The following is a 144,179-nucleotide window of genomic DNA, read 5'->3' on the forward strand; positions in this document are numbered from 1 at the left end:
CAGACATAGATGTGTCCATGTGTATAGTTACTGATTTTAACCTAATCAACCTGCCCAAATCTGCTACGATCTTAACGTATGCATGCCAGTTCCTGATGATTCTATAAGGTCCTGACTGCAATTTTAACTTGTGGGCCTGGTCAGCTTCCCATCAGGTCAGCCCGTAGAGGAACCAGGAGTGCGTTTGGGCCCTGCATAGAATCTTAGACTTCTCCTGCCACAGGCCCAATCCTGATCGGGAGGCCCCCACCGAATGGCCTTAGCAACCGATCCAGCACACCTGCCTCGTCTCTCCAAGGTGTGGTGTCTGTCACTTCCTGATGACATCCACCCTGGAGCTGGTTGTAGGGTTTAAATGAGGCCCGGGTGTTAAATTGACACGGTGGATAAGGTTGTAACTCACACACTGAATACTGGCCTGGAGTTAAAATCAGGGGTCCCGCTTCCAGGAGAAACTGAGCAGCTCCCGGAAAATTCCAGACATTTCCTGACAGCCAAAGCAACACTTCCCCAAACTGAAATAAAAAGCAAAATACTGCGGATGCTGGAAATCTGAAATAAAAACAAGAAATGCTGGAACCACTCAGCAGGTCTGGCAGCATCTGTGAAAAGAGAAGCAGAGTTAACGTTTCGGGTCAGTGACCCTTCATTGGAACTGACAAATATTAGAAAAGTCACAGGTTATAAGCAAGTGAGGTGGGGGTGGGGCAAGAGATAACAAAGGAGGTCTAGATTGGACCAGGCCACATAGCTGACCAAAAGGTCATGGAGCAAAGGCAAACAATATGTTAATGGTGTGTTGAAAGACAAAGCATTAGTACAGATTAGGTGTAAATGCACTGAATATTGAACAGCAGCAAGTGAAAACCTGAAAAAAACAGTGGGTAAGCAAACTGAACAAAATAAGATGAAATGAAATAAATGCAAAAAAAAATTGTAAAAAATGTAAAAAAGAATGTAAAAAAAAGGAAGAAAAAATAACTAAAAATGAAAGTAAAATGGGGGGCTGTCATGCTCTGAAATTATTGAACTCAATGTTCAGTCCGGCAGGCTGTAGTGTGCCTAATCGGTAAATGAGATGCTGTTCCTCGAGCTTGCATTGATGTTCACTGGAACACTCCAGCAATCCCAGGACAGAGATGTGAGCATGAGAGGAGGGGGGAGTGTTGAAATGGCAAGCAACCGGAAGCTCGGGGTCCTGTTTGCGGACTGAGCGGACATGTTCCGCAAAGCGGTCACCCAGTCTGCGCTTGGTCTCCCCAATGTAGAGGAGACCACACTGTGAGCAGCGAATACAGTATACTACATTGAAAGAAGTACAAGTAAATCGCTGCTTCACCTGAAAGGAGTGTTTGGGGCCTGGGATAGTGAGGAGAGAGGAGGTAAATGGGCAGTTATTACACCTCCTGCGATTGCAGGGGAAGGTGCCCTGGGGCGGGGACGAGGTGGTGGGGGTAATGGAGGAGTGGACCAGGGTGTCGCGGAGGGAACGATCCCTTCGGAATGCTGACAGGGGAAGGGAGGGGAAGATGCGACTGGTAGTGGCATCACGCTGGAGGTGGCGGAAATGGCGGAGGATGATCCTTTGGATATGGAGGCTGGTGGGGTGAAAAGTGAGGACAAGGGGAACCCTGTCACGGTTCTGGGAGGGAGGGGAAGGGGTGAGGGTAGAGGTGCGGGGAATGGGTCAGACACGGTTGAGGGCCCTGTCAACCACAGTGGGGGTAAATCCTCGGTTGAGGAAAAAGGAGGTCATATCAGAAGCACCGTCATGGAAGGTAGCATCATCAGAGCAGATGCGTCGGAGACGGAGAAACTGGGAGAATGGAATGGAGTCCTTACAGGAAGTAGGGTGTGAAGAAGTGTAGTCGAGGTAGCTGTGGGAGTCGGTGGGCTTATAATGGATATTGGTAGACAACCTATCCCCAGAGATGGAGACAGAGAAGTCGAGGAAGGGAAGGGAAGTGTCAGAGATGGACCATGTAAAGGTGAGAGAAGGGTGGAAATTGGAAGCAAAGTTGATAAAGTTTTCTAGTTCGGGGCGGGAGCAGGAAACGGCACCGATACAGTCATCAATGTACCGGAAAAAGAGTTGGGGGAGGGGGCCTGAGTAGGACTGGAACAAAGAATGCTCGACATATCCCACAAAAAGACAGGCATAACTAGGACCCATGCGGGTACCCATAGCGACACCTTTTACTTGAAGGAAGTGCATGGAGTTGAAGGAGAAGTTGTTCAATGTGAGAACAAGTTCAGCCAGGCGGAGGAGGGTGGTGGTGGATGGGGAATGGTTGGGCCTCTGTTCCAGGAAGAAGCGGAGAGCCCTCAAACCGTCCTGGTGGGGGATGGTGGTGTAGAGCACTTGGACGTCCATAGTGAAGAGGAGGCGGTTGGGACCAGGAAACTGGAAATTGTCAAAATGACGGAGGGCGTCAGAAGAGGCCCCCTCCCCCAACTCTTTTTCCAGTACATTGATGACTGTATCGGTGCCGTTTCCTGCTCCCGCCCCGAACTAGAAAACTTTATCAACTTTGCTTCCAATTTCCACCCTTCTCTCACCTTTACATGGTCCATCTCTGACACTTCCCTTCCCTTCCTCGACTTCTCTGTCTCCATCTCTGGGGATAGGTTGTCTACCAATATCCATTATAAGCCCACCGACTCCCACAGCTACCTCGACTACACTTCTTCACACCCTACCTCCTGTAAGGACTCCATTCCATTCTCCCAGTTTCTCCGTCTCCGACGCATCTGCTCTGATGATGCTACCTTCCATGACGGTGCTTCTGATATGACCTCCTTTTTCCTCAACCGAGGATTTACCCCCACTGTGGTTGACAGGGCCCTCAACCGTGTCCGACCCATTCCCCGCACCTCTACCCTCACCCCTTCCCCTCCCTCCCAGAACCGTGACAGGGTTCCCCTTGTCCTCACTTTTCACCCCACCAGCCTCCATATCCAAAGGATCATCCTCCGCCATTTCCGCCACCTCCAGCGCGATGCCACTACCAGTCGCATCTTCCCCTCCCTTCCCCTGTCAGCATTCCGACGGGATTGTTCCCTCCGCAACACCCTGGTCCACTTCTCCATCACCCCCACCACCTCGTCCCCATCCCAGGGCACCTTCCCCTGCCATCGCAGGAGGTGTAATACCTGCCCATTTACCTCCTCTCTCCTCACTATCCCAGGCCCCAAACACTCCTTTCAGGTGAAGCAGCGATTTACTTGTACTTCTTTCAATGTAGTATACTGTATTCGCTGCTCACAGTGTGGTCTCCTCTACATTGGGGAGACCAAGCGCAGACTGGGTGACCGCTTTGCGGAACATCTCCGCTCAGTCCGCAAACAGGACCCCGAGCTTCCGGTTGCTTTCCATTTCAACACTCCCCCCTCCTCTCATGCTCACATCTCTGTCCTGGGATTGCTGCAGTGTTCCAGTGAACATCAACGCAAGCTCGAGGAACAGCATCTCATTTACCGATTAGGCACACTACAGCCTGCCGGACTGAACATTGAGTTCAATAATTTCAGAGCATGACAGCCCCCCATTTTACTTTCATTTTTAGTTATTTTTTCTTCCTTTTTTTTACATTCTTTTTTACATTTTTTACAATCTTTTTTTTGCATTTATTTCATTTCATCTTAGTTTGTTCAGTTTGCTTACCCACTGTTTTTTTCAGGTTTTCACTTGCTGCTGTTCAATATTCAGTGTATTTACACCTAATCTGTACTAATGCTTTGTCTTTCAACACACCATTAACATATTGTTTGCCTTTGCTCCATGACCTTTTGGTCAGCTATGTGGCCTGGTCCAATCTAGACCTCCTTTGTTATCTCTTGCCCCACCCCCACCTCACTTGCTTATAACCTGTGACTTTTCTAATATTTGTCAGTTCCGATGAAGGGTCACTGACCCGAAACGTTAACTCTGCTTCTCTTTTCACAGATGCTGCCAGACCTGCTGAGTGGTTTCAGCATTTCTTGTTTTTACTTCCCCAAACTGCTTACACCTAAAACATTCTCGACCTCTTGTGCCTGTGTCATTAAGGATACCGGAACTAGCTATGGAGGGAAGCTTGTCCTCGTTGTGCTCATTTTCAGATGAAAACAAGGGGCAAAAAGGGCCAATTTAGAGATGCAATGTCCTGCCCGCAATCTGTGCCTGCATAACGGGCATCACCATATTGGTAAAAGCATCCCTACCAATCGCCTAAAACAGGCATTAGGCCCCTTGAATATGTTAATGAGGGGCCTCGTGCCTGTTGAACAGCCTTTCCTGGAGGTTTGTCAGCGCCAAATCTGCTCCACTCATTATTTGGCTGTTAATGCAGCCTAGCCTGCAGTCCTCAAGGAGATCACCACTAGCAAGGTAAGTATATTTTTTTAATTAACTTTATGTGGTTCCAGAAGGATCAGGAGAGTTTCTCCAAGTCCCACAGCACTACGCCCTCCTCTTCCTCTGTGTGAACCCACCCCCACCTCCCCTCAGCCCCTCTCTTTCTCCTCACTCCCAGCTTGCCCTCTTCAGTTTCACTCTATTTCCTTTTATAGTTTTCTCACCCCTAGTTTGTTCTCCTCTTTTCTGGCTTGCTGCTTTCTACTTTATACGCTCTCCTTTCCTGAGTTTCTCCTGTCCTGCTTTGCACACAATCTCTCTTCTAGTTTATGCTGTCTGTTTCCAGTTCTGTCCTTTTATGATTTTATTTTTCTTTATTTAGTTTTCTTTCTATTTTGCTTTCTTTCTCTTTCCCTCTCTCTCTCTTTAGTTTGCTCTCTCCATATATTTTCTGTGTTTTTCGGTTTCTCTTTTTGCCCTTTCTCTTCTTTCTTTACTAAGTTTCTTTCTGTGTTTCTCCCTGCTCACCTTCCCTTGTCTAATTTGATCTCTCTCTTTTCTAGTTTCTGTCATTTTCTGATTTCTTCTCTCTCCCCTGACTGACTCCCCTACCAGAGGAAATAGTCTGTCCCTATTCACCCTATCAGAATCCTAATTATTATGCTTATTATGACTGACTCGACCGGCAGCCAATTAATGAGTGAGGCCGCCCCACCCCCAGTGTCAGGCTAGCTAACCCTCAGCTTCACGAACTTTTAAACGCCCCTCCTTAGCAAATTCGTATTTTAAAGTTGCCCAGTTGCAAAAAGCAGATTGTGAGTTTGCAACAACGGGCCAATTGCTGAAGTCCCTGGTCTGAGATTATTTAGCGCTAACTTCATAGAATGGTTACAGCACAGAAGGCCATTCAGCCTGTCGTGTCTGTGCCAGCTCTCTGCAACAGCAACTCACCTAGTCCCACTCCCCCACCCTTACCACATAGCCCTGCAAATGATTTCTCTTCAGATAATTATCCAATTCCCTTCTGAAAGCCTTGATTGAATCTACCTCCACCATACTCCCAGGCAGTGCATTTCAGATCCTAACCACTCACTGCGGGAAAAGGTTTTTCCTCCTGTTCATGTTGCTTCTTTTGCCAATCTCTGCTTCTGGATCCAATGGGAACAGTTTCTCCCTATCTCCTCTGTCCAGACTCCCTCCTGATTTTGAACACCTCTATCAAATCTCCTCTTAATCTTCTCTTCTCCGAGTAGAACAGCCCCAGCTTCAGCCCCAGATCCACGTAACTGAAGTTCCTCATCCGTAGAACCATTCTCGTGAATCTTTTCTGCACCCTCTCTAATGCCTGAACATCCTTCCGAAGTGTGGTGCCCAGAACTGGACCCAATACTCAAGTTGAGGCCAATCCAGTGTTTTATAATGGTTCATCATAACTATCTTGTACTCTATGCCCCTATTTATATAGCCCAGGATCCTGTATGCTTTATTAACCGCTTTCTCAACCTGACCCGCAACCTTCAAGGAATTGTACACATATACCCCCTCGTCCCTCTGTTCTTGCACCCCCTTTAGAATTGGCTCCTTTAATTTATATTGCCTCTCCTCGTTCTTTCAACAAAATGAATCACTTCACACTTCTCTGCATTAAATGTCATCTGCCAAGTGTCCGTGCATTCCAGCTGCCTGTCCCTGTCCTCTTGAAGTTCATCATCATCATCATCCTCACAGTTCACAATACATTCGCAAATTCTGAAATTGTTCCCTGTACACCCAAGTCTAGGTCATTAATATATATCAAGAAAATCAGGGGTCTGAACGCTGACCAGTGGGGAACCCCACTATATACCTTCCTCCAGTCTGAAAAACAACCGTTCACAACTGCTCTCCGTTTCCTGTCACTCAGCCAATTTTGTATCCACGCTGCCACTGTGCCTTTTATTCCATTAGCTCTAACTTTGCTGACAAGCCTGTTATGTGGCACTATAAAACAAAGTGAGTTTGCACAGTTTTAAAAAGCCACAGGCTGCAGCAGTGAGATATTGGGGGGAGCTGAAGGTGCACTGAAGAGGTATCCCCAATGACCAGGCATGCTAAACAAGTCATAATCCTGTCGCAAGTGGCCCAGGAAATAATCACCCCCATTGTAGTGAGGACGACTCATGTATGAGGTAAGGGGCCAAACCTGCTGGTGAGTCCTTTTATGCAGAAGGAGTCACAGACAATGTTCTCCTGCTTCCTAGGACTCCTTTCTCAGTCAGCCCAAATATTAACCAATATTAGTCATCAAGTCATACAGAACAAGAGGCCATTCAGCCCACTGTGCCTGTGCTGGTAATTTTTGGAATATCTTGTATCATGATGGGGAACTATATGTTTCCTGAGATTTCAGCTGAAGCTTTGCTTCTGTTTCAGTTACACAAACGGTCAATGAAATGAGAATCTACGAGGCTGGTTTCGACATGGAACTTTCACAGATGAACAGTGAGTGTTGAATACTCATCAAACAGTTCTTTGTGTCTCCAGCTCAAATGGTTCTTTGTACTTTTGTTTTGAAGGATCTGGTGCTTTACCACAGAGTCAATGGGAGACAACCTTGTCCTTTCCCAAACAATCTTTGCTGTGTTTGAAGGCTACTCATTGCACCATCTCACACGCTAACCCATTCATTCCCATAGGTTTCAATACCTCCTTCAGATTTACCTTACTTCCATGATTCAAGGTTTTTAACGGCCAGGCTTTATGTAATTTAATTCTTATTCCTTGATTCATCCCATTCTTTGCAACCTTGCAATCTCCTCCATGATCCCTCACTTGCTTTCTTAATTCAAATAAAGGATTGCGTTGGTTTTTAACTGGAGTCTTTTTGCAGACTGGGACTGGGCCAACCTGCTATTGGAAAGTTCTGTCCATCACCGAAGTCTAATGTCACCCACGTTATGAATGTTCATGCAGTTGGAAGCAGGGACTTTGATCTGCACACACACAGTATAACAGAAAATGTTGCTGTGAAGCATTATTGTGGATGTTAAATTGTTTATAGGTTCTTTGTTACTGGCCAGAGTACACTCAGGATTCATGGTCACTTATTGTTCATTATGTCTGCAAACTGTATTAAATTTGCATTGAAGTCTGGCTAATTTTTGCTCCACAGAGCAAGGTGGAAATCGAGAGCCACTAAGCAGACCGTTCAACATATTTGGCACAGGTTAATGAACCAAGCCATCCCATTCAAAAATTCCAAACATTCAAAGGTGGTGGATTTGATTGGCAGCCTCACTGGAGCCTATGTGTGTGTTAGGTCTGTGAGAGGGCAGGGACGGTGGTCGAGGGCAAGGACAGTGTTTGAGGGTAGGGACAGCGTTTGAGAGCAGGGACAGTATTTGAGAGCAGGGACAGTGTTTGAGGGCAGGGACAGTGTTTGAGAGCAGGGACAGTGTTTGAGAGCAGGGACAGTGTTTGAGGGCAGGGACAGTGTTTGAGAGCAGGGACGTTGTCTGAGAGCAGGGACAGCGTTTGAGGGTAGGGACAGCGTTTGAGGGCAGGGACAGCGTTTGAGGGCAGGGACAGTGTTTGAGGGCAGGGACAGCGTTTGAGGGCAGGGACAGTGTTTGAAGGCAGGACTGCTGGCTCTATCGCATTGAGCTCCCAACGGTACTTCATCCATGTAATTCATGTTGGTGCCTTGTCATTGACCGGCAATGTGACTGCAGTGTGCCCCTCTGTTCCCAACCAGCACCCACGTATATGGTGGTTCGTAACCTATCCTACAAAGATATATGATAGGGTGTTGGAAGCCGATTCAGTAGTAACTTTCAAAGGGGAATTGGAATAAATACTTGAATGGAAACAATTTTCAGGTCTTGGGGAAGGAGAAGGGGAATGGGTGTAATTGGCTAGCTCTTTGAAAGAGCCAGCACAAGCATGAATGGCCACATCTGTCTATGATGCTATGATATATACACGAACAACAGCCGCAGTGTCACAGTGATCAGAGACAGGAAACATGAGCAGTTTTCTCCTGCTTAACTGAGGGATGTTCACGTTGTGGTAGTGACCCTCTCACTGTCTCACTGAGTTCAGCAAACTGAGCAAAGACCAGACATTGAACCTGGATCCTTGCAAACCTCCAACAAACAATGGCTCAACGAATAAAGTCTTGGGGCCACGACCAGATCGAATGTTCAAAACGACTTTGAGAATTGTAGCAAATACAAGAACTGGCTGGGCAACAGGAGACAGAGAGTAGCAGTAGAAGGGAGTTTCTCAAAATGGAGACGTGTGACCAGTGGTGTTCCACAGGGATCCGTGCTGGGACCACTGTTGTTTGTGATATACATTAATGATTTGGAGGAAAGTATAGGTGGACTGATTAGCAAGTTTGCAGACGACACTAAGATTGGTGGAGTAGCAGATAGTGAAGGGGACTGTCAGAGAATACAGCAGAATATAAATAGATTGGAGAGTTGGGCAGAGAAATGGCAGATGGAGTTCAATCAGGGCAAATGCGAGGTGATGCATTTTGGAAGATCCAATTCAAGAGTGAACTATACAGTAAATGGAAAAGTCCTGGGGAAAATTGATGTCCAGAGAGATTTGGGTGTTCAGGTCCACTGTTCCCTGAAGGTGGCAACGCAGGTAAATAGAGTGGTCAAGAAGGCATACGGCATGCTTTCCTTCATCGGACGGGGTATTGAGTACAAGAGTTGGCAGGTCATGTTACAGTTGTATAGGACTTTGGTTCGGCCACATTTGGAATACTGCGTGCAGTTCTGGTCGCCACATTACCAAAAGGATGTGGGTGCTTTGGAGAGGGTGCAGAGGAGGTTCACTAGGATGTTGCCTGGTATGGAGGGCGCTAGCTATGAAGAGAGGTTGAGTAGATTAGGATTATTTTCATTAGAAAGACGGAGGTTGAGGGGGGACCTGATTGAGGTGTACAAAATCATGAGAGGTATAGACAGGGTGGATAGCAAGAGGCTTTTTCCCAGAGTGGGGGATTCAATTACTAGAGGACACGAGTTCAAAGTGAAAGGGGAAAAGTTTAGGGGGGATATGCGTGGAAAGTTCTTTACGCAGAGGGTGGTGGGTGCCTGGAACACGTTGCCAGCGGAGGTGGTAGATGCGGGCACGATGGCGTCTTTTAAGATGTATCTAGACAGATACATGAATGGGCAGGAAGAAAAGAGATACAGAACCTTAGAAAATAGGCGACATGTTTAGATAGAGGATCTGGATCGGCGCAGGCTTGGAGGGCTGAAGGGCCTGTTACTGTGCTGTAATTATCTTTGTTCTTTGTTCTTTGGACACAACAGGACTCAATCTTTCTCGCTGTGCTGTGGCCACATCATAACATAACCAACAAAGATTTCACCAAAAAATAAATTAATAAGTGAGGAAAAACACATTTTCCAGTGATGAGAGCTAAATCTTTGCCTTGGTTTCAGTTACACAGATGTTCACAGAAATAAAGATCTCAAAGGCTATTATCAAGATCAAACTTTTACACATGGAGAATAAGGCAAGGTGTTAAAAATTGTTACTTCATCTTCTTGTTTTCTGGTTCTCAGATGTTGGAAATAATCACACTTTATTGGAAATGTTTGAGTTTTTGATTTATTTGTTCAGCCACCATGCTGCCTGCTGTAGGACTGGTGAGACTGGTTTTGTGTGACATATCACATGACTCTCCAGTGCAACTGTGAATGTGGTCCCACTGGAACATTTAACGCATGACAACTAATTCCGAGCTAATTAGTTCCCAGCACTTTACAGATAGTATGACAATATATAACAATAATGAGCAGAACCATCTTTTTTTGTGCTTCCAGCACTTAGCAGGTCTCTGCAGTCTATCAGATTCTGAGCCCCTCACATTGTGTACTTTATTCTATAATTGGATCAGTGAGTGGTCTCCAGATTCCAGCAGGACTTCATCAGTGGATAATGCTCTAAATAGAACATAAGTGACATGTTGAAAATGGCAGCTGTGACCAATCAGCTCCTCCCCTCCCTTCCCAATCCAACCCCTGCCCAATCCAACGCCTCCCCATTCCCCTCCCACCCCATTACCACCCTTCCCCATTTCAACCACTCCCCATTCTCCACCCTCCCCAATTTCCTCCCTTCCCATACCAACCCGTCCCCATTGCATCCCTCCCTATTCCCCTCCCTCTCATTCCACCCCATCCCCATGCCCCTCCCTCCCAACCACCCTCCCATTCCACCCCCTCCTCATTCCACCCCCTCCTCATTCCAACCCTACCCCATTCCACCCCCTCCTCATTCCACCCCCTCCTCATTCCACCCCCTCCTCATTCAACCCCACCCCATTCCAATCTCTCCCCATTCCACCCTCTCCCCATTCCCCTCCCAACCAACTCCCCTCCCTCCATATTACAAACCATCCCATTCCCCCTCTTCCCCATACTCTTCCCTCCTCACTCCACCTATCCCTATTTCACCCCTGCTCACTCCACCGCTCCTCACTGCACTGCTCCCCTTCCACCTCTCCTCACTCCAGCCCTCCTCACTCCAGCCCTCCTCGATCCATCCCTCCTCGCTCCACCTCTCCCCATTCCACCTCCCTATTCCAACCCCTCCCTATTCCAACACCTCCCCACTCCACCCCTCCCCATTCCCCTCCCTCCCAATTCCCCTCCATCCCTATGTCAAACCATCCCCATTTGCTTTCTTCCCCAATCCCTTCACTCCCCATTCCCCCCCTCCACACTCCACCCCTCCTGACTCCATCCCTCCACCCTCCAACTCTCCCCATTCCATCCCTCCATACTCCATCCCTCCTCACTCCATCCCTCCACACTCCATCCCTCCCCACTCCATCCCTCCTCATTCCACCCCTCCCGATTCCACCCCTCCCCATTCCATCCCTTCCCACTCCACCCGTCTTCACTCCACCCCTCCCGATTACACACCTCTCCATTCCCCACCCTCTTCATTCTAACCCCTCTCCATTCCACCCCCTCCTCATTCCAACCCTCCTCATTCCCCCCTCCCCATTCCACCCCTCTTCACTCCACCCCTCCCGATTACATGCCTCCCCATTCCATCCCCTCCCTATTCCATGAGGAAAAGCTTTTGCACGCAGCAAGTGGTTAAGGTCTGGAATGCGCTGCCTGAGAACGTGGTGGAGGCAGGTTCAATTGAAGCATTCAAAAGGGAATTAGACAGTTATATGAAAAGGAAGGATGTGCAGGGTTACAGGGAGAAGGCAGGGGAACGAAACTGAGGGAACTGCTCTTTCAGAGAGCCAGTGCAGACACGATGGGCCGAATGGCCTCCTTCTTCACTGTAACGATTCTATGATTCAGTGATTCTGTTATATTGGGACTGTCTGTTACTTAGAATTTTTTTCAACTATTACATTCAAACCATACTTGCTAGTGTCCTCGCAATCGAGCACATTAGCAGACATTCAACACGCTGATTAATTCACCATGGGGGTGTGGCCAGTTTTGTGGGCAGGGCCTGCTTCTAGCACCATGTTTTTAAAACTAGTGCAAAAGATCGAGTCGTGTCGAACACAATTTGCACTTAACATCCTGCAATCTTCTTACGCCAGTTACGCTGCCAAGTGCCACAAAAGAATCTTGTGATGAAAGCTAAGGGCCAATTAACTTAATCTATTGCCAGTAGCACAACATGGGCTGATAGAAAATCTGCGACCTGATTTACACCCCCACAATTTACACCCCCCTCTCCAATTCACACTTTAATGCAAAGCATTATATATAAAGCCCTGGTTAAACCACACCTGGAGTTACTGTGTATAGTTCTGGGAACCACATCTAAGGAAGGATATATTGGCCTTGGAGGGAGTGTAGATTCACCAGAATGATACCTGGAATCCAAAAGTTAAATTACAAGGAGGGATTACAGGAGGGTTGTAACCCCTGGAATTTAGAAGGTTTAAGGGGTGATTTGATCAAGGTTTTCAAGATCAGATGGGGTAAATAGAGAGAAACTATTTCTGCTAGTTGGGGAGTCTAGGACTAGGGGCATAGTCAAAGAATTAGAGCCAGATCTTTCAGGATTGAAATTGGTAAACTCTTTTACAAAGGGTGGTAGAAGTTTGGAACACTCTTCCACAAATGGCAGTTGATGCTAGATCAATTGTTAATTTTAAATCTGAGATGGATAGAATTTGGTTAACCAAAGGTATTAAGGGATATGGGGCAAAGGAGGGTAATAAAGAGGTAAGTCACAGATCAGCCTCATTAAATTTTGGCACTAACCTCGAGCGTCTCAGCACATCAGTTTTGCTCTGTATTGGGGATAAGGTTTGAGTAGCTGGTCACATGCTCACTTTGTGCTTGTAGCCTTTCTATCTCTTTTTCTTTCTGAAACTACATCTCTCTTTTTTCAACTGAATTTTAGCTAGGGCTATCCTTTCCGTTTCATATTCCATGTTTCTGGTTCAGGGATAAGTTTTAAATGGTTAGCTAGACTCTTCACCAGCTCAGATTTCTTTATTTTTTTGTTTGAAAGTGATTCCCATCTCTATAGATAAGCTTTTTAAATCTTCAATACTTAATTTATTTAATTTATCGTGGGATATCTGTCCCTGCTCTAAAAGCTCCTCAGCAGTGAATGTAGCCATATCTTTTGTTTCAAGCACTGTAGAGAAAAAAAAACAGAATAATACAAGAAATAGTCATTTGGTAGTACAGGACTTGAGTATTGCTAAAAGTAGAGACATTTTGTCGAAGCTTTTCGTCTTGCACTCATCAGGGCAATCCGCAAGAATACTAATATAAGAGAAAACAACAACTTATACTGCATGGGAAGAGAGTGCTGATTGGTTGGCAAGTGGATTCTGATTGGTGGAGGTGTTGTCATGGAGAATGCACCAGTTTATGGTGACTGACAGTTAACTGCCAAGCTTCATTTGAAATTTAAACCAGGGCAACTTGACTCTGATCGGTCAAGGCATTGCCCTGAGGCATGAACCAGTGAATGGCTGTCACTTATTTTGTTCAGATGAAACAGGAGCAATGTGTGTACGTGTTCTTTTTGTCTGCAAAGAACAGGGCCCTGTGTATTAATATATGTAACTTCCAAATGCGCCACATTGTGAGCCCGACTGGCAATCTTAAATTGGCTGTTAGTCAGTGTAATTCTTAGCACACTGAGGATTATTTAGCAAATGTTGTCCAATCACGCAATCACATCTAATGTTGGGCATTGTGTTTTGAGTTTTGCAAGCACGGACTGGTTGGGTACGGTCTGTACCTTGCCTGTTGTGAATAGTGGAAGGGACATGTTGTTTGATGCCACCAGTCTTTGGGACGTATGGTCTATATGCCTAGCATCACACTGGCATTGAAATTCAGATATCACATTACTCATTTGTGTCCTGATGAGTGTAAGACGACAAGCTTCGACAAAATGCCTCTATTTTCTGCAATACAAGAAAACCTGTTTGTTTACTTTTCCACAATTTCAGACATCAATTTTCCTCCTGTTTTCCAAATCTCTCGTTTGTCTGATGGTTCAGATCCTGGCTTTCAGCTCCCAATTTGTTATGGCCATGCGGTGAAGGGTGTGGGTGGATCCCACCGTTCAACTCCCACCTGACCCACAGCAAGTGTTTTTTTGTTATTCGGGTTCAACCCCTTTGTGTTTAATTTGTCAAATAAACAGACAACGACAGGTTTTCTTGTAGGTTTAAAACAGAAGATTAATTATTTATTGAGCAATATGCCCTATCCTGAAATTGTCACAAGTCCACCCACTCTCACGTTCACACACACACACACACATGCACACACACGCACACACACACACACACACAAAGAGACAGATAGAGAGGGAAAGGGGTAAGTCGCTCGTGAAGTGAGGTAGGGCCTTGTGGTTCACAGTAAACCTGTTGAATTCTGTTGGAAGTCAAGTTCTCGTTAGTTGCAGGCCTGAGGTGTTTGTAGATTTCTCGGTTGGTTGAAAGTTCAGTTTGAAGACAAGGAATCACTTCCAATTCACTGCTGCACATGTTGAAAATGTAGGATTTGCAGCTGGGCGCCTTCTCTTCTGGCTTGCTGGATTTTCTCCCAGCTCTTAACTGGACAAGCTTTTTGGTGATGCTTCTTGCTGGGTGTCTCTCTGTTATCTTGATGTGCTTTGTTGAATAATAATGTTCATTAATCCACTGACTGGAGATCTGAATTTATATTTTTTTAGAAGACATTTTTAAAAGAACAGCTAAAAGGATGACTTTGCTGGCAGCTTAAGATGGCTACCTAACTTGCAACACTGTATCCTACATTACAAGTATTGTGAGGAGGGAGACAAAATAGCTGCTCATGCCCCAGCAAGAACCAAGACCCAAGGAGTTTAAAGGAACTACCTGTTCTTTTAGCAACAGAAAAATATTGCTAACTGCTATGTTTGAATGACTGAGTGACTGTCATGTGACAAGCCCCTCCCTATCAGTGGTTTTAAGCTTTCTGCAGCATAGAGAGGAGAGGCAACGGGACTATGACATGTGCAGACCCCAGTGGGGTCTCTATCACTCTCTCTCCGTTCCAGCTTGAAGGTTTTCAGATCCTACCTGTTGACTGACCACCTGTGCAAATTCTGGGTACAATCAGAAACCCTATTGGGGGCAATCATCTGCATTGCTGTCTCCAAGAGAACCACCAAACCAGTCATCGACCACTTCAGACTAAAAGCTTCAGAACCACCGAATTCAGCTAGGAGCCAGCTGGATCACCAAACGCCACATTCTGTGCACCTTTTTTTATTCATTCATAGGATGTGGGTGTCACTGGCTAGGCTAGAATTTATTGCCCATCCCTAATTGCCCTCGAGAAGGTGGTGGTGAGCTGCCTTCTTGAACCGCTGCAGTCCATGTGAGGCAGGTACACCCACAGTGCTGTTAGGGAGGGAGTTCCCGGATTTTGACTCAGCAACAGTGAAGGAATGGCGGTCCAGTTCCAAGTCAGGATGGTGTGTGGTTTGGAGGGGAACTTTCAGCTGGGGGTGTTCCCATGCAACCACTGCCCTTGTACTTCTAGTTGGTAGAGGTTGCGGGTTTGGAAGGTGCTGTCTGAGGAGCCTTGGTGCGTTGTTCCAGTGCATTTTGTAGATGGTACACACTGCTGCCACTGTGCATCGGAGGTGGAGGACGTGAATGTTTGTGGATGGGGTGCCAATCAAGCGGGCTGCTTTGTCCTGGATGGTGTTGAGCTTCTTGAGTGTTGTTGGAGCTGCACCCATCCAGGCAAGTGGAGAGTATTCCATCACACTCCTTACTTGTAGATGGTGGACAGTCTTTGGGAGTCAAGAGATGAATTACTCACCACAGGATTCCTAACCTCTGACCTGCTCTTGTAGCCACGGTGTTTATATGGCTACTCCAGTTCAGTTTCTCGTCAATGGTAGCCCCTAGGATGTTGATAGTGGGGGATTCAGTGATGGGAATGCCATTGAATGTCAATGGGAGATGGTTAGACTCTCTCTTGTTGGAGTTGGTCATTGCCTGGCACTTGTATGGCGTGAATGTTACTTGCCACTTATCAGCCCAAGACTGGATATTGTCCAGGTTTTGCTGCATTTCTACATGGACTGCTTCAGTATTTGAGGAGTTGCGAATGATGCTGAACATTGTGCAATCATCAGCGAACATCCCCACTTCTGACCTTATGACTAAAGGAAGGTCATTGATGAAGCAGCTGAAGATGGTAGGACCTGAGGAACTCCTGCAGTGATGTCCTGGAGCTCAGATGATTGCCCTCCAACAACCACAACCATCTTCCTTTGTGCTAGATATAAGAATCCAACCAGCAGAGAGTTTTCCCCCTGACTTCCATTGACCTCAGTTCTGCTAGGGCTCCTTGGTAAAATGCTGCCTTGTTCTTAAGGGCAGTCACTCTCACCTCACTCTTGAGTTCAGCTCTTTTGTCCATGTTTGAACCAAAGCTGTAATGAGGTCAGGAGCTGAGTGGCCCTGACGGAACGCAAACTAAGCATCACTGAGCAGGTTATTGCGAAGCAAGTGCTGCTTGATGGCACTGTTGATGACACCTTCCATCACTTTACTGATGATTGAGAGGAGACTGATGGGGCAGTAATTGGCCGGGTTGGACTTGTCCTGCTTTTTGTGTACAGGACAGACCTGGGCAATTTTCCACATTGCAGGGTAGATGCCAGTGTTGTTGCTGTACTGAAACAGCTTGGCTAGGGAAGCAGCAAGTTCTGGAGCACAGGTCCTCAGTACTATTGCCGGAATATTGTCAGGGCCCATAGCCTTTGCAGTATCCAGTGCCTTCAGTTGTTTCCTAACATCACGTGGAATGAATCGAATTGGCTGAAGACTGGCATCTGTAATGCTGGGGAATTCAGGAGGAGGCCGAGATGGATCATCAAGTCGGCACTTCTGGCTGAAGACTGTTGCAAATACTTCAGCCTTATCTTTCACACTGATGTGCTGTGCTCCCCCATCATTGAGGATGGGGATATTTGTGGAGCCACCTCCTCCAGTTAGTTGTTTTCTATGGACTCCAACTCAACCAATCTACCTTTCCCCACTCTGTATCCTATTTGTGTGTGTTAACCTCCAGAGTGTGTGCGATTGGAAGTTGGCATATTGTTTATTATTTTTATTCATTCAGTTTAGAGACAATAAAGTTAACCTCTTTCTTTGTTAACTCAAGAAAACCTTTCCGATTGTTTCTTGTTATGATCATAGCAAGTAATTAATCAAACACCTACTGAAGTGGCCAGTACATTCACTTTAAGAAAGAATTAAACCCATTGTGGTCAAGCAGGGAGAGGGAAAAGAGGGAAGCATTTTGACCCCTCCTCGCTTGATGGTAATACTTTCTCTCTCTCTGCCTCGAGGGTGGCCTTTTTAAGGTAAAATGTTTGTCACATCAGATTCTGGTAGGAGACGCTTTGGTGTCTTCCCCATGGTGATCACACATTGGCCCAGGATGAGAATTATTTGGTTACGATGTTTCCACTTCATACCTTCTTTGTTTCAGTAGAACCCATTCAATTCAGGAATGTTTCAGGATGGGTGTAATTGACACCTCTCAACCTAGTTAGGCATCCTTTGCTCTAAACAGACAGTCTGGCATTGTTTGAATACACATGTGGCCATCTTTTGCAGCATTGTCAATTTTTTAAAAAGGTAAAGTCGATATTTTATAACTGTTCAGATTGACTATATTTTTTCATTGGCCCACATCTCATAAGTGTGACACATTATTCTTACTACCAAAGTGAATAATCTCATACTTCACCACATTATACCCCATCTACCACCTTGTTGCCCATTCACTTAATCTGTCTATATCTCTTTGCAGCCTCTTTGTGTTCTCCTCATTCCCACCTAGCTTTGTGACATATTTCTGTTCCTGATCCCTAACCAATGAATCATCATCATGTGGATGCGAAACAAAGGAAGACAGGTGCCAGTAGAACCAAACCCAACTGGTGCCCGGACAATCAAACCCAACTAGTGCCATGAGATCTTTTACATCCACTTGAGAGGATAGACAGAGCCTACATCTCTTCTGAAAGACAGCACCTCCAACAGTGCAGCATTCCTCAGTACTGTGTTGAACATAGGTTAGAATATTTAAAGGGATTGATGAATTCTTCTGTTAGAATGCCATCTGTGTAACTAGTACTGCTTCATATCCTACTCGAACATGGGGAACAAATTTCTCAAAAAATAATTTTTATTGATGGGGAAAATCCACCCAATTATTTCCTCTGTTTCAGTTACTCAAATGTTCAGAGAAATAAGGAATTCTTATCAAGATGGAGCCTTCACACATGGAGCATAAGGATAAGTGTTAATCATGATCAGACGGTGACTCCAGCTCCAAACACTCTCTGTGCGTTGCCAGATTCTGATCTCTGACATTCTGGAATGGGACACTATTCTTACACAGCTCAGGGAGCTGAGGTATTTCCCTGTGTTGCAGTTTATTTTCTGCTTTACGACAATGTAAAATGACCAGTTCAACATGGAAAATCGACCACCGTAAATGGGAAAAAGTGATTTCATAGTATGAAGAAAAGGTACAAAGAAAGCTGCAATTAATAAATATAAAGGTCTGATTGATGGAGTACAGGGATCATTAAGGGCTGCCAAGGCAGCGACCGAGAAGTTAAATGAATGCTGTGCCACTAATCAGAAACTAACTGGTGAATAATTGGAGCAGAGGAGAAAGAAAGCAGTAATGGTCCAAAGGTCAGACAGTAATTACACAACTAGAACCAAACTCAAAACAGTGTAATAAATTAACTGGAATAGTGCAGGAGGACAATGAACAGTGAATTACAGCTCTTCACACAGCAGATAAAAGCTGAATTGCATTCAGGTAAAGAACACTTGGTTAGACATGACTAGTGCAGCAAAAGAATTAGGAAACACAGAGGGAGACATTAAAATCCCACAGAGTGTTACTCAGACCCTCAGTGCGCCAGTCTTGGGTGAAGATATGGACTCTGACACTGATCATGAAGTCCACAAACACATGGCCCCTGAGCAACTAAACTAAGAGCAAACGTGTGAAGCTGTTTGGTTCATGGAGCTTTGTAGCTGAGTCTAGCTCCAGCTCTTTTCACAGTCACTCCTGAAAGTGTGACGTGCTCTCCAGTCCTTAGATTTGCTAGCATCAAGAATGCATCAAATAGTCCAATCTTTGACATTTCCTATACACTAGAAAGAAGAAAACTTCGAACCTACTGGGAATTTGTAAACACGTGTTGCCCCAAGCATGTATATATAATAAAAAGAGGAAATGCTGGAAATACTCAGCAGGTCAGGCAGTGTCTGTGCAAAGAGAAACAGAGTTCACGTTTCACGTCCGTTTCTCTTTCAGACATTGCCTGACCTGCTGAGTGTTTCCAGCATTTCCTGGTTTTATTTCAGATTTCCAGCAGCTGCAGTATTGTGTGTATTGTGCATGTGTGTATGTTTGTGTTTGGCCAGGATTTTGTCCTAGCAACAGGGGTCTCGACCACCAACAGAAGCGCCAGCGAGAGCCCCTCTGGGGAAAGGCCCGTCGGATCAAGTGCCAATTAAGCACTTATGTGGACAGCAGCGGGCACCCCCCACTTGGTGAGAGCTAACAGCCAATCAGAGGTCGGCAGCTCTTTATCGGAGCAGTACCACTGCAGAGGCAGTAGCTGCTGCCAATAGAGCAATGACCCAAGGCGCTGGAACCAGGCCACAGGTAAGTCAGGGCAGGACGGGTTTTGTGGGGTGTAGTCACGGGTGAAGGGGGGTCAGCAGCAAGGGCGGAGTGGCTCTCAGTGCCCCCACCATTGACGGGTCCCTCATTCAGGCGCTATTTTAATGAGGGACCCCCCCCGCCCCCGCTGGAGCCAGCAAGCAGCCCACATGGTTTACCTTGCCGTGCCCCCCTTCAACGACAGGCCCGCTCACCGCTGGGCTAATTCGGGCAGCGATGGGGATGAGGCCCTTAATTGGTGGGAAGGCTGTTCCCAGGCCGTCCTGCCCCGGACATAATATGGGTGGAGGCGGGACGCTGGTGGGTTTGCCCGGCCCCCAAACGCTACCATCCCGCCTGATTATATGCTCTCCCCGCCTCCAAACCCGAAGTGGGTGAGAGTATAAAGCTGCCCCCTTTGTGTGTATGTCCGTGTAGTGTGTGTGTGTGATGCACAAATGTAAAACTGCATGATACCGTCAAATATCTAAAATTGTCTGTGTGAGTATTTGTTGGCTGGATTTTGTTCTCATACCGACGGAGGGTTTCATGGTTGGTGGGGGGGGGGGGGGGGGTGCCGGAGAATTGGGGCAGAATCGCCCGCCACGGAACCCGACGCCAGATCTCCCAGTTCTGATTCTCATGGGGGCGAGATAGGCCGACGATGACCTTCCCACCCAGTGGCTGAATAAGGGCCTCTTCCTGCCATGGCTGGGATCTTACCAGTGGCAGGGGTGGAGGGCGCTTTGGAAAATGCGGCACCCTTCCTGCGGGCTTGGGGGGTGGGGTCCCTCCTTCATGGGCAATTTGTGACCCACAGAGGACACCCACTTGGAACAACTGTAGCTCCTGGAACATCCACACCCAGCCACCCCTCCCCCGCCCCCTCAACGGGGCCTTCCAGACTGGCCTCGTGACCCTGCCTCACCAACCTCTTCTCCAGGGTTCCAGTGCTGCACCTGGGTCTGAGGCCTCTGCAGTACCAGCAGTGGCCACCGGTCCCGGTGGCGCTGCCGATGCTGCTGAGCTTCTGGCCCACTGATTGGCCCAGCTCTGGGGGTGGGATCCGCGTCCTAATAAAGTCTTTAAAGGGATGGGGATGATGGCTCCTTAAACTTTGACCCTAAAATACTGGAAGATCTCTTCTGCGGTCTGAAAAAATGCAGAGGCGGGCACCCCCCAACTTTTCGGCACGGTGCCAAGAGCCAAGCCTCCTGCACAAAATCCTGCCCATATGTGTGTATGTGTGTGCGTATTGTGTTTGTGTGCATATATTGTGTGTGTGTGTATCTGCATGTGTGTATCTGTATGTGTGTGTGTGTATCTGTGTGTAGTTGTGTTTGTGTGTATCTGTGTGTGTTGTATTTGTGTGTATCTGTGTGCGTGTGTGTGTTTGTGTGTGTATCTATGTGTGTGTGGGGGGGGTATCTGTGTGTGTGTTTGTGTGAATGTATGTGTGTATTTGTCTGTGTGTTTGTCTGTGTGTGTGTGTGTATATGTGTGTGTTTGCGTGTGCATCTGTGTATGTGTTTGTGTGTGTATCTGTGTGTGTGTTTGTGTGAGTGTATGTATCTGTGTGTGTGTGGGTGTGTATCTGTGTGTGTTTGCGTGTGTATCTGTGTATGTGTTTGTGTGTGTATCTGTGTGTGTGTTTGTGTGAGTGTGTGTATCTGTGTGTGTGTGTGTATCTGTGTGTGTTTGTGTGTGTATCTGTGTATGTGTGTGTGTATTTGTGTGTATCTGTGTGTGTGTGTTTGTGCGTGTGTGTTTGTGTGTGTATTTATGTGCATCTGTGTGTGTGTGTGTATTTGTGTGTGTGTATTTGTGTGTGTGTGTATTTGTGTGTGTATCTGTGTATGTGTGTGTGTGTGTATTTGTGTGCATCTGTGTGTGTGTGTATTTGTGTGTGTGTATTTGTGTGTGTATCTGTGTGTGTGTGTGTTTGTGCGTGTGTATTTGTGTGCATCTGTGTGTGTGTGTGTATTTGTGTGTGTGTATTTGTGTGTGTGTGTATTTGTGTGTGTATCTGTGTATGTGTGTGTGTGTATTTGTGTGTATCTGTGTGTGTGTATTTGTGTGTGTGTATTTGTGTGTGTTTGTGTGTGTATCTGTGTGCGTTTGTGTGTGTATCTGTGTATGTGTGTGTGTGTATTTGTGTGTGTATGTATTTGTGTGTGTATGTATTTGTGTGTATCTGTGTGTGTGTGTTTGTGTGTGTATCTGTGTGTGTGTATTTGTGTGTGTATTTGTGTGTGTATGTATTTGTGTGTATCTGTGTGTGTGTTTGTGTGTGTATCTGTGTGTGTGTATCTGTGTGTGTGTATTTGTGTGTGTATGTATTTGTGTGTATCTGTGTGTGTGTTTGTGTGTGTATCTGTGTGTGTGTATTTGTGTGTGTATTTGTGTGTGTATGTATTTGTGTGTATCTGTGTGTGTGTTTGTGTGTGTATCTGTGTATGTGTGTGCATATGTGTGTGTATATATATATATATAAATATATATACTTGTGTGAGTGTTGAGATGTAACTGTGTTGTTTGGAGATGTTGGGTTGAAATTGTGCCGGTTGGTGCTGCAACCCGTGTGGTTTCACATCTGCTGTCCGATATACTCCCTGCCCGATATTCAAATCCATTGCAGTCAATAGTGAGGAATATTAGCTGGGCGTATAATGGGCGAGCCTGGTATCCCCACCCCACCCCCCAACATTTTGCATCATGGCCCAGGACGAATTTCTAGCCCATTGACTCCCTTGGGTAATTTTGAATTTGTGCAATAGGTGACTTCAACGGAATTAAAATCAGGAGAGACGTGAAACAGGCTGCTGATTCACTATCACCTGTTATACACTGTGGCAAAAAGACCCAGTCTACCCCCATTGTGTCTGAGTCTGAATGAATTTTAATAACTGACCTGAGGTCATAGATCAAGGGGTTAAATTTAGTGCCCATTCTTTAGGCGCTACGTGGCCACCTAAGGTTTGAAAATGGGGTTCAAGATGCGTGCTCACATGTCCTGCTGTGCGTGGCCTCTCTTCATTCTCCCAGTCATACTCAATTCCCTGAGGAAGCCCTCGCAGGCTACCCAATCTGGAAGCAATTTGAGATGGGAAGTGCACAGGACACCATCTTGGTAAAGGAGCTTGCACCTGCCTACTGACTATCAGCAGCATGTAGAGCCTGTAGAACCTGACCAGTATCAGTGGGTAACGCTGATGTAAAGCCCCCACTGCCATTGGGGAACTCCTGCCAACACCCAGTTTTAACCTCGTGCAGCTGAACATGAGGTTAAATGGATTGAAGGACCATCCCCCCCCCCCGCCCCCCCGACTGCCCCCACCAACACTATTTAAAGGGATCATGCAATATTTACAGGTAGTTGCTGGATTATTTCTTCTGGCAGTTAATGGAATTGTAGGTGTTTCTGGGGGTTTCCTATCCTTGGCTAGAGTTTCACTGCTCTACAGGAAGTTGTCTGGGTGGCCTTGCAGTCCCTTTTGTGCTATTTTAAAAATCCTGGTGAGTCATGTTGCTTCCAGACCTGCCTGGCCTCTGGGATTTGAATTGGAGAATGAAGAGAGGCCACGCAAAGCAGAACAAGCTACTGGACGGGGGGGGGGGGGGGGTGGGTGTGGGGGTGGAGAAGGGACCTCAGCTAGTGGCCATATCGGCTCAGGGTGTTTAGGGCGAACTTCTCTTGCTTGAACCTCAGTGATGATCAGTGCATGAGATACCTTCGCTTCAGAGAAGAGATTGTGACTGAAATCTGCCAACTGTTGCAGCCGCCACTGCAGTCTCAAAGCAGGGCAAGGACAGCATTGCCTATGGCTGTCAATGTGAACCATGGCTCATTTTTTTTTGCATTTGGCTCCTTCTGAGCTACTGCTGAAGATATTAACAGTATTGTGCACTGCTGCATTAGGGAGATCACTGAGGCTCTCTATACACAGAGCGGAAACGTCACCTCATTCCCTCTTACCGGAGAGGAGCAGGCGGAGCCAGCGAGAGGATTTGCACGGATGGCAGGCTTGCCCGTGGTGCAGGGTGTCATTAAGTTTGCGCACATTGTTTTGCATATGCCTCATATCAACCCAGCCATTTTCATGAACCAAAAAGGATTTCACTCCAAATCTTCTGTTCCCCCAAATCATGAAGAATTTTAAATTAGATCTTCAGTTGCATTTGAATATTTAGTAATCAAAGATTTTGCTAAGTTGCAGTGCTCAGTGTAAAGACATTGGGCTGCATAGGGCCTGTTACTCCGGCAACGTGCAGTCTCCTAAATAGTGGACAGGAAACGCACGCGCACCTCTGAGCTGAAATAACCGCCCACCTTATTGGCTAAGGGCAGACAACAGGTGTCCTTTATATATACCTGAAGCAGGCATTGGGCCTTTTGTAGATACATGTAACAGGCCTAGCACCAGCTTCAAGTCCTCACTCCAAGATTGGTTACCCTAAGGCAGTCATCGCACTTATGGAAACCCAGCCAAGGGATCGACTGCAGCAAAGAAAGTAAATAACTCACCTGTAGACTCTCCTCCCGATCGTCACAGCTCCTGGCCTATGATAGCTGTCCATCTCAGTCCGCAGACCTCATAGGGAGATCGTGGGGGGTCACATAGGGGAATCGCAGAACTCACAGGGAGATTGCGGGGTGGATCTCCCCAACCCCTGAGCCCCGCAATGTCCCCCCCCAAGCCCCATGATCCCCAATCGAGCCTCGCGATCACCCCTCTGAATCCCGCAATCTCCCCCACCGAGCCCCGCAATCTCCCCATCAAGCCTCATGATCTCCCCCCGAGCCCCACGATCTCCACCACCCCCCCACCAAGCCCCACGATCTCCACCCTCTCCTGAGCTCGAGCCCCACGATCGCACCCCCCGCGAGCCCAAGCCCCACGATCTCCACCCTCCTGCCACCGAGCCCTGTGATCTCCTTCAAGTCTGGGTCTTTTTCTGTGCTACTTGCACATTAGATACTTTCGATGGATTGATTTATCCTGTTTACTGTGCTTAATGTTGTGTTGTTTCTCTGCAAATAAAATCCTTAAAATCAGTCATTTATCATGTCTCAAAGGCAGAGTTTCAACACACAGTAACAAGTGCAATAATCAACTGGATAAAATGATTAAATGAAAGAATGCCCAGACCAGTCATTCAAACAGAATTTCATTTGATATATTGCAGGCACAAATTCACATTAGTGCTCTGATTCACTGCTGTGGTTAATAGTTGATGATACCTTTGCTGTAGGTTTAGCATGGAACAGTGTAAATTACATTACTGGAAAACCTATGTGTATTCACATGATCCCAAATTTGAAGAAGCTTTCAGTGTAGATGATAAAACATGCTAATGGTGATGGCACAAAGCTGATGCTGGATAACATGGGGCTGTTCGTCCAGTTACATGAACGTCCCGGGGAGTAGGAAGCTCACACTCTGATTTCAGGGCCAAGCTTTAGTGGTCAGAATGGGCTTCATATCTTCTTCTCAGTCATTGGCACCATTATTTTCATTAGAAAGACGGAGGTTGAGGGGGGACCTGATTGAGGTGTACAAAATCATGAGAGGTATAGACAGGTTGGATAGCAAGAGGCTTTTTCCCAGAGTGGGGGATTCAATTACTAGAGGACACGAGTTCAAAGTGAAAGGGGAAAAGTTTAGGGGGGATATGCGTGGAAAGTTCTTTACGCAGAGGGTGGTGGGTGCCTGGAACGCGTTGCCAGCGGAGGTGGTAGATGCGGGCACGATGGCGTCTTTTAAGATGTATCTAGACGGATACATGAATGGGCAGGAAGAAAAGAGATACAGACCCTTAGAAAATAGGCGACATGTTTAGATAGAGGATCTGGATCGGCGCAGGCTTGGAGGGCCGAAGGGCCTGTTCCTGTGCTGTAATTTTCTTTGTTCTTTGTTCTTTGTTCTTCTCAGACTGAGACCAGGGATTAGAGGGTTCAATTACAAGGAGAGGGTGGGTAAGCTTGATCAAGCTGTTTAACATGATAAAGGAATTTGATGGGGTAAATAGAGAAACTATTTCCTTTGGTGGGGAAATCCAGAAGAAGGGGCCAGAACCTTCAAATTAGAATAAGACTGCTCAGGAGTGCAACCAGGAAAGCTTCTTCACACAAAGCTTAATAGAAATCGGGAACTCTCTCTCCCAAAAAGCTGTAGATGCTGGGGTCAGTTGGAGCTTTCAAAACTGAGCTCAATAGATTTTTGTTAGGTATGTATTAGAGATACGGAACAAATGCAGTTAAATGGAGTTGAGATACATGGGCAATTAGGGATGGGCAATAAATGCTGGTCGAGCCAGCAACGCTCATATCCCATGAGTGAATTAGAAAAATGATGTTGCATTAACACAAGAAAATATGAAAGTACAAATGCCCACATTTCTCATCAAAGGTTTCATGCTGTCTGCTCCTCAATTCCACTAAGAGTTTTAATTTCTTTCCAATTATCTCCTCTTCATCCTTATGAAGGTCTTCATTTGTTGGTAAACTATGGTTTATCAGTCACTGACCTGTAGTGGCCTGACTCTTGTGTGACCTTTGACATTGTTTGTTGGCAAGTTATTCTGCCATGAGGTTATGACAACTGACTCTGATTTGATATTCACCAATATCCACACTCAGCCACATCCAGCAATTTCCGGTCCTTCGAGCCTGCTCCACTATTTAATAAGATCGTGACTGATCTCCTACCTCAACACCACCTTCCTGCACTATCCCCAAATCTCTAAATTCCCTTAGTATTCAAAAATCTATCGACCTCTGTCTTGAATATACTCAGTGAGTGAGCATCCACAGCCCTCTGGGGCAGAGAATTCCAAAGATTCACAACCCTTTGAGTAAAGAAGTTTCTCCTCATCTCAGTTCTAAATGGCGAACCCTTTATTCTGAAACAGTGACCCTGTGTTGTAGATTCCCCAGGCAAGCGAAACATTTTCTCAGCGTCCAGCCTGTCAAGCCCCTTAAGAATTTTGTTTGTTTCAATTAGATCACCTCTCGTTCTTCTACTCAATCCCCTCATCCCAGGATTTAGCCGAGTGAACTTTCATTGCATCTTTAGAGCAAGTATACCTTTGCTTAGGTAAGAAGGCCAGAACTGTACACAGTACTCCAGGTGTGACTATATCATTGTACTAAGATTTCATTACTCTTATATTCCAACCCGTTTGTAATAAAGGTTAACATACCATTTGCCTTCTGAATTCCTTGCTGTACCAGCATATTAACTTTCTTTGATTCATGTACAAGGACTCCCAGCTCCCTCTGAATGCAAATATTTCCCTGTCTCTCACCATTTAAAAAATATTCTGTTTTTTTTAAATTTTTCCTACCAAAGTGGAAACTGCACTCTTCCCCATATTATATTCCATCTTCCATGTTCGTGCTCACTTATTCAACCTGTCTATATCCTTTTGCAGCCTCAAAACTTACAAGAAGAACATCTTCTATTTACATAGTGGCTTCAATGTAATAAAATGTCCCAAGGAGCTTCACAAGAGTGTTATAAAGCAAAATTAGACACAGGACCACATAAGGAGATATCCCTCCCAGTTGATAGAGTCAAAGGCCTTTGTCAGGTCAGAGAAGGCCATGTATAAAGGTTGCTGTTGCTCCCGACATTTTTCTTGGAGTTGTTTGCTGTGAAGATCATGTCTACTGTGCCTCTTGATGGACAGAACCCACTTTGTGATTCCAGTCGGAGCTCTTTAGCTGGGAAGGAGGTGGTTGAGAAGGACTCTTGTGGTAACCTTCCCTGTGGCAGACAGCAGGGATACCCCTCTGTAGTTACCGCAGTCAGTCTGGTCGCCTTTTTTGAAGATGGTCACAATTACGGCATCTTGGAGATCCTCTGGCATGCTCTCCTCCTTCCAGATGAGGGAGCTGAGACCGTGTATTTGTGTCAAGAGTGCCTCTCCACCGTACTTTAGAATTTCAGCAGGAATTTTGTCTGCGCCGGCAGCCTAATTGTTTTTTTTAGCTGTCGGAAGGCCTTTTCAATCTCATGTCAGATTGGGATTGTGCTGATATCATGGCGGGTAGCGTGCTGTGGAATGTGATTGAGGGCACTCGCATCAAAGACTGAGTTGTGATCGAGGAGATCTTCGAATTGCATCTTCCAACGAGTGCTGACTGTCTCTCTGTCCTTGATCAGTGTCACTCCATTCTTTGCTCTCAGTGGTGTAGGTCCTTGGGTACTTGGGCCGCAAATGGTCTTGACTGCGCTGAAGAATCTACGCATGTTGTGGCTGTCAGTGAGTTGTTGTACTTCATGCGCTCTTTCAGCCCACCAGCTGTTATAGAGTCATAGAGAGATACAGCACTGAAACAGGCCCTTCGGCCCACTGAGTCTGTGCCAACCAACAACCACCCATTTATACTAATCCTACATTAATCCCATATTCCCTACCACATCCCTACCATTCTCCTACAACCTACCTACACTAGGGGCAATTTACAATGGACAATTTACCTATCAACCTGCAAGTCTTCGGCTTTTGGAGGAAACCAGAGTACCCGGCCGAAACCCACGCGGTCACAGGGAGAACTTGCAAACTCCACAGAGGCAGTACCCAGAACTGAACCCAGGTTGCTGGAGCTGTGAGGCTGCTGTGCTAACCACTGCGCCACTGTGTCTTTAGGTCACGGGCTTTTTGTTGGACTTCGGCCTTCAATTGTCTACATACCTGCTTTTCTTCCCTCGAATTTTGGTGATGCTTCCAGTTCAGGAACACCTTGTGCTTGTGATTTAGTAGCTCCTGGATCTCCTGGCTGTTCTCATCAAACCACTCTTGATGTTTCATGGTCGAGAAACCAAGAGTATCTTCACAAGTGCTGATTATGGTAGCTTTGAGGGCAGACCAGGCATTGTGGACATTCTGTGGTTCCAGTTTGTTGAGCGTCACCAAGTTGCTTGTAAAATGTTGCCTGAGTAGGTCTTTCTTCGCAGACACCTTGACACCATCGACATTGATTTTCCTGTGGCAGTGCTTCTGCTGTCGCTGCCATTTTTGGACTGGGTTTATGCAGATAGTAGCTCAGATTGGTCAGTCCAGCAGGCATCAGCTTCTATCATGGCATGGGTGATACGAACATCCTTGCGGTCCTTTGCTCGGGCGATGATATAGTCAAGCAAATGACAATGCCTGGAGTGAGGGTGCTGCCAATGAGGTCTTGTATTTGTCTCTCTGACGACATAGAGTGTTCGTTATGATCAGGACACGTTCAAGGCATTTCATCAGAAGAAGGACTCCGTTGTTGTTCACCCTTCCAACACCTTCCTTGCCGATCACACCTTTCCAAACGTTTGTGTCCCCCCCAAATCTGGCATTGAAGTCTCGGAGGAGGATCAGCTTGTCTTCCTTGGGAACACAGGACAGCAAATGATCAAGGCTGGGATAGAATTCCTCTTTGTCCTCATCTGGTGCTTCTAGGGTTGGGGCGTCTGTGCTGACAGCTGTGGCGTGCTGTTTCTGGGTTAGAGTGAGTCAGAGGGTCATGGGATGTTCATTTATCCCACAAGGGGGCTCGCTGAGGCGGTCGGCTCGTTCATTTTTTATGACAAAGCCAGTCCTGTGGAGTCAGCACTCTTCTTCTGCTTTACCTTTCCAGAAGAAGGTGTATCCACCACTTTATTCCTTGAGCTGGTCTTCTCCTGCCCACTGTGTCTCACTAGGGCAGCGATATCAATGTTGTAGCAACGGAGTTCTCAGGCTATGATAGCAGTGCGACGTTCAGGACCTACGCAGCTGGGGTTGCACATGAGTCCAGACATTCCAGGTCCTGAAGTTCATTTGAAAGGGGGAGAAGGTGCCTGAGCGTGGGTTCTTTTAACGTGGGGTGGCCGTTGCACACCGACTACAACACGGTCCGAGCGAAGCAAGGTCTTTCTCCAATGGCAGGGATAGCCGAACAATTGGAGACTAGGCTCTGCTACACAGACTGGGACTAATACATACACATGGCCAGGATGTCCGGCTGGCAAGCCTGGATCCAGGCCATGTGGATCTGCGTCAGAGTGTTCTTGAAGGGGTAGCTGAAACCCTACTCCAAGTCTACCAACACCATGAGGGGTCTCAAGGGACCCTCATCACCAGCCTCGGGGCCTGTGTCTTCCTGATGTTCCGATGTGTACGACAGGACCAAGGTGGCTCTTTGTCCCACCCTGCTCTTGGCTCCCCGCACTTTGTCCCCACTTCGCCAATGATTAGTGACCAAACAATCAGGTAAAGATCCACTGACCCGGCCGCTGAAGTAGGTGTTGTTCCTGACAGGCAGCTGAAAGGACAGTCATTGGGTGTAAGTAAGACCTCACTGCTGCTTCCAACTTGCATAGAAACATACAAGCATAGAAAATAGGAGCAGGAGTAGGCCATTCGGCCTTTCGAGCCTGCTCCGCCATTCATTATGATCATGGCTGATCATCCAACTCAGTAACCTGTTCCCGTTTCCCCCCCATATCCTTTGATCCCTTTCACCCCAAGAGCTATATCTAACTCCTTTTTGAAAATATACAATGTTTTGGCCTTGACTGCTTTCAGTGGTAGTGAATTCCACAGGCTCATCACTCTCTGGGTGAAAACATTTCTCCTCATTTCAGTCCTGAAAGGTTTACCCTGTATCCTTAGACTGTGACCCCTGGTTCTGGACTCCCCCACCATCGGGAACATCCTTCCTGCATCTACCCTGTCAAGTCCTGTTGGAATTTTATAGGTTTCTATGAGATCCCCCCGCACTCTTCTGAACTCCAGCGAATATAATCCTAACCGACTCAATCTCTCCTCATATGTCAGTCCCACCATCCCAGGAATCAGTCTGGTAAACCTTCGCTGCACTCCCTCTATAACAAGAACATCCTTTCTCAGATAAGGAGACCAAAATTGCACACAATATTCCAGGTGTGGCCTCACCAAAGCCCTGTATAATTGCAGCAAGACATCCCTGCTGCTGTACTCGAATCCTCTCGCTATGAAGGCCAACATATCATTTGCCTTTTTTACCGCCTGTTGCACCTGCATGCTTACCTTCAGCGACTGGTGTATGAGAACACCCAGGTCTCGCTGCATATTCCCCTCTCTCAGTTTATAGCCGTTCAGATAATAATCTGCCTTCCTGGTTTTGCTACCAGAGTAGATAACCTCACATTTATCCACATTATACTGCATCTGCCATGCATTAGCCCACTCACTCAACTTGTCCAAATCACCCTGACGTCTCTCTGCATCCTCCTCACAATTCACCCTCCCACCCAGTTTTGTGTCATCTGCAAATTTGGAGACATTACATTTAGTTCCCTCATCTAAATCATTAATATATATTGTGAATAGCTGGGGTCCTCGCACCGATCCCTGCGGTACCCCACTAGTCACTGCCTGCCATTTGGAAAAAGACCCATTTATCCCTACTCTTTGATTCCTGTCCGCCAACCAATTTTCTATCCATCGCAATACACTACCCCCAATCCCATGCGATTTAATTTTACATGCCAATCTCTTCTGTGGGACTTTGTCGAAAGCCTGTTGAAAGTCTAAATAAACCACATCCGCTGGCTCCCCCTCATCAACTCTACCAGTTACATCCTCGAAGAATTCTAGTAGATTTGTCAAGCATGATTTCCCTTTTGTAAATCCATGCTGACTCTGTCCGATTCTACCACTGTTCTCTAAGTGCTCTGCTATAAAATCTTTGATAATGGACTCCAGAATTTTCCCCACTACCGATGTCAGGCTGACTGGTCTATAATTCCCTGTTTTCTCTCTACCTTCCTTTTTAAATAGTGGGGTTACATTAGCTAACCTCCAATCTGTAGGAACTGTGCCAGAGTCTATAGAATCTTGGAAGATGGCCACCAAGGCATCCATATTTCTAGGGCCACTTCCTTAAGTACTCTGGGATGCACACCTGGGGATTTATCAGCCTTCAATCCCATCAATTTCCCCAACACCATTTCTCTACTAATACTGATTTCCTTCAGTTGCTCCCACTCACTAAAGCCTGTGTTCCCCAACTTTTCTGGTATATTTGTGTCCTCCTTTGTGAAGGCAGAACCAAAGTATGCATTTAGTTGGTCCTGTTTCCCTGTTTCTGACTGTAAGGGACCGACACTTGTCTTCACCAATCTTTTTCTCTTCACATACCCGTAGAAACTTTTACAGTCAGTTTTTATGTTCCCTGTAAGCTTACTCTCGTACTCTATTTTCCCCTTCTTAATCAATCCCTTGGTCCTCCTTTGCTGAATTCTAAACAGCTCCCAATCCTCAGGTCTGTTGTTTTTTTCTGGTGAATTTGTATGCCTCTTCCTTGGATCTAATGCTATCTCTAATTTCCCTTGTGAGCTATGGTTTGGCTACCTTTCCCGTTTTACTTTTGCGCCAGACAGGAATAAACAATTGTTGCAGTTCATCCATGCGCTCTTTCAATGTTTGCCATTGTCTATCCACCATCATCCCTTTAAGTATTATTTCCCAATCCATCCTAGCCAACCCGTGCCTCATACCTTCGTAGTTTCTTTTATTAAGATTCAGGACCCTAATCTCAGAATCAGCTACATCATTCTCCATCTTGATGAAGAATTCTATCATATTATGGTTGCTCATCCCCAAGGGGTCTCGCACAACTAGATTGTCAATTATTCTGGGAGCAGCATGAGTCAGGATATGCAAGCTGCAGGCTTTGGGCCTACCTAATGGGAGAGAGCCACATTGGCCCCCCCGGAGTGGAGAGAATGTGCTGAGGGCTCTGAGGCCTGCACAGCCTTTAACTGATTTATCTTCAGTGTGGATCCCTACTATTGCCTTGGCTCACAGAAGCACATTTCTGAGTCTAGGTACACAAGGTGGTGTGAAAGTGGGTCACGCCCCACTGCACCAAAATGGTGGCCCACTAAATCCTCCTTTCTTCCTTTACAAAGAGGCAGCCATTAACCTGGACCACTTCCCGGGGAAAAAACCCTGGAGCAGCAAACGCGGGACCAGGAGCTTCTTATTCAGGGCTTGCGGCCTACACCAGGTGTTTCTGAAACCTCCCCGCCCACCCTTCGGCTCCAGTCCTCCCCTGCACCCCGCTGACTCTCACCCACTGCAAAAGCGTCTCACAGCTATAATTTTTTTTTAATGGCTGCGTTTGCTGACAACGCTACCGCTAGGTGGCGCTGCAGTGGCACATGCGCAAATGCAGCCTGTACCACTAAAACATCACAGTCTGCGACTTCAAGCAGCTGCCAGGACTAAAGATGGCGCTGCTCAAATAATCACAGAAAGGCAACCTAACCTAAACACATGGCAGCACACAATGGCGGGAGGGAGAGAGCAAGCGTGCGAGCGGGCCAGGGATGGGGGGTGGGAGCAGAGCAGACCTGGTGGAGGGGGGGCGCGAAGCAGCTGAAAGAGTGGAGCGGCTGGAGAGAGCAGCGAGGGAGGGAGTGGAGCGGCCGGAGAGAGCACCAAGTGGGGGAGCAGAGCAGCAGAAAGAGCGGAGCGGCCGGAGAGAGCAGCGAGGGGGGGGGAGCGGAGCAGCCGAAAGAGCGGAGCGGCCGGAGAGAGCAGCGAGGGGGGGGGAGCGGAACAGCCGAAAGAGCGGAGCGGCCGGAGAGAGCAGCGAGGGAGAGGTGGGGCACGAGCCTGACGCATGGGTGAATGCCCATTGGCATTGCATTGTTGTACGCGTAAAGTGCATGCGCAGAGGCCGACCAGGCGCATTGCTCGAAGATGCACATGTCACGCTATGACATCATTGACGCATGCGCTAACCAGTCCTGGCAAGTTGGAATTCAGCGTGTGCGCACCTTGGCGCAACCTGATGACGTCAGTGGCCGGCTGCGTTGTCAGGACTCACTTTGTTTTTCAATCAATATTGCGAACCCCCCCACCCCCCCACCTTCCTTTTTTATCCCCCTCTCTATCTAGTCTGAAAACCCTGTAACCAGGAATGTTGAGCTGCCATTCCTGCCCTTCTTTCAGCCATGTCTCAATAATAGGTATAATATCATACTCTCATGAGTAATCTGTGTTCTCAGCTCATGTGCCCTATTCCCTAGACTTCTTGCATTGAAGTAAACACCATTTAGCACTGCCAAACTCTCTTGTCTATTTTCTACCCTATGTTTCCTCTGCTGTTGAAACACGCTTTATGAATTTTCAGCTTTCCATTTCCAACTTTTATTTTCTCCCTTCTGAATGTGCTCTCAGGTTCCCATCCCCCTGCCAAGCTAGTTTAAATTCTCCCCTACAGCACTAGCAAAGCTCCCTGTGAGTATATTTGTCCCGGCCCTGCTGAAGTGCAGCAGATCTCACCTGGACAGGTCTCATCTCCCCCAGAAGCAGTCTCAATGCCTCAGGAATCTAAAGCCCTCCCTCCTGCACCATCTTTTCAGTCACATATTCATTAGCTCTATCTTCCTATTAGCTCATGACACTGGGAGTAATCCAGAAATTACTATCAGTGAGGCCATGCTTTTCAATCTTTCTCTTAGATCCCTGAATTCTGCCTGCAGGACCTCATCCCTCTTTCTGCCTTATCATTACTGCTGATATGGACCACGACCTCCGACTGTTCACCTTCCACCTCAGAATGTCCTGCAGCTGCTCATTGGCACCCTTGACCCTGGCACCAATGAGGCAACATACCATCCTGGAGCCACATATGCAACTGCAGAACTGTCTGTCTGTTCCCCTCACTATCGAATCCCCCACCACTATTGCTCTACTTCCTCCCTTTCTGTGCAACTGAGCCACCCATGGTGCCCTGGATTTGGTTCCGTCTGCAATACCATCACCCTCACCAGTACTCAGAACGGAATACCAGTTGGAGAGCGAGATGCACTAGGGGATCCCTGCCCTGCCTTCCTGTTTCTCCTTGTCCTTCTGGCAGTCACCCATTCCCTCCTGCCTGCACATTTTTAAGCTGCGGGGTGACCACCTGAAGAAACATTCTCTCCACAAAGTTCTCAGCCTCTCAGAAGCCCTGTTGTGACTGCAGCTACCAATCAGTCTCCGAATCCCGGAGCTCGAGCCGCTCTGGCTGGCGACACTTCCTGCACATGTGGTTGTCCAGGCCATGAGAAACGCCCAGAGTTTCCCACATGGCACAGGAGTACATTCCATGCCTTTACTTTCTGGACTATTATCTAGAAATAGTTACCAGCTACTCACCAGGTCTTGCTGTCTCCTGCTCCCTCACTCACACTGCTCCTTGTTTTGTAAAAAAACCAGAAAAACACCTCTTCCCTCACTCACTAATTTCCCTGAGTTAAATACTCTGTTGTAGCAGGCCTCAGTCATGGAGAGATACAGCACTGAAACAGGCCCTTCGGCCCTTCTGTGCCGACCAACAGCCACCCATTTATACTCATCCTACATTAACCCCATATTCCCTACCACATCCCCAGAATTCTCCTACCACCTATCTACACTCGGGACAATTTACAATGGGCAATTTACCTATCAATGTGCAAGTCTTTGGCTGTGGGAAGAAACTGGAGCATCCAGTGGAAACCCATGCAGTCACAGGGAGAACTTGCAAACTCCGCACAGGCAGTACCCAGAACTGAACCCAGGTCGCTGGAGCTGTGAGGCTGCAGTGCTAACCACTGCGCCACCCATTTGAGCTGAGCTCCTTGCTACTTGGAATATATATTTGTGGGAATGAGAGTTAAACTTTGCTTTCCTTTCAGTTGAACAGATGTTCAGCAAAATAAGGGAATTCCAGACTGTTCTGCAGTCAGAACTTTCACAAATGAAAAGTAACAATGAGTGTTGCCTCTTGGGATGAATATACGTGTCGCTCCATTCTATTGTAGCTGTTAATTTAATCCACATGGAGCACTCTAAGCCAGGTATCTCTGCTATTAATTAATCTATGACTAGAAAGAGCTGCAAAACTTCACTTTATTGAGAAAAAGATTTGATAGAGTAGGTAGAGAGAAACTGTTTGCAATGGCTGGAAGGTCAGTAACCAAAGTCCAGGCCTCTGGATTACTAGTCCAGTAACATTACCACAATGCTACCATCCCATCCATATCTGATAACAGGTTCCATTCCAGTGAGATTGATCCAGCCTACAACAGGGGGCTGAAAGTTATGACCCTTCCATCAATGGGAGCACAGGAAAAGGTCTGAAACCTAGGCTAGGAGGTGGACGTGTTGGGAGCTCCCACCCAGTGATCTTTGTGGAGGACCGAGCCTTCATCTGTCCCAAGCAAGACCATTGACACAGGGAAGATTGGGATAGAAACATAGAAACATAGGAAACAGGAGCAGGAGTAGGCCATTCGGCCCTTCAGGCCTGCTCCGCCATTCAAAAAACATCATGGCTGATGGTCTAATTCAGTATCCTGTTGCTGCTTCTTCCCCAAATCCCTTGATCCCTCTGGCATTAAGAAATATATCTATCTTCTTCTTGAATATATTTAATGACTCGGCCTCCACTGCCTTCTGCGGTAGAGAATTCCACAGGTTCACCACCCTCTGAGTGAAGAAATTTCTCCTCATCTCGGTTCTAAATGGCATCCCCCGTATCCTGAGACTGTGACCCCTGGTTCTGGACTCCCCAGCCATTGGGAACATCCTCCCTGCATCTAGCCTGTCTAGTCCTGTTAGAATTTTATAGGTTTATATGAGATCCCCCCCTCATTCTTCTAAACTCTAGTGAATATAGGCCAAATCGACCCAATCTCTCCTCATACGTCACTCCTGTCATCCCAGGAATCAGCCTAGTAAATCTTTGTTGCACCCCCTCCATGGCAAGAACATCCCTCCTCAGATAAGGAGACCAAAACTTCACATAATACTCCAGATGTGGTCTCACCAAGGCCCTGTATAATTGTAGTAAAACATCCTTGCTCCTGTACTCAAATCCTCTTGCAATCAAGGCAAACATACCATTCGCCTTCCTAACTGCTTGCTGCACCTAAATGCTTGCTTTCAGCGACTGGTGTACAAATACGCCCAGATCTCGTTGCACCTCCCCCTTTCCCAATCTATCACCATTCAGATAATAATCTGCCTTTCTGTTTTTACAACAAAAGTGGATAACTTCACATTTATCCACGTTATACTGCATCTGCCATGCATTTGCCCACTCACCCAACTTGTCCAAATCACATTGGAGCCTCTTTGTATCCTCCTCCCACCTCACATTCCCCCCCAGCTTTGTGTCGTCTGCAAACTTGGAAATGTTACATTTAGTTCCCTCACCCAAGTCATTAATCTATATTGTGAATAGCTGGGGCCCAAGCACTGATCCCTGCGGTACCCCACTAGTCACTGCCTGCCACCCGGAAAAAGACTCATTTATTCCTACTCTCTGTTTCCTGTCGGTCAACCAATTCTCAGTCCATGCCAGTATATTATCCCCAATCCCATGTGCTTTAATTTTGCACACTAACCTCTTACGTAGGACCTTATCAAAAGCTTTCTGAAAATCCAAATACACCACATCCACTGGTTCTCCTTTATCTATTCTACTAGTTACATCCTCAAAAAACTTCAGTAGATTTGTTAATCATGATTTCCCTTTCATAAACCCATGCTGACTTTGCCAAATCCCGTTTATGCTTTCCAGGTGTTCTACTATCACATCCTTTATAATAGACTCCAGCATTTTCCCCACGACTGATGTAAGGCCAACTGGTCTGTAATTCCCTGTTTTTTCTCTCCCTCCTTTTTTAAATAGTGGGGTGACATTTGCCACCCTCCAATCTGTAGGAACTGCACCAGAGTCTGTAGAATTTTGGAAAATGACCACCAATGTATCCACTATTTCCGGTCCTTTAGTCCTCTGGGATGTAGATTATCAGGCCCTGGGAATTTGCCAGCCTTTAACCCCATTAATTTCCTTAGTACTATTTTTTTACTAATACTGATTTCCTCCACTTCCTCCCTCTCATTAGACCTTTGGTTCCTTAACATTTCTAGGAGGTTATTTGTGTCCTCCTTTGTGAAGACAGAACCGAAGTATGTATTTAATTGGTCTGCCTTTTTTTTCCCCATTATAATTTCCCCTGTTTCTGACTGTAAGAGACCTACATTTGTCTTCACTAATCTTTTTCTCTTCACACATATTTATAGAAGCTTTTACAGTCAGTTTTTATGTTCCCTGTAAGTTTACTCTCATACTCTATTTTCCCCTGCTTAATCAACTTCTTTGTCCTCCTTTACTGAATTCTGAACTGGTCTCAATCCTCAGACTTGCTGCTTTTTCTGGCATTTTAATTGTCTCCTCTTCAGATCTAATACTATCCTTAATTTCTTTTGTAATCCATGGTTGAGCTACCTTTCCGGTTTTATTTTTGCGCAAGACAGGAATGAATAATTGTTGTAATTCATACACACGTTTTTTAAATATTGCCTATCCACTGTCAACCCTTTTAGTAAAGTTCCCCAAACTACCATAGCCAACTCGCGCCTCATACCTTTGTAGTTTCCTTTATTTAGATTCAGGACCCTAGTTTCGGATTCAACTACTTCACTCTCCATTTTAATGAAGAATTCTATCATGTTATGGTTGCTCCTCCCCAAGGGATCCTGCACAATAAAATTGTTAATCAATCCTTTCTGATTGCACAACACCCAGTCTAGGATAGCCTGTTCTCTAGTTGGTTCCTCAACGTATTGGTCTAAAAAACCCATCACATACACACTCCAGGAAATCCTCCTCCACAGTATTATTGCTAATTTGGTTTGACCAATCTATACGTCGATTAAAATCACCCATGATTACAGTTGTACCCTTATTGCATGCATCTCTAATTTCCTGTTTCATGCCATCCCTTACATCTCCACTACTGTTTGGGGACCTATAGAAAATCCCCACCAGCATTTTCTGCCACTTGGTGTTTCTTAGCTCCACCCATACAGATTCCACATGATTTTTTGAGCCAATATCCTTCCTCACTATTGCATTAATTTCCTCCTTTACTAACAACGCGAACCCTCCTCCTTTTCCTTTTTGCCTGTCTTTCCTGAGTATTGAATACCCCTAGATGATCAGTTACCATCCTTAGTCATCCTGCATCCATGTATCCGTAATTGCAATGGTATCATAACCGTTTATATCTGTTTGCGCTGTTAATTTATCTACCTTATTGTGAATGCTCCGCGCATTAAGACACAATGCCTTTAGACTTGTCTTTTTAATATTGTCTTAGCTTTATTTTGCACTATGGCCCCATTTGTTTCTCGCCCCTGTTCTCTCTGCCTTCCACTTTTGCTTCTTACCTTTCTATCTTTCATTTCTATCCTCATTTCCCTCTCCTCTGTCTCCCTGCTCAGATTCCCATCCCCCTGCCATTCTAGTTTAAACACTCCCCGACAGCACTAGCAAACACCACCCCCCCCACCCCCACTCCCCACCCCCGAGGAAATTGGTCCTGGTCCTGCCCAGGTGCAACCCGTCCAGCTTGTACTGGTCTCACCTTCCCCAGTACTGGTCCCAATGTCCCAGGAATCTGAATCCCTCCCCCATACACCATTTCTCCAGCCACGTATTCATCTGATATATCCTGCTATTTCTGGTCTCGTTAGCACATAGCACTGGTAGTAATCCTGAGATTGCTACCTTTGAGGTCCTACTTTTTAATTTACATCCTAACTCCCTATATTCAGTTTGTAGGACCTCATCCCTTTTTTTTAAACCTATGTCATTGGTACTGATATGTATCATGACAACTGGCTGCTTGCCCTCGCCCCTCAGTATGCCCTGCAGCTGCTCAGAGACATGCTTGACCTTAGCACCAGGGAGGCAACATACCATCCTGGAGTCTCTTTTGCAGCCGCAGAAGCGCCTGTCTGTTCCCCTTATGATTAAATTCCTTATCACTATTGCCCTGCCAGTCTTCTTCCTCCCCTCCTGTGCAGCGGAGCCACCCACGGTGCCATGAACTTGGCTCTTGCTGCTTTCCCCTGAGCCATCTCCCCCAACAATATCCAAAGCGGTATATCTGTTAGAGAGGAGGATGGCCACAGGGGAGGCCTTCACTGCCTGCCTTCCTCTACTCTGCCTGGTGGTCACCTTCCCTTTCTGCCTTTGCAGGATTTGCCTGCGGTATGACCACCTCGCTAAGCCTGCTATCCACGACAATCTCAGCATTGCGGATGCTCCACAGTGAATCCATAATGAATCCTTAATGCGCGTAGCCAGTAGTTGCAGATGGATACACTTCCTGCACACATGGTCGTCAGGGACATGATCAGGGACTCCAGAGCCCAGGAGTTTTCATGTCCCCAGTCTGGGAAAGAAAGGTTGGGGAATAATCAACTGGGTCTCTCAGAAGAAAGAGACGCCTGAGGAATAAGGGTTGTGTTGCCCAGTTTGTGTGGTCCAGCCCTGGATTGTTGCCTTGAGACCCCAATAGTTTTATTGATGGAAGGATTATGTTGGTCCCTTTCCAAGGGCAGCTGGTGGTTGGCTGAACTCTCCTTTGTGAAGGTTACTCTAGATTGGCAACTGTGGCCGGAATTCCCAGTCTCTTGGTGCAGCCGAGGAGCATCTCCAGCGGCACAGGCAGCTCCTGGAGGAAAAGTAAAAACCTCCCCTGCTGATCCTCCTATATTTGCTGAGATCGCACTCCACGAATTTTCAGGGCCCATGTCCTGTGCCCTGTTATAAAATGAAGATACCATGAGCAGTGGGTCATTATCATTCATAAATCCTGATCTAACGCTGGCGATTGGCCACGCAGTGTTCACTCCCATGTTGGAAACCTGTAAAATTCACCAACCCCACACTGCACCCCTGAAGGAGGGGTAGGTGCCTACGAGTGAGGAGGCTGAATTACGCTTTCATGGGCACCCAAACATTGCTCCACAGACTAAAAGAACAAACCCAGTCCAACAGCTTCCTTAGCCAAGGTGGGCATCCCTGTGCATCTCCCCAACTAACACCATCGGGCCCACACACCAAATATCCCAATCCAGAAGCATGTAGCTACATACAGAGCTGTGTTATCAGGACAGAACGTCAAATACCCTCAAAATAAAGGTGCAATTAAGCCAATGTGTCAATCACAGGAGAATGCTGGCACAGCAAAGGTCATGACCTTGTACCAAAATGTCCCTAAATAATGAAATCCCATAATAAAGTATAATAAGAAATGTCCTGAATGGGGATTTCCTTTTACTTCTTGAGAATCATAGCTGAAAGCAAAGATATCAACTGAAATAACAATAGCAAGGCTGGTTGCATGATGGCCAACTGTATGAAGTTCCATTTCTACTGGGGAATCTCGCCCACTGGGAGCCTCACCTACTGGGACTGCCCACCATGGAACCTCACCCATTGGGAATTCTCACTGGGACTGCCCACCATGGAATCTCACCCATTGGGAATTCCCACTGGGAGTGCCCACCATGGAACCTCACCCATTGAGAATTTCCACTGGGAGTGCCCACCATGGAACCTCACCTATTGGGAATTCCCACTGGGACTGCCCACCATGGAATCTCACCCATAGGGAATTCCCACTGGGACTGCCCACCATGGAATCTCACCCATAGGGAATTCCCACTGGGAGTGCCCACCATGGAATCTCACCCATTGGGAATTCCCACTGGGAGTGCCCACCATGGAACCTCGCCCATTGGGAATTCCAACTGGGACTGCCCACCATGGAATCTCACCCATTGGGAATTCCCACTGGGACTGCCCACCATGGAACCTCGCCCATTGGGAATTCCAACTGGGAATGCCCACCAGGAGCCTCACCCACCAGAGATTGCCCATCGAAGGTATTTCAGACAATTCTCCATCCATGCAGGTGGAAGGGCACAACAATGAAATCGGCTTTCTGGAAAATGTTAAGAAAGGTATTGTTTCCTGTTTTCAGCTCAAATGTTTCTCCGCACTTCTTCAGATTGAAATCCGTCAGCACAGCTGACTCCCCAGATTAGAGGCGGCAAAATGCGAGATTTGTTCTATCGCTCGCTGCTGCTTGTGATGTGATTTCTTTGAGTTTATCTAGAATTAATGTGTATTTACACAGACTGGAGCAAATCGTCCCTTGTGTTTCAGCCTAGACACTCAACAGAGAGCAAAGCATGAAGGGAAAATTGGATTAGGACCATGACACACCAAATTCTGACCCATTAATATAGATTGAAGGACGATTACGCTCCTCCAAGACATATTTATCTATGGATGAACGCCTAGAGCCAAGTGGAAGAGGAAAATTTGCTCCAGTCTATTTCATCTGATAACAAAGGCCAACAAAATGAATTTGAGAAGAAGTTATATCCTGTATGATAAAAGCCAGTCCAGGGCCTGATGTATGGTTTTACATTCAGTTACCAGGATGTCTGAGGATACCAGAAACTCCAAGGCTGATTTCAGGACTAAGATTCCCCAGATGAAGAATGACAGTAAGTGTTAAATAACAATCAGGAAGATGTACTTTTGCGGGAGGTCAACTCAGCTAATCCCGCCTTCTTCCTAAAATTTATTCAACTACAGCAATGGATGATGTTTTCCTACAGCAAACCCTTCCAAGAAATAAGCAGACTCAAAAACAGTGCGTAAATTATAAAACATTAATAAGGAGGTGTCTTCGCACCAGGTTACTAAGAATGCAGCAGCACAATAATAGCACTCTTCCTGAGTAACAACATAAACAAACTCGGGAGGAGGAAAACCATAACCAGACTCATTCTTCTTCAAATCCTCAACCTTGTCTTCAAATCCCTCCTTTTCTCTTTCCATCTCTGAAAGCCCTAATTCCCACTTTTTGACCAGGTTGTTTGGCTGCCTATCCCAATCCCCGCACCATGTCATCTCATTTATCGTATCTAGATTTGTATATCCTTTTAGTAAAGTGTTTAGACATTTTTTATGTTAAATGTGCTATACATATAAATTCTGGTACACAGTACTGCAGTTCTGGCTGCCAAATTATAAAAAGGATATGGAGGTTGCAGAGAAGATTTATAAGGATGATACTGGAAATGCATGGAGATACATGAGGGGTGATCTAATAGAGTTCTTTAAAATTATGAAAGATTTTGACAGAGTGGCTGCAGAGAGAATGTGTCCACTTGTGGGGAAGAGCATAACTAGAGGCCATCAGTATAAGACAGTCACCAAGAAATAGGGAATTCAGAAGAAACCCTTTACCCAAAGAGCAGTGAGAATGTGGAACTCGCGACCACAGTGAATAGTATTGATGCACTTAAGGGGAAGCTAGACAAGCATATGAGGGAGAATGAAATAGACGGTTATGATGATAGATTTAGATGAGGAAAGATGGGAGGAGGCTCGAGTGGAGCATGAACGCCTGCATGGACTGGGTGGGCCAAATGGACTCTTTCTGTGCCGCGTGTATCCTATGGAAGTATATATATATATATATATATATATATATCCTCTATCCTATCCTATCCTGGTCTGGAGGGCATTAGCTGTGAGAAGAGGTTGGAAAAACTCGGATTGTTTTCACTGGAACGACGGAGGTGGAGGGGCGACATGATAGAGGTTTACAAAGTTATGAGTGGCATGGACAGAGTGGATAGTCAGAAGCTTTTTCCCAGGGTGAAAGAGTCAGTTACGAGGGGACATAGGTTTAAGGTGCGAGGGGCAAAGTTTAGAGGGAATGTGCGAGGCAAGTTCTTTACACAGAGGGTGGTGAGTGCCTGGAACTTGCTGCCAGGGGAGGTGGTGGAAGCAGATACGATAGCGACGTTTAAGAGACATCTTGACAAATATGTGAATAGGAAGGGAATAGAGGGATATGGGCCCCGGAAGTGCAGAAGGTGTTAGTTTAGGCAGGCATCAAGATCGGCGCAGGCTTGGAGGGCTGAATGGCCTGTTCCTGTGCTGTACTGTTCTTTGTTCTTTTGTTCTTTGTCAGTGTAGCGGTCACTAGTAATCCAGAAAATGTGGGTTCAAATCCCATCATAGCAGTTTGAGAACTTGAGTTTAGATTTTTTTTTTAAAGTCTGGAAATAAAAAGCTGGTCTGAGTAAAAATGACCATGAAACTCAGATTGTCGTGAAAACATACGGACATATGAATTAGGAGCAGGAGTAGGCCACTCGGCCCCTCAAGCCTGCTCTGCCATTCAATAAGTTCATGGCTGAACTGGTTGCTCCACATTTCCACCTCCCCCCCGATAACCTTCCACCCCGCCTTGCTTATCAAGAATCTATCTACCTCTGCCTTAAAAATATTCAACGACTCTGCTTCCACCGCCTTTTGAGGAAGAGAATTCCAAAGACTCACTACCGTCTGAGAGAAAGAATTTCTCCTCATCTTCTGTATTAAATGGGCGACCCCTTATTTTTAAGCAGTGACCCCTAGTTCGAGATTCTCCCACAAGGGGAAACATCCTTTCGACATCCACCCTGTCAAGACCCCTCAGGAACTGGTTCACCTAGTCTTTCCTCTGTGTGATTCCAGTCCCTAATCTGGGGTTGAATCTTAACTCCACTCTGAAATGTCTTAGCAAGCCAATCGGATTTATCAGTCATACAGATGGTTCAAGAAGAAGGTCCACCGACACCTTTTCAAGGGTAACTAGGGTTTAGAAGTTTACAATGCAATTGATACATGCTTGATATCAGCACCGCGAAAATGGGCACAATAGGGGACAATGTTTTCCAGACCACACTCGCATAATCGAAACACTTAATCCATTACAGTTTTCTGCACAGTTCCTGCTTTGCCTCATTTCTCAAGCACGTTGTAAAATAATTAAACCAGACACTCTAGGCTGCCCCCTGTCCAACTTGTTTCTGAAATTCAGAAGTCTTTCCTGTGTGCCAGTCCCTTTCCCTGTCTTGCTTCATCTTTCTCCTTGAGTCAAGTAGTACAGAAAGCGATTGAATCTCCTCTGACGTAGACCCTAGACCCTCTCCCTGGCCCAGTTTTTGATCCAGAGCCCCATGACGGTGGCTTCGGAGTACAGGACAAGTTGTGCCAACCCCGCATTTGCATTCTTACGCACTGAAAGCCCCGGGACTATTCTCCCAGACGGAGTTGATTTATTTTTGCAAGCAAGTGGCACAGCATCAACAGTCTGTGTGGATTGCTGTACATTTAATGCAAGTTGTCATCACCTCTTTTTTCATCTGAGACCTTATGAAACTGTGAACAAACCAGTACAGACGTAGGGAAGTAGATTGAGTGTTAACATCATTAACAGCAATCCAGGCTTTTGCATCTGTGCCAGGTCCCCTCTCAGCCCAGGGCTCTGTCACAAACACTTTCCAGATTCTTCCCACCCTCCCTTCCATTATAAAGTTAGAACGGGAGTGCAAGATGTGAATGTTAATACAATGAAAAGTCATTCATCCACAGTAAAGAAAGGTCCTTTGCTCTGATTTGCAGTACTGGACAGAATTGTGCAGAACTTTCTAAATGGGCAGCCGTGAATCAGCTGAGTCCTATACACCCCACACGACTGAAGCTAACAGAAAGGCTGTGTATCAGGCTGACAGTCTGCTACTGCCTGTCCTCCACCACCACCCCCCCCCCCCACCACTCCCAAAATCACCTGGCTAAAGCTGGAATTCCCACTCATTATGATTGGAAAAGCAAGAGAAACGCAAGCTCAGATTTCCAGTATTAGGGATCAATCATGGCTTAAATGCCTCTGAGTCACAAGGCTGTGGGTCCAAGTCCCATTCCAGCACTTGAGCACAAAATCCAGGCTGACACTCCCTGTGCGGTACTGATGGAGTGCTGCACTGTCTGAGGTGCCGTCTTGCTGATGAGATGTTAAACCGAGGCCCCCCAAGGTGGATGTAAAAAACCCCGTAGCACTATTTCGAAGAAGAGCAAGGTCGTTCTCTCTGGTGTCCCGGCCAATATTTATCTCTCCTCCAACATCACAAAAAGAGATCATCTGATCATTATCACATTGCTCTTAGTGGGATCTTACTGTGCACAATCTGTCTGTCATGTCCCCTGTAATGAGTTCTTTATGTTGTCTTATGCAGCATAATGAAGTCCACAGTGAAACAGACTCGAGACAAGGCTCAGAGCAGAGCAATTCACAGCAATTCCAGTTTGTTGAAGATCTCTAACAGCTTTATTAACAGCTAAACAATATAGAGCAAACTATATACAGAACCTTTGGGTGTTACAGTTGCAGAGTGACAAAGGTTTCTAGTCACATGACTACATCCTGGTACTTAGCTCATTAGCACACTGAGCTCCTAAAGGAATTGCGAAATTTACAAGTGCAGAGACTTAGAAGTCCAAATATCATTTTGGTGGTTTGACATCTCTTACTCGGAGAATTTGCGTCTTATCTGTTGCTGTTTTTTCTGAAGTTTCTCCTTCTCTGCATTCAGTTTCCATTGCTTCTGTTGTTCAGCCTGCTAATATACTCGGTTGCTTTTCTCAGGATGACCACTTATGAGGCCTTGTCATTCTTGGAAAGTTGCAGCATCTCATCTCGAAGAGCCGACTGACAATGCTTCAACTCATTCCTCCTCTGTCTTTTCAGGACATTGTGTGTCCTTCACCTCTCCTCATCCTCTGCATCTAAAGGCCTGGGGCTCAAGGTTGAGGACTTGTTGAGGGAGGAGTACTTGGCCTCCTGTCTGTCTGTTCTGGCTCATGTTGGTGCTGGCAGGTCTCTGGATGGCAAAGGTGAGGGCGCAGCATATTTGTGCTGTTGCTGGGTCTCCAGATTGCACCATTTGATGCTGGCCAGATTCTGTAAGCGGGTTCCAGTCCGTGGAGATTTCCCCTTGGCAATGCTCCCCACTGCCAGCCTTTGCTTCTCAGTAGCTACAATGTTAATCTCTTCTTTTGAATTGCCAGAGCGTGAAGAGAATCTGCCTGTTGACAAATTACTTTCACCATCTGAGTTTGGATCTGCATTCTCTTGGTGTGGTGTCTCTGAGAAGGGGCTGATACTCTCCAAACCAGAACCACTCAGAACCCGGAGGAAATGTGACTCAATCTCAGACATTAGGGGACTGAACACAGGGGGCTGAATTTTACAGACCACCCAACCTCGGGGGTCTCTTGGCAGCTCCCCCACCACTCGGCGATGGGAGCCGAATTTAAATTTGCAAATTAATTTAAATAAAGGAATTAATTACCTTCTCGCCTCCGCCATCCGTCCTGCTGCAATATTGCTGCCGGTGGCTGGCACTCCTGCACCATCGGATCCCCGTCCGGGGAACACCGATGTGGGGGGGGTGGGTGGGGAGCAGGTAAGTTTTTCAGTGTAGGAGTGGAGGGAAGTGGGGTCAAGTTAATTTCATTGGTTTAGGAGATGGTGGGAAGGGTTAGAGTTTAAAGTTTATGTACTTGCGTGGGGGGGGGGGCGCGTGGGGGGGAGGTCACATGAGCAGGGGATGTGTTTTTGGGGAGAGAGGGCAAGTAATGTATGTTATGGTTACCGGGGGATGGGAGACGGGTAATTTAAATGGATTTAAACTTTTTCATTAAAATTACCCTTAAATATTTAGATTGAAAGTTAGGGCTCAAAGCCCTTTAAAAATGACATCAGTGCCTGCGTAAAGGCAGCTGACACCATTGCTAGGGACGGTCCACCCGCCCCCTCCATGTCATTGGGGAGGGCAGTCCGCCCTGGCCATTTAGATGAGCTGTCGCATTCAATACCGCGGCGTCTCTAGCCCTCGTGGGCAGACTGCCATCATTTACATCTGCCGCCATAGCCAGGGAGTGCATCCTCTCTGAGGTGCAGTACGGCATCACCTTTGGAGTCTCCCATGGCGTCAAACCTGTCCGGGTACATTTGTTACAAGTCCTGGACTGACTCAGTGCGGGTACCCTTGGGGATCTCGTGGATAGTTATGATGTTGAGTTCCTTACACGCTGGTAGTCCTGCCACTGCTGGTCAGCTCGTGTCTACAAGGTAAAATATTTGTGGTTTTCATAGCTGCAATGCAAGGGATGGGTGACAATGTCCCCGGTACACATCCTTCAGGATTCGGACTGGTAGGATATTTGCACTAGCTCCTGTGTCAATCTTAATTCTGGGTGTGTGTTTGCCAACTTTCTTTGGGCGCATGTTATTAATAGTAGCAAAAGCTTCCAGTTGTTTGACTTCATCAACACGATGTGTCAGAAACTCACTGTGAAACGCCTGCTCGTCTTCTAGCTGTGAATTGCTCTGCTCTGAGCCTTGTCTCGAGTCTGTTTCACTGTGGACTTCATGTATTGACTTGTGTTTACGCAGGTCTTTGCACCTGTCTTCTGTTTGTTTGTGTCTTGTTGTGACTTCTGCCTCTGTCTTTGGAGCCAGATTTCTTGCACAGGTGGGCCCAGTGTTCTTTTGCACACCTTGCACAGATCTTGAAATGCAGGACAACTTTGCAGTGAGTGGGACAAACCACACTTACCGCACAGCTTGCTTGCTTTTTGTGACCTGGATACAGTGCTGATTACTGTCAGCTGCACCTAATGCTTGCAGATGCTGTTGTCCAGCTACAAAGGCTTCATATTTATTGCCATCTTCTAGCAGTGCATCAATGCTGTGACCTTTCTTTTTCCCCAAGAAGTCTTTTTGAAATGCTTCAATGGGTGTTGAGACAATCACCAGCTCTATTAGTCACTCCAGCAGCTCAGTTTCGGAACAATCACATTCATTTCTCTTACTATGGCATCTACCGACAAACTAGTCCATTGATTCCTGTGGCTGTTGTCTGTAGGACATCAATTCCAGGCGGTGAATTCTAAAACTCACTCTTAATCGGAGCTGATCATCTAGTACTTTCCATATCTTCACATGATCTTTCTGGTCCTCTTCAGATAAGCCAGAGGTATTGATTCTGTGTAACCCCTCATTTCCAACTGCTATCAGTATTTTTACAGCCTGCTTTTCTGGTTCTATGATCACTTAGTCTGTGAAGCATAACTGCATTCTTTGTTTAAAAAGTTTGAATGCAGATAGGATATCAATGGCCTTTCACTTCATGCTGGGAAATTCCTGCTATTCTTTTGCTTTCTGCTCTATATTTAATTCTGGATAGGGTAAATCAGGACAGGATAATTCAGGACAGGGTAAATCAGGGCAGGATAAATAAGGACTGGGTAAAAGAGGACAGGGTACATCAGGGAAGGGTAAATCAGGACAGGATAAATCAGGACAGCGTAATTCAGGACAGGATAAATCAGGACAGGGTAATTCTGGACAGGGTAATTCAGGAGAGGGTAAATCAGGACAGTGTAATTCATGACAGGATAAATCAGGACACGGTAAATCAGGACAGGGTAATTCAGGACAGGGTAAATCAGGACAGGATAAATCAGGGCAGGATAAACCAGGACAGGGTAAACCAGGACAGGGTAAACCAGGACAGGATAAATCAGGACAGTGTAATTCATGACAGGGTAAATAAGGACAAGATAAATCAGGACAGGATAAATCAGGACAGGATAAATCAGGACAGTGTAATTCAGGACAGGATAAATCAGGACAGTGTAATTCATGACAGGGTAAATAAGGACAGGATAAATCAGGACAGGATAAATCAGGACAGTGTAATTCAGGACAGGATAAATCAGGACAGTGTAATTCATGACAGGGTAAATAAGGAGAGGATAAATCAGGACAGGATAAATCAGGACAGTGTAATTCATGACAGGGTAAATAAGGACAGGATAAATCAGGGCAGGATAAACCAGGACAGGGTAAACCAGGACAGGGTAAACCATGACAGGATAAATCAGGACAGTGTAATTCATGACAGGGTAAATAAGGACAGGATAAATCAGGACAGGATAAATCAGGACAGGATAAATCAGGACAGTGTAATTCAGGACAGGGTAAATAAGGACAGGATAAATCAGGACAGGATAAATCAGGACAGTGTAATTCAGGACAGGATAAATCAGGACAGTGTAATTCATGACAGGGTAAATAAGGAGAGGATAAATCAGGACAGGATAAATCAGGACAGTGTAATTCAGGACAGGATAAATCAGGACAGTGTAATTCATGACAGGGTAAATAAGGACAGGATAAATCAGGACAGTGTAAATCAGGACAGGATAAATCAGGACAGTGTAATTCAGGACAGGATAAATCAGGTTGGGTAAATCAGGACAGTGTAAATCAGGACAGGGTAATTCAGGACAGGGTAAATCAGGATAGGGTAAATAAGGACAGGGTAAATCAGGACAATGTAAATCAGGACATGGTAAATCAGTATAGGGTAAATAAGGACAGGGTAATTCAGGACAGAGTAAATCAGGACAGGGTAATTCAGGACAATGTAAATCAGGATAGGGTAAATAAGGACAGGGTAAATCAGGACAGGGTAAATCAGGATAGGGTAAATAAGGATAGGGTAAATCAGGACAGGATAAATCAGGACAGAGTAATTCAGGACAATGTAAATCAGGACATGGTAAATAAGGACAGGGTAAATAAGGACAGGGTAAATCAGGACAATGTAAATCAGGACAGGGTAAATAAGGACAGGGTAAATCAGGACAATGTAAATCAGGACAATGTAAATCAGGATAGGGTAAATAAGGACAGGGTAAATCAGGACAGGGTAAATCACGACAGAGTAATTCAGGACAATGTAAATCAGGATAGGGTGAATAAGGACAGGGTAAATCAGGACAATGTAAATCAGGACAGGGTAAATCAGGACAATGTAAATCAGGACAGGGTAAATAAGGACAGGGTAAATCAGGACAAAGTAAATCAGGATAGGGTAAATCAGGACAGGGTAAATCAGGACAATGTAAATCAGGACAGGGTAAATAAGGACAGGGTAAATCAGGACAATGTAAATCAGGACAATGTAAATCAGGATAGGGTAAATAAGGACAGGGTAAATCAGGACAGGGTAAATCAGGACAGAGTAATTCAGGACAATGTAAATCAGGATAGGGTAAATAAGGACAGGGTAAATCAGGACAGGGTAAATCAGGACAGAGTAATTCAGGACAATGTAAATCAGGATAGGGTAAATAAGGACAGGGTAAATCAGGACAATGTAAATCAGGACAGGGTAAATAAGGACAGGGTAAATCAGGACAATGTAAATCAGGATAGGGTAAATAAGGACAGGGGAAATCAGGACAATGTAATTCAGGATAGGGTAAATCAGGACAGGGTAAATCAGGACAATGTAAATCAGGACAGGGTAAATAAGGACAGGGTAAATCAGGACAATGTAAATCAGGACAGGGTAAATAAGGACACGGTAAATCAGGACAATGTAAATCAGGATAGGGTAAATCAGGACAGAGTAATTCAGGACAGTGTAATTCAGGATAGGGCAAAGAAGGACAGGGTAAATCAGGACAGGGTAAATCAGGACAGAGTAATCCAGGACAATGAAAATCAGGATAGGGTAAATAAGGACAGGGTAAATCAGGACAATGTAAATCAGGATAGGGTAAATCAGGACAGGGTAAATCAGGACAGAGTAATTCAGGACAATGTAAATCAGGATAGGGTAAATCAGGACAGAGTAATTCAGGACAATGTAAATCAGGATAGGGTAAATAAGGACAGGGTAAATCAGGACAATGTAAATCAGGACAGGGTAAATAAGGACAGGGTAAATCAGGACAATGTAAATCAGGACATGGTAAATCAGGATAGGGTAAATAAGGACAGGGTAATTCAGGACAGAGTAAATCAGGACAGGGTAATTCAGGACAATGTAAATCAGGATAGGGTAAATAAGGACAGGGTAAATCAGGACAGGGTAAATCAGGACAGGGTAAATCAGGACAGAGTAATTCAGGACAATGTAAATCAGGACATGGTAAATCAGGACAGGGTAAATAAGGACAGGGTAAATCAGGACAATGTAAATCAGGACAGGGTAAATAAGGACAGGGTAAATCAGGACAATGTAAATCAGGACAATGTAAATCAGGATAGGGTAAATAAGGACAGGGTAAATCAGGACAGGGTAAATCAGGACAGAGTAATTCAGGACAATGTAAATCTGGATAGGGTAAATAAGGACAGGGTAAATCAGGACAGGGTAAATCAGGACAGAGTAATTCAGGACAATGTAAATCAGGACATGGTAAATCAGGACAGGGTAAATCAGGACAGGGTAAATCAGGACAGGGTAAATCAGGACAGAGTAATTCAGGACAATGTAAATCAGGACATGGTAAATCAGGACAGGGTAAATAAGGACAGGGTAAATCAGAACAATGTAAATCAGGACAGGGTAAATAAGGACAGGGTAAATCAGGACAATGTAAATCAGGACAATGTAAATCAGGATAGGGTAAATAAGGACAGGGTAAATCAGGACAGGGTAAATCTGGACAGAATAATTCAGGACAATGTAAATCAGGATAGGGTAAATAAGGACAGGGTAAATCAGGACAGGGTAAATCAGGGCAGAGTAATTCAGGACAATGTAAATCAGGACATGGTAAATCAGGACAGAGTAATTCAGGACAATGTAAATCAGGATAGGGTAAATAAGGACAATGTAAATCAGGACAGGGTAAATAAGGACAGGGTAAATCAGGACAATGTAAATCAGGACAATGTAAATCAGGATAGGGTAAATAAGGACAGGGTAAATCAGGACAGGGTAAATCAGGACAGAGTAATTCAGGACAATGTAAATCAGGATAGGGTAAATAAGGACAGGGTAAATCAGGACAGGGTAAATCAGGACAGAGTAATTCAGGACAATGTAAATCAGGATAGGGTAAATAAGGACAGGGTAAATCAGGACAGGGTAAATCAGGACAGAGTAATTCAGGACAATGTAAATCAGGACATGGTAAATCAGGACAGAGTAATTCAGGACAATGTAAATCAGGATAGGGTAAATAAGGACAGGGTAAATCAGGACAGGGTATATCAGGACAGAGTTATTCAGGATAATGTAAATCAGGATAGGGTAAATAAGGACAGGGTAAATCAGGACAATGTAAATCAGGACAGGGTAAATAAGGACAGGGTAAATCAGGACAATGTAAATCAGGACAGGGTAAATAAGGAGAGGGTAAATCAGGACAATGTAAATCAGGACAGGGTAAATAAGGACAGGGTAAATCAGGACAATGTAAATCAGGACAGGGTAAATAAGGACAGGGTAAATCAGGACAATGTAAATCAGGATAGGGTAAATAAGGACAGGGTAAATCAGGACAATGTAAATCAGGACAGGGTAAATAAGGACAGAGTAATTCAGGACAATGTAAATCAGGATAGGGTAAATCAGGACAGAGTAATTCAGGACAATGTAAATCAGGATAGGGTAAATAAGGACAGGGTAAATCAGGACAATGTAAATCAGGACAGGGTAAATAAGGACAGAGTAATTCAGGACAATGTAAATCAGGACAGGGTAAATAAGGACAGGGTAAATCAGGACAATGTAAATCAGGACAGGGTAAATAAGGACAGGGTAAATCAGGACAATGTAAATCAGGATAGGGTAAATAAGGACAGGGTAAATCAGGACAATGTAAATCAGGACAGGGTAAATAAGGACAGAGTAATTCAGGACAATGTAAATCAGGATAGGGTAAATCAGGACAGAGTAATTCAGGACAATGTAAATCAGGATAGGGTAAATAAGAACAGGGTAAATCAGGACAATGTAAATCAGGATAGGGTAAATCAGGACAGAGTAATCCAGGACAATGAAAATCAGGATAGGGTAAATAAGGACAGAGTAATTCAGGACAATGTAAATCAGGATAGGGTAAATAAGGACAGGGTAAATCAGGACAGGGTAAATCAGGACAGAGTAATCTAGGACAATGAAAATCAGGATAGGGTAAATAAGGACAGAGTAATTCAGGACAATGTAATTCAGGATAGGGTAAATAAGGACAGGGTAAATCAGGACAATGTAAATCAGGATAGGGTAAATCAGGACAGAGTAATCCAGGACAATGAAAATCAGGATAGGGTAAATAAGGACAGAGTAATTCAGGACAATGTAAATCAGGATAGGGTAAATAAGGACAGAGTAAATCAGGACAGGGTAAATCAGGACAGAGTAATCCAGGACAATGAAAATCAGGATAGGGTAAATAAGGACAGAGTAATTCAGGACAATGTAAATCAGGATAGGGTAAATAAGGACAGGGTAAATCAGGACAGGGTAAATCAGGACAGAGTAATCCAGGACAATGAAAATCAGGATAGGGTAAATCAGGACAGGGTAAATCAGGACAGGGTAAATCAGGACAGAGTAATTCAGGACAATGTAAATCAGGATAGGGTAAATAAGGACAGGGTAAATCAGGACAGAGTAATCCAGGACAATGAAAATCAGGATAGGGTAAATAAGGACAGGGTAAATCAGGACAGGGTAAATCAGGACAGAGTAATCCAGGACAATGAAAATCAGGATAGGGTAAATAAGGACAGGGTAAATCAGGACAGGGTAAATCAGGACAGAGTAATTCAGGACAATGTAAATCAGGATAGGGTAAATAAGGACAGGGTAAATCAGGACAGGGTAAATCAGGACAGAGTAATTCAGGACAATGTAAATCAGGATAGGGTAAATAAGGACAGGGTAAATCAGGACAGGGTAAATCAGGACAGGGTAAATCAGGACAGAGTAATTCAGGACAATGTAAATCAGGATAGGGTAAATAAGGACAGGGTAAATCAGGACAGGGTAAATCAGGACAGAGTAATCCAGGACAATGAAAATCAGGATAGGGTAAATAAGGACAGGGTAAATCAGGACAGGGTAAATCAGGACAGAGTAATCCAGGACAATGAAAATCAGGATAGGGTAAATAAGGACAGAGTAATTCAGGACAATGTAAATCAGGATAGGGTAAATAAGGACAGGGTAAATCAGGACAGAGTAAATCAGGACAGGGTAAATAAGGACAGGGTAAATCAGGACAATGTAAATCAGGACAATGTAAATCAGGATAGGGTAAATAAGGACAGGGTAAATCAGGACAGGGTAAATCTGGACAGAATAATTCAGGACAATGTAAATCAGGATAGGGTAAATAAGGACAGGGTAAATCAGGACAATGTAAATCAGGACAGGGTAAATAAGGACAGAGTAATTCAGGACAATGTAAATCAGGACAGGGTAAATAAGGACAGGGTAAATCAGGACAATGTAAATCAGGACAGGGTAAATAAGGACAGGGTAAATCAGGACAATGTAAATCAGGATAGGGTAAATAAGGACAGGGTAAATCAGGACAATGTAAATCAGGACAGGGTAAATAAGGACAGAGTAATTCAGGACAATGTAAATCAGGATAGGGTAAATCAGGACAGAGTAATTCAGGACAATGTAAATCAGGATAGGGTAAATAAGAACAGGGTAAATCAGGACAATGTAAATCAGGATAGGGTAAATCAGGACAGAGTAATCCAGGACAATGAAAATCAGGATAGGGTAAATAAGGACAGAGTAATTCAGGACAATGTAAATCAGGATAGGGTAAATAAGGACAGGGTAAATCAGGACAGGGTAAATCAGGACAGGGTAAATCAGGACAGAGTAATTCAGGACAATGTAAATCAGGACATGGTAAATCAGGACAGGGTAAATAAGGACAGGGTAAATCAGGACAATGTAAATCAGGACAGGGTAAATAAGGACAGGGTAAATCAGGACAATGTAAATCAGGACAGGGTAAATAAGGACAGGGTAAATCAGGACAATGTAAATCAGGATAGGGTAAATAAGGACAGGGTAAATCAGGACAATGTAAATCAGGACAGGGTAAATAAGGACAGAGTAATTCAGGACAATGTAAATCAGGATAGGGTAAATCAGGACAGAGTAATTCAGGACAATGTAAATCAGGATAGGGTAAATAAGGACAGGGTAAATCAGGACAATGTAAATCAGGACAGGGTAAATAAGGACAGAGTAATTCAGGACAATGTAAATCAGGACAGGGTAAATAAGGACAGGGTAAATCAGGACAATGTAAATCAGGACAGGGTAAATAAGGACAGGGTAAATCAGGACAATGTAAATCAGGATAGGGTAAATAAGGACAGGGTAAATCAGGACAATGTAAATCAGGACAGGGTAAATAAGGACAGAGTAATTCAGGACAATGTAAATCAGGATAGGGTAAATCAGGACAGAGTAATTCAGGACAATGTAAATCAGGATAGGGTAAATAAGAACAGGGTAAATCAGGACAATGTAAATCAGGATAGGGTAAATCAGGACAGAGTAATCCAGGACAATGAAAATCAGGATAGGGTAAATAAGGACAGAGTAATTCAGGACAATGTAAATCAGGATAGGGTAAATAAGGACAGGGTAAATCAGGACAGGGTAAATCAGGACAGAGTAATCTAGGACAATGAAAATCAGGATAGGGTAAATAAGGACAGAGTAATTCAGGACAATGTAATTCAGGATAGGGTAAATAAGGACAGGGTAAATCAGGACAATGTAAATCAGGATAGGGTAAATCAGGACAGAGTAATCCAGGACAATGAAAATCAGGATAGGGTAAATAAGGACAGAGTAATTCAGGACAATGTAAATCAGGATAGGGTAAATAAGGACAGAGTAAATCAGGACAGGGTAAATCAGGACAGAGTAATCCAGGACAATGAAAATCAGGATAGGGTAAATAAGGACAGAGTAATTCAGGACAATGTAAATCAGGATAGGGTAAATAAGGACAGGGTAAATCAGGACAGGGTAAATCAGGACAGAGTAATCCAGGACAATGAAAATCAGGATAGGGTAAATCAGGACAGGGTAAATCAGGACAGGGTAAATCAGGACAGAGTAATTCAGGACAATGTAAATCAGGATAGGGTAAATAAGGACAGGGTAAATCAGGACAGAGTAATCCAGGACAATGAAAATCAGGATAGGGTAAATAAGGACAGGGTAAATCAGGACAGGGTAAATCAGGACAGAGTAATCCAGGACAATGAAAATCAGGATAGGGTAAATAAGGACAGGGTAAATCAGGACAGGGTAAATCAGGACAGAGTAATTCAGGACAATGTAAATCAGGATAGGGTAAATAAGGACAGGGTAAATCAGGACAGGGTAAATCAGGACAGAGTAATTCAGGACAATGTAAATCAGGATAGGGTAAATAAGGACAGGGTAAATCAGGACAGGGTAAATCAGGACAGGGTAAATCAGGACAGAGTAATTCAGGACAATGTAAATCAGGATAGGGTAAATAAGGACAGGGTAAATCAGGACAGGGTAAATCAGGACAGAGTAATCCAGGACAATGAAAATCAGGATAGGGTAAATAAGGACAGGGTAAATCAGGACAGGGTAAATCAGGACAGAGTAATCCAGGACAATGAAAATCAGGATAGGGTAAATAAGGACAGAGTAATTCAGGACAATGTAAATCAGGATAGGGTAAATAAGGACAGGGTAAATCAGGACAGAGTAAATCAGGACAGGGTAAATAAGGACAGGGTAAATCAGGACAATGTAAATCAGGACAATGTAAATCAGGATAGGGTAAATAAGGACAGGGTAAATCAGGACAGGGTAAATCTGGACAGAATAATTCAGGACAATGTAAATCAGGATAGGGTAAATAAGGACAGGGTAAATCAGGACAATGTAAATCAGGACAGGGTAAATAAGGACAGAGTAATTCAGGACAATGTAAATCAGGACAGGGTAAATAAGGACAGGGTAAATCAGGACAATGTAAATCAGGACAGGGTAAATAAGGACAGGGTAAATCAGGACAATGTAAATCAGGATAGGGTAAATAAGGACAGGGTAAATCAGGACAATGTAAATCAGGACAGGGTAAATAAGGACAGAGTAATTCAGGACAATGTAAATCAGGATAGGGTAAATCAGGACAGAGTAATTCAGGACAATGTAAATCAGGATAGGGTAAATAAGAACAGGGTAAATCAGGACAATGTAAATCAGGATAGGGTAAATCAGGACAGAGTAATCCAGGACAATGAAAATCAGGATAGGGTAAATAAGGACAGAGTAATTCAGGACAATGTAAATCAGGATAGGGTAAATAAGGACAGGGTAAATCAGGACAGGGTAAATCAGGACAGAGTAATCCAGGACAATGAAAATCAGGATAGGGTAAATAAGGACAGAGTAATTCAGGACAATGTAAATCAGGATAGGGTAAATAAGGACAGGGTAAATCAGGACAGGGTAAATCAGGACAGAGTAATCCAGGACAATGAAAATCAGGATAGGGTAAATAAGGACAGGGTAATTCAGGACAATGTAATGCAGGATAGGGTAAATAAGGACAGGGTAAATCAGGACAATGTAAATCAGGATAGGGTAAATCAGGACAGAGTAATCCAGGACAATGAAAATCAGGATAGGGTAAATAAGGACAGAGTAATTCGGGACAATGTAAATCAGGATAGGGTAAATAAGGACAGAGTAAATCAGGACAGGGTAAATCAGGACAGAGTAATCCAGGACAATGAAAATCAGGATAGGGTAAATAAGGACAGAGTAATTCAGGACAATGTAAATCAGGATAGGGTAAATAAGGACAGGGTAAATCAGGACAGGGTAAATCAGGACAGAGTAATCCAGGACAATGAAAATCAGGATAGGGTAAATAAGGACAGGGTAAATCAGGACAGGGTAAATCAGGACAGGGTAAATCAGGACAGAGTAATTCAGGACAATGTAAATCAGGATAGGGTAAATAAGGACAGGGTAAATCAGGACAGGGTAAATCAGGACAGAGTAATCCAGGACAATGAAAATCAGGATAGGGTAAATAAGGACAGGGTAAATCAGGACAGGGTAAATCAGGACAGAGTAATTCAGGACAATGTATATCAGGATAGGGTAAATAAGGACAGGGTAAATCAGGACAGGGTAAATCAGGACAGAGTAATTCAGGACAATGTAAATCAGGATAGGGTAAATAAGGACAGGGTAAATCAGGACAGGGTAAATCAGGACAGAGTAATTCAGGACAATGTAAATCAGGATAGGGTAAATAAGGACAGGGTAAATCAGGACAGGGTAAATCAGGACAGGGTAAATCAGGACAGAGTAATTCAGGACAATGTAAATCAGGATAGGGTAAATAAGGACAGGGTAAATCAGGACAGGGTAAATCAGGACAGAGTAATCCAGGACAATGAAAATCAGGATAGGGTAAATAAGGACAGGGTAAATCAGGACAGGGTAAATCAGGACAGAGTAATCCAGGACAATGAAAATCAGGATAGGGTAAATAAGGACAGAGTAATTCAGGACAATGTAAATCAGGATAGGGTAAATAAGGACAGGGTAAATCAGGACAGGGTAAATCAGGACAGAGTAATCCAGGACAATGAAAATCAGGATAGGGTAAATAAGGACAGGGTAAATCAGGACAGGGTAAATCAGGACAGGGTAAATCAGGACAGAGTAATTCAGGACAATGTAAATCAGGATAGGGTAAATAAGGACAGGGTAAATCAGGACAGGGTAAATCAGGACAGAGTAATCCAGGACAATGAAAATCAGGATAGGGTAAATAAGGACAGGGTAAATCAAGACAGGGTAAATCAGGACAGAGTAATTCAGGACAATGTAAATCAGGATAGGGTAAATAAGGACAGGGTAAATCAGGACAGGGTAAATCAGGACAGAGTAATTCAGGACAATGTAAATCAGGATAGGGTAAATAAGGACAGGGTAAATCAGGACAGGGTAAATCAGGACAGAGTAATTCAGGACAATGTAAATCAGGATAGGGTAAATAAGGACAGGGTAAATCAGGACAGGGTAAATCAGGACAGAGTAATTCAGGACAATGTAAATCAGGATAGGGTAAATCAGGACAGAGTAATCCAGGACAATGTAAATCAGGATAGGGTAAATAAGGACAGGGTAAATCAGGACAGGGTAAATCAGGACAGAGTAATCCAGGACAATGTAAATCAGGATAGGGTAAATAAGGACAGGGTAAATCAGGACAGGGTAAATCAGGACAGAGTAATCCAGGACAATGTAAATCAGGATAGGGTAAATAAGGACAGGGTAAATCAGGACAGGGTAAATCAGGACAGAGTAATTCAGGACAATGTAAATCAGGATAGGGTAAATAAGGACAGGGTAAATCAGGACAGGGTAAATCAGGACAGAGTAATTCAGGACAATGTAAATCAGGATAGGGTAAATCAGGACAGAGTAATTCAGGACAATGTAAATCAGGATAGGGTAAATAAGGACAGGGTAAATCAAGACAGGGTAAATCAGGACAGAGTAATTCAGGACAATGTAAATCAGGATAGGGTAAATAAGGACAGGGTAAATCAGGACAGGGTAAATCAGGACAGAGTAATTCAGGACAATGTAAATCAGGATAGGGTAAATCAGGACAATGTAAATCAGGATAGGGTAAATAAGGACAGGGTAAATCAGGACAGGGTATATCAGGACAGAGTAATTCAGGACAATGTAAATCAGGATAGGGTAAACAAGGACAGGGTAAATCAGGACAGGGTAAATCAGGACAGAGTAATTCAGGACAATGTAAATCAGGATAGGGTAAATAAGGACAGGGTAAATCAGGACAGGGTAAATCAGGACAGAGTAATCCAGGACAATGTAAATCAGGATAGGGTAAATAAGGACAGGGTAAATCAGGACAATGTAAATCAGGATAGGGTAAATAAGGACAGGGTGAATCAGGACAATGTAAATCAGGATAGGGTAAATAAGGACAGGGTAAATCAGGACAATGTAATTCAGGACAGGGTAAATCAGGACAGAGTAATCCAGGACAATGTAATTCAGGACAGGGTAAATCAGGACAGAGTAATCCAGGACAATGTAAATCAGGACAATGTAAATCAGGATAGGGTAAATCAGGACAGAGTAATTCAGGACAATGTAAATCAGGATAGGGTAAATAAGGACAGGGTAAATCAGGACAATGTAAATCAGGACAGAGTAATTCAGGACAATGTAAATCAGGATAGGGTAAATAAGGACAGGGTAAATCAGGACAATGTAAATCAGGATAGGGTAAATAAGGACAGGGTGAATCAGGACAATGTAAATCAGGATAGGGTAAATAAGGACAGGGTAAATCAGGACAATGTAATTCAGGACAGGGTAAATCAGGACAGAGTAATCCAGGACAATGTAATTCAAGACAGGGTAAATCAGGACAGAGTAATCCAGGACAATGTAAATCAGGACAATGTAAATCAGGATAGGGTAAATCAGGACAGAGTAATTCAGGACAATGTAAATCAGGACAATGTAAATCAGGATAGGGTAAATCAGGACAGAGTAATTCAGGACAATGAAAATCAGGACAGGGTAAATAAGGACAGGGTAAATCAGGACAGTGTAATTCAGGACAATGTAAATCAGGATAGGGTAAATCAGGACAGAGTAATTCAGGACAATGTAAATCAGGATAGGGTAAATCAGGACAGAGTAATTCAGGACAATGAAAATCAGGACAGGGTAAATAAGGACAGGGTAAATCAGGACAGTGTAATTCAGGACAATGCAAATCAGGATAGGGTAAATAAGGACAGGGTAATTCAGGACAATGTAAATCAGGATAGGGTAAATCAGGACAGGGTAATTCAGGACAATGTAAATCAGGATAGGGTAAATCAGGACAGGGTAATTCAGGACAATGTAAATCAGGATAGGGTAAATAAGGACAGGGTAAATCAGGACACGGTAATTCAGGACAATGTAATTCAGGACAGGGTAAATCAGGACAGAGTAATCCAGGACAATGAAAATCAGGACAGGGTAAATAAGGACAGGGTAAATCAGGACAATGTAAATCAGGATAGGGTAAATAAGGACAGGGTAAATCAGGACAATGAAAATCAGGACAGGGTAAATAAGGACAGGGTAAATCAGGACAGTGTAATTCAGGACAGAGTAATTCAGGACAATGTAAATCAGGATAGGGTAAATAAGGACAGGGTAAATCAGGACAATGTAAATCAGGATAGGGTAAATCAGGACAGGGTAAATCAGGACAATGTAAATCAGGATAGGGTAAATCAGGACAGGGTAAATCAGGACAATGTAAATCAGGACAGAGTAATTCAGGACAGGGTAAATCAGGACAATGTAAATCAGGATAGGGTAAATAAGGACTGGGTAATTCAGGACAATGTAAATCAGGATAGGGTAAATAAGGACAGGGTAATTCAGGACAATGTAAATCAGGATAGGGTAAATAAGGACAGGGTAATTCAGGACAATGTAAATCAGGATAGGGTAAATAAGGACAGGGTAAATCAGGACAATGTAAATCAGGATAGGGTAAATAAGGACAGGGTAAATCAGGACAATGTAAATCAGGATAGGGTAAATCAGGACAGGGTAAATCAGGACAATGTAAATCAGGATAGGGTAAATCAGGACAGGGTAAATCAGGACAATGTAAATCAGACAGAGTAATACAGGACAGGGTAAATCAGGACAATGTAAATCAGGATAGGGTAAATAAGGACTGGGTAATTCAGGACAATGTAAATCAGGATAGGGTAAATAAGGACAGGGTAATTCAGGACAATGTAAATCAGGATAGGGTAAATAAGGACAGGGTAATTCAGGACAATGTAAATCAGGATAGGGTAAATAAGGACAGGGTAAATCAGGACAATGTAAATCAGGATAGGGTAAATAAGGACAGGGTGAATCAGGACAATGTAAATCAGGATAGGGTAAATAAGGACAGGGTAAATCAGGACAATGTAATTCAGGACAGGGTAAATCAGGACAGAGTAATCCAGGACAATGTAATTCAGGACAGGGTAAATCAGGACAGAGTAATCCAGGACAATGTAAATCAGGACAATGTAAATCAGGATAGGGTAAATCAGGACAGAGTAATTCAGGACAATGTAAATCAGGACAATGTAAATCAGGATAGGGTAAATCAGGACAGAGTAATTCAGGACAATGAAAATCAGGACAGGGTAAATAAGGACAGGGTAAATCAGGACAGTGTAATTCAGGACAATGTAAATCAGGATAGGGTAAATCAGGACAGAGTAATTCAGGACAATGTAAATCAGGATAGGGTAAATCAGGACAGAGTAATTCAGGACAATGAAAATCAGGACAGGGTAAATAAGGACAGGGTAAATCAGGACAGTGTAATTCAGGACAATGTAAATCAGGATAGGGTAAATAAGGACAGGGTAATTCAGGACAATGTAAATCAGGATAGGGTAAATCAGGACAGGGTAATTCAGGACAATGTAAATCAGGATAGGGTAAATCAGGACAGGGTAATTCAGGACAATGTAAATCAGGATAGGGTAAATAAGGACAGGGTAAATCAGGACAGGGTAATTCAGGACAATGTAATTCAGGACAGGGTAAATCAGGACAGAGTAATCCAGGACAATGAAAATCAGGACAGGGTAAATAAGGACAGGGTAAATCAGGACAATGTAAATCAGGATAGGGTAAATAAGGACAGGGTAAATCAGGACAATGAAAATCAGGACAGGGTAAATAAGGACAGGGTAAATCAGGACAGTGTAATTCAGGACAGAGTAATTCAGGACAATGTAAATCAGGATAGGGTAAATAAGGACAGGGTAAATCAGGACAATGTAAATCAGGATAGGGTAAATCAGGACAGGGTAAATCAGGACAATGTAAATCAGGATAGGGTAAATCAGGACAGGGTAAATCCGGACAATGTAAATCAGGACAGAGTAATTCAGGACAGGGTAAATCAGGACAATGTAAATCAGGATAGGGTAAATAAGGACTGGGTAATTCAGGACAATGTAAATCAGGATAGGGTAAATAAGGACAGGGTAATTCAGGACAATGTAAATCAGGATAGGGTAAATAAGGACAGGGTAATTCAGGACAATGTAAATCAGGATAGGGTAAATAAGGACAGGGTAAATCAGGACAATGTAAATCAGGATAGGGTAAATCAGGACAGGGTAAATCAGGACAATGTAAATCAGGATAGGGTAAATAAGGACAGGGTAAATCAGGACAATGTAAATCAGGACAGAGTAATTCAGGACAGGGTAAATCAGGACAGAGTAATTCAGGACAATGTAAATCAGGATAGGGTAAATAAGGACAGGGTAAATCAGGACAATGTAAATCAGGACAGAGTAATTCAGGACAGGGTAAATCAGGACAGAGTAATTCAGGACAATGTAAATCAGGATAGGGTAAATAAGGACAGGGTAAATCAGGACAATGTAAATCAGGATAGGGTAAATCAGGACAGGGTAAATCAGGACAGGGTAAATCAGGACAGAGTAATTCAGGACAATGTAAATCAGGATAGGGTAAATCAGGACAGAGTAATTCAGGACAATGTAAATCAGGATAGGGTAAATAAGGACAGGGTAAATCAGGACAATGTAAATCAGGACAGAGTAATTCAGGACAGGGTAAATCAGGACAGAGTAATTCAGGACAATGTAAATCAGGATAGGGTAAATAAGGACAGGGTGAATCAGGACAATGTAAATCAGGATAGGGTAAATCAGGACAGGGTAAATCAGGACAGGGTAAATCAGGACAGAGTAATTCAGGACAATGTAAATCAGGATAGGGTAAATCAGGACAGAGTAATTCAGGACAATGTAAATCAGGATAGGGTAAATAAGGACAGGGTAAATCAGGACAATGTAAATCAGGACAGAGTAATTCAGGACAGGGTAAATCAGGACAGAGTAATTCAGGACAATGTAAATCAGGATAGGGTAAATAAGGACAGGGTAAATCAGGACAATGTAAATCAGGACAATGTAAATCAGGATAGGGTAAATAAGGACAGAGTAATCCAGGACAATGAAAATCAGGATAGGGTAAATCAGGACAGGGTAAATCAGGACAGAGTAATCCAGGACAATGAAAATCAGGATAGGGTAAATAAGGACAGGGTAAAACATAACAATGTAAATCAGGACAATGTAAATCAGGACAATGTAAATCAGGATAGGGTAAATAAGGACAGGGTAAATCAGGACAGGGTAAATCAGGACAGAGTAATCCAGGACAATGTAAATCAGGATAGGGTAAATAAGGACAGGGTAAATCAGGACCGGGTAAATCAGGACAGAGTAATCCAGGACAATGAAAATCAGGACAGGGTAAATAAGGACAGGGTAAATCAGGACAATGTAAATCAGGATAGGGTAAATAAGGACAGGGTAAATCAGGACAATGAAAATCAGGACAGGGTAAATAAGGACAGGGTAAATCAGGACAGTGTAATTCAGGACAGAGTAATTCAGGACAATGTAAATCAGGATAGGGTAAATAAGGACAGGGTAAATCAGGACAATGTAAATCAGGATAGGGTAAATCAGGACAGGGTAAATCAGGACAATGTAAATCAGGATAGGGTAAATAAGGACAGGGTAAATCAGGACAATGTAAATCAGGACAGGGTAAATCAGGACAGGGTAAATCAGGACAGAGTAATTCAGGACAATGTAAATCAGGATAGGGTAAATAAGGACAGGGTAAATCAGGACAGGGTAAATCAGGACAGAGTAATTCAGGACAATGTAAAACAGGATAGGGTAAATAAGGACAGGGTAAAACAGGACAGGGTAAATCAGGACAGAGTAATTCAGGACAATGTAAATCAGGATAGGGTAAATAAGGACAGGGTAAATCAGGACAGGGTAAATCAGGACAGAGTAATTCAGGACAATGTAAATCAGGATAGGGTAAATCAGGACAGAGTAATCCAGGACAATGTAAATCAGGATAGGGTAAATAAGGACAGGGTAAATCAGGACAGGGTAAATCAGGACAGAGTAATCCAGGACAATGTAAATCAGGATAGGGTAAATCAGGACAGGGTAAATCAGGACAGAGTAATCCAGGACAATGTAAATCAGGATAGGGTAAATAAGGACAGGGTAAATCAGGACAGGGTAAATCAGGACAGAGTAATTCAGGACAATGTAAATCAGGATAGGGTAAATCAGGACAGGGTAAATCAGGACAATGTAAATCAGGATAGGGTAAATAAGGACAGGGTAAATCAGGACAGGGTAAATCAGGACAGAGTAATCCAGGACAATGTAAATCAGGATAGGGTAAATAAGGACAGGGTAAATCAGGACAGGGTAAATCAGGACAGAGTAATCCAGGACAATGTAAATCAGGATAGGGTAAATAAGGACAGGGTAAATCAGGACAGGGTAAATCAGGACAGAGTAATTCAGGACAATGTAAATCAGGATAGGGTAAATCAGGACAGAGTAATTCAGGACAATGTAAATCAGGATAGGGTAAATAAGGACAGGGTAAATAAGGACAGGGTAAATCAGGACAGGGTAAATCAGGACAGAGTAATCCAGGAGAATGTAAATCAGGATAGGGTAAATAAGGACAGGGTAAATCAGGACAGGGTAAATCAGGACAGAGTAATCCAGGACAATGTAAATCAGGATAGGGTAAATAAGGACAGGGTAAATCAGGACAGGGTAAATCAGGACAGAGTAATTCAGGACAATGTAAATCAGGATAGGGTAAATCAGGACAGAGTAATTCAGGACAATGTAAATCAGGATAGGGTAAATAAGGACAGGGTAAATCAGGACAGGGTAAATCAGGACAGAGTAATTCAGGACAATGTAAATCAGGATAGGGTAAATAAGGACAGGGTAAATCAGGACAGGGTAAATCAGGACAGAGTAATTCAGGACAATGTAAATCAGGATAGGGTAAATCAGGACAGAGTAATTCAGGACAATGTAAATCAGGATAGGGTAAATAAGGACAGGGTAAATCAGGACAAGGTATATCAGGACAGAGTAATTCAGGACAATGTAAATCAGGATAGGGTAAACAAGGACAGGGTAAATCAGGACAGGGTAAATCGGGACAGAGTAATTCAGGACAATGTAAATCAGGATAGGGTAAATAAGGACAGGGTAAATCAGGACAGGGTAAATCAGGACAGAGTAATCCAGGACAATGTTAATCAGGATAGGGTAAATAAGGACAGGGTAAATCAGGACAATGTAAATCAGGATAGGGTAAATAAGGACAGGGTGAATCAGGACAATGTAAATCAGGATAGGGTAAATAAGGACAGGGTAAATCAGGACAATGTAATTCAGGACAGGGTAAATCAGGACAGAGTAATCCAGGACAATGTAATTCAGGACAGGGTAAATCAGGACAGAGTAATCCAGGACAATGTAAATCAGGACAATGTAAATCAGGATAGGGTAAATCAGGACAGAGTAATTCAGGACAATGTAAATCAGGATAGGGTAAATAAGGACAGGGTAAATCAGGACAATGTAAATCAGGACAGAGTAATTCAGGACAATGTAAATCAGGATAGGGTAAATAAGGACAGGGTAAATCAGGACAATGTAAATCAGGATAGGGTAAATAAGGACAGGGTGAATCAGGACAATGTAAATCAGGATAGGGTAAATAAGGACAGGGTAAATCAGGACAATGTAATTCAGGACAGGGTAAATCAGGACAGAGTAATCCAGGACAATGTAATTCAGGACAGGGTAAATCAGGACAGAGTAATCCAGGACAATGTAAATCAGGACAATGTAAATCAGGATAGGGTAAATCAGGACAGAGTAATTCAGGACAGGGTAAATCAGGACAGAGTAATTCAGGACAATGTAAATCAGGATAGGGTAAATAAGGACAGGGTAAATCAGGACAATGTAAATCAGGACAATGTAAATCAGGATAGGGTAAATAAGGACAGAGTAATCCAGGACAATGAAAATCAGGATAGGGTAAATCAGGACAGGGTAAATCAGGACAGAGTAATCCAGGACAATGAAAATCAGGATAGGGTAAATAAGGACAGGGTAAAACATAACAATGTAAATCAGGACAATGTAAATCAGGACAATGTAAATCAGGATAGGGTAAATAAGGACAGGGTAAATCAGGACAGGGTAAATCAGGACAGAGTAATCCAGGACAATGTAAATCAGGATAGGGTAAATAAGGACAGGGTAAATCAGGACCGGGTAAATCAGGACAGAGTAATCCAGGACAATGAAAATCAGGACAGGGTAAATAAGGACAGGGTAAATCAGGACAATGTAAATCAGGATAGGGTAAATAAGGACAGGGTAAATCAGGACAATGAAAATCAGGACAGGGTAAATAAGGACAGGGTAAATCAGGACAGTGTAATTCAGGACAGAGTAATTCAGGACAATGTAAATCAGGATAGGGTAAATAAGGACAGGGTAAATCAGGACAATGTAAATCAGGATAGGGTAAATCAGGACAGGGTAAATCAGGACAATGTAAATCAGGATAGGGTAAATAAGGACAGGGTAAATCAGGACAATGTAAATCAGGACAGGGTAAATCAGGACAGGGTAAATCAGGACAGAGTAATTCAGGACAATGTAAATCAGGATAGGGTAAATAAGGACAGGGTAAATCAGGACAGGGTAAATCAGGACAGAGTAATTCAGGACAATGTAAAACAGGATAGGGTAAATAAGGACAGGGTAAAACAGGACAGGGTAAATCAGGACAGAGTAATTCAGGACAATGTAAATCAGGATAGGGTAAATAAGGACAGGGTAAATCAGGACAGGGTAAATCAGGACAGAGTAATTCAGGACAATGTAAATCAGGATAGGGTAAATCAGGACAGAGTAATCCAGGACAATGTAAATCAGGATAGGGTAAATAAGGACAGGGTAAATCAGGACAGGGTAAATCAGGACAGAGTAATCCAGGACAATGTAAATCAGGATAGGGTAAATCAGGACAGGGTAAATCAGGACAGAGTAATCCAGGACAATGTAAATCAGGATAGGGTAAATAAGGACAGGGTAAATCAGGACAGGGTAAATCAGGACAGAGTAATTCAGGACAATGTAAATCAGGATAGGGTAAATCAGGACAGGGTAAATCAGGACAATGTAAATCAGGATAGGGTAAATAAGGACAGGGTAAATCAGGACAGGGTAAATCAGGACAGAGTAATCCAGGACAATGTAAATCAGGATAGGGTAAATAAGGACAGGGTAAATCAGGACAGGGTAAATCAGGACAGAGTAATCCAGGACAATGTAAATCAGGATAGGGTAAATAAGGACAGGGTAAATCAGGACAGGGTAAATCAGGACAGAGTAATTCAGGACAATGTAAATCAGGATAGGGTAAATCAGGACAGAGTAATTCAGGACAATGTAAATCAGGATAGGGTAAATAAGGACAGGGTAAATAAGGACAGGGTAAATCAGGACAGGGTAAATCAGGACAGAGTAATCCAGGAGAATGTAAATCAGGATAGGGTAAATAAGGACAGGGTAAATCAGGACAGGGTAAATCAGGACAGAGTAATCCAGGACAATGTAAATCAGGATAGGGTAAATAAGGACAGGGTAAATCAGGACAGGGTAAATCAGGACAGAGTAATTCAGGACAATGTAAATCAGGATAGGGTAAATCAGGACAGAGTAATTCAGGACAATGTAAATCAGGATAGGGTAAATAAGGACAGGGTAAATCAGGACAGGGTAAATCAGGACAGAGTAATTCAGGACAATGTAAATCAGGATAGGGTAAATAAGGACAGGGTAAATCAGGACAGGGTAAATCAGGACAGAGTAATTCAGGACAATGTAAATCAGGATAGGGTAAATCAGGACAGAGTAATTCAGGACAATGTAAATCAGGATAGGGTAAATAAGGACAGGGTAAATCAGGACAAGGTATATCAGGACAGAGTAATTCAGGACAATGTAAATCAGGATAGGGTAAACAAGGACAGGGTAAATCAGGACAGGGTAAATCGGGACAGAGTAATTCAGGACAATGTAAATCAGGATAGGGTAAATAAGGACAGGGTAAATCAGGACAGGGTAAATCAGGACAGAGTAATCCAGGACAATGTTAATCAGGATAGGGTAAATAAGGACAGGGTAAATCAGGACAATGTAAATCAGGATAGGGTAAATAAGGACAGGGTGAATCAGGACAATGTAAATCAGGATAGGGTAAATAAGGACAGGGTAAATCAGGACAATGTAATTCAGGACAGGGTAAATCAGGACAGAGTAATCCAGGACAATGTAATTCAGGACAGGGTAAATCAGGACAGAGTAATCCAGGACAATGTAAATCAGGACAATGTAAATCAGGATAGGGTAAATCAGGACAGAGTAATTCAGGACAATGTAAATCAGGATAGGGTAAATAAGGACAGGGTAAATCAGGACAATGTAAATCAGGACAGAGTAATTCAGGACAATGTAAATCAGGATAGGGTAAATAAGGACAGGGTAAATCAGGACAATGTAAATCAGGATAGGGTAAATAAGGACAGGGTGAATCAAGACAATGTAAATCAGGATAGGGTAAATAAGGACAGGGTAAATCAGGACAATGTAATTCAGGACAGGGTAAATCAGGACAGAGTAATCCAGGACAATGTAATTCAGGACAGGGTAAATCAGGACAGAGTAATCCAGGACAATGTAAATCAGGACAATGTAAATCAGGATAGGGTAAATCAGGACAGAGTAATTCAGGACAATGTAAATCAGGACAATGTAAATCAGGATAGGGTAAATCAGGACAGAGTAATTCAGGACAATGAAAATCAGGACAGGGTAAATAAGGACAGGGTAAATCAGGACAGTGTAATTCAGGACAATGTAAATCAGGATAGGGTAAATCAGGACAGAGTAATTCAGGACAATGTAAATCAGGATAGGGTAAATCAGGACAGAGTAATTCAGGACAATGAAAATCAGGACAGGGTAAATAAGGACAGGGTAAATCAGGACAGTGTAATTCAGGACAATGTAAATCAGGATAGGGTAAATAAGGACAGGGTAATTCAGGACAATGTAAATCAGGATAGGGTAAATCAGGACAGGGTAATTCAGGACAATGTAAATCAGGATAGGGTAAATCAGGACAGGGTAATTCAGGACAATGTAAATCAGGATAGGGTAAATAAGGACAGGGTAAATCAGGACAGGGTAATTCAGGACAATGTAATTCAGGACAGGGTAAATCAGGACAGAGTAATCCAGGACAATGAAAATCAGGACAGGGTAAATAAGGACAGGGTAAATCAGGACAATGTAAATCAGGATAGGGTAAATAAGGACAGGGTAAATCAGGACAATGAAAATCAGGACAGGGTAAATAAGGACAGGGTAAATCAGGACAGTGTAATTCAGGACAGAGTAATTCAGGACAATGTAAATCAGGATAGGGTAAATAAGGACAGGGTAAATCAGGACAAGGTAAATCAGGATAGGGTAAATAAGGACAGGGTAAATCAGGACAATGTAAATCAGGATAGGGTAAATCAGGACAGGATAAATCAGGACAATGTAAATCAGGATAGGGTAAATAAGGACAGGGTAAATCAGGACAATGTAAATCAGGACAGAGTAATTCAGGACAGGGTAAATCAGGACAGAGTAATTCAGGACAATGTAAATCAGGATAGGGTAAATAAGGACAGGGTAAATCAGGACAATGTAAATCAGGACAGAGTAATTCAGGACAGGGTAAATCAGGACAGAGTAATTCAGGACAATGTAAATCAGGATAGGGTAAATAAGGACAGGGTAAATCAGGACAATGTAAATCAGGATAGGGTAAATCAGGACAGGGTAAATCAGAACAGGGTAAATCAGGACAGAGTAATTCAGGACAATGTAAATCAGGATAGGGTAAATCAGGACAGAGTAATTCAGGACAATGTAAATCAGGATAGGGTAAATAAGGACAGGGTAAATGAGGACAATGTAAATCAGGACAGAGTAATTCAGGACAGGGTAAATCAGGACAGAGTAATTCAGGACAATGTAAATCAGGATAGGGTAAATAAGGACAGGGTAAATCAGGACAATGTAAATCAGGATAGGGTAAATCAGGACAGGGTAAATCAGGACAGGGTAAATCAGGACAGAGTAATTCAGGACAATGTAAATCAGGATAGGGTAAATCAGGACAGAGTAATTCAGGACAATGTAAATCAGGATAGGGTAAATAAGGACAGGGTAAATCAGGACAATGTAAATCAGGACATAGTAATTCAGGACAGGGTAAATCAGGACAGAGTAATTCAGGACAATGTAAATCAGGATAGGGTAAATAAGGACAGGGTAAATCAGGACAATGTAAATCAGGACAATGTAAATCAGGATAGGGTAAATAAGGACAGAGTAATCCAGGACAATGAAAATCAGGATAGGGTAAATCAGGACAGGGTAAATCAGGACAGAGTAATCCAGGACAATGAAAATCAGGATAGGGTAAATAAGGACAGGGTAAAACAGAACAATGTAAATCAGGACAATGTAAATCAGGACAATGTAAATCAGGATAGGGTAAATAAGGACAGGGTAAATCAGGACAGGGTAAATCAGGACAGAGTAATCCAGGACAATGTAAATCAGGATAGGGTAAATAAGGACAGGGTAAATCAGGACAGGGTAAATCAGGACAGAGTAATCCAGGACAATGAAAATCAGGACAGGGTAAATAAGGACAGGGTAAATCAGGACAATGTAAATCAGGATAGGGTAAATAAGGACAGGGTAAATCAGGACAATGAAAATCAGGACAGGGTAAATAAGGACAGGGTAAATCAGGACAGTGTAATTCAGGACAGAGTAATTCAGGACAATGTAAATCAGGATAGGGTAAATAAGGACAGGGTAAATCAGGACAATGTACATCAGGATGGGGTAAATCAGGACAGGGTAAATCAGGACAATGTAAATCAGGATAGGGTAAATCAGGACAGGGTAAATCAGGACAATGTAAATCAGGACAGAGTAATTCAGGACAGGGTAAATCAGGACAATGTAAATCAGGATAGGGTAAATAAGGACTGGGTAATTCAGGACAATGTAAATCAGGATAGGGTAAATAAGGACAGGGTAATTCAGGACAATGTAAATCAGGATAGGGTAAATAAGGACAGGGTAATTCAGGACAATGTAAATCAGGATAGGGTAAATAAGGACAGGGTAAATCAGGACAATGTAAATCAGGATAGGGTAAATCAGGACAGGGTAAATCAGGACAATGTAAATCAGGATAGGGTAAATAAGGACAGGGTAAATCAGGACAATGTAAATCAGGACAGAGTAATTCAGGACAGGGTAAATCAGGACAGAGTAATTCAGGACAATGTAAATCAGGATAGGGTAAATAAGGACAGGGTAAATCAGGACAATGTAAATCAGGACAGAGTAATTCAGGACAGGGTAAATCAGGACAGAGTAATTCAGGACAATGTAAATCAGGATAGGGTAAATAAGGACAGGGTAAATCAGGACAATGTAAATCAGGATAGGGTAAATCAGGACAGGGTAAATCAGGACAGGGTAAATCAGGACAGAGTAATTCAGGACAATGTAAATCAGGATAGGGTAAATCAGGACAGAGTAATTCAGGACAATGTAAATCAGGATAGGGTAAATAAGGACAGGGTAAATCAGGACAATGTAAATCAGGACAGAGTAATTCAGGACAGGGTAAATCAGGACAGAGTAATTCAGGACAATGTAAATCAGGATAGGGTCAATAAGGACAGGGTAAATCAGGACAATGTAAATCAGGATAGGGTAAATAAGGACAGGGTAAATCAGGACAACGTAAATCAGGATAGGGTAAATCAGGACAGGGTAAATCAGGACAGGGTAAATCAGGACAGAGTAATTCAGGACAATGTAAATCAGGATAGGGTAAATCAGGACAGAGTAATTCAGGACAATGTAAATCAGGATAGGGTAAATAAGGACAGGGTAAATCAGGACAATGTAAATCAGGACAGAGTAATTCAGGACAGGGTAAATCAGGACAGAGTAATTCAGGACAATGTAAATCAGGATAGGGTAAATAAGGACAGGGTAAATCAGGACAATGTAAATCAGGACAATGTAAATCAGGATAGGGTAAATAAGGACAGAGTAATCCAGGACAATGAAAATCAGGATAGGGTAAATCAGGACAGGGTAAATCAGGACAGAGTAATCCAGGACAATGAAAATCAGGATAGGGTAAATAAGGACAGGGTAAAACAGGACAATGTAAATCAGGACAATGTAAATCAGGACAATGTAAATCAGGATAGGGTAAATAAGGACAGGGTAAATCAGGACAGGGTAAATCAGGACAGAGTAATCCAGGACAATGTAAATCAGGATAGGGTAAATAAGGACAGGGTAAATCAGGACAGGGTAAATCAGGACAGAGTAATTCCGGACAATGTAAATCAGGACAGGGTAAATCAGGACAGAGTAATCCAGGACAATGTAAATCAGGATAGGGTAAATAAGGACAGGGTAAGTCAGGATAGGGTAATTCTGGAGAGGGTAAATCAGGACATGGTAAATCAGGACAGAGTAATTCTGGATAGGGTAAATCAGGACAGGGTGAATCAGGACAATGTGAATCAGGACAGGGTAAATCAGGACAGGGTAGTTCGGGACAGGGTAATTCTGGACAGGGTAATTCTGGACATGGTAAAAGAGGGACAGTGCACGTCAGGACAGTGAACATCAGGACCGTGTAAATCAGGACAGTGCACATCAGGACAGTGTAAATCAGGACAGTGCACATCAGGACAGTGTAAATCAGGACAGTGCACATCAGGACAGTGCACTTCAGGACATTGCATATCAGGACCGTGTAAATCAGGACAGTAAACATCAGGACAGTGTAATTCAAGACAGTGCACATCAGGACCGTGTAAATCAGGACAGTGCACATCAGGACAGTGTAATTCAGGACAGTTCGCATCTGGACAGTTGAAATCAGGACAGTGCACATCAGGACAGTGTACATCAGGACAGTGCACATCAGGACAGTGTAAATCAGGACAGTGCACATCAGGAGATTGTAAATCATGACAGAGCACATCAGGACCGTGTAAATCAGGACAGTGCACATCAGGACAGTATAAATCAGGACGGTGCACAACAGGACAGTTCACATCAGGACAGTGCACATCAGCACAGGGCAAATCAGGACAGTGCACATCAGGACAGTGTAAATCAGGAAAGTGCACATCAGCACAGTATAAATCAGGACAGTGTAAATGAGGACAGTGCTCATCAGGACAGTGCACATCAGGACAGTGTAAATCAGGACAGTGCTCATCAGAACAGTGCAAATCAGGACAGTGCACATCAGGACAGTGCACTTCAGGACAGTGCACATCAGGACAGTGTAATTCAAGACAGTGCACATCAGGACCGTGTAAATCAGGACAGTGCACATCAGGACAGTGTAATTCAGGACAGTTCGCATCAGGACAGTTGAAATCAGGACAGTGCACATCAGGACAGTGTACTTCAGGACAGTGCACATCAGGACAGTGTAAATCAGGACAGTGCACATCAGGAGATTGTAAATCATGACAGAGCACATCAGGACCGTGTAAATCAGGAAAGTTTAAATCAGTACAGTGCACATCAGGACCGTGTAAATCAGGACAGTGCACATCAGGACAGTATAAATCAGGACGGTGCACAACAGGACAGTTCACATCAGGACAGTGCACATCAGCACAGGGCAAATCAGGACAGTGCACATCAGGACAGTGTAAATCAGGAAAGTGCACATCAGCACAGTATAAATCAGGACAGTTGTAAATGAGGACAGTGCTCATCAGGACAGTGCACATCAGGACAGTGTAAATCAGGACAGTGCTCATCAGAACAGTGCAAATCAGGACAGTGTAATTCAAGACAGTGCACATCAGGACCGTGTAAATCAGGACAGTGCACATCAGGACAGTGTAATTCAGGACAGTTCGCATCAGGACAGTTGAAATCAGGACAGTGCACATCAGGACAGTGTACTTCAGGACAGTGCACATCAGGACAGTGTAAATCAGGACAGTGCACATCAGGAGATTGTAAATCATGACAGAGCACATCAGGACCGTGTAAATGAGGACAGTATAAATCAGGACGGTGCACAACAGGACAGTTCACATCAGGACAGTGCACATCAGCACAGGGCAAATCAGGACAGTGCACATCAGGACAGTGTAAATCAGGAAAGTGCACATCAGCACAGTATAAATCAGGACAGTGTAAATGAGGACAGTGCTCATCAGGACAGTGCACATCAGGACAGTGTAAATCAGGAAAGTGCACATCAGCACAGTATAAATCAGGACAGTGTAAATGAGGACAGTGCTCATCAGGACAGTGCACATCAGGACAGTGTAAATCAGGACAGTGCTCATCAGAACAGTACAAATCAGGACAGTGCACATCAGGACAGTGCACTTCAGGACAGTGCACATCAGGACAGTGTAATTCAAGACAGTGCACATCAGGACCGTGTAAATCAGGACAGTGCACATCAGGACAGTGTAATTCAGGACAGTTCGCATCAGGACAGTTGAAATCAGGACAGTGCACATCAGGACAGTGTACTTCAGGACAATGCACATCAGGACAGTGTAAATCAGGACAGTGCACATCAGGAGATTGTAAATCATGACAGAGCACATCAGGACCGTGTAAATCAGGACAGTGCACATCAGGACAGTATAAATCAGGACGGTGCACAACAGGACAGTTCACATCAGGACAGTGCACATCAGCACAGGGAAAATAAGGACAGTGCACATCAGGACAGTGTAAATCAGGAAAGTGCACATCAGGACAGTGTAAATCAGGACAGTGTAAATGAGGACAGTGCTCATCAGGACAGTGCACATCAGGACAGTGTAAATCAGGACAGTGCTCATCAGAACAGTGCAAAGCAGGACAGTGCACATCAGGACAGTGTAAATCAGGACAGTGCATTTCAGGACAGTGTAATGCAGGACAGTGTAAATCAGGACAGTGCACATCAGGACAATGTAAATCAGGACAGTGCTCATCAGAACAGTGCAAATCAGGACAGTGCTCATCAGAACAGTGCAAAACAGGACAGTGCACATCAGGACAGTGTAAATCAGGACAGTGCACATCAGGACAGTGTAAATCAGGACAGTGCATTTCAGGACAGTGTAATGCAGGACAGTGTAAATCAGGACAGTGCTCATCAGAACAGTGCAAATCAGGACAGTACACATCTGGACGGTGTAAATCAGGAGAGTGCACATCAGGACAGTGCACATCAGGACAGTGTAAATCAGGACAGCGCTCATCAGGACAGTGCATATCAGGACAGTGTAAATCAGGACAGTGCTCATCAGAACAGTGCAAATCAGGACAGTGCACATCAGGAGAGTGTAGATCAGGACAGTGCACATCAGGACAGTGCTCATCAGGACAGTGCAAATCAGGAAAGAGCTCATCAGGACAGTGCATATCAGGACAGTGCTCATCAGGACAGTGTAAATCAGGACAGTGCATATCAGGACAGTGTAAATCAGGACAGTGCTCATCAGAACAGTGCAAATCAGTACAGTGCACATCAGGACAGTGTAAATCAGGACAGTGCACCTCCGGACATTGTAAATCAGGACAGTGCTCATCAGGACAGTGCACAGCAGAACAGTGTAAATCAGTACAGTGCACATCAGGACAGTGTAAATCAGGACGGTGTACATCAGGACAGTGCATTTCAGGACAGTGTAAATCAGGACAGTGCACATCAGGACAGTGTAAATCAGGACAGTGCACATCAGGACAGTGCACATCAGGACAGTTTCAATCAGGAAAGTGCTCATCAGGACAGTGCACATCAGGACTGTGTAAATCAGGAAAGTACTCAACAGAACAGTGCAAATCAGGACAGTGAACATCAGGACAGTGCATTTCAGGACAGTGTAAATCAGGACAATGTAAATCAGGGCAGTGCACATCAGGACAGTGTAAATCAGGACAGTGCGCATCAGGATAGTGTAAATCAGGACAGTTTAAATCAGGACAGTGTAAATCAGGACAGTTTAAATCAGTACAGTTTAAATCAGGACTGTGTAAATCAGGACAGTTTAAATCAGGACAGTGCACATCAGGACAGTGTACTTCAGGACAGTGCACATCAGGACAGTGTAAATCAGGACAGTGCACATCAGGAGATTGTAAATCATGACAGAGCACATCAGGACCGTGTAAATCAGGACAGTGCACATCAGGACAGTATAAATCAGGACGGTGCACAACAGGACAGTTCACATCAGGACAGTGCACATCAGCACAGGGAAAATAAGGACAGTGCACATCAGGACAGTGTAAATCAGGAAAGTGCACATCAGGACAGTGTAAATCAGGACAGTGTAAATGAGGACAGTGCTCATCAGGACAGTGCACATCAGGACAGTGTAAATCAGGACAGTGCTCATCAGAACAGTGCAAAACAGGACAGTGCACATCAGGACAGTGTAAATCAGGACAGTGCATTTCAGGACAGTGTAATGCAGGACAGTGTAAATCAGGACAGTGCACATCAGGACAATGTAAATCAGGACAGTGCTCATCAGAACAGTGCAAATCAGGACAGTGCTCATCAGAACAGTGCAAAACAGGACAGTGCACATCAGGACAGTGTAAATCAGGACAGTGCACATCAGGACAGTGTAAATCAGGACAATGCATTTCAGGACAGTGTAATGCAGGACAGTGTAAATCAGGACAGTTCTCATCAGAACAGTGCAAATCAGGACAGTACACATCTGGACGGTGTAAATCAGGAGAGTGCACATCAGGACAGTGCACATCAGGACAGTGTAAATCAGTTCAGCGCTCATCAGGACAGTGCATATCAGGACAGTGTAAATCAGGACAGTGCTCATCAGAACAGTGCAAATCAGGACAGTGCACATCAGGAGAGTGTAGATCAGGACAGTGCAAATCAGGACAGTGCTCATCAGGACAGTGCAAATCAGGAAAGAGCTCATCAGGACAGTGCATATCAGGACAGTGCTCATCAGGACAGTGTAAATCAGGACAGTGCATATCAGGACAGTGTAAATCAGGACAGTGCTCATCAGAACAGTGCAAATCAGTACAGTGCACATCAGGACACTGTAAATCAGGACAGTGCACCTCCGGACATTGTAAATCAGGACAGTGCTCATCAGGACAGTGCACAGCAGAACAGTGTAAATCAGTACAGTGCACATCAGGACAGTGTAAATCAGGACGGTGTACATCAGGACAGTGCATTTCAGGACAGTGTAAATCAGGACAGTGCACATCAGGACAGTGTAAATCAGGACAGTGCACATCAGGACAGTGTAAATCAGGACAGTGCTCATCAGAACAGTGCAAATCAGGACAGTGCACATCAGGACAGTGTAAATCAGGACAGTGCACATCAGGACAGTGCACATCAGGACAGTTTCAATCAGGAAAGTGCTCATCAGGACAGTGCACATCAGGACCGTGTAAATCAGGAAAGTACTCAACAGAACAGTGCAAATCAGGACAGTGCACATCAGGACAGTGCATTTCAGGACAGTGTAAATCAGGACAATGTAAATCAGGGCAGTGCACATCAGGACAGTGTAAATCAGGACAGTGCGCATCAGGATAGTGTAAATCAGGACAGTTTAAATCAGGACAGTGTAAATCAGGACAGTTTAAATCAGTACAGTTTAAATCAGGACTGTGTACATCAGGACAGTTTAAATCAGGACAGTGCACATCAGGACAGTGTACTTCAGGACAGTGCACATCAGGACAGTGTAAATCAGGACAGTGCACATCAGGAGATTGTAAATCATGACAGAGCACATCAGGACCGTGTAAATCAGGACAGTGCACATCAGGACAGTATAAATCAGGACGGTGCACAACAGGACAGTTCACATCAGGACAGTGCACATCAGCACAGGGAAAATAAGGACAGTGCACATCAGGACAGTGTAAATCAGGAAAGTGCACATCAGGACAGTGTAAATCAGGACAGTGTAAATGAGGACAGTGCTCATCAGGACAGTGCACATCAGGACAGTGTAAATCAGGACAGTGCTCATCAGAACAGTGCAAAACAGGACAGTGCACATCAGGACAGTGTAAATCAGGACAGTGCATTTCAGGACAGTGTAATGCAGGACAGTGTAAATCAGGACAGTGCACATCAGGACAATGTAAATCAGGACAGTGCTCATCAGAACAGTGCAAATCAGGACAGTTTAAATCAGGACAGTGTAAATCAGGACAGTTTAAATCAGTACAGTTTAAATCAGGACTGTGTAAATCAGGACAGTTTAAATCAGGACAGTGCACATCAGGACAGTGTACTTCAGGACAGTGCACATCAGGACAGTGTAAATCAGGACAGTGCACATCAGGAGATTGTAAATCATGACAGAGCACATCAGGACCGTGTAAATCAGGACAGTGCACATCAGGACAGTATAAATCAGGACGGTGCACAACAGGACAGTTCACATCAGGACAGTGCACATCAGCACAGGGAAAATAAGGACAGTGCACATCAGGACAGTGTAAATCAGGAAAGTGCACATCAGGACAGTGTAAATCAGGACAGTGTAAATGAGGACAGTGCTCATCAGGACAGTGCACATCAGGACAGTGTAAATCAGGACAGTGCTCATCAGAACAGTGCAAAACAGGACAGTGCACATCAGGACAGTGTAAATCAGGACAGTGCATTTCAGGACAGTGTAATGCAGGACAGTGTAAATCAGGACAGTGCACATCAGGACAATGTAAATCAGGACAGTGCTCATCAGAACAGTGCAAATCAGGACAGTACACATCTGGACGGTGTAAATCAGGAGAGTGCACATCAGGACAGTGCACATCAGGACAGTGTAAATCAGGACAGTGCTCATCAGAACAGTGCAAAACAGGACAGTGCACATCAGGACAGTGTAAATCAGGACAGTGCATTTCAGGACAGTGTAATGCAGGACAGTGTAAATCAGGACAGTGCACATCAGGACAATGTAAATCAGGACAGTGCTCATCAGAACAGTGCAAATCAGGACAGTACACATCTGGACGGTGTAAATCAGGAGAGTGCACATCAGGACAGTGCACATCAGGACAGTGTAAATCAGGACAGCGCTCATCAGGACAGTGCATATCAGGACAGTGTAAATCAGGACAGTGCTCATCAGAACAGTGCAAATCGGGACAGTGCACATCAGGAGAGTGTAGATCAGGACAGTGCACATCAGGACAGTGCTCATCAGGACAGTGCAAATCAGGAAAGAGCTCATCAGGACAGTGCATATCAGGACAGTGCACATCAGGACAGTGTAAATCAGGACAGTGCTCATCAGAACAGTGCAAATCAGTACAGTGCACATCAGGACACTGTAAATCAGGACAGTGCACCTCCGGACATTGTAAATCAGGACAGTGCTCATCAGGACAGTGCACAGCAGAACAGTGTAAATCAGTACAGTGCACATCAGGACAGTGTAAATCAGGACGGTGTACATCAGGACAGTGCATTTCAGGACAGTGTAAATCAGGACAGTGCACATCAGGACAGTGTAAATCAGGACAGTGCACATCAGGACAGTGTAAATCAGGACAGTGCTCATCAGAACAGTGCAAATCAGGACAGTGCACATCAGGACAGTGTAAATCAGGACAGTGCACATCAGGACAGTGCACATCAGGACAGTTTCAATCAGGAAAGTGCTCATCAGGACAGTGCACATCAGGACCGTGTAAATCAGGAAAGTACTCAACAGAACAGTGCAAATCAGGACAGTGCACATCAGGACAGTGCATTTCAGGACAGTGTAAATCAGGACAATGTAAATCAGGGCAGTGCACATCAGGACAGTGTAAATCAGGACAGTGCACATCAGGATAGTGTAAATCAGGACAGTTTAAATCAGGACAGTGTAAATCAGGACAGTTTAAATCAGTACAGTTTAAATCAGGACTGTGTAAATCAGGACAGTTTAAATCAGTACAGTGCACATCAGGACAGTGTAAATCAGGACAGTGCACATCAGGACAGTGTAAATCAGGACAGTGTACATCAGGACAGTGCACATCAGGACAGTGCTCATCAGGACAGTGTAAATCAGGAGAGTGTCAATCAGGACAGTTTAAATCAGTACAGTGCACATCAGGACAGTGTAAATCAGGACAGTGCACATCCGGACAGTGTAAATCAGGGCAGTGCTCATCAGAACAGTGCAAATCAGGACAGTGTACATCAGGACAGTGTAGATCAGGACAGTGCACATCAGGACAGTGCTCATCAGGACAGTGCAAATCAGGACAGTGCTCATCAGGACAGTGCATATCAGGACAGTGCTCATCAGGACAGTGCATATCAGGACAGTGTAAATCAGGACAGTGCTCATCAGAACAGTGCAAATCAGGACAGTGCACATCAGGACAGTGTAAATCAGGACAGTGTAAATCAGGACAGTTTAAATCAGTACAGTGCACATCAGGACAGTGTAAATCAGGACAGTACTCATCAGGACAGTGTAAAGCAGAAGAGTGTAAATCAGGACAGTGCACATCAGGACAGAGCTCATCAGGACAGTGCACATCAGGACAGTGTAAATCAGGGCAGTGCACATCAGGACAGTGTAAATCAGGACAGTGCTCATCAGGACGGTGTAAATCCGGATAGTGTACAACAGGACAGTGCACATCAGGACAGTGTACATCAGGACAGTGTAAATCAGGACAGTGTACATCAGGACAGTGCTCAACAGGACAGTTTACATCAGGACAGTGTAATTTTGGACAGTGCACATCAGGACAGTGTACATCAGGACAGTGCTCAACAGGACAGTTTACATCAGGACAGTGTAATTTTGGACAGTGCACATCAGGACAGTGCACATCAGTACAGTGCTCATCAGGACAGTGTAAATCAGGACAGTGTAATTCAGGACAGTGCACATCAGGACAGTGCACATCTGGACAGTGTGAAGCAGGAAAGTTTAAATCAGTACAGTGCACATCAGGACAGTGCACATCAGGACAGTGTAAATCAGGACAGTGTAAATCAGGACAGTGCACATTAGGACAGTGTAAATCAGGAAAGTGCTCATCAGGACAGTGCAAATCAGGACAGTGAACATCAGGACAGTGTAAATCAGGACAGTGTACATCAGTACAGTGCTCATCAGGACAGTGCACATCAGGACCGTGCAAATCAGGACATTGCACATCAGGACAGTGTAAATCAGGACAGTGCATTTCAGGACAGTGTAAATCAGGACAGTGCTCATCAGGACAGTGCAAAGCAGAAGAGTGTAAATCAGGACAGTGCACATCAGGATAGAGCTCATCAGGACAGTGCACATCAGGACAGTGCACATCAGGACAGTTTCAATCAGGAAAGTGCTCATCAGGACAGTGCACATCAGGACCGTGTAAATCAGGAAAGTACTCAACAGAACAGTGCAAATCAGGACAGTGCACATCAGGACAGTGCATTTCAGGACAGTGTAAATCAGGACAATGTAAATCAGGGCAGTGCACATCAGGACAGTGTAAATCAGGACAGTGCGCATCAGGATAGTGTAAATCAGGACAGTTTAAATCAGGACAGTGTAAATCAGGACAGTTTAAATCAGGACTGTGTAAATCAGGACAGTTTAAATCAGGACAGTGCACATCAGGACAGTGTACTTCAGGACAGTGCACATCAGGACAGTGTAAATCAGGACAGTGCACATCAGGAGATTGTAAATCATGACAGAGCACATCAGGACCGTGTAAATCAGGACAGTGCACATCAGGACAGTATAAATCAGGACGGTGCACAACAGGACAGTTCACATCAGGACAGTGCACATCAGCACAGGGAAAATAAGGACAGTGCACATCAGGACAGTGTAAATCAGGAAAGTGCACATCAGGACAGTGTAAATCAGGACAGTGTAAATGAGGACAGTGCTCATCAGGACAGTGCACATCAGGACAGTGTAAATCAGGACAGTGCTCATCAGAACAGTGCAAAACAGGACAGTGCACATCAGGACAGTGTAAATCAGGACAGTGCATTTCAGGACAGTGTAATGCAGGACAGTGTAAATCAGGACAGTGCACATCAGGACAATGTAAATCAGGACAGTGCTCATCAGAACAGTGCAAATCAGGACAGTACACATCTGGACGGTGTAAATCAGGAGAGTGCACATCAGGACAGTGCACATCAGGACAGTGTAAATCAGGACAGCGCTCATCAGGACAGTGCATATCAGGACAGTGTAAATCAGGACAGTGCTCATCAGAACAGTGCAAATCGGGACAGTGCACATCAGGAGAGTGTAGATCAGGACAGTGCACATCAGGACAGTGCTCATCAGGACAGTGCAATTCAGGAAAGAGCTCATCAGGACAGTGCATATCAGGACAGTGCTCATCAGGACAGTGTAAATCAGGACAGTGCATATCAGGACAGTGTAAATCAGGACAGTGCTCATCAGAACAGTGCAAATCAGTACAGTGCACATCAGGACACTGTAAATCAGGACAGTGCACCTCCGGACATTGTAAATCAGGACAGTGCATTTCAGGACAGTGTAATGCAGGACAGTGTAAATCAGTACAGTGCACATCAGGACAGTGTAAATCAGGACGGTGTACATCAGGACAGTGCATTTCAGGACAGTGTAAATCAGGACAGTGCACATCAGGACAGTGTAAATCAGGACAGTGCACATCAGGACAGTGTAAATCAGGACAGTGCTCATCAGAACAGTGCAAATCAGGACAGTGCACATCAGGACAGTGTAAATCAGGACAGTGCACATCAGGACAGTGCACATCAGGACAGTTTCAATCAGGAAAGTGCTCATCAGGACAGTGCACATCAGGACCGTGTAAATCAGGAAAGTACTCAACAGAACAGTGCAAATCAGGACAGTGCACATCAGGACAGTGCATTTCAGGACAGTGTAAATCAGGACAATGTAAATCAGGGCAGTGCACATCAGGACAGTGTAAATCAGGACAGTGCGCATCAGGATAGTGTAAATCAGGACAGTTTAAATCAGGACAGTGTAAATCAGGACAGTTTAAATCAGTACAGTTTAAATCAGGACTGTGTAAATCAGGACAGTGTACTTCAGGACAGTGCACATCAGGACAGTGTAAATCAGGACAGTGCACATCAGGAGATTGTAAATCATGACAGAGCACATCAGGACCGTGTAAATCAGGACAGTGCACATCAGGACAGTGTAAATCAGGACAGTGCACATCAGGACAGTGCACATCAGGACAGTTTCAATCAGGAAAGTGCTCATCAGGACAGTGCACATCAGGACCGTGTAAATCAGGAAAGTACTCAACAGAACAGTGCAAATCAGGACAGTGCACATCAGGACAGTGCATTTCAGGACAGTGTAAATCAGGACAATGTAAATCAGGGCAGTGCACATCAGGACAGTGTAAATCAGGACAGTGCGCATCAGGATAGTGTAAATCAGAACAGTTTAAATCAGGACAGTGTAAATCAGGACAGTTTAAATCAGTACAGTTTAAATCAGGACTGTGTACATCAGGACAGTTTAAATCAGGACAGTGCACATCAGGACAGTGTACTTCAGGACAGTGCACATCAGGACAGTGTAAATCAGGACAGTGCACATCAGGAGATTGTAAATCATGACAGAGCACATCAGGACCGTGTAAATCAGGACAGTGCACATCAGGACAGTATAAATCAGGACGGTGCACAACAGGACAGTTCAGATCAGGACAGTGCACATCAGCACAGGGAAAATAAGGACAGTGCACATCAGGACAGTGTAAATCAGGAAAGTGCACATCAGGACAGTGTAAATCAGGACAGTGTAAATGAGGACAGTGCTCATCAGGACAGTGCACATCAGGACAGTGTAAATCAGGACAGTGCTCATCAGAACAGTGCAAAACAGGACAGTGCACATCAGGACAGTGTAAATCAGGACAGTGCATTTCAGGACAGTGTAATGCAGGACAGTGTAAATCAGGACAGTGCACATCAGGACAATGTAAATCAGGACAGTGCTCATCAGAACAGTGCAAATCAGGACAGTACACATCTGGACGGTGTAAATCAGGAGAGTGCACATCAGGACAGTGCACATCAGGACAGTGTAAATCAGGACAGCGCTCATCAGGACAGTGCATATCAGGACAGTGTAAATCAGGACAGTGCTCATCAGAACAGTGCAAATCAGGACAGTGCACATCAGGAGAGTGTAGATCAGGACAGTGCACATCAGGACAGTGCTCATCAGGACAGTGCAAATCAGGAAAGAGCTCATCAGGACAGTGCATATCAGGACAGTGCTCATCAGGACAGTGTAAATCAGGACAGTGCATATCAGGACAGTGTAAATCAGGACAGTGCTCATCAGAACAGTGCAAATCAGTACAGTGCACATCAGGACACTGTAAATCAGGACAGTGCACCTCCGGACATTGTAAATCAGGACAGTGCTCATCAGGACAGTGCACAGCAGAACAGTGTAAATCAGTACAGTGCACATCAGGACAGTGTAAATCAGGACGGTGTACATCAGGACAGTGCATTTCAGGACAGTGTAAATCAGGACAGTGCACATCAGGACAGTGTAAATCAGGACAGTGCACATCAGGACAGTGTAAATCAGGACAGTGCTCATCAGAACAGTGCAAATCAGGACAGTGCACATCAGGACAGTGTAAATCAGGACAGTGCACATCAGGACAGTGCACATCAGGACAGTTTCAATCAGGAAAGTGCTCATCAGGACAGTGCACATCAGGACCGTGTAAATCAGGAAAGTACTCAACAGAACAGTGCAAATCAGGACAGTGCACATCAGGACAGTGCATTTCAGGACAGTGTAAATCAGGACAATGTAAATCAGGGCAGTGCACATCAGGACAGTGTAAATCAGGACAGTGCACATCAGGATAGTGTAAATCAGGACAGTTTAAATCAGGACAGTGTAAATCAGGACAGTTTAAATCAGTACAGTTTAAATCAGGACTGTGTAAATCAGGACAGTTTAAATCAGTACAGTGCACATCAGGACAGTGTAAATCAGGACAGTGCACATCAGGACAGTGTAAATCAGGACAGTGTAAATCAGGACAGTGCACATCAGGACAGTGCTCATCAGGACAGTGTAAATCAGGACAGTGTCAATCAGGACAGTTTAAATCAGTACAGTGCACATCAGGACAGTGTAAATCAGGACAGTGCACATCCGGACAGTGTAAATCAGGGCAGTGCTCATCAGAACAGTGCAAATCAGGACAGTGTACATCAGGACAGTGTAGATCAGGACAGTGCACATCAGGACAGTGCTCATCAGGACAGTGCAAATCAGGACAGTGCTCATCAGGACAGTGCATATCAGGACAGTGCTCATGAGGACAGTGCATATCAGGACAGTGTAAATCAGGACAGTGCTCATCAGAACAGTGCAAATCAGGACAGTGCACATCAGGACAGTGTAAATCAGGACAGTGTAAATCAGGACAGTTTAAATCAGTACAGTGCACATCAGGACAGTGTAAATCAGGACAGTGCTCATCAGGACAGTGTAAAGCAGAAGAGTGTAAATCAGGACAGTGCACATCAGGACAGAGCTCATCAGGACAGTGCACATCAGGACAGTGTAAATCAGGGCAGTGCACATCAGGACAGTGTAAATCAGGACAGTGCTCATCAGGACGGTGTAAATCAGGATAGTGTACAACAGGACAGTGCACATCAGGACAGTGTACATCAGGACAGTGCTCAACAGGACAGTTTACATCAGGACAGTGTAATTTTGGACAGTGCACATCAGGACAGTGCACATCAGTACAGTGCTCATCAGGACAGTGTAAATCAGGACAGTGTAATTCAGGACAGTGCACATCAGGACAGTGCACATCTGGACAGTGTGAAGCAGGAAAGTTTAAATCAGTACAGTGCACATCAGGACAGTGCACATCAGGACAGTGTAAATCAGGACAGTGTAAATCAGGACAGTGCACATTAGGACAGTGTAAATCAGGAAAGTGCTCATCAGGACAGTGCAAATCAGGACAGTGAACATCAGGACAGTGTAAATCAGGACAGTGTACATCAGTACAGTGCTCATCAGGACAGTGCACATCAGGACCGTGTAAATCAGGACATTGCACATCAGGACAGTGTAAATCAGGACAGTGCATTTCAGGACAGTGTAAATCAGGACAGTGCTCATCAGGACAGTGCAAAGCAGAAGAGTGTAAATCAGGACAGTGCACATCAGGATAGAGCTCATCAGGACAGTGCACATCAGGACAGTGTAAATCAGGACAGTGCACATCAGGACAGTGTAAATCAGGACAGTGCTCATCAGGACGGTGTAAATCAGGATAGTGTACAACAGGACAGTGCACATCAGGACAGTGTACATCAGGACAGTGTAAATCAGGACAGTGTACATCAGGACAGTGCTCAACAGGACAGTTTACATCAGGACAGTGTAATTTTGGACAGTGCACATCAGGACAGTGCACATCAGGACAGTGCTCATCAGGACAGTGTACATCAGGACTGTGTAATTCAGGACAGTGCACATCAGGACAGTGTAAATCAGGACAGTGTAATTCAGGACAGTGCACATCAGGACAGTGCACATCAGGACAGTGTAAATCAGGACAGTGTACATCACGACAGTGCACATCAGGACAGTGCACATCAGGACAGTGCTCATCAGGACAGTGTACATCAGGACAGTAAACATCAGGACAGTGTAATTCAAGACAGTGCACATCAGGAACGTGTAAATCAGGACAGTGCACATCAGGACAGTGTAATTCAGGAGAGTTCGCATCAGGACAGTTGAAATCAGGACAGTGCACATCAGGACAGTGCACTTCAGGACAGTGCACATCAGGACAGTGTAAATCAGGACAGTGCACATCAGGAGATTGTAAATCATGACAGGGCACATCAGGACCATGTAAATCAGGACAGTGCACATCAGGACAGTATAAATCAGGACGGTGCACAACAGGACAGTTCACATCAGGACAGTGCACATCAGCACAGGGAAAATAAGGACAGTGCACATCAGGACAGTGTAAATCAGGAAAGTGCACATCAGGACAGTGTAAATCAGGACAGTGTAAATGAGGACAGTGCTCATCAGGACAGTGCACATCAGGACAGTGTAAATCAGGACAGTGCTCATCAGAACAGTGCAAAACAGGACAGTGCACATCAGGACAGTGTAAATCAGGACAGTGCACATCAGGACAGTGTAAATCAGGACAGTGTAAATGAGGACAGTGCTCATCAGGACAGTGCACATCAGGACAGTGTAAATCAGGACAGTGCTCATCAGAACAGTGCAAAACAGGACAGTGCACATCAGGACAGTGTAAATCAGGACAGTGCACATCAGAACAGTGTAAATCAGCAAAGTGCACATCAGGACAATGTAAATCAGGACAGTGTAAATGAGGACAGTGCTCATCAGGACATTGCACATCAGGACAGTGTAAATCAGGACAGTGCTCATCAGAACAGTGCAAAACAGGACAGTGCACATCAGGACAGTATAAATCAGGACAGTGCACATCAGGACAGTGCACATCAGGACAGTGTAAATCAGGTCAGTGTAAATCAGGAAAGTTTAAATCAGTACAGGGCACATCAGGACAGTGTAAATCAGGAAAGTTTAAATCAGTACAGTGCACATCAGGACATTGTCAATCAGGACAGTGCACATCACGACAGTGTAAATCAGGACAGTGTAAATCAGGACAGTGCACCTCTGGACATTGTAAATCAGGACAGTGCTCATCAGGACAGTGCACAGCAGAACAGTGTAAATCAGTACAGTGCACATCAGGACAGTCTAAATCAGGACGGTGTACATCAGGACAGTACATTTCAGGACAGTGTAAATCAGGACAGTGCACATCAGGACAGTGTAAATCAGGACAGTGCAGATCAGGACAGTGTAAATCAGGACAGTGCTCATCAGAACAGTGCAAATCAGGACAGTGCACATCAGGACAGTGTAAATCAGGACAGTGCACATCAGGACAGTGCACGTCAGGACAGTGTAAATCAGGAAAGTGCTCAACAGAACAGTGCAAATCAGGACAGTGCACATCAGGACAGTGCACATCAGAATAGTGTAAATCAGGACAATGTAAATCAGGACAGTTTAAATCAGTACAGTGCACATCAGGACAGTGTAAATCAGGAAAGTTTAAATCAGTACAGTGCACATCAGAACAGTGTAAATCAGGACAGTGCACATCAGGACAGTGATCATCAGGACAGTGCACATCAGGACAATGTACATTAGGACAGTGTACATCAGGACAGTGCACATCAGGACAGTGTACATCAGGACAGTGTACATCAGGACTGTGTAAATCAGGACAGTGCTCATCAGGACGGTGCTCATCAGGACAGTGTACATCAGGACAGTGCACATCAGGACAGTGCACATCAGGACAGTGTAAATCAGGACAGTGTAAATCAGGACAGTGCAGATCAGGACAGTGCACTGCAGGACAGGGTAAATCAGGACAGTGTAAATCAGGACAGTGTAGATCAGGACTGTGTAAATCAGGACAGTGCACTTCAGGACAGTGTAAATCAGGACAGGTCACATCAGGACAGTGCACATCAGGACAGTGTAAATCAGGACAGTGTAAATCTGGACAGTGCAGTTCATTACAGTGTAAATCAGGACAGGTCACATCAGGACAGTGCACTTCAGGACAGGGTAAATCAGGACAGTGCACATCAGGACAGTGCAGATCAGGACAGTTTAAATCAGGACAGGTCACATCAGGACATTAGAGTGGCACGGTGGTTTGCATCGCTGCCTCACAGCTTCAGCGACCCGGGTCCGGTTCTGGGTACTGCCTGTGCGGAGTTTGCAAGTTCTCCCTGTGACCGTGTGGATTTTCTCCGGGTGCACCGGTTTCCTCCCACAGCCAAAGACCTGCAGGTTGATACGTAAATTGGCCATTGTAAATTGCCCCTAGTGTAGGTAGGTGGTAGGAGAATTGAGGGAAGATGAGGATGTGGTCGGAAATATGGGATCAGTGTAAATGGGTGGTTGATGGTCGGCACAGACTCGGTGGGCCGAAGGGCCTGTTTCAGTGCTGTATCTCTTATGTAAACCTCAGCCGGGGAGGCCTGGCCCGATGTTGCTTGTGGTGCGAGGCCTCATGGTGCCCCCGTCCCCACCCCCCCCCCCCCCCCCCGCTGCTCAGTGACAGAAGCCAAATGTAAATATGTAACATAATATAAATAAATGAATTAATCACCATCGGGCTCCTGCCATCCGTCCCAGATTGATAGTGGTGCCAATCCCTGTGCAGGGATCTGAGGTGGATCACTGGTGTGGAGAGGGGACCATGTACGTTTTTCAGTATGGGGGTGGGGGGAGCAGTGTTAAACTCATCTCATTGGTGTAGGTGATGGTGGGAAGGGTTACAGTGCACAGGTTATGAACTTTAAGGGAGAGGTCAGGTGTCCAAGGTAAGTATTTTGTGGAAGAGAGGGTAGGAATTAATTCTATGGTTATTGGGGTGGGGGGTGGTGGGAGAGGGTCAAGATCAATTTATTTAATTTTTAAAAATCAATCCAGCATTAAATATTTAAATAAAAAGTTGGGTCTTGGAGCCCTTTAAAAATGGCGCCAGATGTTGCCATTGCTGGGGATGGACTGCCAGACCCCTCCATGTCATCGGCCAGCGCGTTTAATATCATTGTGGCACCGCGACGTGCGGCCTGCACGAGCAGACCGCCCATTGTTTATGTTGATTACGGCAGCAGAAGTATAAGTTTTGGCCCCTTGATTTCTGATACCCATATGAACAATTAATATTACTAGCAATGACCAGACAATATCTTCTAGACATTCTGACTCCAACTTCCAACTGCACAAGACCACCTGCTGTTTTATGGCTCTGACCTCTCTAATTCTGTCTCTGTAAATACTCATGGAGCGCTCTTGGGTGGTCTGCAACCTTTGAAATTCTTATACCTACACATTTAATTCCCCAAGCTTAAAAGTGACCTCTAAAATATTAATATAAACCATGAACCAGGTGATCATATCACAGTGTAAATCAAGCTAGATTAAATCAGGACATTGTACGTTAAAACAGTGTAAATCAGGACATTTAAAAATAGAAACATAGAAAAAAAGCAGCAGGCTATTCGGCCCTTTGAGCTTGCACCACCATTCAATACGATCATGGCTGATCATCCAAACTCAGTACTCCCGCTTTCTCCCTGTATCCCTTTAGTCCTAAAAATCATATCTAACTCTTTCTTGAATATATTTAATGATTTGGTCTGAACTACTTTCTTTGGTAGAGAATTCCACAGGTTCACCACTCTCTGGGTGAAGAAATCACCTCCTTATCTCAGTCCTAAACGGCTTATCCCTTATCCTTAGACTGTGACCCCTGGTCCTGGACTCCCCGGTCATTGGGAACATCCTTCCTGCATCTAGTCTGTCCAGTTCTGTTAGAATGCTGTAGGTTTCTATGAGATCCCCTCTCATTCTTCTAAACTCTAGCCAATACAAGCCAAATCGACCCAATCTCTCTTCATACGTCAGTCCTGCCATCCGAGCAATCAGTCTGGTGAAATTTCGCTGCACTCCCTCCATAGCAAGAACATCCTTCCTCAGATAAGGAGAGCAAAACTGCACACAATACTCCAGATGTGGTCTCAGCAAGGCCTTGTATAATTGCAGCAAGACATCCTTTCTCCTGTACGCGAATCCTCTCACTATGAAGGCCAACATACCATTTGCCTTCTGAACTGCCTGCTGCACCTGCATGCTTACATCAGGACAGTGTGGTCATACATCTCCTAGTCTTCCGTCCAATGGGCAGGATATTGCAAAAAGTGCATGCAGAGCATCTGGTCAGCAAAACAAACCTGGAGAGGGTCACCCTTAGACAGGCTGCTGAAGAAATCAGAGTATGAATGAGATGAGCTCCTGGAGTATTCATCTGCTCACTGTCTTCCCAGGAATGAACTACTCCTGCACTTAACAGGGGGAATAATATTTTTAAATAACTGACCGAAAGGAATGTCTTTTCAGTTTCGCATGTTTATATCCAGTGCAACATCTGATGAAGATAAGATATCCTGTGCCAGTGGGGCCCACAAAGAGGCTTGGATCCACCAGAATTTCGTGTTACTAATTTTTATGTCCTTTGTCCTCAGAGAATGTTCAATCCCCAGGTGGAAAGGTCAAGTAGACAGCCAATACTTTCTGACGTTTCCCATCTTCTTCTTTGGCCTCCTTGTCTCGAGAGACAATGGGTAAGCGCCTGGAGGTGGTCAGTGGTTTGTGAAGCAGCGCCTGGAGTGGCTATAAAGGCCAATTCTAGAGTGGCAGAGAATTAAGGAAACGTCTATCCTCGCCCCTTCTTCATATAGTGACAACCAGGAAGTGTTAAGACCCAGGGGACCCCAGGAGTTTGGTGGATGGCTTCTGCTGGAACAAAGGCTCTGACTGGGGGCCAACAGTAAAGCAAAACCACAGCTGAAAGTAGAATGATTGCTAGGCCCTGGGTCTTCCTCACTGCTGCTGGACAGTAGCAGTCCATAGACTCTATAGCCAGTTGCTAGATCTTTCTGCATTCCTTTTACTGCCAAGTTCTGGCTCTTCAAGCAGGTCTGCTCAATGGGGGACCCCTGGACAATGTTAATGGTTTGTTTGCTGGGATGAGATCGGCAGCTTTCCTTCCATTTCCGTTGCACAGTTATTGAATGCGGCGCGAAGTTTACAGACTGATTTCAAGATGGAACTTTCACAGATGAACCTCAACAGTGAGTGTGAGACAACAATCAGAAACACAGCCATGGCTTTGGTTCTCTAGATTCTCAGAAGCTCTAAACAGAGTCAACACAACGCAATCCTCTGTCGCTGTCTTCCTCTATGCTGTAAATTCTATGGTCCGAGTGCAGCATTGCAAAAAGATTCTATGGAGCAGACCCCAACGCACCACCTCTTCCAGTGAATGATGACCCATATGCTCCTGTAGTTGGTAACAGATGTACAAGCAGTGCTGCAGGTAGGCAGTCACACTAACTGGTTAAGGTTAATGCATGTGAGAGTTGTTCCTGGTCAAAGCTGGGTGTAGGACCTCAGTAACAATTACCAATTATATTGTTTACCTTTGCCCTTGATTAGCATCATCTTTTCAGCACTATCTGAGTGACATGTGGGGTGGGGGAGTGGGTGGGTGGGGGGGAGGGGATAGAATTTGCTGTGTAATTCTGGCTAGAACAGCAAATACCCAGAACAAAACAAGCAAACTTTGGGTTCAAGTGTGTCACTTTGCACTTGAATTTCCTCACTCTTTTATTCTTGTCCACTGATCCCTGTGCCTGAAAGTATCTTGGCTCATTATGATGGCCCCGTCCACAAAGTAAAGAGTTGGACACACAACTTCCCTGCAATTGGATAGTTCAACATCTAGTATGCAATTAAACCGAGAATTTTAAGCATAGCAGGAAAGAAAGAAATGTTTCTGGTGTTTTATCACTCTTTGTTTTTAAGCGATTCCTGTTGGCGCAACTTAATTTCTGCTCCACTCTGCCTGCTGTGCTGCGATGATAGTCCAATAGCATGAGTTTAATTTGACATTTAAAGAAGGGATGCATGCTGTATGTTCCACACTGTCCTCAGGCTCCGATTGTTTACACTGATTTCCGATTGTTTTGGCAGTCTTTACATTATCATGAAATTGGCAGGAAATTTAGGTGTAGATGTAGAGAACAGCAAAACAGGTGGACAAACTGGTGTAACTTCCCAATTCCTATTCCACAGGAAATTCCACCAATATTGACAAGGGCGGGTTGCATAGACCAGGGGTGGGGAGGAGGATGGTTTTAAATCCACGGCGTTTCTCCTTGCTGGGCTCCCCGCTGGAAGTCAGCCTGATTGGCAGGTTTGCCTTCCAGTCAGGCAGGGGGAAATCCAGAGAAAGTCACAGGAGCAGGAAGGGAGCCAGCTGTCATCACCCTGAAATCTCCGGCTTGCTTCATGTTTAGCAGGCTGAATCCTGGATATTGCCATTCCCTTGGTGATGCCTGCTGGAATGTTCCGCACATGCGTGGCCAAGGCTTCATAACATGAACACAGGAATTGCTAGTTGATTAAAGGCCACAGCCCATCTAGTTCACCTTCTGCCTTCCCAGTCGTGGCGTGATACAACAATAATGGAGATGTTGACAAACCACAGCAATCAATCTCTATCAATGAGTACACCACAGGCCCAGAGAAGGGGCAAGGAAAACTCCAGTAATGGAGACAAAAACGAAAAGTGCTGGAAATCCTCAGCAGGTCTGGGAAAATCTGCGGAAAGAGAAGCAAAAGTTAACATTTCAGGTCTGTGACCTTTCATCAGAACTGGCAAAGGTTAGATAAGAATTAGGTTTTAAGGAAGTGAAGGGGAGGTGGGGGAGAGAACAAAGGGGAAGGTGTTTGAGAGGGCAGGAGAGATTAAATAACAAAGTTGTCCTGGGACAAAGGCAAAGCGTGTGTTAATGCTTGTGGTGAAAGACAAAGCATTAGCAGAGAGAGTGTTAATAGCAGAATAATGAGCAGCTCTGACTACATGAAAAGCAGGCACATGGTTAAAAAATAAAATATTAAAAAAGGCCAGTCATGCTCTGAAATTATTGAACTCAACGTTCAGTCCACAAGGCTGTAGAGTGCCTAATCGAAAGATCAGGTGCTGCTCCTCAGCTTGTGTTGATGGTCACTGGAACACTGGAGCAGGTCAAAGACAGAAATGTTGGCATGAGAGCAGCGGGGAGTGTTGAAATGGCATTTTCAGGTTGGCAAACTGTAACTAGTGGAGTGCCACAGGGATCAGTGCTGGGGCCTCAACTATTTACAATCCATATTGATGACTTGGATGAAGGGACAGAGTGCATTGTACCCAAATTTACAGATGATACAAAGATAAGTAGGAAATCAAGTGGTGAGGAGGACACAAAGCATCTTCAAAGAGATATAAAGAGGTTAAGTGAGTGGGCAAACATTTGGCAGATGGAGTATAGTGAGGGAAACTGTGAGGTTGCCCACTTTGGTGGGAAGAGTACAAAAGCTGAATATTATTTAAATGTAGAGAGACTGCAGAATGCTGTGGTACAGAGGGATCTGGATGTCCTTGTACATGAATCACAAACTGTTAGCATGCAGGTACAGCAAGTAATTAGGAAGGCAAATGGAATGTTGGCATTTATTGCAAGGGGCATGGAGTATAAAATTAGGGAAGTCCTAGCTACTGTTAATGGTTAATTATGTTAAAGGTGAACAGCTGAAAGGCATTGCTCAATTAAGGATAATGAAGTGATTATAACAAGAACCTGCTGGAGACATGGATGGTTGGTGAGCCTCAGGTAAAAATGTGTAATGCTATACTCGTGAATAAACTGATTAGCCAGTAAAGGATTTGCATCTAGTTTCATTCTTCACTGTTTGGCTTGGATCCATTTAACAACTACAACTGTACAAGGCATTGGTGAGACTGCACCTAGAGTATTGTATATAGTTTTGGTCTCCTTATTTAAGGAGGGATTTACTTGCACTGGAAGCAGTTCATAGAAGGTTCCCTGGGCTGATTCCTAGGATGAATGGGTTGTCTTATGAGGAAAGGTTGAGCCTATACTCATTGGAGTTTAGAAGAATGAGAGGTGCTCTTATTGAAACATATAAGATCTGAGGAGGCTTCACAGGGTAAATGCTGAGAGGATGTTTCCCCTCGTGGGGGAATCTAGAACAAGGAGGCATAATTTCAAGTAAGGGGTCTCCCATTGAAGATGGAAATGAGGAGGAATTTTCTCTCTCAAAAGGTTGCTAATCTTTGGAAATCTCTTTCGCCAGAGAGCAGTGGAGGCTGGGTCATTAAATATATATTTTTTATGTGTTTGTGGGATGTGGGTGTTGCTGGCTAGGCCAGCATTTATTGCCCACCGCTAATTGCCCTTGAGAAGGTGGTGGTGAGTTGTCTACTTAAACTGCTGCAGTCCTTGGGGTGTAGGTACAGCAAAAATGCTGTTAACAAGGGAGTTCCAAGATCTTGACCCTGAAACAGTGAAGGAATGGTGACTATAGTTCCAAGTCAGGATGGTGTGTGGCTTGGAGGGGAACTTGCAGGTGGTGGTGTTACCATGCATCTGCTGCCCTTGCCCTTGGAGCTGGCAGAGGTCACAGGTTTGGAAGGTGCTGTCGAAGGAGCCTTGGTGATTTGCCACAGTGCATCTTGTTGATGTTATGCACTGCTGCTACTGTGTGTCAGTAGTGGAGGAAGTGAATGTTTAAAGTGGTGGATGGGGTGTCAATTAGGTGGCTGTTTTGTCCTGGATAGAATTGAGCATCTTGAGTGTGCTTGGAGCTGCACTCATCCAGGCAAGTGGAGAGTGTTCCATCACTCTCCTGACTTGTGCCTTATAGATGGTGGACAGGCTTTGGGGAGTCAGGAGGTGAGTTACTCGGCGCAGAATTCCCAGCCTCTGACTTGATCTTGTAACTGCAGCATTTATATGGCTGTTCCAGTTAAGTTTCTGGTCAATAGTAACAGCCCAGGGGGTTGATGTCGGTGATGGTAATGCTGTCAAATGTCATGGGGAGATGGTCCCCATATTGGTTCTCCCTTTTCTGTTATGTTCAATGAAGCTGCTGGGTATAAGAGACGACCCTGCAGGGTAAATGTGCTGGGATGCTTGCTCCCGTCAGGGGCCCTCTAGTGTTATACTAACAATGTTCCAATACAATACATATCATTCCTCACAGCCGAGTGCGGAACAATCTAATTATAGAGAGACGAGGTCCTGCAGCAGACACTCACACTGGCTGACTTCACGCTCTCCAATAATGAAGGCAGGAACAAAATGATAAAGTGGGGCCAGAGGTTTCTAATCTGTTTCCCTTTCAGTTACACAGCTGTTCAATGAAATCAGAAACTCGGAGGCTATTGTCAAGGTGGATCTAATATACGTGGAGAATAAACGTGAGTGTTAATGACAGGAAGAGCTCTCCATGTCTCCGTTTGAAACATTTCTTTCCCAGATTCTTTTCCCTTGATATTACAGAATTGAAACATGGACCTACCAAATGTAAGGGGTAATTTTTTTAAACTTGCACGGTGTGGGCATCAGTGACAAGCCAGCTTTTATTGCCCATCTCTAATGGCCCTTGAGAAGCTCGTGATGGACTCTCCTCCTCAACTGCTGAGTACACCCACACTGCTGTTAGGGAGGGAGTTCCAGGATTTTGACCCAGTAGATGAAAGAACAGCAATGTGGTCCCAAGTCAGGATGGTGTGTTACTTGGAAAGGAACTTGGAGTTAGTGGCAGCCTTCTGCCCTTGTCCTTCCATTGCTTCAGTATCTGAGAAGTTGCAAATGGTGCTGAATATTGTGCAATCATCAGCAAACATCCCCACTTCTACCTTATGATGGAGGGAGATCATTAATGAAGCAGCTGAAGATGGTTGGGTAAAGTATATTGCTCTGAAGATCATCTTTCATTGTATGACTCCAGCCAGTGGAGAGTTTTCCCTCTGGTTCCCATTGATTTCAGTTTTACTAGGGCTACCCGATGCCATACTTGGTCAAATGTTGCCTTGATGACCAGGGCAGTCACTGGCTGGTTTGGACTTGTCCTGCCTCTTGTGCACAGGACATACCTGGGCAATTTTCCACATTGCCGGGTAGATGCCAGTGTTGAAGCTGTACTGGAACAGCTTGGCTAGGGGCACGGCTAGTTCTGGAGCATAGGTTTGATATCCCATGCTTTGAGAGGGGAGGCACACTCACAGGCGGAGCAAGAACATGATAAGATTAAACCAGTGTCGGTCCAATTCTCCAACCCTGCTCCCTTAGAGTGATAGAATTATCCATCAGCTAAAAGCTGACATTAGATCATTAACTCACTAGTGTAGTTAATGCTCTGTGTTAACAACAACTCGTATTTATATATCGCCTTTAATGTAATAAAACATCCCAAGGTGTTCCACAGGAGAGTTATCCAAAAAAATTGATACGAGCCACATAAGAAGATATTAGGACAGATGCCCAAAAGCTTGGTCAAAGAGGTAGGTTTTAGTGAGCGTCTTAAAGGAGGAGCAAGAGATGGAGGTGCAGAGAGGTTAAGGGATGGAATTCCAAAGCTTAGGACCTAGGCACAGCTGTTAATGGAGCAATTAAAGTAGGAGATGCACAAGAGGCTAGAACTGGATGAGGTTACAGAGATAGGGAGGGTTGTAGGGCTGGAGGAGGTTACAGAGATAGGGAGGGTTGTAGGGCTGGAGGAGGTTACAGAGATAGGGAGGGTTGTAGGGCTGGAGGAGGTTACAGAGATAGGGAGGGTTGTAGGGCTGGAGGTGGTTACAGAGATAGGGAGGGTTGTAGGGCTGGAGGAGGCTACAGAGATGGGGAGGAACAAGGGCATGGAGATTTTGAGAAGAATTTTAAAATTGAGGCATTACCGGACCAGGAGTCAGTAGGTTAGCAAGCACGGAGGGGTGATGGGTGAACTGGACTTGGTACGAACTAAGGTATGGGCAGCAGAGTTTTGGATGACCTGAAGCTTATGGAGGGTGGAAGCTGGGAGGCCGACCAGGAGTCCATTGGAAGAGTCAAGACTGGAGGTAACAAAGGGTGACTGTTTCAGCAGCAGATAGAGTGAGGTTAGGGCAGCAAAGAGTGATGTTACTGAAGTGGTAGTAGGCAGTCTTGGTGATGGAGAGGATATGTGTCTGGAAGCTCAGCTCAGGGTCAAGTGGGACATCAAGTTTGCAAAAGGCCTGGTTCACCCTCAGAACTTGTCCTATTATTAATCACCGGAAGCACGCTATACCGTATATGTTACCATTTCCCCAATGGTGAAGTGATGCTGCATTACTAAATCTAATGTATGGTTTCACTCCCAGTTACTCGGATGTCGGAGGAAGCGAGAGGCTCACACGCTGATTTCAGGATGAAGCTTTCACAGTTGAATAACAGTAAGTGACTAGTAGACCTAGACATGTTATGTTCCTTTAAGTTAAGCATGCTCTGTGTTTTTAATAGGGTCGAATGCTGCTCCACAGATTCACCCTGACACATCCTGTGCTCCTCCTAATATCTGTCTCAGTGCAACATTGCCAGACACAAGTAAACACTTCATCCACACTGCATACATCAGGGGGTGAGGGGTCCTCAATGGGGATTGAAATAGGGAGTAAATGATTAAACCTATGTTTGGATGGGGAGGGACGTCATGTGGTCCAGGGTGAGCTGTCACCAAGGATGCAACTCCTGATAAGAAACATTTTAACTCACGGGTCCATTTTCTTAATTGGTTGATAGTGACATCTTCCAATCCCAATCAGATCATTTGAGAGATGCATTTGGGTGCTACATGAACCAATGAGATCATTCGGAAGGCAGAGTCAACCAGGAGCAATCCAGTTTGACAAGCCAGACTGAAGGCTACTGGACTTATCAAAGTTGGTGAGGGGCACTGATTGTGCATTGATGCTCTCATGTTTATCCATGTCAATGGAAGGCCCTCAAATGCTGGGAAATTGCCATAAGCAACTCATGATGTCGACGGCAGGATTAGAACCAGCAGTTGGGTTTTATTTTCACCCATAGTTTGTTGTACATGGACTCGAAGCCAAATATTTAAACTGCGCTGACAGTTTCTGAGATTCAAAGTTGCAGATGCATTTGTTTAGTGTTAATTTACAAAGCAGTTTAACAAAAGCACACGATAACAGCTAAAATCCAGCCTTTAAATGCTTTTTGTTTTCTTTTAAGGAACGTTTGGCTCAAATTCAGCTTGTTGTCCTGTGTGGAGATTTATGGCGGGACAAATTTCACTCCCCAAGGAAGCTTATTTCTGCATCCAAATTTCAACCAGACTGTCAGGGAATGTGAAATCAGAAAGTTACCCTTGTTCTGAGATGACAGTATATCTCCTGATGTGACTGCTTTACTTGGCTTTATTCGAATCACAGCATTGCCAGGGTTGGAAATAAACGAGAGAGCAGGACAGGAATGATTATGAGCTTTACTTAATTTAAAACAAAAGTGTCACTGAAATTTGCCCTCAATGCTGGAAAATGAGGTGTTGGAAATTGAACTCTCGGGATTTCACCCATCGCCCATTAAATAAAGTTCATGTCTTCAGCAGTCACATCTGCGCCCCACCCCCTCAGTAATTTCTAAACCCTCCACTGCTGCAGACTCACTTCTTGTGTACTGTGATAGAACTGACCAAAATCATGAGGGCAAACCTTCAGTTATTTAAAAAAAAAACCATGTCCCGCTGCACTTGCAGTCTAATTTCTTGTCTTCACAAGTCAGGAGGTATACATTCCAGGCTGTTTTGGAACAGCCAAGCATGTTCACACATTATCAGTTTATGCTCACGAATGAGAAAAGATCATTTCTGGCCATCAAACTCTTCCTTCATTGTGGACTTTGTCTGATTATTCTGAGCAAAAACTCTTGGAAGTGTAGGGAGCCCCCCCCCCCCCCCCCCCCCATTGCAGCACTCTCACTCTGAACATATGTTTAGTAACTAATTTTAGCAAATGGTTCGGCATGTAAAAAATTGCAGCAGCCAATCAGGAGAACCTCCACGGATATCTTTTGCACCCACCTGAGCAGGTAGATAGCGCTTCAGCTTAATGTCTCATTTAAGAACATAAGAAATAGGAGCAGTAGGCCATTCGGCCCCTCGAACATGGTCGGCCATTTTTCATCATGGTTGCTCTTCTGCTTCAGCTCCACTTCCACACCCTATCCCCCTAATCCCTTGATTCCCTTAGTGACCGAAAACCTAACGCTGTCAGTCTTCAATATACTGAAAGACTGAGCATCCACCACTGTCACTCCAAGAAATTTTTCCTCATCTCTGTCCTAAATGGCCGACCCTTATACTGAGACTGTGACCTCCAGTTCTAGCCTCTCCAGCCGGGGAAACAGCCTCTCAGCGTTGACCCCGTCAAACCCTCGAAGAATTTTATATGTTTCAGTGAGATTACTGAAACGTATAAAAGGACAGCACCTCTGACAACACCGTACTCCCACCGTGCCGCACTGGAGCATCAACCTGGATTGTCCTGTTAAATCGTGGAGTGGCTCTTGAACCAAAACGCCCTCACAGAGGGGTGAGAGTGTGATTCCTGTTTACTGTTTGGAGATAAATCCATTATTGCCAGTATTACGAAACTTCCCAAAAATATATCCAAGGACGAATATATTTTGCCCAGTTTCCATTTCAGACACAGGGATGTTCGGTGAGCTAAGAAGCTCATACAATGATTTTAGGATGGATCTGCCGCAGATAAAGCATGAGGGTCAGGTGTAGTTCCGTCCTGTCTGGCGGAAAGATCTCACCTGGAGTCTCAATCAGCTTGAAATAACCTGAGCCAACATTATTTCTGTACGTGAGCTGCTAGTCTGGGTGACTCCAGTGGGAACATTGACTGACCCTGACATGTTGGGAGGCACAATTCCTGGAGAAGCCTCCTGGGCACAAGGTGGCATAACAGGGGCTAGGGCAGAGGTTGGAGATTCCTCAGTGTTGCCCCTGGGGACAGTTTAGTGAGCTCTTCCAGCAGGACCCACTGGCTGTACAGTTGTGCAGACAAGAGTCGTAGAATCATGGAATTGAACAACACAGTGTTCTGGTGTTCGTTCTTTCAGTGGGCAGCACAGTGGCGCAGTGGTTAGCACTGCAGCCTCACAGCTCCAGTGACCTGGGTTTGGTTCTGGTTATTGCCTGTGCAGAGTTTGCAAGTTCTCCCTGTGACCACGTGGGTTTTCGTCGGGTGCTCTGGTTTCCTCCCACAGCCAAAGACTTGCAGGTTGATAGGTAAATTGGCCATGGTAAATTGCCCCGAGTGTAGGTAGGAGAATGGTGGGGATGTGGTAGGGAATATGGGATTAATGTAGGATTAGTATAAAGGGGTGGTTGTTGGTCGGCACAGACTCTGTGGGCTGAAGGGCCTGTTTCAGTGCTGTATCTCTAAACCAAACAGAAGGAGGCCATTTGGCCCATTGAGCCTGCACTGGCTCTTTCATACAGCAATCCAGTTAGTCTCTTTCCCCACAGTTAAACTGACCCGGACTGCAATTATATGGACTGACTGTCCTTTTCTCTCAGCCTATCAGCAGTTATCACGCTTTATCTCCCCACTGCCAATCAGCTAGATGGTCAGATCTCCCAGTGAGATCTTCACGTCGCCAAGTAAACTCCATTATGCTAACAGGCATCACTTGCCCGCTCCCAGATTGACCTTAGACCCTTGGCCAGTGTCCTGACCAAACAATCTTGCCCCCTGCCAACCTCCCCCCACCAAATGCGATCGGCGAGCTGCTTCTGGGGCTGCGACCCCCATGTCCCCTCCTTCCCATTCCTCAGGCCCGATCTCAGTGAGCTGATGGATCGATTTGCCACAGTGCTATGTGGCCCTGATTACGTTTGTCCAGCCTGCACTTCAGTTCTAGCCAGTTTCCAGGCCCTGGTTTATGATATCACAAGCAGCCATTCCTTTGAGGGAATGACCTTGAAATACAGACCATAATAATCACCTCCTATTTAGCCCTGTTTAATGTTGGGGTATATGGGTTAACCTGTTACAAACTTGGCTATAGGGAGAGGGGAACCGATCAGTATCCCGAGCAGCAGCATAAGGGCCGAGGCACTGAATGTGCAGAACTGCCCGCGTGCCAAACCATGGGAAATTAAGGGCAGCCGCTCGCAATTCACCAAAATTCACAGCGCATAGGCGAGGTGTCTTTGGGACTTCAGCCCTGTTACATGCAGTAGATCTCAGTGCACCCTGAGTAATGTATAACTACACCCAACAAAATATTCCACCACAGCTATCATTATCCACCTACGCCATACAGGAAATGCATTTGGGGAAGGCAAGCAAAGCGAAGGAATACACATAAACGGGAGGATATTGAGAGGGGTAAAAGAAGTGGAGTGCATGTCCACAGGTCCCTGAAGGTGGCAGAACAGGTAGATAGAGGTGAAGAAGGCATATGGAATGTTTTCCTTTATTGGCCGAGGTATAGAATACAAAAGCGGGGATGTAATGCTGGAACTGTATAAAGTGCTGGTTAAGCCACAGCTGGAGTATTGTGTACATTTCTAGTCACCACATTACAGGAAGGACATAATTGCTCTGGAGAGAGTACAGAGGAGGTTTACAAGAATGTTGCCAGGGCTTGAAAGTTGCAGCTATGAGGAAAGATTGGATCGGCTATGGTTGTTTTCCTTAGAACAGAGGAGGCTGAGGGTTGACTTAATTGAGGTGTACACAATTATGAGGGGCCTAGATAGAGTAGACAGGACGAACCTGTTTCCCCTAGCGGAGAGGTCAATTATCGGGGGCACAGATTTAAGGTGATTGTTAGAAGGCTTCGAGGGGACTCGAGGAAAAACATTTTCACCCAGAGGGTGGTGGGTGTCTGGAGAAGTGCACCCACAGTGCTGTTAGGAAGGGAGTTCCAGGATTTTGACCCAGCGACAGTGAAGGAACGGCGATATAGTTCCAAGTCAGGATGGTGTGTGACCTTTTTTGAGTGTTGTTGAAGCTGCACCCATCCAGGCAAGTGGAGAGTATTCCATCACACTCCTGACCTGTGCCTTGTAGATGGTCGACAGGCTTTGGGGAGTCAGGAGGTGAGTTACTCGCCTCAGGATTCCTAGCCTCTGACCTGCTCTTGTAGCCATGGTATTTATATGGCTACACCAGTTCAGTTTCTGGTCAATGGTAGCCCCTAGAATGTTGATAGTGGGGGATTCAGCGATGGTAATGCTGTTGAATGTCAAGGGGAGATGGTTAGATTCTCCCTTGTTGGAGATGGTCATTGCCTGGCACTTGTGTGGCGCGAATGTTACTTGCCACTTATCAGCCCAAGCCTGGATATTGTTCAGGTCTTGCTGCATTTCTAACATGGACTGCTTCAGTATTTGAGGAGTCACGAATGGCGCTGAACATTGTGCAATCATCAGCGAACATCCCCACTGCTGACCTTATGATTGAAGGAAGGCCATTGATGAAGCAGCTGAAGATGGTTGGGCCCAGGACACTATCCTGAGGAACTCCTGCAGCGATGTCCTGGAGCTCAGATGATTGACCTCCAACAACCACAACCATCTTCCTTTGCGCTAGGTATGACTCCAGCCAGCGGAGGGTTTCCCCCCTGATTCCCATTGACCTCAGTTTTGCGAGGGCTCGTTGATGCCATACTCAGTCAAATGCTGCCTTGATGTCAAGGGCAGTCACTCTCACCTAAATACAAATAGAGAAGGCAGGTTGGAACAGATAGACAGAGCTTGAAGACTGAACTGAGGGAAGGGTCCACAGGAAGTAGGAGCATTGATTTTAGCATTGTGAGGACCCAGCAAGGAAAGAGTGTCTGGGACGGAAGAAATCCAACCCAGAGGAACTGGGGGAGGAAAGCTCAGGATGGCAATAATCTAAGTAGGATCAATAAAACTGTTGTTGTGACGCGCAATGCCAAGCATGAGGGAATCGTTACCCCTTTTCCTTTGTGCCAACTAAATAAACTGATGCACATTGTTCGAAACGGTGGAGCTGCTCCCTTATCCCACAAGTTCAGGTCACATTGGCAGCTCTTTGGAATTTCTTGGCTTTGTATCTGTTCACTCCATCCTTTCAGCCAGTTGTTTTGAATGTCACTTATGACACATGACTCTTGTGCAATGGTGCTGATTTTATCTGTAAACTGTAAATCAGGCTCAGAGTCTTCCTCCCACATTGACACAACATGATGTTTATTCCAGATGTTTAAAAACGGCCATAATTCTGGTAAACTTGGAGTACAGTGTGACATTAGTTCCCATCTAACAATGTTTCATTGCCAATGTATGGCCTGAAATCCATGTGTGGAGGGCTGGGAGATGGTGTGTGAGGGACAGATAGACTGTACAACTAGAGGTGAGAATGAATTACTAATATTAACTAACACAGCAGGGTGCAGCTGAAGACAAATGGGACATGGGCAAAGACCCTCGCAGCGAGAGTTGGAGAGAGAGACCCTCGCAGCGAGAGTTGGAGAGAGAGACCCTCGCAGCGAGAGTTGGAGAGAGAGACCCTCGCAGCGAGAGTTGGAGAGAGAGACCCTCGCAGCGAGAGTTGGAGAGAGAGACCCTCGCAGCGAGAGACCCTCGAAGCAAGAGAGAGAGAGAGAGAGAGAGACCCTTGCAGCGAGAGAGAGACCCTCACAACGAGAGACCCTCGAAGCAAGAGAGAGACCCTCGCAGCGAGCGAGAGAGAGAGACCCTCGCAGCGAGCGAGAGAGAGAGAGACCCTCGCAGCGAGCGAGAGAGAGAGAGACCCTCGCAGCGAGCGAGAGAGAGAGAGACCCTCGCAGCGAGCGAGAGAGAGAGAGAGAGAGAGCAAGAGAGAGAGAGAGACCCTCGCAGCGAGAGAGAGAGAGACCATCCCCACTGCTGAACTTATGATTGAAGGAAGGTCATTGATGAAGCAGCTGAAGATGGTTGGGCCCAGGACACTACCCTGAGGAATTCCTGCAGTGATGTCTTGGAGCTCAGATGATTGACCTCCAACAATCACAGCCGTCTTCCTTAGCACTAGGTATGACTCCAACCAGTGGAGGGTTTTCCCCCTGATTCCCATTGACCTCAGTTTTGCGAGGGCTCCTTGATGCCATACTTGGTCAAATGCTGCCTTGATGTGAAGGGCAGTCACTCTCACCTCACCTCCTGAGTTCAGCTCTTTTGTCCATGTTTGAACCAAGGCTGTAATGAGGTCAGGAGCTGAGTGGCCCTGGCAGAACCCAAACTGAGCGTCACTGAGCAGGTTATTGCTAAGCAAGTGTCGCTTGATGGCACTGTTGATGACAGTGTTGATGGCACCTTCTATCACTTTACTGACGATTGAGAGTAGGCTGATGGGGCGGTAATTGGCCTGGTTGGACTTAGAATTAGAATTAGAATTAGAATATTACAGCGCAGTACAGGCCCTTCGGCCCTCGATGTTGCGCCGATCATCTGACCTACACTATTCCATTTACATCCATATGTCTATCCAATGACCACTTAAATGCCCTTAAAGTTGGCGAGTCTACTACTGTTGCAGGCAGGGCGTTCCACGCCCCTACTACTCTCTGCGTAAAGAAACTACCTCTGACATCTGTCCTATATCTTTCACCCCTCAACTTAAAGCTATGTCCCCTCGTGTTTGCCATCCTCATCCGAGGAAAAAGACTCTCACTATCCACCCTATCTAACCCTCTGATTATCTTGTATGTCTCTATTAAGTCACCTCTCCTCCTCCTTCTCTCTAACGAAAACAACCCCAAGTCCCTCAGCCTTTCCTCGTAAGACCTTCCTTCCATACCAGGCAACATCCTAGTAAATCTCCTCTGCACCCTTTCCAAAGCTTCGACATCCTTCCTATAATGCGGTGACCAGAACTGCACGCAATACTCCAGGTGCGGCCTCACCAGAGTTTTGTACAGCTGCATCATGACCCCGTGGCTCTGAAACTCGATCCCCCTACTAATAAAGGCTAACACACCATATGCCTTCTTAACAGCCCTATTAACCTGGGTAGCAACTTTCAGGGATTTATGTACCTGGATACCAAGATCTCTCTGCTCATCTACACTACCAAGAATCTTCCCATTAGCCCAGTACTCTGCATTGCTGTTACTCCTTCCAAAGTGAATCACCTCACACTTCTCCGCATTAAACTCCATTTGCCATCTCTCAGCCCAGCTCTGCAGCCTATCTATGTCCCTCTGTACCCTACAACACCCTTCGACACTATCCACAACTCCACCGACCTTCGTGTCATCCGCAAATTTACTAACCCACCCTTCTACACCCTCATCCAGGTCGTTTATAAAAATGACAAACAGCAGTGGCCCCAAAACAGAACCTTGCGGTACACCACTAGTAACTAAACTCCAGGATGAACATTTGCCATCAACCACCACCCTCTGTCTTCTTTCAGCTAGCCAATTTCTGATCCAAAGCTCTAAATCACCTTCAACCCCATACTTGCGTATTTTCTGCAATAGCCTACCGTGGGGAACCTTATCAAACGCCTTACTGAAATCCATATACACCACATCCACGGCTTTACCCTCATCCACCTGTTTGGTCACCTTCTCGAAAAACTCAATAAGGTTTGTGAGGCACGACCTACCTTTCACAAAACCGTGCTGACTATCGCAAATGAACTTATTCTTTTCAAGATGATTATAAATCCTGTCTCTTATAACCTTTTCCAACATTTTACCCACAACCGAAGTAAGGCTCACAGGTCTATAATTACCAGGGCTGTCTCTACTCCCCTTCTTGAACAAGGGGACAACATTTGCTATCCTCCAGTCCTCCGGCACTACTCCTGTCGACAATGACGACTTGAAGATCAACAACAACGGCTCTGCAATCTCCTCCCTGGCTTCCCAGAGAATCCTAGGATAAATCCCATCTGGCCCAGGGGACTTATCTATTTTCACTCTTTCCAAAATTGCTAACACCTCCTCCTTGTGAATCTCAATCCCATCTAGCCTAGTAGGCTGTATCTCAGTAATCTCCTCGGCAACATTTTCTTTCTCTACTGTAAATACTGACGAAAAATATTCATTTAACGCTTCCCCTATCTCCTCTGATTCCGCACACAACTTCCCACTACTATCCTTGATTGGCCCTGTTCTAACTCTTATCATTCGTTTATTCCTGATATACCTATAGAAAGCCTTAGGGTTTTCTTTGATCCTATCCGCCAATGACTTCTCGTGTCCTCTCCTTGCTCTTCTTAGCCCTCCCTTTAGATCCTTCCTGGCTAGCTTGTAACTCTCAAGCGCCCTAACTGAGCCTTCACGTCTCATCCTAACATAAGCCGCCCTCTTCCTCTTGACAAGCGCTTCAACTTCTTGAGTAAACCACGGCTCCCTTGCTCGACAACTTCCTCCCTGCCTGACAGGTACATACTTATCAAGGACACGCATTAGCTGCTCCTTGAATAAGCTCCACATTTCGTTTGTGCCCATCCCCTGCAGTTTCCTTCCCCATCCTACACATCCTAAATCTTGCCTAATCGCGTCATAATTTCCTTTCCCCCAGCTATAATTCTTGCCCTGTGGTATATACCTGTCCCTGCCCATCGCTAAGGTAAACCTAACCGAATTGTGATCACTATCGCCAAAGTGCTCACCTACATCTAAATCGAACACCTGGCCGGGTTCATTACCCAGTACCAAATCCAATGTGGCATCGCCCCTGGTTGGCCTGTCCACATACTGTGTCAGAAAACCCTCCTGCACACACTGGACAAAAACAGACCCATCTAAAGTACTCGAACTATAGTATTTCCAGTCAATATTTGGAAAGTTAAAGTCCCCCATAACCACTACCCTGTTACTCTCGCTCCTGTCGAGAATCATCTTCGCTATCCTTTCCTCTACATCTCTGGAACTATTCGGAGGTCTATAGAAAACTCCCAACAGGGTGACCTCTCCTCTCCTGTTTCTAACCTCGGCCCATACTACCTCAGTAGACGAGTCCTCAAACGTCCTTTCTGCCGCTGTAATACTTTCCTTGATTAACAATGCCACACCCCCCCCTCTTTTACCCTCTTCTCTGTTCTTTCTGAAACATCTAAATCCCGGAACCTGCAACATCCATTCCTGCCCCTGCTCTACCCATGTCTCCGAAATGGCCACAACATCAGGATCCCAGGTACCAACCCATGCTGCAAGCTCACCCACCTTATTCCGGATGCTCCTGGCGTTGAAGTAGACACACTTTAAACCAAGTTCCTGCTTGCCAGTGCCCTCTTGCGTCCCTGTAACCTTATCCCCTACCTCACTACTCTCAACAGCCTGTACACTGGCACTGCAATTTAGGTTCCCATTCCCCTGCTGATTTAGTTTAAACCCCCCAGAAGAGCACTAACAAATCTCCCCCCCAGGATATTGGTACCCCTCTGGTTCAGGTGAAGACCATCCTGTTTGTAGAGGTCCCACCTACCCCAGAAAGAGCCCCAATTATCCAGGAAACCAAAACCCTCCCTCCTACACCATCCCTGCAGCCACGTGTTCAACTCCTCTCTCTCCCTATTCCTCTCTTCGCTAGCACGTGGCACAGGCAACAACCCAGAGATAACAACTCTGGTTGTTCTTGCTCTAAGCTTCCACCCTAGCTCCCTGAATTTCTGCCTTAAATCCCCATCTCTCTTCCTACCTATGTCGTTGGTGCCTATGTGGACCACGACTTGGGGGTGCTCCCCCTCCCCTTTAAGGATCCCAAAAACACGATCGGAGACATCTCGTACCCTGGCACCTGGGAGGCAACACACCAACCGTGAGTCTCTCTCGTTCCCACAGAACCTCCTATCTGTTCCCCTAACTATGGAGTCCCCAATGACTAATGCTCTGCTCCTCTTCCCTTTTCCCTTCTGAGCAACAGGGACAGACTCTGTGCCAGAGACCTGTACCCCATTGCTTACCCCTGGTAAGTCGTCCCCCCCAACAGTATCCAAAACGGTATACCTGTTGTTGAGGGAAACGGCCACAGGGGATCCCTGCACTGCCTGCTGGTTCCCTTTCCTTCCCCTGACGGTAACCCATCTACCTACTTCTTTTACCTGAGGTGTGACTGCCTCCCTATAACTCCTGTCAATAATCCCCTCCGCCTCCCGAATGATCCGAAGTTCATCCAGCTCCAGCTCCAGTTCCCTAACGCGGTCTGCGAGGAGCTGGAGTTGGGTGCACTTCCCGCAGATGCAGTCAGCAGGGACACTCTTGGCGACCCCTACCTCCCACATTCTGCAGGAGGAACATACAACTGCCTTTACCTCCATTCCCACTATTCTAGATTCCCAATAAATCTACTGAAAAACCAATCGAAAAAAAAAGTCAAAACTTGTTCGCTTAGCAATCCGACGGACTGAAGTTTTAAATAAAAAGCTTACCTTATCAACACCCTAGAGTCCTTTTTTTTTGGTTAGAGGAGGAGGGTGGGTGGGAGACACTACACGTGTAGTGTCTCGGGTACTGCCACTGCCCAAATAAATAGTTTTCCCCTACCCAGCAGTCCCCGGTCCTCCGAAACAAAAAAGGGATTAACTTGTAACTTACTGAAATTGACCGCTCAGCTGAAAGTCCGCTCCGCACCCCGTTCTATCAAGGCTGCTCCTCGCAAAAGACAAAGCATTTTGTGTACAGGACATACCTGTGAAATTTTCCACATTGCAGGGTAGATGCCAGCGTTGTAGCTGTACTGGAACAGCTTGGCTAGGGGCACAGCAAGTTCAGGAGCACAGGTCTTCAGTACTATTGCCGGAATATTGTCAGGGCCCATAGCCTTTGCAGTATCCAGTGCCTTCAGTCGTTTCTTGATATCACGCAGAGTGAATCGAATTGGCTGAAGTCTGGCATCTGTGATGCTGGGGACTTCAGGAGGAGGCCGAGATGGATCATCAACTCGGCACTTCTGGCTGAAGATTGTTGCAAATGCTTCAGCCTTATCTTTTGCACTGATGTGCTGGGCTCCCCCATCATGGATGATGGGGATATTTGTGGAGCCACCTCCTCCAGTTAGTTGTTTAATTGTCCACCACCATTCACGGCTGGATGTGGCAGGACTGCAGAGCTTAGATCTGATCTATTGTTTATGGGATCGCTTAGCTCTGTCTATCGCATGCTGCTTACGCAGTTTGGCACGCAGATAGTCCTGTGTTGTAGCTTCACCAGGTTGACACCTCATTTTGAGGTATGCCTGGTGCTGCTCCTGGCATGCCCTCCTACACTCTTCATTGAACCAGGGTTGGTCTCCTGGCTTGATGGTAATGGTAGAGTGGGAAATATGCCGGGCCATGTGGTTACAGATTGTGGTTGAATACAATTCTGCTGCTGCTGATGGCCCACACTGCCTCATGGATGCCCAGTTTTGCATTGCTAGATCTGTTTGAAATCTATCCCATTTAGCACGGTGGTAGTGCCACACAACACAATGGAGGGTATCCTCAATGTAAAGGCAGGACTTCGTCTCCAAGGACTGTGCGGTGGTCACTCCTACCAATACAGTCATGGACAGAAGCCTCTGCAACAGGCAGATTGGTGAGGATGAGGTCAAGTATGTTTTTCCCTCGTGTTGGTTCCCCCACCACCTGCCGCAGACCCAGTCTAGCAGCTATGTCCTTTAGAACTCGGCCAGCTCGGTCAGTAGTAGTGCTACCGAGCCACTCTTGGTGATGGACATTGAAGTTCCCCCCACCCAGGGTACATTCTGTGCCCTCACCAACCGCAGTGCTTCCTCGAAGTGCTGTTCAACATGGAGGAGTACTGACTCATCAGCTGAGGGAGGGCAGTAGGTGGTAATCAGCAGGAGGTTTCCTTGTCCATGTTTGACCTGATGCCATGAGACTTCATGGGGTCCGGAGTCGATGTTGAGGACTCCCAGGCCAACTCCCTCCCTACTGTAAACCACTGTCCCGCCACCTCTGGTGGGTTTGTCCTGCTGGTTGGACAGGACATACCCAGAGATGGTGATGGCAGTGTCTGGGACATTGTCTGTAAGGTATGATTCCGTGAGTATGACTATGTCAGGCTGTTGCTTGACTAGTCTGTGGGACAGCTCTCCCAACTTTGGCACAAGCCTCCAGATGTTAGTAAGGAGGACTTTGCAGGGTCGACAGGGCTGGATTTGCCGTTGTTGTTTCCGGTGCTTAGGTCGATGCCGGGTGGTCCGTCCGGCTTCATTCCTTTTTAATGACTTTGTCGCATTGTTTTCAAACTCGGATTGTTTTCACTGGAACGACGGAGGTGGAGGGGCGACATGATAGAGGTTTACAAAGTTATGAGTGGCATGGACAGAGTGGATAGTCATAAGCTTTTCCCCAGGGTGGAAGAGTCAGTTACTGGAGGACATAGGTTTAAGGTGCGAGGGGCAAAGTTTGGAAGGGATGTGCGAGGCAAGTTTTTTGCACAGAGGGTTGTGAGTGCCTGGAACTTGCTGCCAGGGGAGGTGGTGGAAGCAGGTACGATAGCGACGTTTAAGAGACATCTTGACAAATACCTGAATAGGATGGAAAAAGAGGGATACGGACCCCGTAAGTGCAGAAGGTTTTAGTTTAGGCAGGCATCAAGATCGGCGCAGGCTTGGAAGGCCGAATGGCCTGTTCCTGTGCTGTACTGTTCTTTGTTCTTTTGTTCTTTGTAGCGGTTAGATACAACTGAATGGCTTGCTAGGCCATTTCAGAGGGCATATAAGAGTTAACCACATTGCTGTGGATCTGGAGTCACATGTAGGCCAGACCAGGTAAGGACATCAGATTTCCTTCCCTAAAGGACATTAGTGAACCAGATAGGTTTTTACAACAATCGACAATGGTTTCATTCGACTAGCTTTTTAATTCTAGATTTATTGATTGAATTCAAATTCCCCCTTCTGCCATGGTGGGTTTTGAACCAATGTCCCCAGAGCAATACCCTGGGTCTCTGGGTTACTAGTCCAGTGACAATACCACTACGCCCCCGCCTCCCCTCGTGAGGGGGAGTTGGAGGGAGTGGGGCACAGTGAGGGGGAGTTGGAGGGAGTGGGGCACAGTGAGGGGGAGTTGGAGGGAGTGGGGCACAGTGAGGGGGAGTTGGAGGGAGTGGGGCACAGTGAGGGAGAGTTGGAGGGAGTAGGGCACAGTGATGGAGAGTGCGAGGGAGTGAGATCTAGTTTGATCCCACAATTGGTGGTTGTGACTTACTCTGTTTAGACCCCACGTTCTAGAATTCCCTCACTAGTGACCTAGTAAACCAGAGGCCTGGACTTATGATCGGGGGACATGAGTTCAAATCCCACCACTGCATCTGGGGAGTTTAAATTCAGTTAAAGTAGATATGGAATATATTAATTGTGACCAGAAAACTGCCAGATTGTCATTAAAAACCCATCTGGTTCACTAATGTCCCTTAAGGAATGAAATCTGCCATTCATACCTGGTCTGGCCTACATGTGACTCCAGACCCACAGCAATGTGGTTGACTCTTAACTGCCCTCTGAAATGGCTGAACAAGCCACTCTGTTAAGGGTAATAAATGTTGGATTTGCCAGCAAAGCCCACATCCTGTGAATGAATTAAAGAAAGACAGCCAGTGGAGGAGTCTCTAATCTGGTGCCTGAGACACTAGTATCCCAGGGTATTGTTGATGGTCCATCATCAATGGATCCTGGTTGGCTACGCAGTGGGAAGCTTACTAACTCTTTATAAATCACAGGTTAGGCCTCAGCTGGAGTATAGTGGCCAATTCTGAGATTCTCACACTTTAGGAAAGATGTCAAGGCCTTGGAGAGGGTGCAGAGGAGACTTACCAGTACTGCACCATGGGTGAGGGACTTCAGTCATGTGGAGGGACTGAAGAAACTGGGATTGTTCTCCTTAGAGCAGAGAAGGCTATGTGGAGATTTAATCGAGGTGTTCAAAATAAGGAGAAACTGTTTCCACTGACAGGGTCAGTAACCAGAGGACACAGATTTAAGATAATTGGCAGAAGGACCGGGGAGGGGGAACATGAGAATTTTTTTTTAACACAGTAAGTTTTTATAATCTGGAATGCACTGCCTGAAAGGGCAGTGGAAGCAGATTCAATAGTAATTTTCAAAAGGGAATTGAATAATTGAAATAGGAACATTTACAGGGGTCTGGGGTAACCGCACAGGAGTGGGACTAATTAGATAGCTCTTTGAGACAGTTGGGACACAGAATGGGCCAAAGGGCCTCCTTCTGTTTTGTATCATTCAGTGATTCCAGTGCTGTGCCTGGGTTTGTCTGACTAAATACCAGCAGTACCATTGCTCACACCTAGAGACCCTGGGCTTTAACATTACATGGATTTCCCAATGGCTTGGCTTGGGGTCTGATAAACAAAGCAATGTTTCAACACGTCAGATGCCCAGCTAACCAAAATAAATCAATCTGCCTCCATTAAAAGCATTAAACATCACCTAATGGCATTAGACAAGACCGTTCCCTAGGTTACAGTGGTGTAAGACCCATTATAATCTGTTGTACTACATTTTCCATAAACATACAAGTAAACATGATTATCTGGAATAGAGTTATCTGAATTAGATTGCAAAGCTCTGATATGCCGAGGATCTGGGTGTCCTAGTGCATGAATCACAAAAGGTTAGTATGCAGGTACAACACATAATTAGGAAAACTAATAGAATGTTATTGATTATTGCGAGGGGAATTGAATGCAGAAGTGGGGAGGTTATGCTTCAGTTATACATCTGGAGTACTGTGTACAGTATTGGTCTCCTTCTTTAAGAAAGGATGTAAATGCGTTAGAAGCAGTTCAGAGAAGGTTTACCAGACTGATACCTGGAATGGGTGGGCTATTTTATGAGGGAAGATTAGACAGGCTAGGCTTGTATCCGCTGGCGTTTAGAAGAGTAAGAGGCGACTTGATTGAAACATATAAGATCCTGAGGGGTTTTGACAGGGTGGATGTGGAAAGGATGTTTCTCCTTGTGGGAGAATCTGGAACTAGGGGTCACTGTTTAAAAATACGGGGTCACCCATTTAAGACCGAGATGGGGAGAAATTTTTTTCTCTGAGGGTCGTGAGTCTTTGGAATTCTCTTCCTCAAAAGGCAGTGGAAGCAGAGTCTTTAAATATTTTTAAGGTAGAAGTAGACAGATTCCTGATAAGCAAGGGGGTGAAAGGTTATTGGGGGTAGGTGAGAATGTAGAGTCAAGTTACAATCAGGTCAGCCATGATCTTATTGAATGGCGGAGCAGGCTCAAGAGGTTAAGTGGCCTACTCCTGCTCCTAATTCATATGTTTGTCGAGTTAAAGGTTTTCTTCCATTTCAGTTGTACAGATGCTCGCTGAAATAAGGAACTCAAAATCTGATTCCAGGATGGTACTTTGATGGAGGATAAGAGTACGTGCCAAATTCCAGGTGGAAGGATTGTTCTGTCACTGTGTTTTAAACAGATCACTAAATTTTTTAATGGCACACTCTTACAGCATACATAGAATTACACAGAACCTACAACACAGGAACAGGCCATTCAACCTAACAGGTCCATACTAGCATTAATGGTCCACATAAGCCCCTTCCCACTCTTCTTCATTTAACCCCATCAGCATATCCCTCTATTCCTTTCTTCCTCATGTGTTTATCTAGCTTTCACTTAAATGCATCTTTACTATTCACCTCAACATCTCCTTGTGGTAGCAAGTTCCACGTTCTAACCACTCTCTGGATAAAGAGGTTTCTCCTGAATTCTCCAATTATGTTTATTAGTGACTATCTTACATTAACGTCCTCTAGTTCTAGACTTCTCCCACCACTGTATCTTCTCTACATCTACCCTATCAGACCCTTTCATAATCTTAAACGTCACTATCAGATCACCCCTCAGCCTAGAGAAGAGAGACTCCGCCTGTTCAAACTTTCCTGATAGGTGTAACCTCTCAGTTCTGGAATTATTCTTGCACCTTCATCATTGCCTCTATCTTCCTTTTTGTAACCTGGAGACCAGAACTGTGCATCGTTCTCTAAGTTCAAGGTTTATACCAGTTTACCATAATTTCTCTGCTTTTCAATTCTAGAAATAAAGTCCGATGTTTGTTTGCTTATTTAATAGCCTGATTAACCTGAGGCATTATTTTTGGCGATTTGTCTATCTACTGCAGATCCCTTTGTTTCTCTAGCCCATTTAGACTAATAATTTCCACTGAATATGTGGCCTCCTTGTTCTTTCTAAGCAAATGCACCACCTCACACTTATCTGTATTGAAATATATTTGCCTATTAAGGGCCCATTCTGCAAGTTTATTAATGCCTTCCTGTATTTATCACAGTCCTCCTCTGTACTAAATACACCTCCCAATTTGATGATGTCCGCAATGTCATAAAAACAATTCTGACCTATAAACGTATGGTTCCTTTTTTCAGTTACAAGGATGTTTGAGGAAGCGAGTGACTCATGTGTTGATCTCAGGACCAAACTTTCACAACTGAAGGATGGTTAATGTGAGTTAACGATCAGAAAGAGCTTTGTATCCAGCAATACTCCTCGGAGGGCCAGCTCCTGCTCATCTAAGTCACAACATAGACTGAGATGGCCACCCACCAATCAATCTGTTCCAGGGAATGTTGGCTTCAGCAAGGCGACCTAAAAGGGGTAGGCGATGGCGTAGTGGTATTATCACTGGACTAGTAACCCAGAGACCCAGGGTATTTCTCTGGGGACATGGGTTCGAATCCCACCACAGCAGAAGGTGGAATTTGAATTTAATTAATAAATCTGGAATTAAAAGCTAGTCTAATGATGGTCATGAAACCATTTTCGATTGTTGTTTAAAAACCCATCTGGTTCACTAACGTCCTTTAGGGAAGGAAATCTGCTGTCCTTACCTGGTCTGGCCTTCATGTGACTCCAGACCCACAGCAATGTGCTTAACTCTTACATGCCCTCTGAAATGGCCCAGCAAGCCACTCAGTTGTACCTAACCGCTATGAAGTCAATAGAAAGGAATGAAACCAGACGGACCACCCGGCATCGACCTAGGCACCGGAAACGACATAGTTCCCTGAAAGTGGCAACACAGGCAGACAGGGTGGTGAAGAAGGCGTATGGCATGCTTGCCTTCATCGGCCGAGGCATCGAGTACAAGAGTTGGGACGTCATGTTACAGTTGTACATAACGTTGGTTAGGCCGCATTTGGAGTACTGTGTGCAGTTCTGGTCGCTGCACTACAGGAAAGATGTGATTAAGCTAGAGAGGGTGCAGAAAAGATGCACAAGGATGTTGCCTGTTTTGGAGGGCTTGAGTTCTAAAGAGAGATTGGATAGGCTGGGTCTGTTTTCCCTGGAGCGAAGGAGGCTGAGAGGGGACATGATAGAGGTATATAAAATTATGAGAGGCATAGATAGGGGTAGATAGCCAGAGTCTGTTTCCCATGGTAGGGGTGACTAAAACTAGAGGGCATAGATTTAAGGTGAGAGGGAGGAGGTTTAAAGGGGATCAAAGGGGTAAATTTTTCACACAAAGAATAGTGGGTATCTGGAATGAGCTGCCTGAGGAGGTGGTGGAGGCAGGAACAGTAGCGACATTTAAGAGGCATCTGGACAGGTACTTGAATGAGCAAGGCATGGAGGGATATGGAATTAATGCAGGCAGGTGGGAGTAGTGATTTTTATTTTTTTTTTATTTAGAGATACAGCACTGAAACAGGCCCTTCGGCCCACCAAGTCTGTGCCGACCATCAACCACCCATTTATACTAATCCTACACTAATTCCATATTCCTACCATATCCCCACCTATCCCTATATTTCCCTACCACCTACCTACACTCGGGGCAATTTATAATGGTCAATTTACCTATCAACCTGCAAGTCTTTGGCATGTCGGAGGAAACCGGAGCACCCGGAGGAAACCCACGCAGACACAGGGAGAACTTGCAAACTCCACAAAGGCAGTACCCAGAATTGAACCCAGGTCGCTGGAGCTGTGAGGCTGCGGTGCTAACCACTGCGCCGCATTAGATAGGCATTATGGTCAGCATGGACGCGGTGGGCCGAAGGGCCTGTTTCTATGCTGTACGACTCTATGACTCTATAATGTGGAAAATTGCCACAAAATTGTACACAAGAAGCAGGACAAGTCCAACCCGGCCAATTACCGCCCCATCAGCCTACTCTCAATCATCAGTAAAGTGATGGAAGGTATCAGCAACAGTGCCATCAAGCGGCACTTGCTTATCAATAACCTGCTCAGTGACGCTCAGTTTGGGTTCTGCCAGGGCCACTCAGCTCCTGACCTCATTACAGCCTTGGTTCAAACATGGACAAAAGAGCTGAACTCAAGAGGTGAGGTGAGAGTGACTGCCCTTGACATCAAGGCAGCATTTGACCGAGTATGGCATCAAGGAGCCCTAGCAAAACTGAGGTCAATGGGAATCAGGGGGAAAACTCTCCGCTGGAATCATACCTAGCGCAAAGGAAGATGGTTGTGGTTGTTGCAGGTCAATCATCTGAGCTCCAAGACATCACTGCAGGGGTTCCTCAGGGTAGTGTCCTGGGCCCAACCATCTTCAGCTGCTTCATCAATGACCTTCCTTCAATCATAAGGTCAGAAGTGGGGATGTTTGCTGATGATTGCACAATGTTCCGCACCATTCGTGACTCCTCAGATACTGAAGCAGTCCATGTAAAAATGCAGCAAGACCTGGACAATATCCAGGCTTGGGCTGATAAGTGGCAAGTAACATTCGCACCACACAAGTGCCAGGCAATGACCATCTCCAACACGAGAGATTCTAACCATCTCCTCTTAACATTCAACGGCATTACCATCACTGAATCCCCCACTATCAACATCCTAGGGGCTACCATTGACCAGAAACTGAACTGGAGTAGCCATATAAATACCGTGGCTACAAGAGCAGGTCAGAGGCTAGGAATCCTGAGGTGAGTAACTCACCTCCTGACTCCCCAAAGCCTGTCCATCATTGACAAGGCACAAGTCAGGTGTGTGATGAAATACTCTCCACGTGCCTGGATGGGAGCAGCTCCAACAACACTCAAAGAAGCTCGACACCATCCAGGACAAAGCAATCTGCTTGATTGGCACCCCATCTACAATCATTCACTCCCTCCACCACTGATGCACAGTGGCAGCAGTGTGAACCATCTACAAGATGCACTGCAGCAATGCACCAAGGCTCCTTAGACAGCACCTTCCAAACCCGTGACCTCTACCAAGTAGAAGGACAAGGGCAGAAAATGCATGGGAACACCACCACCTGCAAGTTCTCCTCCAAGTCACACACCATTCTGACTTGGAACTATATCACCGTTCTTTCACTGTCGCTGGGTCAAAATCCTGGAACTCCCTTCCTAACTGCACTGTGGGTGTACCTACCTCACATGGACTGCAGCGGATCAAGAAGGCAGCTCACCAACACCTTCTCAAGGGCAATTAGGGTTGGGCAATAAATGCTGGCCTGGCCAGTGACGCCCACATCCTATGAATGAATAAAAAAAAATGGGCCAAGGCAGGAGCATCCAGACTCCTCGGTTAATCTGTTACAGGAGACATAGCTTCTTGATCCTTCTCCTGAATAAAGTCATGAGGAAGGATTGAAGGAGAAGGTAAGGACTCTGAAAGCACTTCACAGCCAATGATGTACTTTGGAAGTTAAGTGATTGTCGAAATGTAGGAATTTGCACACGGCGATGCAGAATGGTCAAACCGCACCTTGAGCTCTGCTTTCAATTCTGGGGAAGTCAAGCCCCGGAAGCAGCTCAGGGAAGAGCCATGAGGCTGATCCCTAATGTCCAAGATTGAGTTACAAGAAGGAATGTCCCTTCAAAGGAGACAACTGAGAAGAGATTTGAAAGGTGTAGGTTGTACCTCCAATGTTGACTTGGGGCGTGTGCCCAGATAATAGTGATAATAGTGCAAAGAGCTATTTCTGTGAAGCTCTTTGAGATGTCCAGAGTGCATGACAAGTGCTGCATAACCTCCGCTTTTATTCTCTTTTGTTAAAGAGATTGAGAGGTGATCATATTAGGTGTTTAAAATATAGAGAATATTCAATAGTGTCAATGCAGAGAAACTATTTCCTCCAATAGGGAATTAGAAACAAGGGGACACATCCTTAAAATTAGAGCTCGGACATCAGGGAGCACTTTTGCACACAAAGGGTAGTGGAAATCTTGAACTCTCTCCCTCAAATGTCTCAGCGCTGGGAAAACTGGAGCTTCCCAGACTGAGATCGGCCAATTGTTGTTGGGTGAGGATATCAAGGGATTTGGAGGAAAGGCGGGGTTGCAGGGTGGGATGAGGGAAACAGGGTTGAGGTCCAGAACAGCCATGATCTAATTGAATGGAGGAGCAGACCTAAGGGGTTGAATGGATTAATCCTGTTCCTATAGTCCCAATGTGATTGGTAATCCCAGTTTCAATGAATTATGAACCAACAGACTCAACATACTTATATTCCTGCCAATGCGATACAATTGGAGCAGCAGGTAAACCAGTGAAAGGTTCAGCGGTAGATGACCTCCTGCTACCAATTCAACACACCTGCGGAACAACATATTTTAAAAACACAGTGGGGAAAAAAAAATTGTTTGGCGAGCATGAGAGCTAAAAATGTACTTTAATTTCAATGGCACAGATGCTCACCGAAACAGGAAATAACCTGGCTGTTATCAAAATGGACATCCTGCATGTGGAGAGTAAAGGTAAGTTGTGTAAGTCCGTGGTTCTCAAGCTGGGGTCTGCCAACCCCTGGGGCTCCGTAAAGACTTTCTAGCAGCTCTGCAAAATAATCTCTTTAGCGACTTGCAGAGAGAGAAAAGCACAATGGGGAAAAGTGAAGGAAGAAAGTAAAGGCAAGCTGCCTGCTTTGTGTAAATTAACAGTGGTTAGTGTTAGTCCTGCATGAGTAGCTGACGAAATGTCCACTCCCAAATACTCACCGTCCTTCGTGGCGATGGGCTCCTCTGCTGCCATGATTTTCAGCGGAGAGTCTCGCATTTGCTTTCAGCAGGCGGGGAGGTGGGAGGCCAGCTGCTGCTGTGATACGCAGGTGAATTCAACTCTGACTCATGCAAGCGAGCAAATGCCATTATAATGCTGCCTGGCTTACTACGCACTTCCAACATTTTCTGTTTCTATTAATCGCTTGTCGGTTTGATTCTTGTAATCATGGCAAATCTGTCAGTTTGACTCACTTGAACCTTCCACCATGTTCCAACGATCCTTGAATGATAAAATAACGCTGAGAAACTGGGCTGGGTTTGCACAGGTCTGGGAAATATTCCCAAGAATGTCACAGTCGATGAAAACCCTGTAATAGATTTGGAGGAAAGGAAACTTGTATCCTTATGAGAAATTATTTTGTTCAAAAATAGAATCGTCACTTACTTTGAGCCTGTCAAAAAATCTAAACAGAGCGAGACTGCTGTTAATACTGATTTGGCCACATTGTATATTGGATGTGATCTGTGAACTGATTAGGTGGACATGGCATTAACAGACATTCTTTACTGGAATGTTAGTGGAGTTACACGTATCCTTTTATCCCTGATTTGTCTGGTCTGTCTCATCACTGTCCACATTGGCAAAGTCGTCCTCAAATTGTGACTCTAATTAGCACCTCCTTTCTTAATAATATGCTTTAATAATGCTTTTAATATATTAAAGTATACCAGCAGCACGTTTGCATTACATGGTATTATCATTGAGACAGGGGGTGTCTATAATTCCTGGTCCATTTGAAAAGGGTTCCTGCAACCAAAAAAGTTTTGAGAACTATTTATATAAAGCACCAATAAATGGTACATCACAAGCAGCAAATGTTGTACAACACTGCTAACTAAATGGTCAAAGTGTAAATAATACACTTATTTTCTCCTCAGTTGCACAAATAGTCAGCGAAATGAGAAATTTGCAAGCTGGGTTCAGAATAGAATTCTCTCAGATGAGAAATGACAGTAAGTGTGGACATTAATCAGAAATATGTTCACATCCACCTCCCAAATAGCAATCTCTACATCTTCAGAAGGTCAGGTGCTTCTCTATATAGTCATCCTGAGATATTTGTGTGAATTGGCACTTGCGCAATATTGGATTAGATAAGGGAACATGGACTCACTCACTGAGAATATTTTCACAAATTCAGCAAAAGCACATAATGAGTGCTTGGGCTTAGGATTCAACTCCAATCCCAATGGTCAGAAGTCAAACACCGTTAGTGCATAGAGTGGCTGTAAGCTGTGGCAGCAATATTACACAGGATTAGGGAATACTGTGTATATGGGGAATGGCTACAGGAGTGGAGGGGATATTGTGTATATAGAGAATGGGTACTGGAATGGTGGAGAATGGGTATAGGATTGGGGGGGATACTGTGTACATGGGGAATGGGTACAGGATTGGGGGGATACTGTGTACATGGGGAATGGATACAGGATTGGGGGCTACTCTGTATATGGGGAATGGGTACAGGATTGGGGGATACTGTGTAAATGGGGAATGGGTGCAGGATTGGGGGATACTGTATATGGAGAATGGGTGCAGGTGTATATGGGTAAGGGTGCAGGATTCCATGATACTGTTTATATGGGGAATGGGTACAGGATTTGGGACACTGTACATTGGGAAAGATATAGCATTCTTGGAGGACAGTGTAAAACAATCTCCAGTCCACTGGACCGAACAGTATTTCTTCTTCCAGACCTTGCTATTGCCTTAGTGCCCCACACTGCCACACTGAACAGCTCCCTGCTGTTGCCCCATCGTGTACTGCATCAGGCACGTTTGGTCAATGTAGATTGAACAAGAAGGAATCGAATCCATTGTGATGATATGGTTCTCAGACCAGGATTTTATTGACTTTCTTTGAGTTGATCTCAAACGGGTGGCGCCGTTGTCCTTTTTATGAATGAATATGACTGTGATCACTGCTGAGGTGTCTGGCAGTTTGATCCCCTCAAAGTGGGCGTGTATCGGATGAAATATTCCATCACCTTTTACAACGTGATGCAATACTGATTGTACAGAGAAAGGTGGATGGTCCACAATAGTAGCCTGTTGCAGGGATTGGTGGAAACCCAGTGCTATCGGGACCACACTTTGCTGCCAGTGAGCTAAGCTGTTGTTTCCATTGCAGCTGTCCAGATGTTCAATGAAATACACAATGCAAGGACTCACTTCAAGATGAAGAATAACAGTAAGTGTGAAGTTTCAATCCAGAAGATCCTCATCAGCTAGACAGCTCCCTATATATTCAGGTTCTTGTCCGCAGGAAACAATCTAACATAAAACTGTATGAGAGGAATATTGAACTGATGATCATGTTTCATCATTGAACAATATTCTGATAATTGATATTATGTAACGGATTCTTCCATCACCCTGTCAGGGTACTATGGGATAATCTTTCTTCCCTTTGCTGCTGAATTATTATGGGGTGTAGGATAATTATAAGCAGCATATAGCCAATCAGAGCCTTTACTTCGGTATGAGGTACTGCAGAGAAGGTACTGCCCTCTCTATATATGTATCATTAGAAGTAAAGAATACACATTGCTGCTTCATCCCAATCTTCTGATTTTTGAGGATTAATTCTTCTCTCAATGCAACCCATAAACATAACACTCTCGTTGGACCCTTCTATGAATCTGTCATCTGGTTTAACATTGTAGATGTTCATCTTTCTTCATTGGTTCAATCCAGGATTGCCTCATGACAACATAAGAAATAGGAGCAGGAGTAGACTATTCAGTCTATCGAGCCTGCTCTGCCATTCAATACGATCATGGCTGATCTTGAGCTTCAACTCCACTTTCCTGCCCACTCCCCATATCCCTGGATTCCCTGAGAGACCCAAAATCTGTCTATCTCAGCCTTAAATGTATTCAACGATGGAGCATCCACAACCCTCTGGGGTAGAGCATTCCAAAGATTCACAACCCTCTGAGTGAAGAAATTTCTCCTCATCTCAGTCCTAAATGATCAGCTCATTGTCCTGAAACTGTGCCCCCGTGTTCTAGATTCCCCATCCAGGGGAAACAATGTCTACCCTGTCAAACCCCTTCATAATCTTCAGTATTTCAATGAGATCACCTCTCATTTTCTAAACTCCAGAAAATATAGACCCAATTTAGTCAGCCTCTCTCATCATAGGACAACCCTCTCATCCCAGGGACCAATCTAGTGAACCTTTGCTGTATCGCCCGCCGCCAATGCAAATATATCTTCCCTTAAATATGGAGACCAAAATTGCACATGGTATTCCAGGTGTGGTCTCACCAAAGCCCCATCCAACTGTAGCAAGACTTCTTTATTTATGTACTCCCACCCCCTTGCAATAAAGCCCAACGTGCCATTTGCCTTTCTAACTGCTTGCTGTACCTACATGTTAACTTTTTGTGTTCCTTGTACAAGCACATGCAAGTCACTCTGACCATCAATACTTACAAGTTTCACGCCTTTTAAAAAATATTCTGCTTTTCTATTCTTACAACCAAAGTGAACAACCTCACACTTCCCCATATTATACTCTATCTACCACCATGTTGCCCACTCCCTTAGCCTGTCTATATCTCTTTGCAGCATCTTTGTGTCCTCCTCACAGCTTGTATTTCCACCTAGCTTTGTATCGTCAGCAAACTTAGATACATTACTCTCCGTCTCTTCATCTAAGTCATTAATGTAGATTATAAATAGCTGAAGCCCCAGCACAAAACCTTGCAGCACTCTACTAGTCACACCTGCCAACTTGAAAATGCCCCATTTATCCCTATTCTCTGCTTCCTGTCCATTAATGAATCCTCTACCCATGCTAATATATCACTCCCATGTCCTATTCTTGTGTATTAACCTTTTGTGTGACACCTTATTGCATGCCTTCTGAAAATCCAAGTATACTATATCTACTGGTTCCCCTTTATCCACCCTACTAGTTACATCCCCAAAAAAACTCAAATTTGTCAAACAGGATTTCCATTTTGTAAAACCATGTTGACTTGTTCTATGTGCATTGTTAAGGCTTCCTTAATAATATATTCCAGCACTTTCCCGAAGACTGATGTCAAGCTAACTGGCCTGTAGTTTCCTGTTTTCTCTTTCTCTCCTATCTTGAATGGAATTTGCTAACTTCCAATTTGCTGGGACCATTCCAGAATCTCGGGAATTTTGGAAAATCATAGCTAGTGCATCCACTGTCTCTGCAGCTATCTCTTTTAGAACCTAAGATGTAGGCTATCAGGTCCTGGGGATTTGTCAGATTTTAGTCCCTTGAGTTTCTCCAGTACTTTTTCCTCTGCTAATTACCTTAATGTACCTTATTAGCTCAAGGTTATTCTCTATTTCTGGTATGCAACTTGTGTCTTCTACTGTGAAGAAGGACACAAAATATTTGTTCAATGCTTCTGCCATTTCCTCATTCCCCATGATAATTTCTACTGTCTCTGCTTCTAAGGGACCAACATTTACTTTAGTTACTGTCTTCCTTTTGATAAACTTATAAAAGCTCTTACAATCTGTTTTTATATTCTTTACTAGTTTACTCCCATGTTCTATTTTTTCCCTTTTTATCAACATTTTTGGTGGCCCTTTGCTAGTTTCTAAAACACTCCTAATCGTCAGACTTACTACTGTTCTTTACAACATTATAAGTCTCTTCTTTTAATCTAATACTATCCTTAGCCTCCTTCGTAACCCACAGGTGGATCTTTCTCACTAATTCTTTAGCTTTCAATTGAATTTTTTTGTTGAGCATTTTGGATTGTTTCTTTAAATGTTTCCCATTGTTTATTTACCGCCCTACCGTTTTGGTCTAGTCTATTTACCCAATCGACCTTAGCCAGCTCTCCCCTCATACCTATGTAATTTGCTTTGTTTATGTTTAAGATTCTTGTTTGTGATTGGAGTATGTTGTTTTCAAACTTCATATGGAATTCAGTTGCATTATGATCACTATTTCCCAGTGGATCTTTGACAATGACATTACTAATTAACCCTGCCTCATTGCACAATACTAGTTTTAAAATATCTTTATGCCTAGTCGGTTTCACAACATATTGCTCCAGGAAACTGTCACAAAAGCATTCTATAAACTCCTCTTCCAGACCACCTTTGCCAATTTGATTGGTGCCGTCTATATGGAGATTATAGTCCCTCACAATTATGACATTGCCCTTGTTACGATCTCCAATAATTTCTTCTTTAATGCTCTGTTGAATGATAAACTACAGTTAGGGGGCCTATAAACTACTCCAAACAGCAATTTTTGACCCTTGCTGTTCCTAATCTCCACCCATACTGATTCTACTTCCTAATTTCCTGAGCCAAGATCTTTCTCACTAATGTCCATACGCCATCCTTTGCTATCCAGGTTACTCCACCTTCTCTTCCATTCTACCTGTCTTTTTTTGAAATGTAGTGCACCCTGGAATATTTATTTCCCAACCTTGCTCACCTTATAACCATGAGTGGAATCTTAAGGGTGCTGCGATGTTCCTGACAGCGGGACCGGAAGTTATCGTAACTTCTGCTCCTGCCGCAAATCCTGTTTCCCATACCATTTTGTATGTAAATTAGCCATGCGACAACAGGCACGGGGAATGTGTGGGGTCATGCGGCGTGGGTGGCCTTTCATTGGTGGAACCCACCATCACTGCCTCAAGCACCATGATATAAAACATTCTGTGCTTGTTGCCTCAAGGAGCAGCAGCCTTCTTTTCATGTAAATTTTCAGAATAACTTAGTTGAAGCTTTCACTTAACTCAAAATATTTTTGCCTCCTTTTATTTTGTGAAACTCACCACCAATTTGATATCATTTATTTTCCCTACAACCTGGTAGCCAGCAGTCAATGTCCTGCCCCACAGTTCAGGGATGCCTCCCTGCAGGTTACTTATGAACATATGAATTAGGTGCAGGAGTAGGCCACTCAGCCCTTCGAGACAGCTCTGCCATTCAATAAGTTCATAGCTGAACAGATTACTCCACATTACCACCTACCCCCAATAACCTTTCACCACCTTGCTTTTCAAAAATCTATCTACCTCTACCTTAAAAATATTCAAAGACTCTGCTTCCACCACCTTTTGAGGAAGAGAATTCCAAAGACTCACGACCCTCTGAGAGAAAAAAATTTCTCCTCATCTCTGTCTTAAATTGGCGACCCCTTATTTTCAAACAGTGACTCCTAGTTCGAGATTCTCCCACAAGGGAAAACATCCTTTCCACATCCACCCTGTCAAGACCCCTTAGGATCTTGTATGTTTCAATCAAGTCGCCTCTTACTCTTCTAAATTCCAGCAGATACAAGCCTAGCCTGTTCAATCTTTCCTCGTAAGACAGCCCACCCATTCCAGCTATTAGTCTAGTAAACCTTCTCTGTACTGCCTCCAAAACATTTACATCTTTCCTTAAATAAGGAGACCAATACTGTATACAGTACTCCAGATGCGGTCTCTCCAATGCCCTGTATCGATGAAGCATAACCTCCTTACTTTTGTATTCAATTTCCCTCGCGATAAACGATAATATTCTATTAGCTTTCCTAATTACATGCTGTACCTGCATACTAACCTTTTGCGATTCATGCACAAGGACACCCAGATCCCTCTGCATCTCAGAGCTCCGCAATCTCTCGCCACTTAGATAATATGCATTTTTATTCTTGCTGCCAAAGTGGACAATTTCCCACATTATACTCTATTTGCCAAGTCTTTGCCCACTCACTTAACCTATCTATATCTCTTTGTAGCACCCTTACGTTCTCTTCACAAGTTACTTTCCTACCTATCTATGTGTCATCAGCAAATTTAGCAACCATACCTTCAGTCCCTTCAACTAAGTCATTTATATGAATTGTAAAAGGTTGAGGCCCCAGCACAGATCCCTGTGGCACACCACTCGTTACATCTTGCCAACCAGAAAATGACCCATTTATGCCTACTCTCTGTTTCCTGTTAGCTAGCCAATCTTCTATCCATGCCAATATGTTACCCCCTACACTTTGAGCTTTTACTTTCTGCAATAACCGTAGATGTGGCACCTTAACAAATGCCTTCTGAAAATTTATGTACAATACATCCATTGGTTCCCCTTTATCCACAGTACATGTAACTCCCTCAAAGAACTCCAATAAATTGGTTAAACATGATTTCCCTTCCATAAAACTGTGTTGACTCTGCCTGATTACCTTGAATTTTTCTAAATGCCCTGCTATAATATCTTTAATAATAGCTTCTAACATTTTCCCTAAGACAGATGTTACGTTAACTGGCCTGTAGTTTCCTGCTCTCTGTCTCCCTCCATTTTTGAATAAAGGAGTTACATTCATTATTTTCCAATCAAATGGAATCTTCCCCGAATCGAGGGAATTTTGGAAAATTAAAACTAATGCATTAACAATCTCACTAGCCACTTCTTTTAACACTCTGGGATGAAGTCCATCAGGAACAGGAGACTTGTCAGCTCGCAGCTCCAACAATTTGTTCAGTACCACTGAATCCCTGGTGATTGTCATTTTGAGTTCCTCCCTCCCTTCCATTTCCTGACTTTACAGCTAATACTGGGATGTTACCTGTATCTTCAATAGTGAAGACTGATGCAAAATATCTGTTCAATTCATCTGCCATCTCCTTATTATCCATTATTAATTCCCCAGAATCACTTTCTATCGGACCAATGCTCACTTTGTTAACACTTTTTTATTTTTTAAATATCTAGACACTCTTACTGTCATTTATATTTCTAGTTAGCTTTCTCTAGTAATCTAATTTTACCTTCTTGATCAATCTTTTGGTCATTCTTTGCTGTTTTTTATATTCTGTCCAATCTTCTGACCTGCCTCCATCTTTGCACAATTATAGGCTTTTTCTTTAAGTTTGATGCTTTAATTGCTTTAGTTAACCACGGATGGCAGGTCCCACCTTTTTAGATTTTTTCTTTCTCGTTGAAATGTATCTATTCTATGTATTCTGAAATATCCCCTTAAATGTCTGCCACTGCATCTCTATTGACCTATCCCTGCACCTGATTTGCCAGTTCCCTTTAGCTAGCTCTGCTTTCATGCCCTCATAATTGCCCTTATTTAAGTTTAAAATACTAGTCTTGGACCCACTCTTCTCTCCCTCAAACTGAATGTAAAATTCAATCATATTATGATTGCTACTACCTACCTTAACTATGAGGGCACCTTAACTATGAGGTCATTCATTAATCCTACCTCGTTGCAGAATACCAGGTCTAGTAGAGCCTGCTTTCTGGTTGGCTCCAGAACGTATTTTTCCAAGAAATTATCCCGAAAACATTCTCTGTACTGCTCAGGGTGGAAGAGTCAGTTACTAGGGTACATAGGTTTAAGGTGCGAGGGGCAAAGTTTAGAGGGGATGTGCAAGGCAAGTTCTTTACACAGAGGGCGGCACAGTGGCGCAGTGGTTAGCACCGCAGCCTCACAGCTCCAGGGACCCGGGTTCGATTCCGGGGACTGCCTGTGTGGAGTTTGCAAGTTCTCCCTGTGTCTGCGTGGGTTTTCTCCGGGTGCTCCGGTTTCCTCCCACAAGCCAAAAGACTTGCAGGTTGATAGGTAAATTGGCCATTATAAATTGTCACCAGTATAGGTAGGTGGTAGGGAAATATAGGGACAGGTGGGGATGTTTGTTGGGAATATGGGATTAGTGTAGGATTAGTATAAATGGGTGGTTGATGTTCGGCACAGACTCGGTGGGCCGAAGGGCCTGTTTCAGTGCTGTATCTCTAAGGGTGGTGAGTGCCTGGAACCTGCTGCCAGGGGAGGTGATGGAAGCAGGTACGATAGCGACATTTAAGAGGCATCTTGACAAATACATGAATTTTTTTTTTTATTCATTGGATGTGGGCATCACAGTCCAGGCCAGCATTTATTGCCCATCCCTAATTGCCCTTGAACTGGGCCATTTCGAGGGCATGTAAGAGTCAACCACATTGCTGTGGATCTGGAGTCACATGCAGGCCAGACCAGGTAAGGACAGCAGATTTCCTTCCCTAAAGGACGTTAGTAAACCAGATGGGTTTTTACAACAATCGACAATGGTTTCATGGCCATCATTAGACTAGCTTTAAATTCCAGATTTATTAATTGAATTCAAATTCCACCTTCTGCTGTGGTGGGATTTGAACCCATGTCCCCAGAGCAATATCTGGGTCTCTGGGTTACTAGTCCAGTGACAATACCAGTACGCCACTGCCTCCCCATAGGATGGGAATAGAGGGATACGGTCCCCGGAAGTGCAAAAGGTTTTAGTTTAGACAGGTATCAAGATCAGCGCAGACTTGGAGGGCCGAATGGCCTGTTCCTGTGCTGTACTGTTCTTTGTTTTTTATTCATCTAGGCTACCTCTGCCCATCTTATTTTTCCAGTCTTTATGTAGGTTAAAATCCCCCATAATTATCGTTGTACCTTTCTGACAAGCTGCCATTATTTCTTCCTTTATACACCGTCCTACAGTGTGGTTAATGTTAGGAGGCCTGTACACCACTCTCACAAGTGACTTCTTGTCTTTATGATTTCTCATCTCTACCCAAACTACTTCTACATCCTGATCTCCTAAATTTAGGTCATCCCTTCTATTATGCTAATACTATCATTAATTAACAGAGATATCCCTCCCCTTTTCCGAACTTCCTGTCCTTCCTAAATGCCATGTGCCTTTCAATATCCAGGTCCCAATCTATATCGTCCTGCAGCCATGTCTCTGTCATAACTATCAGATCGTAATTATTTATTTCTATTTGCATTCTCAGTTCTCTGTTTTGTTTCGAATGCTACATGCATTCAGATGCAGAGCCTTTAGTTTTGTTCTTTGTTGTTATTTTTGTGACCTCCAGCCTTATCAGTTGATTTACTCTTAGATGTGTACGCTCTGCCCCTTCCTGTCACGGTCTGTTCATCATTTCCCATATTAATACATTTCTCTCTTGCCTTGTCCCTACTCCTTGATTTACCATATCTTCCCAAATTTGATCCCTTGCCCCCACTATTCAGTTTAAAACCCTTTCTACTTCCCTAGTTATGCGACTCACTAGAACAACAGCCCCAGCACGGTTCAGGTGTAGATCCTCCCAACAGTACAGCCACCACTTTCTCCAGTACTGGTGCTAGTGGCCCACAAACCGGAATCCACTTCTACCACACCGGTCTTTGAGCCATGCATTAATTTATCTAATCTTATTTGTCCCATGCCAATTTGCACGTGGCTCAGGTAACAATCCAGAGATTATTACCTTTGGGGTTCTGCTTCTTAATTTGGTGCCTAGTTCCTCATACTGACTATGCAGAACCTCTTTCCTTGTCCTGCCTATGTCATTGGTATCTACATGGACCATAACAGCTGGATCCTCCGCCTCCCACTGTAAATTCCTCTCCAGCCCTGAGCAGATGTCCCGAACTCTGGCACCGGGCAGGCAACACAGCTGTCTGGACTCTCGCTCTTTGCTGCAGAGAACAGTATCAATCCCCCGAACTGTGCTGTCCCCTACTACCACTACATTCCTTTTTTCTCCCTCCACTCGAATGGCTTCCTGTGCCATGGTCAGGTTGCTCATCCACCCTGCAGGTTCTCCTCCAGGAGATCAGGAAAGGCGGGAGGTCCTCTTCTCTGCGAATAGAATCAGAAGACCCTCCCTCCTCACCAAGGTGGCTTGGATGGAGGTAGCGGAGGAGGTCTCGAAACGTGGGGTAACTCTTATGTTACGACCAGGTGAGAAAGGTGTCTAGGGGTCCCTTTTTGTCTTCACCTGGTCTTATTGTAATAGGGTTTAATTTTAAATACTGTTTTGAGCTCCCCCTTGGTGAATCCTTGTTCACCACTTTCCAATTATAATGCAAAGAAATGAGCAAAACAGGCTTTCTTACGTTTAAAGAAGAAAAGTGAAATTTATTAAAATTTAAACTTGAACTCTAATACGGTTAACGCCTATGGATATACGACATGCCCATGCTGGCATGCACGTGGGATACACACATGCAAATAGGGACAGAAAAGAGCAGAAGAAAAATAAAGTAGAGAGGTTTGAGGCAATATCAGAAGATTTTCTTGTTTACTGTGCTTCGAGCTCACTGTAGTCTTTTTCTAAGTAGTCTTGCTTTTCGTTGGGGCCCAGTATTCTTCTTAAACCTTGTTCACTGTAGGAGACTTTTCTCTCTTGGGGTTCATGCGTCTTCAATGGATCTCCAGTTGCGTGAGAAAGAGATGGGAGCAGTCCAGGAGCGAACAGCTTTCTGAGTTTTTCTCTGTGGTAAGTTCAAATTCAAAACTCCAACAGTCAGTTAGTCATGTGACTAAACTGGTCTGACCATGTCTGACCAGTTAACTTGGAATACTTCAACATCTGATAATCAAAAGTCCATTGTGGATTAAATTGGAGCAGGGAGTGGCCCCTTTGTCCATTCCCTGTTACTATGCAAATGTCAATCAGGGGCTTGGCAATTCCTTGTGATAGGCCCTCTTTTCTTCCCAGTCACAATTTTAAGTTTTAATGTTCATGTGGTGAAATAATGTGTGTCTCAGTCTTGGCAGGGGTGGGGGCCTGCATGACACTTAGAACATGGATGCAGTGCCTCAAGCACATCAATGGCTTACTCATATCAGCAAGGGTAAGTGGCCTGGTCGAGGCTGCTCTTCCATGGCTAGGTGTCTTTAAGGCAGAGGGTACGCAAGGAATGCAGTCGAATGCGTGAGCAGCCTTGGTGCCATCTACTAAATGATGAAGATTGGCATTGTTTATGTGATTGGATGTGTTGTGCGAAAGCCAGTGCCGAATCAGTGATGTTGATGCATGCATGCAACAGTTGTGATGCATCATTTGTCATTGTCATTAAATCTTCACTCTTTGCAGGAGAAACGAAGCCACAACCAGTGCAAGCATGCTCAGACAGGAGGAAGGATCCCTCACATCAGGCTGCTGACCATGGCTGAGGAGGAGGTGTCAGAGATCGTGAGAGAGTAGGGAGGCAGGGCAATTGTAGATGGCAAGGCAGGACCCACAGGATGCAAGGATGAAGTGTCATCTCTGCTCTTGCAGCCATATGTGGAAACTGAAGAGAATTGTGTGAACTCATGTGAAGTACATGATAAATGTACCTTTGTTGGTGTCTCCTGTGCAGGTGTCCACACGCGGGTAGCAGAAAGCCGTGTGGCCCAAGAATCCTCCTCTGGAGAGGAAGAAGTACTCAATGCGCCAGAGGGTGCATCGTCACCTGCCTCTTCTTCCATTCCCGCCAGTGCAGATAAACCCCACATGGACCGTGTGGATGTGAGATTAGAATCTGGGTCACAATCTGATGGTCAGGACACAGACAGGTCCCAGCAGCTGAGGGAGCATGTGCCAGCTGGGTCCCCTGACAATCGGAGGACTGCTGGGAACAAGGTCCCTGCTTAACCCCACACTCATGATGATCCTCTGTTTGTTGCTATGAGAAGTCGCTATGGGAACTACGTAGGAGCTGACTGAGGTCATGCGTGGCTTTGCGTGTGTCATGGAGGAGTCCATGCAAGACATGATGTCTGCCATGTCCCAGGCATATGAGAGTATGGCTTCCTCAGTCGAGAGTCTGGCAAGCCCTGTGACTAATCTAGTTGACCACTCAAGTCATATGCATTCTGCCGTGGGTTCCATTGCTGTTGCCCTGGGCTTCATAGCAGTTTCTGTGGTCTCCATGCTGCAGACTCAAAGCAAGAGGGGGATGAGGAACCTGGACCTCCCTCCAGGTGTTCCTTCACCTCAAGGAGACAGGAAGGTGCCATTGTGCACACAGATGGAGGAGGAGCGTGAGCCAGCTTCCCGGGGGCCTTCCTCTCAGGACACCCCCAGGGTAAGCGGCGTCTCGTCCTCCCTCCCCACCCCCCCGAAATTGACCCCCTTACCTCAGTAAGCGAGCACATGGGGGATACTCAAGCACCATTACAGCAAACCCCAGTAGGATGCAGCCATCAAGGCTCCATTCCTTCAGAGGTGTCTGCCACATTCACCCACAGCAACGGGGCAGCACACTGAGCTTACTGCCTCCACCTCAGCTGCTAAAGTTGGAGTAGCCCCTAGATGTAGTGGCAGGAAAAGGAAATTGAAACAGTTTTGAGCACGAAGGTGGCACGGGTGCTGTAGAAATGTTAGTGAATGCAAAGATGTATTAAAACATTTTTATTTCTTGCAAGAGTTGATCCACTCTCAGTAATGTTTTGCTTGGTTACAGATGGATATCAAGAAGTTTTCTGGAGGCCTGTGGCATGTTTGCAAAGCATCTCAGGAAATGTCCAGTGTCCACATCTCATTGAAATTTTATCCTTCAGTCTTCATCGATGGCTGCTTTCTTATTGATGATTGATATTTTTTTTGCAATCCTGTCATGCCTTACCTTTGTTTTCTGCTCTCATAACTTAACTCTGCTTGCAGTGGTGTGTAGTTACATTGATCGTAGCCCATGGATGGTTTCAAATGCCAATCACAGGTAAGTGTATCCACGCTTCCTTAAGATTGCAGGGATGAATAAGACTTCATGTAGAAGGGAATTTCTGTGGGGAATTATGTTTCTCCTCCCAATGTTCCTTGATGATGTGGCTTATTGTTGGCTGAAAGGTACATAAATGAAGTTCTCCCCGAGTCCCTGGCATGTCTCTTCATCGCCCCTCATATTGATGATGGCATCATTGTTATTGCTGTCCTCGTTCTCACCCTCTTCCTAGTCATCCTCATCTGAGGAGGACTGGGGTTCCTCCTGTTCCTCTACCTGCAGAATGTTGCCTCGTCTAATAGCAAGGTTGTGCAAGGCACAGTGGACAATGATTACTCGTAATACTCTCTCTGGCGTGTACTGAAGAACCCCTCCAGACCAATCAAGGCAATGGAATGGCATTTTCAGCAGACCAATGGTGTGTTCAATGATGGCTCTGGTGGATGCGTGAGCAACGTTGCACCTCTCGTCAGCAATGCTTTGGGAATGATGTACAGGTGTCGTCAACCATGTACAAAGTGGGTAACTTTTGTCACCCGGGATCCATCCCTCCACTTCGGCTGGTTCCTCAAAAACTGCTGGCAGCTGGGAGTTCCATAAATGTATGAGTCATGACAGCTCCCTAGGAAACGTACGCAAACATGCATGATTCTTCTCCTGTGGTCTCATGTTTAATGAGTGGATGCCTTTATGATTAACCAAGACAGCTGGCTGCTTCCAGGGAGCTCCGATGGCCAATTTCCAGCAATTGCCTGATGTCAGTACTTATACTCAGTCAGACCACCTCCATCCAGTTGCAGCTTGAATATGTCCCACAGTTCTGAATGACTAGATCAGATACACTATTCCAGCACCGGGACAGTATTCCAGCAGCTCAGCTTCCATGCATCCTCAGACTAACACTGGGAAATACTGCACAACATGCAGCAAAAACTCCTGCTCACCAACTTAAGCGTGGATTTGTTAAAGGCAAATCATGTTTGAGTTTTTTGATGAGGTAACAGAGAGGGTTGATGAGGATAATGCGGTTGATGTGGTGTTGATGGACTTTCAAAAGGCATTTGATAAAGTGACACATAACAGGCTTGTCAGCAAAGTTGAAGCCCATGGAATAAAAGAGACAGTGGCAGCAGGGAAATGAAATTGGCTGAGTGACAGGAAACTGAGAGTAGTGGTGAACAGTTGTTTATCAGACTGGGGTATACAGTGTGGTTCCCCAGGGGTTGGTACTAGGACCATTGCTTTTCTTGATCTGTAATAATGACCTAGACTTGGGTGTACAGGGCACTATATCAAAATTTGCAAATCACACTAAACTTGGAAGTATTGTGAACTGTGAGGAGGATAGTGATAGACTTCAAGAGGATACAGGCTGGTGGAATGGGCAGACACGTGGCAGATGAAATTTAATGCGGAGAAGTGTGAAGTGGTACATTTTGGGAGGAAGAATGAGGAGAGGCAATGTAGAGTAAAGGATACAATTCTAAACTGGGTGCAGGAACAGAGAGACCTGGGAGTATGTGCACACAAATCATTGAAGGTGGCAGGGCAGGTTGAGAAAGTGATTAAAAAGGCATACAAAATCCTGGGCTTTTTCAATAGAGGCAAAGACTACAAAAGCAAGGATGTTATGATGAACCTTAATAAAACATTGGTTCAACCTCAACTGGTGTATTGTATCAAATTCCAGGCACTGAATGTTATGAAGAATGTGAAGGCTTTAGAAAGGGTGCAGAAAAGATTTACAAGAATGATTCCAGGGATAAGGACCTGCAGTCAAACATTTCAAAGAGCGTTTTTGTCAAACTATGTTAAACTGACCTGTTTCTCCCTTTCAGTTACACAGATGTTCACTGAACTACGAACCTCACAAACTCGTATCCAGACGGAACTGATGTCCACAGAGAATAAATGAGTTACAAACAATCAAAATGATCTTCTTCTGCTTCTTCCAGTTTCCCTGTCCTGTTTTCTAATTCCTTTGTTTTGTAGGAATTAACCAAATAATTAAAATGTATTTATCATAGGTCAGATGAATTTACTAGACGACAATCTATAATTTGAATGAGATGTTAAACCAATGCCTGTCTGCACTTTCCGGTGAGTGTAAAAAATCCCGATTCATTATTTGAAGAAGAGCACTTCTCTGTGATTTCCCTCAACCAATGCCAGTAAAAACAGAATATCGGGTCATTTGTCTTGTTTCTGTGTGGGATCTTGCTGTGCGTAAACTGGCTGCCATGTTTCCCTACATTACTACAGTAGCTATATTTCAAAAAGTAATTCATCGGCTGTGAAGCACTTTGGGACATCCTAGAGACAGGACAGCCTCTATATAAATGCAAGTTTGTTGTTTTATTTGCTCCTTAACCAGCTGCTGTGGATGATGGGCTGATGTCATTGCTGCAATTTTATTGAGAACTGATCTTCAGTTGATCACTGTGAATTCTGTGCAGTCCTGGCCCAGTCTGGAACCACTACGCCCTCAGCCTTACATCCACCCACATGCCAACGGATTGACCTTGTCTGGTACTGTGAGGTCGGCTCATTTCAATGTTTAAATGTTGCTCATTGCCTGTACACACAGGAGGTTAAGGTTCGGGAGTTTTGAGGTGGCAAGGGGGACAGTGTACATGTAAAATAGGCCCTTCAAGGACTAACAGTCCAATGTAGATGAATATGGTGGCCAATAGCATGACGGTATATGGATGTTGTCTATGTAAACTTCCAGAAGGCATTTGATAAAGTTCCGCACTAGAGATTGTTAGCAAAAGTGGAATTGGAAGTAACCTTGTGACATGGTTAGAAATTGGTTAGGAGTTTTGAGACAGAGTAAGGGTAAAGTCTCTGTCCTCTGATTAGCAGATGTGACATGGTGTTCCTCAGCAATGTGTACTGGGACCTCAGCTTTCAATGACTTGGTTGAATGAATATAGATTTGTAGATCCAAGTTTGCTGACTACACTATGTTAGGAGGCACTGTAAGTTTTGTGGATGGGAGCAGCAAGTTACAAGGTGCAGGATAGATTAAATGATGGAACTACTGGTTTTGACCAATGGGGGAAGGTGTGAGGTCATCCATTTTGGATTTAAGAAAGACAAAGTAGAATATTTTCTTAATAATGAGAAACTAGGAGCTGTGGAAGAGCAGAGGGGTTTAGGTATCCGTGTATAGAAAGCATTAAAAGCTAGTGGATAGGTACAAAAAGAAATCAAAAAGTCTAATGAAATGTTGACCTTTATCGCAAGGGACTGGAATACAAAAGTGGTTAGGGAAATCCAATTGAGGTGTTTAAAATGAAAAAGGGATTTGTTAGGGTAAATAGCGGGAAACTATTCCTCTGGGAAAATCCAGGACAAGGAAGCACAAACTTGAAATTAGAGCAAGGCCATTCAGGAGGAAATTCAGGGAGACACTTTTTCACACAAAGCTGGAATTCTCACCCCCAAAGGACTGACAGTGCTGGGTTAATTGGAACTTTCAAGACTGAGATGGATAAAGTTTTGTTGGATAAGGATATCAATGGATATGGAGGTAAAGCAGGTAAATAGCAGAGTTACAGATCAGCCATGATCAATCTGATTGGCAGAACAGGTTTGAAGGGCTGAATGGCCTCCTCCAGTTAATGTGTCCTGCAATGAAACTTAAGGGTCACCCAGGAACAGGGAAAAAATTTCCCCACAGCCCTCCCTCATATGGTCACTGCAGCAGGTGATGTATCCTTTATCAGACACAAGGTCCTTGGCCATCATTAGCTGGCCTCATTTTCCACGGCACTTCCGGAAAGGGAGCTCATATTGTCAGCCCTTCTGCCTTGTACAGCAGCCAGTCAAAGTCAATCTGGAAAGGAGAGAGAAATGATCTAGTGAAATAAGACCTGACCTGTTCCTACTTTCAGCTCTCAGGATGCCCGAGGATTCAAGAAATCCGCGGGCTGATTTCAGAACCAAGGTTCCACAGATGAAGAATAACGGGAAGTGTTAAATAACAAGCAGGAAGCTGCTAGTTTGACTAAACCAGACTCTGTACGTTCAAACAAGGCCGGAGTCAAACCTGAAAAACATATGTTTGGTTTAGGAGGAGGACATTCAGCCCCTTGAGTCTGTCCCACAATTCAGTTAGATCATGGCTGATCTTTATCTTAACTCCATCTACCCACCTTGGTTCTATATCTCTTAATACCCTTGCCAGACAAAAATCTGTCCATCTCAGTTTTGAAATATTCAATTGATCTCCCCTCGTCTCAACAGCTTTTTAGGAGACTGAGTTCCAGATTCTCACTACCCTTTTTGTGAAGAAGTGTTTCCTGACATCACCCCTTGTAAATACAGGACAGACAGAGAAAGACCAACCTGTCAACTCTGTCCCATTCCACCACATTGCACCAAAGTAGCATGATCCCTCCGCATTCCCCCACCTACCCACAGCTATGTAATCTCCTGAGGGAGGTAAATAACCAGGTTAAAATAAAAGCCCAGGACAGTTAAGGGAAAAAAAATACATCTTGGGAAATTCCTTTCTGATGCTCAAAGTCGACCAAAATTGCAGTCCAGGAGATAACCAAAAGCAGAAGGCACATCATCGAGCATCCTACTGCCCTTGTGTTTACAGGGCCAGGCAATCCCACCTCAAGCTCGCCAAAGAAATCTACCCTCAAAATATGATTCCCAAAGCAGGGCCTAGCATCATTGGAGACTCCTGCGGTCAAGCTTAGAAACAATTTTCAAAGCATGGACCTTTCTATCAGTGGTTGTTAAGTTTAGCTACTGCTTTGAACATCTGTGCTACTGGATCCTTCCAAGAAACAGCAAAACATCCAGCATTGTGAACATGATTACCCTTGTCCAACTCCACTATCACAAACTAGAAGCTCCCCCATTCACCCTCCATGTAAATGTTCTTCTCAACCTTCCCATATTTCTCCCCAGCTCAATTACCTCACTCTATGAAGGTCACTATCTGTTCCAATAATCCTCTCTCCTCCCAGTTCCTAACCATTCAATTTCACCTCCTCGCCTCCATGCTTGACAAGAACATTGTGTCTCTCAATCAGCATTGTCCCCACCCCTTAAATTAATCACAACCTAAGACCAAAAAAAATGACCCCTTGGCTATAGTTTGATACAAAGCACATGGTCACCTGTGACACACACATCTGGAAGTATAGCAATGGGCAAAACACGTTGTACTGAGATGAGAACTAATTCCTTTTTCCATTTCAGTTGCACGGAAGTTGAGTGAAATAAGAACCTCACAGACTGATTTCAAGATGGAACTTAACAGTTAACAGTGTGAACCATCACCTTGTCTCCCGCTCCAGTGGTTCTCTGTTTTACAGAAGGTTGGGTCAAACCAATCTCCAGCCTGATGTAATCTTGTGCAAATGATTGGTCAAACTGAACCACTGATCCCAGCCCCACTGGATGGGTTCATGGAGGAGTCCAGCTGCTTCTCATCTTCTTCAGGGTATGATATATCCTAAAGGAGACTGACTGGGAGGTCGCATGCTTTTGGACAAGGCTGTTACAGGATGATATAGCTGTACTATTCGTTCCCCTGAATTAGAACATACAAGCACATGGAAGGAAAAAAAATATTCCGCTCTCAAACAATTCTTTCTGTTCTGTCTTAAACTTTGCAACAGATTTGATGGATAAAATTTAATTCCACACTAAAACCATATCAGAAGAATTACAGACCACACATATTGATAAATAGATTGGGAAACATATCTTCCACAATTAAGCAATAATTCAGAGTTTTGCTGGATTTTGTAACAGACTTCTTCACAGTCAAGGCTGGCCTTTGTTTGTACAGCCCACCTTCTTGCTCCACATAATCCCATCCCTCTTTGGTGCTGAATTGCGCTGGGTCAGGAAATTAATATAATAGGAATGATGGGTTTGATGTAAAGTATTAAGGAGAGCAAAGAGTCATCGTTTCAGATGCACTACACTGCCTTTGACAATGTGCATTTTACACATTGCAAGCACATCACCCGAACCTCACATTCTAACAACTGGCTAATTCTGAGACACAGTCCATAAGCATTATAACCTATCAGACCCATACTCACGCACCCACATGCAGCTTACTCAACTGTGCAGGTCATTACCACTCACTGCATAAAAAGGTTCTTCCTCACATTGCCCCTGCATTCCTTGCCCAAAACCTTCAATCTGCATCCCCTAATCCTTGTACCATCAGTTAATGGGAATAGATAGCCTTGATAAACTTATCTAAACCTGCCATAATCTTGTACACCTCTATCAAATCAACCTTCAATCTCTTTTGTTCCAAGGAGAACAACCCCAGCTTTTCCAACCTAACCTTGTAAGTAAAAGCCCCACCCCCATCCCTGGAACCATTCTGGTAAATCTCTTCTGCACCCTCTCAAGGACCCTCACATCCATCCTAAAGTGTGCTGACCAGAACTGGATGAAATACTCTAGTTGGGGCCTAACCAGGGCTCTATAAAGGTCCAGCACAACCTCACTGCTATTGTACTCTATGCCTCTATTTAATGAAGCCCAAGATCCCATGTGCTTTGCTAATCACTCTGTCACTATGTCCTGTCACCTTCAAAGATCGATGCACATGCACCCCCAGGTCCCTCTGTTCCTGCACAATCTTCAGAACTGTGCCATCAAGTCCATATTGCCACATCCTATCCCTTCTGCCAAAATGCATCACCTCACATCTGCCACCTGTCTGCCCATTCTGCTAAGCTATTTATCTCCTGATGCAGGCAGTTCGTATCATCCTCACTGTTTGCCGCTCTTCCAGGTTGGGTAGCATCAGCAAATTTTGAAATTCTACTCTGTATTTCAAGATCCAAATCATTCATATATAGCAAAAAAAGCAGTGGCCCTAGCACTGGCCCTTGGAGAACACCCCTGTCTACCACCCTCCAGTCTGAAAACGAATGATTTAACATGACTCGCTGGCTATCCTTATTTAACTCAAACCTCCAAGTGCCTGTTGACTTTTTTTTCTTGATTATTGTTACTCAAATCTTACCCACCACTGTTGTTAAACTAACTGGCCTGTAGTTGCTGGGACTGTCCTTACACACTTTCTTGAATAAGGGTGTCACATTTGCCACTCTCCAATCCTCTGGCTCCTCCCCCATATCTAGGGAAGATTGGAAGATTATGGCAAGCCCTTCTGCTACCTCCACCCCCACTTCCTTTAGCAACAGGGGATGCAAGCCATCTGGACCAGGTGACTTATCTACCCTAAGCATAGCCAGCCATTCTAGTACATCCCCCGTCTCAATTTTCACCCCATCCATTGCCTCTACTCTCTCTGCTTCTACCAATATTTTGTCAGGTTTCTCTTCCTTAATAAATCAATACAAAGAACTCATTAAGTGTTCTAGCCTTTCCCTGTGCCTCTAAGCACATATTACCCTTTTTATCCCTACGTCTTACTACCCGCTTGCTATCTACATGCCGGTCGAAGAATTTTGGGTTCCCTTTTATGTTGACTGGCATTCTATTCTCATTCTCTCTTTGCCAGTCTTATTCTCCTCTTCACTTCCCCTCAAAATATTATATTTGACCTGGTTCTCACTTGAAGAATTCACCTGCATCATACACCTTTTTTTTTGTTTCATCATAATCTCTATCTCCCTCGTCATGTACCTAGCCTATACCTGAAGCATCTCTTCCTTAAAGATAACCCATTGTTCCTTTACAGTTTTTCCTCCCAGTCTTTGGTTCCATTTTATCCTGGCTAGATCCTTTCTCATTGTGTTGAAATTAAACCTCTTCCAATCTAGACGTTCAACCTTATATTGTTCCTTGCTTTTCTGCATTACTAGTCAAAACCTTATGATATGATGATCGCTGTTATCCAAGTGCTCCCCCACAGACACTTGGTCCACCTCATTTCCCAGCACCAGATCCAGCAATGCCTCTTTTTCCGAGCTGTAGCAAGAACATACTGATCAAGCAAGTTGTCCTGAACATATTTTAGCAATACCACCCCCTCCTTTCCCTTTACTCTAAAATTATTCCAATTGATATTTGGTTAAAGTCCCCCAATATCACCACACTATAGTTCTTGTACATCTCTGCGTTTCCCTGCAGATTTGTTCCTCTCTCTCTCATACCCTCACTAGCATAATCATCCCCTTTTTGCTTTCAACTCTAACCAAATGGATTCTGTCTTTACTCCCACAAGGATATCCCCTCTTTCCAACACTGCAGTGTCTTTCCTAATTGGTACTGTCACTCCTTTTTCCCTTCTCTAACTTTTCTGAACACCAAGTTGAGACTAAGTTCAGGTCTTCAGCTGAAAAGCTGGTTTAGCTGCATTTAGCACCAAACACCATCTCAGTAAATAAGTTAAAGTCAGTTGCCAGCCATGGCTGCCTGAAGGCTCATTAAAACAATTGCTGCTGCTTAAAATGCCTGCTGGAGCTCATTAAAGAGGCAGCAGGGTAGTTTAGTGGCTTGCACACATGTTATGGTCCTCTCCTAACAGCTACCAGCTGTTTAGGAATAAACATGACGTTGCTATAGATTTCAAGCACTACTTAAAGGGATACTCACCACTTAATCCTTTTTACAGTTGGAGCTGGGTAGAGGACCTCTGAAACACATCTTTCTGGGACACTTGGTCAAGGCTTCACCAACATTGTAGCAACACTTATTGTAGGAGGTCTTTGAGGACTTAACCTAAAGAGTGTAAGTGGTGTGCTACTCCTACCTTATTGGAGATCTCATAGGAGGGGAAAGGGAGGGCTTGGTCATGGGCATCTTGCTCAGGATTCCCCCTTTGGTCTGGACAAGGAATGGGAGGAGGAGATGAGGACAGGCAGAGCAGCACCAGCTGCTGCATACAAGAGGGACAGGATGGTGAGGAGGATGAGTTGGCATCCTCCCTCTCCCCTGCCCCTGCAGGTATAGGACATCCCTCATCCTCTGGACATCCTCTACCAGAACCTCTACCAGTGCCACATCTGAGAACCTGTGTGCCCTTTCCCTCAGTCCCTGAGCCATCTTGCAATCTGCCACTGTGCATCAGTCAGAGCAGTTCATACCTTCAGTAGAGATGGGTGTGAGGAGCTCACATAACAACCAGATTTTCTCATTTAGTATCTCCAGGCAGGTTCAAATTATGGTAATCTGCAATTAGGACAAAAATTGTGTGCTAGATCCAACATTCAAACATGTGGGTCTGATTAGCGCCTGTTTCATCCTTTCACCAAACCAAAGCTCCAAACCAAGGAGCTCTCGGTAGCTTTATCAAAGGACCATGTGGTTCACCAGAGGCAATCTTTGGACCTTTCTAACAACTAGTTGTAGTGCACCAATAAAAGATCGCAAGGGACAAATCATCTCACCATATCAGCTGGGGAATAATGGTGTTTAAAAGAGGGAGAAAATTATTTTTAAAAATATTGCAAGGAGGGACAATCCTCTGTTACAATGTTAATCTTTAAGACGACATGAACAGAAGGCGGACATTTAATTAACAGCACTCAGCCTGGACCGCCTTCCAAAATAAGGGTCTAGATCATCTGAGCTTGGAGTTTGAGTCCAGCTGGTTGAAGAGGCAACTGCAGGAAATATGTCAGAGGATATATTTCACTAACTGCTATGTGCATATTATCTGGCATTCTGCCAGGGAACAGGAAATGGTGGTGGGAGTGGGGAGATCACAACGAGGCAGAGATATGGAAGCACACTTCCACAACAATTTTGTGACCAACCACACACCACCCCCCTGCCCAGGTGTGGTAAAGAATCTGGGACAACATATTCCTATTTTAATATCTTATAGATCTTACATTAGCACACTCTTCCTGTCTACACAAATATTACTTCCTGTTGTCACACTTTTTTGGTTCA

At 44.7% G+C, this 144,179-nt stretch overlaps 1 protein-coding gene across 1 annotated transcript; it reads left to right on the forward strand.

Annotated features, from left to right (window-relative positions):
• Positions 1-5,955: 5,955 nt before the first annotated feature.
• On the forward strand, positions 5,956-100,247 carry LOC137355639 (uncharacterized). Its single transcript, XM_068021013.1, has 6 exons — positions 5,956-6,100; positions 6,749-6,817; positions 41,830-41,904; positions 97,209-97,283; positions 99,207-99,278; positions 100,078-100,247. Exons 1-6 carry the CDS (start codon positions 5,956-5,958, stop codon positions 100,245-100,247), a joined length of 606 nt encoding a protein of 201 aa, XP_067877114.1.
• The last annotated feature ends 43,932 nt before the right edge of the window (positions 100,248-144,179 follow it).

This window comes from Heterodontus francisci, chromosome 43 (genome assembly GCF_036365525.1).
Source record: "Heterodontus francisci isolate sHetFra1 chromosome 43, sHetFra1.hap1, whole genome shotgun sequence".
NCBI lineage: Eukaryota > Metazoa > Chordata > Chondrichthyes > Heterodontiformes > Heterodontidae > Heterodontus > Heterodontus francisci.

Excerpts from the sequence above, each read along its gene's own strand:
- LOC137355639 (XM_068021013.1), top strand. The coding sequence starts at position 5,956 with ATGAATCACTTCACACTTCTCTGCATTAAATGTCATCTGCCAAGTGTC. Across the intron at positions 6,818-41,829 it reads GGAACTTTCACAGATGAACA|TTACCAGGATGTCTGAGGAT; the intron begins GTGAGTGTTGAA and ends TTTTACATTCAG. Across the intron at positions 41,905-97,208 it reads TCCCCAGATGAAGAATGACA|TTACACAGCTGTTCAATGAA; the intron begins GTAAGTGTTAAA and ends TTTCCCTTTCAG.